General features: G+C 52.2%; 2 protein-coding genes across 2 annotated transcripts in view; one reads left to right on the forward strand and one right to left on the reverse strand.

The window, feature by feature from the left end:
- Window positions 1–5,614: 5,614 nt before the first annotated feature.
- LOC131209392 (GATA-binding factor C) lies at window positions 5,615–74,878 on the reverse strand. The gene is made up of 8 exons (XM_058202448.1): window positions 74,692–74,878; window positions 43,209–43,525; window positions 43,052–43,157; window positions 31,013–31,164; window positions 12,713–12,847; window positions 7,462–7,645; window positions 7,181–7,368; window positions 5,615–5,638 (listed from the first exon to the last, which is right to left on the reverse strand). The coding sequence occupies exons 1-8, from the start codon at window positions 74,876–74,878 to the stop codon at window positions 5,615–5,617; spliced, it is 1,293 nt and encodes a 430-aa protein (XP_058058431.1).
- Window positions 74,879–143,869: 68,991 nt separating this feature from the next.
- The window catches only part of LOC131209223 (uncharacterized), a 7,909-nt gene continuing 7,599 nt past the window's right edge, over window positions 143,870–144,179 (forward strand). Inside the window, exon 1 of the mRNA XM_058202234.1 lies at window positions 143,870–144,128. Within this exon, the coding sequence (XP_058058217.1) occupies window positions 143,870–144,128 (259 nt within the window). The remainder of the gene's footprint in view (window positions 144,129–144,179) is intronic.

The following is a 144,179-nucleotide window of genomic DNA, read 5'->3' on the forward strand; positions in this document are numbered from 1 at the left end:
TGGTGGCCTGCGCTTGACTTGGGTTGCGATAACGATATTGTTTGGCTCCTGTGCCTGTGGCTCCCGACCACGTCTTGCGGGATGGATGGGCTCTGCTGAGCCACGCACCGGTGTCACCGGTGAGCGATCTGCGTCCTGAAGCTAGAGCTTTGAAGTTTCACGGCTGAAGATGATAGTAGCTGCCGTTGCGAGAAGTGGTCGGCCCGGAGTTGATGGATAGCGATCTCTCGAAATTGGCCCGAAAAGGGGTGTCGAGGCTGTCGAGGGCTGGCGATAATGATGATGACAAAGACGATTTCAGTCGGCTTTTCTAGTTCTAGTGGCCGCTAGTTCCAGTAGGATGGTTTATCCAGGATGCGAAGACAAATAAGGCCAGCATCCTTCGAAGACATCGATTCAATCGCAGTTTTCCAAATTGAAACCCGCGTCTGATTCTGTGGCGCATTTTTCTTAGCAGTTGAGCCAAAGAAATATTCTCACAATTTCCAAGCCCCGAATCGTCGGATTTTCTCATCATAATATTCCCTCGAACTGATTGAGAACACTTTCCTTCCACGCTGCTCCCAGATTGCCACTGGCCAAAAGGGAAATTTCCATGGACTGTCCTTCCCTAATCCCTGCTGCCTTAATCTTACAGCCCGAGGGTCCAGTTCGGACGGCCCCGGCTGTCCGGTGCCGATGCCGGAGAAACCCATTTTCCGGAGCAAATCCGATCGTAAAAATCAAATCAGCGATACGGTTGGAAATCAATTTCCTTCGGACAGGGGTCAGCACGACCGATTCGGCGATGCGATGCGGACGGGCGAAAAATAAAAAGGGTCAATCCGATCGCAGGGCAGGCAAGGCGCGCTATTTCACGGCTGATTAGTTATCGCCTAACCTTGTAATTTTGCTCCGTTTCTTGGCGCGAACCTCACGCTAAGGGTGTTAAAGTAACACTTTGATTTATCCTTCTCCAATGTCTTTCGCTACCAGCCCTATAAATTGCACCGACGGAAATCCTTAAATTAATGTCTTATCAAGTGGCATCCTTTTGATTCATGGAATGCATATGTTTCTGCCTTCAAATAGGGGGACAACATCGTACGGCTTATTAAAAAAATAAGACTGGCATCGAATCCTGCAGGGCCAATGGCCCATCGCCCATCGCTTGTCACATCGCGAAGGACTAAAACAGCTCGACAATCGCGCCAAAGAATGCATGTTTTGATCACATCGTGTCGTGTTCTGGCACGTCGGGAGACCCGCTGTCCATGTGTGGCCCCTGTTCGATTGGCCTCACTTCCTGTGTAATAACTCGTGCCCCTGCCGTACGCCGACTGCAGGTGCACCTCTCTGGCTGGAAAATTTACGGCACCCAAAGAAATTTGATGAATTTTTGTTACAAAATAAATGATAAATTAGGGACCGCCAGCCCGGGAAGGAGCGAGAACGCGCAATAAAACAGGACGGCGAAAGCGGGGCTAACGCTTGAGAAGTGGGTCCTCAAGCTGCGCGAGGTCCTTAAACCGCACGAGGATTCCAGGGAAGAGAGAGAAAAAAAAGCGACAGACAAACACGCGTGCGCGCGCGCGCGCTTTTTGCCCCATTTTTGTCCCTAACACCGGGCCTCGCACGGGACACCGGGCTGAATCCGATTGCAGGTTGACGTGCGCCGGACTTGCTAACGACCCCAGGGGCCAATCGCCACCGTGCGCGTCGCCCGTTAATGTGTTCGCCCCGGCAGACGGCGTGGTCAGTGAAGTAACCTGTCAAGGCTGCCGAGAGACACTGTGGCTGCGGCCGGACCTTGTTGCTTTCCCTCGGTTGGCTCGTGCCCTCAACAGCCAGTTACCTAATGATGACGAATCGCAGAACGAGGCCAACGGTTTTTGCGTGATTTTACGAGAGCCCCTCCAGTCGCCGCAGCTCCGCGGATCGAGGCTCCAGGATCAGCTGGCTTTAGGGGCACACAGCCGTCCCGCAGTCGGAAGTCTCCCTTTGCTGGGTCCTCCTCTTCGCTTCGTGTGCGTCTGTGCGGCGTAGGGCCGCAGGGCATCGACTGCGCCAGCCGACAGCGCTGCACCTGCCAAATTATGATATATATTTTTCGTGTTCCAAAGGCCGCCTCTAAGGCCGGCGGGGCATATTTGGATTTTCGTTTCCTTTTCGTTGCCTAACGATCAGTGAGACCGACCGACGGCGGCGGAACCGGTCGGCTGTCGGAATCCCTGGTTCAGGTGGTGGTAAGACTTTTCATTTCATCTGCTCTCTTCACTGCACAAGGGAAGCCAGCCAGCCAAGAGGATGCCCACGCGTGCAGTTGCATCGCCAGCAAATAGTTGCACATACGCTCGCGCTGGCTATTACCGGGTCGTATCGGGCTCGGCCATCGGAATACGGAAATAGGTCTGGTGAACTGCGGTGATAGCTCCGACGAGATGCTACGATTTGTCCCGAGATTATCAGCCTCTAACGACGCCGAAATGATGCCACCGGGCCATAAATTGGAACCGGTTTCGGAACGTTGAAAGCAATTGGTTTGGTTTGGTTTATCGCATGGTTTGTCACATATTTTTTGTACATTTGTATTTTTTTTATTAATATTTTTTCGTGATTTTACATTCTTTCTTTTGATATTTATTACAATACTTTGTTTTGCGCCAACGTCAGCTTTTTCGTCATCAAACAACAACCGAACTCGGTACACGATCGCGATCAACTACGGGTCTTGCGTCTTTTCCTTTCTCTCTCTCTCTCTCTCGATCTCGCTCTCCTCGATCTCGCTCTCGCTCTTTTAATCTTAACGCTCGCTTCGCTTCTCCGTTTCTATTGTTCACCTTTTTATCATAATTTACACATTGATTTTAGTATTTATACTTGTATCCGTACGTCTATTTGTATATTTATAGAGACCGTTTCGGTTTTTTTCTGTTTCGAAAGTATGCAAGGTATCCGCGCCAAGGGGCTCTCGGGGATTGGGTCGGTTTCCGGGGGACCGGGTTGTAACATTGTTCGTTCGGCGGACCTCCTTTCGTGCGGTGCTCGCAATCCTTACCACAAAGTACACAGTAATACTATTGTATAGTATAGGTCAACACATCAAAAGACATCGTGTAATGTAGATTTTACCATGTGCGCTTATGAACATTTACCATCGTAGCTGCTCAGCTGCTTCGCGTCCTCTACACCGTTCCTATACTGATTTCTTACACTTCGGTTATCCTTACCCCGCTCTAGTATTTACATTAATTTGCGCTAAAAGTTTTTTGTTGTGGCCTTAGCTTATGTACTACTCAATATTACTTTTCTTTTCCGCCGGATGCGTTTTTGCCGCACATCTCCTAGTGCCGGTCCGTGAGTGTTAGGATCACTTTCACATCTGATTACCAGCTCTTCGGTTCGCACCGCCCGCACCGCGGGCCGCCAGCCTGATTTACATACACATATTAAACATGTTTTTGTGTTTGTCTCAATTTCTCTTACACTTCCCATGGTGATGCTTCTTTTTGTTTGACGCTCGTTACGCTCCAATGCGCCGCACGCACGCCCGGCTCACGCACGCAGCATGGTTTTATGGGTGCGCAAAAACAAACCTTTCCGCAACTGTTCTTCGATCGATCCACGCCACGTTTCGTAAGGTTGTCGTTTTGTTTGCTCGCCTCGTTTGTTTGTCCATCTTTCGCGCCGATCGCCGTTCGATCATAAATTTTACACTCTACTTATTTATATGGCATCTGCTTCTGTGTTTGTTGTTGCGTTTGTTTCTATTTTCCACATTCTTTCTTTTGTCCTTTTCTTTGCGCTACTTTCATTTATCGTTTGTTTGCATAAAACTCGCCCAAAACACGGAAGTGGGTTTGGTTCAACCTAAAATTGCAATATATGCACCAGGACCAGTGAAGTGAAGTGTTGTGAAGGAAACAAGTGTGAAACTAATAAGTCAGTAAAATAAGGAAATATAAATAAATAATACTAACTTACAGAAGACGGGCTCTCGGGCACGATCCGGCGGGAGTGCCATCGCCTGCGGAGGGCCGGCCAAAAACTTAAAGCCCCCGATCAGTGTCTCTCGAGCCAATCGTGTGTAATAATTCAAACTAAGAAAATTGCACTTTTCTCCACTTTTCACACATGCACACGTACACAGGTACGCGATCCTTCCGCGTGTGTGTTTCGCGCGTCGCCCTTGCCCTCTGGCAGTTGGTCCGGCGGCAAGTTTCTGTTTCCCGATTGAAATCATCCGTTGAACTGTTTGCTGTTCGATCGATCGATTAGCGGCATTTTCCAGCATGTTTTGTTGTTGCTATAAAAACAACATCGATTGTTCACCGTTGCCTTCCTGAACTGCTGCGAGGAAACAGCAGCAACAGCAACGGTCCACTGTCTTTGCTATCAACCCTAGAGCTTTCCATTTGCCACAGACGCGCTAGTTGCGCTATTTGCTCGCTGGTAATCAATTGTTTTCTTACATCACTTCCGCTTCTTTTACTGCTGCGTTCAGTTGTTACTTGCGGCCGCAATGCGCCCCAAGTGCAATCCCGGTGGGAATGCAGCTCCCATTCAAACGCTTCCGCCGCGTAGTGTCCGTCTCCCAGCGTGTGGCCACAACCCACAAAACAAACAAACACATCAGGGAACGGAAAAACAATCGACACAAAACAAATGCTTTTATGCTCTCCACTTTGCCGGCTGTGTGCGCGCCGCGCGATCGCGTAATTTATCGCGCGACTTTAAATCTTACTACAGCAAAAAACAACGCGCTAGGGTTTTCCACCCCAGTTCCTGATTTTTCTACTTCTTGCGGTTCTTTCCCGTGTTTTGTTTGTCCTTCGGGCCATTTTCCACCGACGGCGAGTGGGTTAAATTCGTTTGCTCGGGTTTTACTTTCGTCCTCTCTCTCTGTCTCTATCTGGCGGCTGTCTTGGCGCGCACCGGAAACCGGAAGAGGTTTCCTGACTTCCGATGTACCGGTGCTCGGTTGAAAATCATCAATAATACTGATCGGTCGGTACGATCGTCCTCGTATGCAAGTATCCTTTAGTTTGCTCTGTTTCGCAGGGTTAAATTCCATCAGAAGGCGCTCGGCCTGGTTCCGGGAAGGGGGGTTGGGTCGGCGAGATGCGCCGGAAGGACCAGAAGAAACGGGGTTGTGCGGGAGGGGGTGCCTGTCGGGTGACTAGAAACGCAGCCCCCGGAGAGGTGCTCCTGGGAAGGCCGGACACGCGGGAATTCAGATTTGTACTTGACTTGCGCTCGCCGCCAGATGAAGCTGGTGCTGGTGGTGCAGATGGAGCTGGGTGGCGGTGGCGGCCGACGCCTCCAGGTGGTGCTCGAGGGGCAGCTGGTGGAGGCCCAGGTGGTGCTGCTCCAGCAGGGAGGCCGCGTTCGCTATCGACGACAGCGACGACGTCGGCGAAGATGGCGATTGCTGTTGCTGCTGCTGCTGTAGCTGATGTTGCTGTAGCTGGTGCTGGTGCTGGAGCTGGTGCTGCGGCTGTTGCTGGTGGTGCTGATGCTGTTGTTGTTGCTGGTGCTGGTGGTGGTGGTGCTGTTGTTGCTGTTGATGCTGCTGCTGAAGCTTCGGCGAGGTGCTGAACTCGAACAGATTGGTATTAAAGTTGCCGGTGCTCCATCACGTGTACTCCGAGCGCCAGCTCTGCGAAGGGGAAAATCCCGAAAGAAAGGACGGAACAATGAATAAAACTTTTAGTGAGAAAAGTCCAATAACAACGGCAGCACTCAAGTAGAATGTTCATTTTATTAACTTTTAATTATTTTTTGAATGTTCTTAAACAGTAGAACTAGGCTTGAGGCCTGCTTGAGTGATTGAGGTACCTAGGGGCATTAAATATCACCGCAAAGCTCAGTTGGCAAATAACTATAAACTTCTGTGTTAATATCCTCAATTCGTCCGTTATTACTCGTCTACATTGCATCAATTGATTCCCTATTCGAATAACAGCAGATCGAACCCGAACAGTGCATCAACTCGACCCCAAATATTTGGGACCTACAGTTGATCTACTATGGCTAAAACGGAAGTTCCTTTTCACGATTCATTGAAAAAATGTCCATCTTCTTCCTTTCCTAGGGTTTGCTGGCATTTTTTCATCTGGCAGAAAACCTGATGCCGCATTGTCGCCTTTCACATTGAACACGATCAATCCAGATTACGCATTCAGGTGATCTTCAGACGAACCACAGAAACCCGCACTTTGCAACTCTTCTTTTCGTTTTCCTCACATCTTTTTAATCTGGCCTGGAGATTTTACTTATCTCATATATTTTCAAATTTAAATTATAATGTTTTTCAACAAGGCAAAACAGTTTATGTATGAAAAGTTGATTTTAGCCAATCAAAACACGGTTTAAAACATATTTACATTCTTTTCTTATGGATCATTGATGCAGATGAAAATTTTTAGCCATACAAAATTGGAAAAACCTAAACTCCTCTGTCCTCAGACCACATTGCCAAGCGAAAATTTAATTTCATAACTGTAGTTGAGTCTTGCCAATAATTCACCAGCCCAGAGCAAGTTTGCACAGAATAAGGGCTTCTCAAATTAACTTATTTACTATCGGAAAAGTTTGTAAAACAAGGCCATACAGTCTACATCGGATGACATTAGAGCGATTATGATGATAGGATGACATTAGACCGACCGAAAGCACAGAAGGGTCTTTTAATCTCCTGATGGAAGTTTTTGTTGAATATTTTCGGTGCATAAAAATGTTCTTTTAGTTAAGACTATAAATGTATTATTAGTTTCATTGAATATAAAAAAAATTATTCGTTATTTTACCATGAAAAACCCATAAATGCGACCATTTAAGATTAGTCTTCGATTAGTCTATTATTAGTTATCGCATGTTTCTTGTTTGGCGTGATAAATGATTGTCTTATCTGGCAATCATAATCGCAGATCGCTCTTGGGCTGCAACAGAGACAATGTTAATCTCTGTTGCTTGTTGTAAAACGAAGGAATTAGATACGAAAAACCGAACGCTTTAGGTAACAACAAAATGCCATTTAGGACCTTAAAGCAGAACGTCTTTTAATCGTCTCGATTTCGTTCTGCTAATCTCAAACTAACATTCAACATTAAAAAAGCGAATCCTAAAAGAAAATAGTCACAAATTTTAACTTTGTTCCGCTGGCCACTGTACGAATCAAGCGTTAACGCCAAAGACTTACCATCGAGTTGAGTCCTAGATGGTAGGATTGCGAGTGGGGCACTACGCCGCCGCCGAGCGACCCGGCGCCTCCGAAGCCGTTCTGCAGTCCGCCGGAAGTTCCGAGCGCCCCCATGCCGGTCGTGTACCAGCCACCGTGCATATGCGTGTGCGCCGGATGCAGTCCCCCCGACAGGTGACCGTGTTGTCCTGTTGAGAAGGGAGAAAAACCGAAGCCGGTTACATTAGCTAATGTCGCGGACTGGGCCTCTATGGGCGCGAAGGCTGGGGACGAGAACTTACCCATCGAGCCGGGAAAACCGCCCGGGAACGAGGGTTTGTGGTCGAGCGGCTTCATCAGATCACCGAGATGGCTGCCGAGCGGAAGACACGAGCCGGGGATGCCTTTCTTCTTCTTCGACTTTGACGACAGTTTGCGGTTTCTCGTTTGGATGCCCTCCTTCTTCATCGTTAGCGGCCGATTAACCTGCGGGACAGACAGAGAGAGAGAGAGAAAGAGAGAGAGAAGGAAACTTATGAAATGATGCTCAGTTTGTTGGTTGAAAAGTGAAAAGAAAACGTTAAAAAATGGGCGACATTTAAATCGGCACTTTTCGGGTCGGCTGGCGTTTCCATTCCTGGGCTGCGCGTTGCATTTACTCTGCCTGACGCTTGTTGCGCGGAACACGCGGAAGATCCTCGCGCAAAGATTAGCGCGCGGCGCAACGGAGCTGTGCGCGCGCGGCACGTGCCCCTCATTCTCGCCGCGGTTATGCTCGATTTGGCCCGACGACGTGGCGTATGCTGTGGACCCCCCACCCGTCGTAGGGCTAAATGTGGCGTTAAGTGATGTCTATTTACTATTTGGACCGTGGTGCCGCCGCCGCCCGCGGTGGTTCTGGACGCGGATTCTGGGAACCCGGCCCGGATCTTGGAGTCAATCGGCTTGATTCAGCCAGTCAGCCAGCCAGCCCAGTGGTTCCTAATTAGGCTGCGTGTGCGATCGCGTAGCCCCGACAGAAGCGGATCGAATGCGAATCTGCGCGTCGCTGGGGCGTGCGTGAGGGCATAAATCTTGATGCAAATCAGCATTCCGGCGAAATAACCCACCGGCGACGGGAACGACGACGACGACGACGGAGCCGACGAGCGCCGTCGCCGGGCGAAATCGAGCAAAGTTATTAAACGCGTTAATTGGCGTTCCGTACGCTACATCTAACTTCATTACTTGCCGACCAGTGGAGGGGCACTCGCTTTCTCCCGGTGGCGATGACGAAACGGGATAAATGGTTCCGATGATTTTTCGAAGATAAATTGAATCATTAAAAATTTATTTAATTACAAACCCGGGGGCCCGGCCGGCGCGCTTATTTTCGGCACATTTAAAGCGCCGAGGGCCTGCAGCGCGCGAGGTCCTGCGATGCGTAATGGTACCTCAAAACAAGATCGGCCCCGATAAGGATAACGATCTGTGAGGGATGTGATTTTGAAATTGATGCGCGAATGCGCGGCTCGCTCGGTCGGTCGCCTGAAGGCGGGCCTCCGGAGGTCGGATTTCAGTAGGACGACGTCTGGTGGGTTCTGGATCCTGGTCAACATATTTGTTCCGACGGCCCCCGGGCGGCGGCCTCAGGTGAAGCTGTTTTGCTCGCGAAAGGCGGTCGCCGGGGCTTTGTGATCGTAATCTTTCGCAATTCTTCATTTCCTGCCTACCGTCAATCGTCAATCGGGTCCCATGTCTCCGTGTCTTCTCTCTCTCTCTCTCTCTGTCTCTCTCTCTCTCTTCGGGTGAGACGTGTTGGGACGTTGGTATCTGCCAATTGTCAAATTGGCTTGCCCAGAATTGCATCCTCCCGTGACACTCGCTCTGCTGCTGTGACCCGAAACAAGGGTCACCGTCCCTTCGGCAGGGTTGGGTAGGAATGCAGGTAGGCCGAATTAGCCGAATGGCGAATGAATTGAAACCACTTATCGAAAGCCACGGGAAATCCTGCCGAAGCCGCCGCCGCCGGTGACACAATGCAAGCTGCAATCGTAACTGTGTTTGCCGTGTTGTTGCCATTGTTGCCAGCAAGGACCAACGGGGACCTTTTCCCAACGAGGCCGCACTCCGTAAGGATATCAATTACTTAAAGGACCGCCGACTGCGGGATTGGCTCTTGGGTTGCCGTTTGTTTAGTCACTCCGCTGGTCGGGGGTCCCGGATTCCGGACTCTTTGCTGTCACAATTATTTGTGCAAATAAAAGGTTAGTTTTTTGGCCCATCGCAGGAGCGTAAGCGGGACCACCACCATCGCCGCCGGGGGAGATCACCATCGCCGCCCGCTATGTGTCACTCCTGGGCTCCGCTTTCCATACGGCACCTTACGGCCACGCGACGGCCTGAGAATGGGGGGTGATGTGGAGCGTCATCAACGCCACCGTGACAGCTGTCAGACGTCGGATCCGGATTTACGGCAGATTATCAGCGACGCCCCCAGAGCCCGACCGACGGATGACGGATCCCGCTCCCGTGTACGTGCATTGTGGCCACGCATCGGGACGTGCATCAGACACCGCGCATCTCGCGCTCTCCAAAGTGATCGATCTCGCACGGGAGTCACCCACGAAAAAGTACAAAACCTTCGTGGGGAAGACCCCTAATCGTCGAAGGTGTGGTTATCTGTGAACCCAAAAATCGGACACCGAATGCGCACGTAACGGCGCGCGATTAGATCGCGGCCGTCGCCGGCGAGTGTCCACGGCGTGATCAGCTTATCGCATTGGCCATTAATTTAGGATTTTCCTTCCCTACTCTCGGCTAATTACATCTGCGTCCCCACCATCAGCCACTGGTAAGGGTGGCTCGCGATAAGATCACGCCCGATTCCCGATCAGGCGACGTGCGACGACAAAACGCCCGCACGTCACTTATTATCGGTTGCCAATTGTGCCACGAAATGGGGGTTGCTGAAATTGCAACCCACCCGCGAAATGCACGGATGATAGGGCAGATGATACGGCAGAATCGGCTAGGCCGGGAAACCGATGCCACCGTTTTTTTGCCGGCCCGGGGGGGTTGAGTTTTTTAATTTCCCGGCATTTTCCCGGCGTAGGGGGATTGAGGGGGAAATGATAGCCCATTTCTGAAATCTCTCACAGAACAGCGCGTTAACCACGACGCTTCGTCCGAAAAACCCACACATTTTAATGATAATGACCATTATTATGGTCATAACAATTCATTTATGCTGCGCTAGGTAGCCCCACCGGGCGACTCATATTTCAATATCCTCCGTTTGCTCTCTTTCGTCATTTCCCCGGCATGTTTCCCCTCGTCCGGGCCATTTTCCCGTTATCGTGTCGGGCGGTCCTCCTTTCGGGGTTGACCGACCCAGACACAGCGGTGGATTCGAAGTTGATGTAGTTTTAATTTTTTAATGCTCGTTTCCGCGTTTTCTTCGCCGCAGACAGACAGCGAAGTTGCTGGTTAATGTCTTTCGTATTGGAATCAAATTCTGACCGGTGCTGGCTATCACGCACGCACCTTCCGTTTTTCCCGGGCAGCTTTTCCAGTTGTTTATGCTGACCGCTAGGGTGCCATTGACCGGTTCGCTGACCGGCATTGCACACGGCGGCAGCGGCGGTGGTCATTTTTGCATAAATTAGAATAATGAATTCTCTCCCGCCGACGGTTGGCCGGGTTGGGACACAAACACAGGCACACTGCCGCCGGTGGTTGGTTGGTGCTTTAAATATTAATTATAATTTTCTAATAAACATTTTGCAGCCGGCCGAAGCTTTGGGGCCATTTTGGGGCCGTACCACTGACAACTGACTGGCTTCACCCCAAAAGGCCGGCAGCCGATGAATGAAAAGCAGGTTTCCTTCGGATTTCACCGGGGCCATAATTGCGCGGAAAGCGCCACTCATCCACTCCCTGGGCTGGCGGTCATTTGCGGCTACCGTTGGTCCAATTTTCTCGACGTTGACGCTGCTGGCAGGTGGCAGTGGCGTCTCGGCCACCGCCTTCGCGTACCTCGGAACCCGGCGGTCCGGCGACGCTTGACGCGGCCTTCCCGACGCGCTCTTTTCAACTGTCACTCAACCGGTGGCCGTGGCCGCGGACAGTTTGGAACGCCGTGCCGTGCCGTTCCGTGCCATGGCGGGCCGTGGCGTATCATCATTATGTGTTGGGCTTTTGGGTCGGGGTTTCCCAAGACGTCCCAAGGCTGGTGAGAAGACCAGACGCGGTTGACAATTCGCTCGTTTCGTCTTCACGAGATGGATGGCTTTCTGATGGAGTTGGGGTTTGCCTTGGCGGGTCCGTGTCAGTTCGAAGTGACGCGACGCAGTCCGAGCTGGGACCGAAACCGGAATCGATTCCCTTCCGCGATTGTTCCGCTACCGAAAGGGAACCATAATCAGGGCCCCGGTCAATTACCAGATCAAGTACCAGCCGTGGCCCTCCCGAAACCGAAGGCCCTCACTGATTCCTATTCCACTGCGATTGGTATTCATTCCAGTTCCACCCTCTCTCGCGTCACGAAACGGAAGCAGATCCTTCGGAGAATCTCGGCAAAAGCCCTCCCCGAATTGGCGACGAAAATCACGAGTAAATCAATCTTATCTCACTTCCCAAACCATTTACACTCTATTATCGTATCCCGGAACCCGGCGACCAGGCCGCGCGTGATCGTGGCGAGATTGATTATCCTTGAAGCGAATCCTTGAAGCAACGACGGGGGGACGACCGGAATTGAATCCACACACTCGCACACATCGTGCTCCGTGCCCTGCCACGGCTCATTTCCGGGCGCCCGGGCCCCTCAACTCGTGACGCCGAGTTTTTCGGCCACGTGCCACCGTCGGTCACGAGTCGGTGTTATAATCTGTTTCTTTCGCCCTGAGCCACCCTCTTAAACCCGTGGCCCGTGACCCAGGATGCTATCTTGTGCCGCACATCGGAGGGTGCGCCGGAGCAGCAGCCTCCGGTGGCTGGTGGATGGTTGATTAGAGGATAAAGTTAATTTCCTGTCGAATGATATTTGATTCCACGCGCCACTCGTTTGTAGCCATTTCTTTTTCGTTGTGTTTGCATGTTTTAAATTCTGTTTACTTTTGATAAACCGAATCCGAAGAAGCGTCTCTCAAGGGAGATAGGGCCATCGAGAACTCTGCGTGGAGCTGATTCTCGAAGCATCCCGGAAACGAGCGTGCCATCATTAACACTCTCGTCGAGCTGCACGCTGGCAAATCGTCCTTTCGGCGTGCCCCGGATATCCCGTTCGCACGTCGGAGCTGGTCGAATATTAATCGCTTCCGAGCGGACGCCGGCATAAGCTCCTTCGGAAGGATCTCTCCGCTCGGGTCATTATAGCCCCTTGAGCCCCCTTTTATTGCCGACGCGAACAACGGGCTGGACACCGGATGGACACCGGACCGAACGACCGGATAATCCACACCGCCACCACGGATCACGGGGCCGACGATGGTGAGATCAATTGCCGGCGTTGCCGGATTGGTAATTTATGATCGATCGGATCGAGAAGATCGAGAGGCCGGGCGTACTTACGTTGTGCAGCTTGTAGTAGAGCCCGCAAGCGTTGCAAACGGGTTCGCCGCCCTGGTTCCTTCGCCACAGCGTGGTGGTGGTCGTTTTGCAGTTGGCGCACGATGTTCCCGCGCGTCGGGCGGCACTTTGAAGCGACTGGAAGGAAGAGAAGGAACCGTAAACCAGAAATTAGTAATCATACATCAGCAACATGTTCATTATCGTCCGCGTCGAAGGTTCGTCTATTACGCGCGCCCGTTCGGCGACATTTATTAAATCCGGGACACCCCGGCACCGTTCCACCGGTCGCCCCGGGGGCGGACGGCCGGCCGGAAAAACCAGAAATGCATCACCTCGGGAAAACAATTACGCGTCGCGAAGGTGATTTATTGCACACACACCACGAACCGAACCGAACCGAAAACCGGTACCAGCCCCCGCGGGAGGGCTCTCGCCACTTACGCGGATGGCCATCAACTTTCCGGTTGCGCAACCTGCCCGACGGATTTGGAGCCACCGGTGGGCCCAGTGTCCAATTTTGCCGCGGCCCCGGAGCACTCGGGAGGTGCAATCTACTTGAACGATTGCATCGGCCGCGGCTACGGCGGTGTAATGTTGCAGCCAGCAGCCGGTCGGTTACGGAGCGGAGAAAGATTGAAATGTCAATAGCGGAATTGGCTCGGTTTTTATGCCGCGCAAAGCGCCGGTCCTTGCCGCTACCGTTTGTGGTGGATTTTAATGAGTTCATAGCGGGCCGTGGCGGGCTGAGGCGTTTGAGGCCATCTTCCAAATGAAATGTGACGCACACACGCAGCACAGCACACACCCATGGATCGTAAATCGGTTCGTTGGTCATCATTTTTTTTTTCGGTAGGTGACTCGGGGGTCTCAGTCCTCAGTCAGTGAAATATGATTTGCTGACAGTCGGCAGAAAAACAGCCCCAAACTCTCCGTGCGCCATTTAGTGACGCTCGGGTGTTCCGAAACCGTTTCGCTTTGGCGTTACTTTATGGGTGAGGAAAAATTTCGGTTGAAAAATTAATAATGGATAGCTTTCGGGTGGCCGAAATCAATTTAAAAGCGACACCCGAGCGAAAGATTCCATTTGTGTGAGTTGCCGAACTGACCGACCGACCCGCCCGCCGGGGGCCAGATTAATAAATTCCCCACAACGAACCATTAGCGCGGGCTTCGCGTCTATTTCGCCCCTGCCACACCGGAGTTGGTGGTTGAATTTCATTAACAATTTCGTGCGTCGTTTCGCCCGGCCAGAAACCGCGGCCACGGATGATGGATGGGAACCCCCCGCGAGATGGCGGACCTTAATTTTCCGTCGTTTTCCCTTGCGCGTGCGTGGCAAGCGCAAGACAAACGAGCTGTCGGGGTGTAAAGTTTGTAGTCCCGTTGGCCGCTTTAGCTTAAAGAGTTTCGCTTCGCTCCTCATCTATTAAAGCGCGCTTGGCGGGCTCTCCGTTTCGATCCGCGCCAGGTGACAGCCCCCCCCCCCCCACACCCTCCACGCCAGGTACGGGCGTGAAAATTAAACACGATCCGCCGCCGGGAAAGCGAAAGTGAACCGAAAGGACGCGGCCCCCGGCCCGACCCGTAATGCTGGGTTGATTACGCTCAATGTAAATCCCATTTCCGTGACGTTCGTTATTTATGCAATCCCCCCTCCCCACCCCCCCTGCGAAGTGACCGCACGGAATCGATATGCGTGCCGGGACGGGCCACCCACACGGGGTCCCGAATTCCCCGGTGTAACACGCATTCCACGACGGTAATGGCATTCCCATTACGGTCATTTGTTTTCCCGGTGGGGGCACCCCCCCGATGCATTTCCCGCCCCGCACGCCACACCCTGTTGGTGGCCGCCACATTAATTATAACCAAATTAAACGTCCGAATCCGATTGCACGGCCCGGGCGGCCAGTCACACGGTGGATGGAAAATCGATAAAATCCATTTTGTATTTTCACTCGGCGCGCGGGGGCCGACAGACCGACAGGAGGGAAGGTGGCCAGAGGGGAAGTGCCCCCATTGGCCCCCCCGCCCGGGGTTTGGCACGAAAGATTTTCCCGCACAAAAGGGAAACCGACAGCCGACAAAAAAAGGGAATGATTTTTTATCGAACCGAATGGTGGGGTGGGGGGGGGGGGGGGGGGCCCGATGGTGGTGGGTGGTGGTGGCGTCAGACAACGGCTGACGAACGGTCAGAGCGAGAGAGATGGTGAGCGTGATGTGAAAGAGCGAGTCAGTAGGAGTTAACCCGTTCGGAGCGCGCCGATTTCCACGCCTACTTTTCACTCGCGCGGTGAGAAAATCTCATCACCGGTGAGAGAGCGAGCAAAAGAGAGAGAGAGTTGTACTCTCCGGTTTTGCTCACCGGATCAGGAAGTGCATTGCATCGCCTGCTGCGCCTGGTTTTGACAGCTTCTGGTGCGTGCGAGGCATATGCTCCGTTGCCATGGTGACGCCAGAAGCCAAACATCGGAACGGTCCTTCGACGCTTGGATGACTTTGAATAATGGATGATGGAGCCGTACGATGGGACGGGACGGGCAGTTCATCAATTCTGTAGCCCCGTAGAACCGTGTAACAAACAAACTACCACCTTCTGCCCGAAAGATGGATGACGGTGTTGCCTGCGTCTCCGACATCGACTCCGAAAAGTCGGGGCACCGAAAAGCCCCCCCCAGACGCCCCAAAGGGGAAATCAAAAGCACACATACAGGCGAGGCGTGTGCGCGCGCGCGCGCCTGCGGACCTGTCAAACTGACATTAACCCAATTAAAACCATAACCTCTCGAACGTGCATTGTGCTTTCGGGGGGCGCGCGCTGTCCGTGGTTCCATTTCACGCATGTCACTCCCGTGACTGCGGCTGTGCCTGTGTGCTGGCCACCATACTCGGCCGGTATTAGAAAATCCGATCCAATCCGATTCCAATCCGTCAATCCGGTAATTGTTGTTTTGGGTTTCGCTGCCCGCGTCCGAGGACCTGCAGGGGTCACCTGCGGTCGCCCCGGACCTAAGAATGAGCTGGAGTTTATAAAAATAAATGAATCGAAATGAAGCAACTGACATGGCGCGAGCACGCGCGCTTCGTGGAGCTCATTTCTTGTTGCTTTTTTTCTGTTTTGGTCCTACTTCGGGCGACACTTTGAAGCGGAACCGGTTCCGGTGTACCCATTCCGGGCATACGAGCGCGGGTGTGTCCGGTGTTGTTAAGTTGTTGCTGCTCTTTTTTTCGGTTTTCGGAGTGAGCCCCCCCTGACGACGACTGTCAACGAAGGTGTTATTAATTGGTTTTTATCTGCGGCTGGCGTGGCTATCGATTTCCGCGGAATCGGCTTTAATTAAAAGTGTCAACTGCCTCGGTACAAGACCTGGCGAATTGTGAGTGTCAACTCCAAAAGAAGGTACAGCAGGTTGCCGGGTGGAATAGTCAAGCACATAGCCAGCGCCCAGGTGTCCCTTCGAACGGTTCCTTCAGCGAAAGTGTTGCGGAGAAATTAATCGAGCGCATTAATCGAATCGAGCCCCCCCGAGCATTAACGTACGGGTACGGGCAGATTAGGATTACGGGCGTCCCCGTCGTCGGAAGAAGTTGTCGCCCGCGGCCACAACCCTTGCGCGAGGTGAACGGGCATATCTGAAAACAATTATATTGCGTACCACCAAAGTTTACTGTCTTGGGCCCGCAAGGCCACCAACTTGTTGGTTCCGGTTGTGCTTGCTGTGGCCGGACGGAAAATTAAGGGGCGCCACCCAGGGAACCACTTTTGGGCGCACGAAATGAGACATAAACCGAAATAACGATCGCAGCCCTCCGGCGACCGACTGTGTGCGTTTATAAATTAGAATCGAAACAACTTCCTTATCGGGCGCCCGGAATCAGCTACCAATTAAAGTTGACAGCTGGGTCACTGGTACGTGAAGATGCGCACCGCACCCGGGTCGGGTTTCGTTTCAGTGGGGGCTACGTGTGGGCCGTCCGATACGATCTCTGGCCCCAAGGATATGCGACCCTGCCACCGTCACAGTGTGTGTGTGGTGAATCCAATGAGGTAGAAGGATTTTCCCTTTGGCTTTTCTTTGTTCACCGTCATCGACGACGACGTCCTTTAATCCTAAGCGCCCCATTCTAAGACAATCCTAGCCAAAGGCTCTTCTGGCTCGGGCTGCGCTCCAGACACTTGAGGAATGAGAGATAAAGGAGGGCGGATACAGACCCCAAATGAAAGAAGAAAAAAATCCAGCACACACGATCCCAGACGTGGTCCCTCTGCAATCCTAAGGCGTCGGAGAACCGTCCCGAGGGGGGATGAAATCGTATCGTAGATTATTTTAAGCACGGATCCCTCCATCTCGTTATCCTGTACGTGCGTGTGTATGTGTCTGTCGAGATAACGATGACAATCTCGACCGACAACCGCCAACAACGATACCTTTCGGGAAAATGGGCAGACAACCGAGACCTGCCCCGCACGCCGTCCCACAGACCGAAGAATCCGCAAGACTCCACCAGCACACCATCCTACCATCCGCAAAAGGATTCTCGGGAGGTGTCCTTCTCGCTCACCGGGTGCCCCAGGGTGGGCTAAAGTTTTCCCTCTAGCGGCGCGGGAAAAGGGATTTCTTAACGATATAAATTATTCATGCTGCAGACATGTTTGGAGAACAAACAATTTCCACACCCAGCAGCATCAAGATAAGAGGCCAGGATCCAGCCAGGACCCCACCCGGGAGGCTGCTTCTGCTGTCGGACACGAAACTTTCTGGAGTTGCTGTGTATGTGTTTGTGGAATCTGAGGTCGGTCGCTGTATGTGTGCCTTCGCCTTGACAGCTCGGAAAACTTTTCTTTCCTTTCCGAACTCGAGAGTGCTCCGAAAGGAAAAAAACGAACCTCTGAACAGGACGACGGCGAAACCTTCCTTGTCAGAAAGTTTATCTTATTTCGCTCCCTTCCGATTTGTTTGGTTGAATTATTTCACCCGCCCCCCACCAAGTGCGTTGGTGTGAAGCGACTATATTACGCCAACCGGCCAACCACAACTTGCCGCCGACGACGAGGACGCTCCGTGTTGCGTAACGTCCTCCGGGAGCCAGGCATCGTTCCGGCCATATAGTGTATCTTGATACAGCGCATGCCCTACAACCACCACCAAGCCGACACGCACACAGTGGCCTGATGGATGTCCTGGCGCGCGACTGTCTCCGAATGGATCGCGCTGCCCAAAAGGAAAATGGAGATTCGATTCCCAGCTCAACACAAGTCGCCAACAAATTGCTCCAAAATGTTCATATAAATCGTTTGACAATCGACTCGCTGCTCGATTTAATTATTTTCCTATAAACGCCCCGGTCCGTGGTTGACGCAGCAGGCCTACTGTCGGTGCCAAACCAAAACACGATTTCGGCTTCCTCTTGGTCTTGCTTCTATTGCCGACCCGGGGGGCCCGTGCGCCACGCAGGGGCCGTCCTTTTATGTTGGCCTCCCAGTTGATGGACATAAATCAGCTTCCATTAGTGAAATATTTCCCCGGCTTTCTTTGATTGATACGCGCCAGCGAGCCGCTAAGTAATGGTAGTAGGCCGTGGCTGACAGAGACGGAGGGAGAGAGAGAGGCCCGGCCCGCCCGGGACGGCCCACGATAAAGCCTGGCCTGCTACGAATATGTTGCTTTTTTGGTGGGGTTTCGTTTGACGCAAAAAAAAACCACGAACCGGGAACCGATAGCTGCTGAGCCTGTCCGGGGTCAGTCGACCGACGGGGGGCAGTCAAACGGTTCTGGCTACCGAAACTGTTGACGCCACGCAACCGCAACCCACGGCCAGCACCGCTGTTATGCGGTGGAAACTCCTCCGCGGCCCAGAGTGTGGTCAGAAACAATAAAAGAAAATCAAAACCCCACTCTCGGGCCACGAAGACGTCTTCGAAACGTCAAAATTCTTGACATACCATTTCTCGTGTTCCGCCGTGTTCCGCCACGACCGGTTGGCGGTTGTATTTTATTAATGAAATTCTCTGGCCACTCCGCAGCGGGCACACCTTCTGGGCGCATTGTCTGGGCTGCCTAGCGAGATGCCTAGGGGGGCGGCGGTGACCGAAAAAGACTCCTGCAGGCGCTACTTGAAATTGGAACTGCCCTGGTGTCTTGTGTGCCCCGACTTGACCCCGTCTGGACGCGAACTGCTCCGGAGTCGCACCTTCACAATTTATGGCACGCCGTAAATTTCGGTTCGACCGAGTTCCGAGGCCATTAGAGTTGCTTCGAGTGTCCGGAACCTCCCCCCCCCGGAAGTTGATTGAAACGTTTTTTGGGGAAGAGTTATCACGGGGAGTCGCTCGTTTTGTCGTGGTTGATTCCACCTCTGGGCTTGGGAGCAATTAAATGTAAATCAGCGAGTGGCCAGGGAGTTCCATGACGGAACAGAAACAAAAAAAGTCAATGGAGATTAGAAACAAACAGATTAACTGCGGAACAGACAGCTGTTAATTGGAGTGCCCAAAAGCAATAGACCCAGCCGAAGAGCATGGTGACGATTAAAACGGAGTTCGCAATGTTGGAGTCTCCAACTGGAGTTGCTTATTAACAGCGCACAATCCCAGCGTTCCCGTGATTTCATCCCGTGATCAGTCGACGCCGGCCGGATCTTCGGCAGCAAAGATTTGGCAGCGATCGAGCGACATTCCCAACATCTTCGCCGGTTCTCTCTCTTCTCGTTCGATGACTCTGGGATCCGGTTGTGGCTTATGGCTTCCCGGCAGCCGTGTCTGGTCCATTTGTTTGCTTTTATGTTTATGCTCGTTCGCTCCTTTCGTTCGCTTCCAGAAGGGACTTTAGTTTGGCAATTTTCTCGGTCCCCATGGTGTGCCGTAATGGGCACCCAAGACTGCGGATTCCATCCGGCAGCGACTTCTTGGCGCGTTAATTGAATTGCGCAAATCGGATTATCGTTAACCGAAACCGTAGCCACCGCAAGATCCCGGGGAGTGCCCCGGTAACCGGGCGCAGCGGTGGAAGATTTGTGTCAAGTCTAATATCCGAACTCCTGGCGTGTGAGGATGTGTGAGAATGTCATCTGCCTGCGGCCGCTCCCTACGTTACGCTTGTCCGGGCGCAAATGAAGCGTTCACTTCCGCATTTCAATCCCCGGTAGGTAGCGGCCAACTGCCTACTTCAGAAGTTAATGGCTCTGTGGCCCACGGTGCGGCCTTAATCCCGCCGTGACCAACTCTAGACCACTCAAGGCCACCGAAGGGGTCTGGCACGGAAGGTAGCCTATTGTGGCAGCGGGAGAGACCCCGCAAGTCGTGCTCCTTATTTGTCTTCGTTCGGTAATTTCTTGGGCCAATTTATGGAGCGCGGTCTTTCGCCTCGGCGAAAAACTTTCCTACGAGAAAATCCATCGAACGGTACAGCGGCCACCCACGGCCCAGGGGCAGGGGCAGTGGCGAAGGTGGTGGAGGGCTGCATGGCAGCAAAATTAATAAGGTGCGTGGCTGGAGGTTATGGCCCCGTTTTCGTTGTCGTCTGCCGTCGTTGCCTGGTTAAAACAATAACAATCGTTGTTCATATAAAAATCACCTATAATCTAATAAATTGATAAAGAACCGGGGGAGTCCCGGTGGGGCCCGCGGGGCCAAACACTGAAGACGTCTACATCGGTCGGTTCCGTCGGGGGTTTCGGAAAACATGAAGCACAGAGAAAGAGCGCAAAATTCGCGCAAAAAGCCACGCGAATCGCAAAGCATAAAAAGCCATGCTACGGCTGCGGCCACGTCGTTGTGGCCACGACGGCGGCAGAGACTCCACTTCGGGACCCGGCAGCGCGCGCGGTCCCGGCGGAGTATCGACATCGTTGCTACAAATTCCATTACCTCCCCGCTCGTGCTGCCGCTAGTGTTGCTGTTTATGTTATTATTGTAGTAATTTAACCACTAGCAGCACCACCATCATCATCATCATCGTCTTCGGCGTCATCGTCAGCAGCGACGGACGCGTGGCGAGCAGAGATTTCGTACGGAACGAAGGAGGAAAATATTTTACTTAAGAAAGCCCTTTCGCCTATTTCCTGCTCAAAACAGAAACTCCGAAAGAAGAGTTCCCGTGGCGTGGCGTAAGCGACTTTTCATCGAACCACGAACGTCGTTATGGTTGGCTGAGCGCTCGCCATATCGTTACCGCGAAGCCTATCGCGAATTTATGGCACACAAAGTGTAATTTTATTACAACCATTTGTTTCTAGTCACGACCCAATAGTGCCGTGGCGTGGGCCGTGGAGGGAGAATTCCAGCAGACCACACAGGCGATGTGGTGGCGCCCGGGACTCGCGAACGAGACAATGAATCCCTGGGTTTGGGGACCCTGCGATCGAAGCTTCTCCAACGGGCGGCGCGAAGCTGTTCGATCCTTTCGCCGGGATATTGTTTCCGGCGTACGGGGAAAATCGGTGCTCAGTGATAGAATGAGCTTCGGGAAAGGACTTCTCGGCGAAAGAGGCAGTGTTCAACAATTTTACATAATTTATAAATTATTATTACCATAAGCACCGACATTACTACTAACATACTGTTCTGAAACATTGACCCTCTAATGACGGTGTTTAAAAAAAATTATTTGACATTACTTGGCTATTGATTACTTGACTTTTGAAACGTCAAACTTCACTATGAAAGTTGTACACGTTTTGTAGAAACTTCGACAGTTACTAAATAGGACGCAAAATGCTTGCAGAAATTTGGGAGATATTTAATACTTATTTCGAAAGTGGCGAGTCTTCAACTCAAACTGTACGAAATATGGGAAGCTCATTTTAGTTAAGCTCGTTACCATCTCACTGGTTGTTTTAATAAGCAGAACTGTTGTATTTGGGGATCGTGGACGTCTCGCGTCGTTCAAGAGAAGCCAATGCACCCACAACGAGTGACTGTTTGGTGTGGATGTTGGTCTGGCGGAATCAATGGTCCATTTTTCTTCGAAAATCAAAAGGAGAGAAGGAGAAGGACCGTCGATGGTGTACGCTACCGAGAAACGTTGACATGGATTGGTTCTTCGACGAAATCGAAGCGGAAAACTTGAACGATATTTGGTTTCAACAGTACGGCGCTAACTACCATACAGCGATAGCGACGGCATCCCGTTCCAAAATCAATATTTTGCACCTTAGCTTCGGAATCCAAACACTAGATGGACAGCCCGAGATATGACCAGACTAGATATGTAGAGTGAAACTAAATGAGGCGGGTGCGTTCTTGGACGACTGTAATCGAAAGTTCCCAAAAGACTGCTCTCTGGCGCATTTATGGTCAAATGTGGGTCAGATTCGGTCACATCGACAAAGTGTCCTTTTGGACGGTATGATCACCTTTGTCCTTGTAATCACGGCCAGCCAGCTCAACATCTTTGTCACATTGTAGACCACTAAAGAGACATCTGTCAGAAATCTGTCTGCAGATTGACGGTAAGTCGTGTATTTGTGGTCTCTACTGTAAAGTTTGAGACCCCATTCTCGTGACGAAAGCTAATTTTCACCAATTTTTTTTCACCCTCACAAGGCCGTTCTTATGCTTGTAGGTCCCCGCGGTGTCCACCTGAATGCTACAACCAGCTTCGCTTGCGTATGTGGCGCTGTATTCCAGGAATTGTTTCAATGTTTCTGCCAACTTTGACTTCGACTTCGACGACGGCTGGCTGGCTGGCTGGCTGAAAAGCTCCCAGCCCCAGCCCGTCGACCCAACACACATACGTACACCCACCGGGCGGGGGTGGTGCTGGTACGAGTCCACCTCCTGCCGGCCAGGTGCAGCTGCGTTACAACGCCACAGCGCAACATACGCCATCTCCCAACGGGGTCCCCGGGTCCCGGAAAGTTGACATTGATTTATGCTTCTGGTGCGTTGGGCCGATGTTGCGTACTTTGCTCTCTCACTCTTTCTGTCTCTCCCTCTCTCTCTCTTGCGCTTTTGTTTCAACCTTTTCCCTGCTTTGAATTCGCACCTCCCTCGGCCACATTTATCTCCGGGTTCGCCCCACACTTTCGCAGCACATTGATTTTCTTGCCACCCATCGCCACCACCACCACCGGCTCCACTTCCTAGCGCGGGGCAGGGCGGTGGTGTAGGTGGACGACACCCTCCCCCCTTCGCAGAATGTATTCCCTCCGCGAACGCGCCAACTAATGCCGCTTCTGCGCATCGGCCGTTCTCGCGCGAAGGAGTCTGCGACTTTCGACAGCGGGAAACGAAGAACGAACCCCGGGAGTCGGCCAGCCGGCGGTAGTCGGTAGTTAAATTATGGTGTTAAAATATATGTTACAGTTGGAACTTTGGCTGGAAGTTTCGCACAAAGTGCGCATCGGCTTCGCCCGGAGCATATTTTGTGGTCCGTTTTTCCTGGCTCTCGGGGTTGGGCCTCCCCGGGTACGTGGCACTTGGCGTTGCGGCGAATGAGGAATCCGCGCGCGAAGAATGCACACCTCGGACGGCCGTAGGCGCAGAGAGCAGGGCGCGCAAAATTGGTACGCAAATTATTGAGCTCGTGAAGAATTTCACGTCGGGGCAACCGGCGGTCGGGCCATATATCACGGCAGGTCCTTGCCCGCCTCGCGGGCCCTGCCCGCCTCGCGGGCCCTGCCCGTCTCGTACAGCATCCATCTGCGGTTGGCGACAAAATAGCGCGCTCCGCGATTCCTTCCTTCCTGACAACTATATTAGCGACGGGACCGTCTTCGCTCGCCATTCGGCGGCCATTCGCGGAACGCGACCTCTACGGGTTCTAATTTATTGGCAAGCCTCTCAGTGGCGTCGCACGGCTCACAGGGCAGCGCTAAAAATCGAATGGTGCTGACGCGACCATAGCCGGGTTCGCACTGGGAACAGGCCCAACAGGCCGAAGAAGCGCAACCGCTGACCGACCATCCCGCCCCAAACGCTCATCAATCCCCGCGGCCGGCCGGAGTCAGGTCAAACCCATCCATGGTCCGTCGGTCCGTAGCGTCCGGGGGCCACAGCCAGACGAGATGCTAATTGGAATGTATCGCGTTTCAGTTTCGCTGGAAATTTGGCGATGCCGGACACTCCCGCGTGCCGCGGGATTTTATGCGCCGAACTCACTCGTTCAGCCCGGGAAAGGATGGCCGGAAATTTTATGTTTGAAAATTAATTAAATTACCCGGGCCCCGGGTTCAGGGGCAGAGAACGCTCACGGAGAGAAGATCGGATCGATCGGGCCGATCGATCGCTTCGAGCTGTTCGAGGGTCCGCTTTAAAAACCGTGTTCGACACAATTAAACGCACATAAAAACCAGTGTCGCCCGGCCCCTAGCGGACGGGGCTAATGAATTCTTCGAATTAGTTAAAGTACCACGAAAACGGCTTGTCACGAATACCCGTGGCCCGGCCACTATAAAGATATCAATTCGTCCGCGATTCACCGCGTAATGCGCTGCTGCGCGCCTCAAAAAGTCTGGGGCCTTCCGAGGGTCTAGCGAGGCCCAAGGGCCTCTCCGAGTGGGGCGCTCACTGTTGGGCTAATATTTTTGCCTCAATTGATAATAAACATGTCAGGCCCGGGCCCCGACCACCGGCTCGGAGCCGGAGCCCACCGCCTGTCAGCGGGCTAAGGTCCACTTCCGGCAGCAGTACGTTCCGCGGACGACTCACTCAACAGGCCGCGGCGCGCACTCGACACCGGAATTTACGAGCTCGCCGAGCTCTTTCTAAGCGCTGCCAGCCGTGGCGCTGCAGTCGGTCTGGGCCGGCAGGCGAACCGTGCCCACACAGCGAGCCTCAAATGATGAGCCAAACTGATTTATCGATAAATTTTATACCCCCAATAATTAACCTCATTAACATAACGGACCGCAACGCAGCAAGGCAAGGTTACGCCAGCGCAGCGCCAGCCTCGTGACCTTGCGACCGAGAGATTCGGCCCGGTTTTGGACGTTTCACTTTCTGCGCTCCTTCCAGACCCTGTAAGCAGCGGTATTTATTCAAACCCCCAAAGTCCGCGCTTTGGCCACGCCACGTGGTAATATGCAAATGAATCACGGGAAGCGCCTTCCGGCCACCGGGGAGTTCCTGGAGTTGGCTGTGGAAATTATGAAACTTTTCCAAAACAGTACGCCAACCGCTGAAGGCTTACGGGGTCTAATTTGTGAGTTGCAACCTCGAATGAATTATCGGACCCACTCCAACAGTTTCTCAGCAATACTTGACGTAACCGTTTACTGGGACATACTTGGACTGGCCTCATTCTTTTCGGTGTGACAGACCCCAGAATGCGCGGTAGCACCGACCGCACGGGCAACATTCTTGTGGCAAACAGGAATACCGGGAGCGACTGAAGGCGGTTCTAGAATAGCCAGACGAACTAGCCGACCCCCCCGGATGGGTCGGCGATGACGAAGACAGATCACGACGGGCGTCCCAGCGACCGTGGGGTCCGGGTCTCCCAGAGCGCCCAGAACTTCAACCTGCCGCACACAGCTGGCGGTGACCCCATCGTGATCGGGCGCGCGGGAATTATGGTCTCCCCTGCTACTAATTTATGCACTTTTGTACAATTATTAACCATCACGAGGTTGTACCGACTGGCGAACGGAGACCAGAGACCGTACGGGGCACGTGCGGAGCAGTCGAAAACACGACTAATTTACGATCGTGCCGCTTTAATCGAGCCTGTAATGGATTGAATTAATAGCGATATCCACCACCCAGGACGACGTGCAGGTTGTGTCGATCACGTCGTATCGGGCGGCCTAGCGCCAGCCAGTCAGCCTCCCGAGCGTGATGACGTCGATCTGCGTGATGAACTTCGACTCGACTCGGGAGGCCGAAAACCGGTTTATCGTCTCGTCTGACAGCCTACACTGTGACCCCGGCCGAGGCAAGGACACATCATATCGTAGAGCCTGGTTACTGGCCAGCGATGCTGCTGAGTGCATCCGCCAGAGAGTCAGAAGGTCCACCGTCTGAGCGAGGTTCCAAAATATGCTGGCCACGGCCTGACCACAGCATTTAGCTTCCGGCGCCCTGTCCGGCGACCGCACCAGGAATGCGGTTTTTATGGATTTAATGTACGCCCCGGATTGGTGGAGCCCGGGAGATGCCCCGGGAGATAATAACGCTTCGGTGGTTTGGGGGCCACGGCCCGGACAGGCGAGTCAAGTACACTCGCTGCACCCCGTTTAGCATACATTAGACGTGGTGTTCGGGGTGTACAAGCATTTTAAAGGTCGCTCCACGAAGCCGGAATATCTGCCCCGGAGCTCTCCCAATTTAAGGGGGCCCCCCCAATTTTCGGGCCCGCAATCAGTTCCGCTCGGGCCCGCTCCAAAATTGCCCCAGAGCCGCGAAAAGCCCCGATCGACAGGCGAAACGGTGTCACATTTCGGTGCGACACCGATGCCGATGGTGGCCTCGCCGACTGTTTTCGGAGTGTCAATTAACCAAACGGCGAACGTTTTACCGTGGTGGCGGCAATTAGTGGATAATTGAGCAGCTTCCAGCCGCGAACGGATGGCTGCCGATGGCCGAGGACCCGCACCTCGCGGGGGTTCCGAGTCCAGATTGCACCCGATGCCGGCGGAGGGGATGAGAAACAAATCATCCCGCGGATTACCCGAGTGCACACAGTTTGGCACACAGTTGCAGCTAATTAAATGTACCCACAGCCCGACTTTGGCCGAACGGAAGCGAGCCCCGGGGGCCCCGACGGCCCCAGTGATAACCATCATCCGTGCGCATCTTTTGCTCCCAAAAACTTTATCCGCCCGGAACTGGGGAGCTTCTTCTCTCTCTCTCTCTCACACACTCTCCGCGCTCCGATGAGAAATTAATTTAAATTAGTCAATAAAGTCAAGAAAAGTTACATCGTCCTCCGCGTCCGTTCTGTGTGCTGGGGCGACGTTTCGTGGAAGCGAAGGAAGCTGGACAACCGTGTGTTCCTGAGAACCTGAGCCCGGGCCGGTTGGCGCCCCGCAGAGCGTGGGTACCGAACCTCAGCGGCCCCGGAGCGAGACGTTTCGTTCGACTCCTTCGTCTTTTTCTGAGACCGGACCGCGCGGGGCCTCGGGGCGTCCTGACGATGACGAAGACGTTCGCGTCGCGTCGAGCGATACTAATATTGCATGAATCATGGCTTATTATGGCACACAGGCGGACACAAGCGGAGGGTTTCTCGGGTCCCGAGGCAGAGTGTTGTCACTCACCTTCGTCACTGGACGCGCGCCCGATCCCACGGGCGCGGTATGCGAACGAATAAATATAATTCTTTGCGTTTTATTAGAACCACAGCGTGAGCCATGGGAATCGGTTATCGGCCCGAAAATGCTCGTTAGCTGCTAACCGACGGTGCTGCTACTAAAAACCTGCGGTTCCGACAATCGACATGCTGGCATTTCGGACCCGTGATCCTGATCCGTGGGACTCCACGTTGACCACGGAGTGCACCAACCTGTCGGTTTCGGCTTAAATTTGTTTTAAAACGGTGCCATTATCATTTGAGTCGAACAAATCGCCAGCCAAACAGATTGATGTCGCTACTCATTACACCGGACCGGAGTACTCACCTCATTAAAATGGGGCCACCGCGAGTCGAAACGATTTCGTACGTAATGCGGTTCCCGTCATTTCACTGTCCACCGGAGCATGGGAGCATTTGTTTTCGGCTGAACCGGGCCAAAGGGGGATCGGGGCTGACCGACCCACATCGGTCACCGTTCCGGAAGACGTTTCAATTCCAGGGAGTCCAGCCAGGGAGAACATCAAGGGCAAAGTCGGTGTGTCGGTGATAATAACTACACATTCTCCCATTTATGTCGCAGAACCCCAGGCCCTGGGACTGACATGGCGGCCGCGGCGGCTTCGTAAAGCGGCACCAAAAAACATGTGTGAGAAGGTGACGCAGTGTCCGGTGTCCTCGTCCGGTGAAGGGGCCGCCACTGTTTTTTTTTTTTTGGGTTGTTATTTTCGGCCGGCCACTGACAGGGCGGCCCGGCCACGGCTAGGCACAATTATTAAGTGGAGATCTATGTTCGCCGATAACGTACGCCGGTCGTCGTTGGTCGTGTCATAATTTTGCGTTCTTGCCGCGGCGCCCCCCCGACAAACGGCCAACGGTCAACGTGTTCAGCGCGGGGCAGCGTTCTAGTTTAGACGTGGAGGAAGGGCCTCCGACTGCGACTACCCCCATGGGGAGCGGTGGATTTTCTTCCACAACTTTGGGTCCTTTAAGGACCCATTTTTATAGCGCCGAACTCGCCACTGTTAAAGGACTGAAGACGGACTTGCTCGAGGTGGCGACTGTAACAAGTTGCTGCTGCCTGAAGAGACCTGACCGCGAGGCAGGTGTAAATGTCCGGCCCGTCGGACGTGTCGTGTTTTGTTCGTCCCCGTCGGCCGGCCGCAGCTGCTCGGCTTGTGCCTAGTCCTGTCGAGGGCGCCGCGAAAAAGCCAAAGGTCTCCCCCCGTGTCTTTCATCCAGTATTCACGCAAACGATCGCCATTGAAGGCGGTTTGCCAGCGGTCGCCAACCATCAAAGACGATTTGATTGTTTTATGTCTGTGTTTTTGGTTGGACTCTCTCTCTCTCTCTCTCTCTCTCGTTGGATCTTTTTGTTGGCTCCCGCGAGTCCTCGAAGTGGAGCCAATTTTTTTATTGCAATTTGATTCGAATACGCAAATTCGCCCAAAAGCGCTCTCCACGCGGAGTCGCGCACGTGAAGTTTTGCATGAATTTTGAAGGCTACCCCTGCGGTCGGTTGGTTGGTCCCGGCGGTCCCCGGCGGGCTCCCGCGACGCACCCGCGGATTGTCAATTGTGTACCGAACTGGCCGGCGGACGACGACGAAAAATTACCGCAGCTGATCAGCGGGCCGCGATAAGCACCGAAGCACCGATCTGCGGCGAAAGATCTTCTGAAGGGCCGGATCGTAGCGCCAGGCCCCCGGGGCGGGATACGCACGGCAAACGGCAAAAAGAAGCTCAGCCGGAGCTGAGCCGAAGGGTTGAGCATTGAAATAAATTAAATCACTTCCTTATTTATATCGGATGTAAACTAATTAAATCGACGAACGTACAGCAAACAACTTGTCCTGCGTGGCAGCGCTTGGGTGGTTGGGGTGGTTCTAAAAATTCCCAGACTTGCCGGGTGAGTCCGGAGGACTGGCGACGGGCAGCATAAACCGTTGGATGGCGGCGGCTCCAACCGAAGGAAAACATTGTTTATTTTTTTCATATATATTATTCGGTCTCCACGCGGGTCTCTCGGTCGTCCGGGCGGGGATCGTCTTCGAGCCGGAGCCGGAGTTGCAGCCAGAGGTGCATGGGAAAAACTCACGGCACGGCTCAACCCGTGCGCGGCCTTTTCCAGTGAATCGACGCCGGCCGGTGTCCGGACCCTACAATTTGCTTCGATTTTCGCTCAACCGTCGTCGTCGTCGTCGTCGTCGTCGTCGCGGTCTGCGGCTTCGATTCGAGATGGCGGATCGCGAAATTGGATCGCAATCGTCTCCGTCCTGCGATGTGGCTTTGATTGATCCTTTGAGTCCCGTTGGCAATTAAAATTGGGGCGCCCTTCGCCGGCGCAGCAGAGGCTGCGGGCTGGGCCGAGGATTAATTTCAGGAAGCCAAGTTCGTTTGGCCAAGGATGGGCGTGTTGGATGGGCTCGGGACGCTACGGCGTTCTCCCACGGTTCATCCGATCGAGCCGATCGATCCTTACGATTCTTACGCAAAACGAAACTCGAGTGGCTTTCTACTACTTTTGCGCCTTTTGTACGAAAACCAATAACCAATATTTTCAACAATAACCAGAAAGGTAAAACTTAAATCCCCAAATACTAATTTTATCTTATCGAATTATTAATTTTTCCGGCCCAATTCCACAATGTTGTTAGAACAAAAAGGGGACCAAGTGTTCCCGAACAGTAGAAGGTTGCCTTAAGGGCTCGCATCGAGCACACACGGGCATCGGTTTGATTTATTCGATTTTGATAATGTTTCTCACACGTGCTGCCCTTGTCCGTTCACGCCCACCGGGTCGGGTCCGGCCCGATGCGTTTGTAGTATTCCGGCCATCGAATCGAAGCACAAATCGAGGGCCCAAAACAGCGTCGGTCCTGTGGTCCACCACCCAAAATTTAATCTCGTCCCGCACCGCGTTCTGCGATAAATGCGATCGCAGCTCGAATCGGCAAAGGCGTAATCGTACTGCACACGCCCCGGTGCTTGTCTTGGCCGAAAAATCGAAAACGGTACCAACAGGAAGATGGCGTCACGAAAAAAGGGGCAAAACCTCGTTAAAACTCAAACCCAATATCGATTGCGGCGCAGAACGCTTATGATCGCTGCTGCTGCTGCTGGCAAGTCTCATGAATCAATCATCAACACTAGCCTCCTGTGGGAAGGATTGTCGATGATCGCCGCAAGGATCGCATTCCTGCAATCCCGACTGATCCCCGATCTAATGTGCTGATTGCCGAGCGGTGCCCGATATCGATCAGCCCCAATTAGCAGCAGTACAAACAAAACACTTGTCACCGTGGTGCCCTTCTCGCTCGCTCTCTTTCTCTCCCTCTCTCTATCTGTACCTCTTTCTGTTGAAAGCCCAGGAGAGGAGCGAAACGAATCCATCCGAGCCGGGCCTCCAAGAAGGCGCGGAACGAAGACAAGAGCCAAGACAACATCAAGATCGCCGAGGCAGCTCGTCGCCGTCCACCGGCTTCTGGGCGCCCACGGACAGAGGACGATAAAATGAGTCAAAATAAAGCCGCCACCGAAAAGCGGGGCCCTCCTCCGGGGCCCCCTGATCCTGCTGATGGCCCCCGCTGGAGGATCAGAAAACGAGATGCAAAAATTATCTTGTCGTTCCCGATGATACCCATCGATATTGCTACTTACAATTAAAAATTATCATAAATATAGCGTGTTTATGAACGTGCTGGGCCCAGCGAGGGACCTAAGGGTCAGTGCGTGCGTGCGTGCATGTGTGTCCTCGTCGTACACGTCGGGTGCACATTTCCCGTTCCCGGTTGATTAGTCTTTTTTCACAATTGTGAGGGGCAGCAGCCGATCGCACTTTTGATTGACACATGATACCGCCCGGACTGGAGTCCGAACCGGACAAGTGTGCGAACGTGTGAAACATTTATTCAAAACTTCAGCTCGCGACTTCTGCCGGAATATGGTCGGCGCGCATATTAAGCGGCGGGTTTATATGGCCTTCACAACATCTGATGGCACGGCTTGAGCACGTCGTCAGCAGAGTTAATACACGAGTCGGGGGTAGCGAATAATCCCGCGATACTTACGCTAACCAGTCTTCGTTTCGGTTTGATCAGTGGACGATTCTGGCCGTTCATTTTGTAGTAGAGTCCGCAGGCGTTGCACAGATAGTGGCCGGTACCGTCCCGTCGCCACAGGGGCGTCGACGTTGCACCGCAGTTGACACATTCTCGACCCTCTGTTTTTGGAGCGAAAAAAAGGGATGGAAAGAATAGAAATCATTAGACATTTTACGGATTTTACGGTCACAACAACGGGGTACGTTACTGTTATTTGTTATGCCCATTGCCCGTGCCCCAACGTTAGAGAACCTTTAAACAGACCCAACCCAACACCGCAGGAACGTGTCACCAAAATAACCGTTTGTTGAGAAACGGGAAAAAACCCGTAGTTGACAGGCGCCCAGATCACGCAGCCCGCCCGAGCCATGACTATTGAAATTAATTAAATTAGTTCGGCAGCAACATTAATTTCAATTTGACGTTGATAAATTAGGGACCCCGAAATCACGCAGCCGAAGGTTGAAGGTTGACCTACAACCGCCGAGCGAACCTTAGAAACGTGTCTCCGAAAATTCCGTCCTTCCGGCGCTCGTTAGGGGCGCGACAATCTGTGGGCTCCTTACGAGCGGAACCTCACGGCCCGGGGCCTAGAACCCGGGGACATCATTTTTTATGCGCCCTCCACACCGGTGGACTCCACCGCCTCCAGTCCCGAAGGACGAACAGACCGAGAGAAAGGTTTTCCCACCCATTTCCAGACCTCGGCCACACAGCTGCCCACACTATCAAATATTAGTTAACCGTTTAACAAGTTATGGAATAAATTAGTCTCGATTTCGCTTTCGACATTTCGACACACTCGTAACACCGATTCGACGACGACTGCCACGGTTCCTCTCGGTGGCCGCGGCTTCCGCGCGCTGTCCGGCCGCGCAAGATAATTTTATGCAGAGAGAACAACATTTTTATTTCGATATTTATGTGATTTTCTTCACGGGACCGGATCGAGTCGACCGGTGGAGAGTGCTGATCACCAAATTCTGAGGCCCGCTACGGTTTAAGTATCTTGTTCTTGTTAATTTTTATAAGACATTGTTTGTCGTCCCATTCGCCCCATTCCGGGTGCCAGCGCCATTCATGGTAGCCCCGGGTCTGGGGGTCTATTAAGAAAAATGTTACTTCCTCGATCATTGGCTACCCTCGGCGCGCGCGGGAAGGGATTCGATTTCTTTCGCTTCGCTTCTTCGACGGCGACGGTTTTGCGCGCCGTTTCGCAGGCTAATCCGGCCCGGCTAGGTGTTCACACGGAGGGACCCATCGCCAGGGGTGTTCCACAGTAGTAGTGTGGTGGTGACGCTGGTGATGACGCTGCCGTGGTACTGATCGCCGGGCGGCGAGGGCCCACAGCTGGGGCTGGGAACGGAAACGGAATCGATTCCTTTTAATAATCATCATCCATAACATCATAATCACGGGTATTCGCCATATTTCATCGCCCGCCGATCGGTCCCGGGTCCGTCGGCTGGGGGACCCGAGCCCCCAGCGAGGTTGTTGGGACAGGTCCGAGCCCATTACCGACCCGGGAACCTGGTGGGAACTAATTAGAGCGGCTTCTGCCACGCCAGAACCATGCCGGTTTCGACCAAATCGGTAGCGTACGGGACTTTCGCGGAATAACGTTTGTTGGGTCTAATGTTGGGTTATCGAAACCTAGGGGCTGCCAATTTGATTAAAACCATATTATGCTTTTCTTCGATGCTTTGAGAAAGCGAGTCTGAAGCCGAGGTCAAGCGTGCTCGATTCGAAGGCCGCGAAGAAGCTTAAGGAAAGAGAGCTTCAGTTAAGCTTATCATGGTGTGGTGCATCATGAATTCATTCCGAAAGGTCAAACTGTCAACACAGAATACGATTCGAGGACACATTTTAAAGGTAACAGTCTAGATGGGAGCCGAAACGCAGAATGCATCGAAGGCTATCCCAAAGAAGAACGGATGGATTATTTTTAAGGTAATGGCATATACTTAGAAGCGAATTTCCGATTTTTTTCGATCGATCGAGATTTGTTATGTGACGAGCATTGACCTGCAACTTGAGCGGATTGCATCGCCTGGCCGCATGGCTGTTACGGGTAATGCATTCAACATTAACCGCATCAACCATCCCGTTAACAACCTAAATGATGAGTGACCCAACCCAGCCAATGTTGGAAGGGCTTCCGGCTTTTTGTAGCCCAATTTGCTGTCTCATTAGCGTGCAGCCCACCGTTGTCAGCGGGGCCGGAAGAGTGTTATAAAGTGGCCAGAAGTTTGTCCTAGGTTGAAGTTAAAATATCCACGTTCGCCATTAAGGTCCTCGCCGGTGAGCAACCAACAGGTGCGCGTCGCCTCGAACGAATCGGTAGCAAAAACTCGACACTAATCTCACCTCTTTCGCAACGCACATCGCGAGGAGCATCGATTCTCGTGTCCAGTTTCGGGGCCATCCGGACGGGTCCGATCGTCTATCCATAAATCGCATTCTCTATCGCGCCCGCCCGGGTCCACCCCAGCGATACCCAATTATGAGCAGAAAGGAAATGGCCTCCCGGCGCGACCCCGGGGCTCCGGTGCTTCATCTTCCCGGGGCTCCAGGGTCCAGGTCCCGGGCCAGGAAAGTGCCGCGATGGTCGTCATTTTTCACCCGGGGGCCCCACGGCAGCCCCGAAAACGGAGGCGTACATATTTTCGGTAGCGATGATATAAATTAAAAATTTTATTCATTTATATTTGGCTGCCGCAAACAAGATGCTTTCTCCGCGTGCGTCCGGGCCGGCGCGGGAGACGCGGCGAGGGCCGCGCTTCCCTCCGTTCGCTGCCCCCACTTCGCCTGGCTTCGCTTCTGTTTCCGAGAAAAAATAAACCACCAGCGCCAGTGGGCTGCGGGCCGCTGAAGCAGGCTCTCGTCTCAAGCACACGCTGTCAACCCACTCCCGCCAGAGGGACAGAGAGAGAGAGAGAGAGAAAGAGCGAGAGAAGGATTTTAGGGATCACCCTCCGAAAAGGCAGCGGAGACAAAACGGTCCACGGTCACGGTCCTTTCCCGGTGGTGACCGATAATAAATCAGTTACTTAATGATCTTTCCTAAATAAATCGCCGGTGGTTTCGGCCCGGCGAGCGATCCTCAGCCTGCCTGGTGGCGCAGCCTGGCAAGCAACGAAAACGAAACCTCCACCGAGGGGATCGTTGTCATCGTCGTCGACGACGACGACGGTCAGTGGAGTAGGATTACTGGGCCCCGTTGCTGGGGATGCTCACGCCAAGGAGCCACGGCGAAGCCAAGGAGCTCATCTTCTCGAGCCTCGAGCGTTTTCGAGCGTTTTCGCTGCCTCCCCGCCGAACGAGCCGCGAGTCCCCCGAGGGAGGGGCCCCGATTGACTAATGTTTTGTTTAACTCGTATAAACAATGTGTCGAGGACAAGTTACAGGTATTTAAACATTCTTTTTCACCCGAGTCCCGAGTAGTCCCGAGGAGTCCGGGCTCCGAAACCACGGCATCACGGCATCGCAGGTGACATCGCACACCGTCCGATCGCCTTCTCGCTGTGCTTCTTCTCCGTCTCCGTCCCGGGTCCGTGACAGGGTACGAGGGTACAGCATAACGACGTAAGCAGGAGCAAAAAAAAAAACGAACAAAATGTGCACAGTCAGCAGCATATTCACAGGGCCACCTTCTGTCGTGGCTGCTGCCACTGCCACAGGTCCGGAGCTGTGGGAAAAATCCCGCTCTGGGCACAGAAACGACTCTCAAGGGTTGCACTCGGCGATCTCGGTTGCATCTCGTCCGTACGTCCGTAGTGCTTGTGGTGCCTTTCGTCGTATTTTCATTAGCGTTGTGCACGCCCCGGTCATAAACTGTTCTGGGAGCGCCAGAATCCGGGACGACCCGGGCGATTAGCCTGGGAGACACCGGACCGAATGGTTCCGGAATTCCTACCACTTGTCGTACCATTACAATCGACCCAGGATCGCTCCAATTCTGGCCGGCGATTCTTCGATGACACTCGTTGCACAGCGAAGCAGCATAACCTTTTCCGATTCGCTTCTAACGCCGGGCCGCAACACGAACGTGCGAGCATGGCGTGCCAGTCTAGCCGCTCAGCGCGCGTCCTTGACAATGAACCGACTGCAATTTTATGCAAAATTCTTAATTGCTTCCATCGCACGCCGGTGTGGCCGGCCGCACGGCAAGGGCACCGGCAGGTGGGAGCGCACCTAGCGCGACTTTGACGAGTTAATTTTAATGCTCCGGCTAATCGTGGATCAATCCAGCTCCGCAGCCCGGACGATGATGTTATCATCGGCGTATCGGCGCTCCGCGTGTTCTGGGTTCGGACTATTTATGCGCCTAAACAGCTCAACATAATGAGGGCAACGATGTTATCGAGCGGCTTTGCGTAGCTGAAAACAATTTAGTTTCGGGGGTTTTGGGGGCCCCCGGGCTATGCTATCGGAAGCGACTACGTGCGCGAGTGTGTGGATTTCATGCCGGCTGGGCCAGGATGAAATCCTCACACGTAAGACACACAGACACGGTGGTGTGTGGTGATTGTGAAAATAATAAAAACGGAACATCGAACAGAAGAATTAAGAACTGAGAAAGGAAAACGAAACTCAGGCCTCAGAAGGAGTAACGAAACACAAACGAAACGGCGTAAAACGAGTGACAAGTGAAATCGGACCCAACATGTCGCACATTCCCACACAGGTTCGCTCGGGAAACTAGACAGGCTTCGAGAGAGTGGCAACACATTTTTCCTGGACCAGATTTTGCTATAATTTATTGTGCAATAAATTTTTTCGGTGCTGCCAGGTAGGTGCCGGAAGGATTCGGATCTTGTCGTGGCCCAGCGCGATGATCCTTTTCAGTCAACCCTATCTCGTTCTTTCGCTCTCTCGCTCGCTCTCTCACCCTTAGCAATCCTTCTGCCCAAAAACCGGGAGGAATCCTGTAGGTCGTGATTCTATCCCTGCGTTGCATCGATCGTGTCTCGATCGATCGAAGACCCGGTGGCAGCCACCATAAACAACGCCAGAAGGTTGGCCTCTCGGGCCTAAAACAAAACCCGGAGGCGAGCCTACACACAGAGCACCAGCCACTCGGCCATCCCAAAAATTCTGATCTCCACCCGTGCCGCACACCTTTCGTCGACGACGGCACCGGCAACCGCGGGGACTCGCCCGGGGACGAAATTCCAAAAACTGTCACACCGTGGAAAATATATGGATCTAAAGCCCGAGCCCATATGTCCCTCTTGGGTTCGTTTTCGAAGTTTTCCTCTTCTTGGCCGAGAGGGCCGAGAAGGTTCCACTGGCCGGTGGTGACCACCTGAAGTGAGTCGAGACCCAAGCATCGGTCCCGGCCCGCTCTTCGATTCGTTTTGGTCTTTCGCCGGACTTTCGCACCGTCACCACGGTCGGGGCTAATTGGGTTGGTGCTCGGCTCGAGGATCTCGTAAGCGCGCCAGGAGAGGGCGCCAGCATAAATAATTTCGTCTATTGCCTCCGCACGTCACAACAGGAGCGTGTCCTTCCTTTCGCCCAAAAAAAACGGGGTTTCCACGGGCATCAGTTTTCAGGTCAGCAGCCACTCGTGTTCGAGGGACAGTGAGAGAGAACGAGAGAGAGTTTCCAAAACGTCACGTACCCGAGTGCCATCGGTTCCGGTCTCGTCCCGACGACAGGGATGGGGTGTTAAAATATGCACCAAATCCTCGCCCAGTTCGCCGTGAAGTGGCTTTTTAATTAACTTTCCAATCGAGCGTCTCTTCTCGATCTCGAAACAAAGAGACAGAGAGAGAGAGAGAGGCATCTTGAAGATTCCTCGCATATCGAAACAGTTCACCCGTTCGCGGACGCCCTGCTTCCCGGTTGCTTGACCTATGACCGATCCGTGGCCGGGGCATCTACCGGGAAGGTAGGTTTCAGCGGCATCTCCGCGATGCACTTTGCGGCAGCGCCTCATCATCGCCGTAGCAAAACAAAAGCCCCCCAAACATGTGTTAAACGCGAACGTGGGCCACTTCCGGCACCCGCGGCAAGGGGGTGCCCCCGCACGCCCTTCCCATCCACCTGTCCAAAAGGTTCCCACCGTGTAGCGGCCGTCCGTTGCGTTGCGTTGTGTTTTCAACAATTAACTTCGTGTTCAAGTTTGAATTTCCTATTATGACTCCCCGTGTGCTCGTGTGTGGTGTTGATGGTCTTAACCGTGAAAATGCACCAGCCCCACCACCACCACCACCACCACCACCACCAGCGCCAGTGCCTCCCTTCGCCCTCCTTCGAGGTCGAGAAGGTTTCGCCAATGAAGCATTGAGATTTAATTTATGTTTCAGTGCGCCAGAAAGAGAGCGCAAACGAGCCGTGGCCGTGCCGGGGGGGGCCGGGGGGCCGTTCAAGTGCACGGGGCGGCGGGGGGCCCCGCCGTGCGGTGCTTGAACGCGCACGTCTTGCGCTCGTCTTAATTTATGCGGCACTTCAATTCTGCTCCGAACGGCTCCGAGTGGTGCGCGCTGCGTCTGATGTTTTCGATCTATCCGAAGTTTTTTTTTTTTTTTTATTGTTGCCGTTGTTGCGGCTGTTGTGTTTATTATTGTTATTTATTCGAAACGGAAGCCCCAGGCCAGTGGCCGCAATTGGGGTACGCTCACTTGCGGCCGCACTTGTTCGCTACAAGCGAACTACAAATGGGTCGCGGGGCTCTGTTTGGTTATCTCGGGCAGCCGAGTTGGTGGTCCCATTTTCCAGCCTACCGATCATTGAGGTCTCTAGATGGGCTCATATTACCCACCCCGCCGATCGATCCTGAACCGTCCGGAGATTCGATTTGACCACCGGAATAAAGTCGCCGGTGAACTGGCCAAGGCAGAAGTCAATTCCTCGCTAGGTTCCACATATTAATCAAAGGCCACGGGGCCGCCGCGAGTGAGTCCGGTCGTAACGTGGTTTGATGGATGCTCTCGTTAGCTTCTTGTGGGTTTCAGCAAGGTGTCCGGTGCCCGGTCACCCGAAAACCCGGAAGCTCTCCGTCTTTCTTTCCCAAACTGGGGCCAGCGTGTCCGTGTTATCGGTGCAAGTGCATCGGAACCGTTCCTTATTTTTTCCCTGTGTGCAAAACCTGACCGACGAGGTGGACCGGAACCGACTTTGTTTGCGGCCGAACGACTGGCAGAAAAGTCCCCCGAATTCCGGACCGTGTCGCGCTCGCGTATTATAAGGCCACATAAATCTAGTTTATGTGGCCACCAACTGCACTCATTTACATTTCGGGCGTTCGGGTGATCGTCGATCGCCGGACTTTATCACCACGGAGAGCAAAGACCCCCAGCCCGTGGAAGAGACCCCCGGATCAAATATTCGTGAAGTAAGTATGTCCAAGTCTGGACCGCGCGGTGAGCGATGACATAATCCGGCGGAACTATTTTTAATGTCCACCGGGCGGCGTGAGTGTTTCCCGGAACTCGCATCGGCCCATGATGGCTACCGAAATTCGTTGACCTCATTAAAGAAGGGTCCGTTGGGTTGGTTGTGCGTGGTCCGGGTGGTTAGTATACTTGGAGGCTCTCATCGGTGCTACTGTTGCCGTTTTGCTGTAGCTCGCAAGTCACGTCAAAGCCGCCGCCGGCCACTAGAGCCGGGGCCTCCTCTTCGGTTCCGGCAGTCTGGCAGTCCGGCCCGAGTGCCACTCGACCCGCCCCGGCAAGTGTCCTTGAGTGAGCGGCCAAGTGGCCACCACTTGGCTCCCGGTCTTCTGGAGGCCGGGCAGCCGTTCCCAGACCGGTCCGCGGTCCGCGGGACCTTTGGTCGTTCTGTTTTGCTCACTTTACGAGTTCGGCGCAACTCGCGGACGCGAGAGATCGAATCGAACCCCGGCGATCGTGAGGCTCATACCGAAGCACGCCAGCCACTCTCGGCCCACCGAGGGCCACATGTGGGCAGGTGTCTGACCTGACCTACCGGGGTACCGGCTGACTGGCGCGCGAATGTACCGCTCCGGGTCGGCGCAACACGCCACACTTAAGTGGTTCCAATAAAAGATTCCGCCTGCCGAAATGTGCGAATCGCCGGAGGCACGCCAGGAACGTGCTTCGCTGAGGCTGAGGCCTCCAGAAAGGGGTTTTCTCCGAGAACCTCACTCTCCATGCCATCTCCGTGCGGTCGGTTTTATTGTTTTATACGAGCGTGTGTTCCATTAACGGCTGCTCTAAATCAAATCGCGCACGCGCCTCTCCTCTCACGGGCCGTGCCACCCGCTACCCCGCTGCCCTGTCAAACACTGATTGATGATCACCGACCACCACCGCCGCCGCCCGATGCGCCATTATGGGCCGCCAACGCCGGCCGCTACTGCGCTCGGAGTGGACGCGGAGTCCAATTTCGCGCGGCCATTACTTACGCGCGGCCACTAGTTTATTAGATGCAATATAACCTCGGTGTAAGAACAATAGAATGCGAATAAAACACTCCCGCACACAGTCGCAGGCCGCGTGGACGAGTGAAGGGCACATTATGCACTCTGACGCGGAAGGGAATGCAATAAATAATGTGCTTTGCGCGTTCTTACATAAGCGAGTGGAAGAGAACTGGAAGCCGATAGAAGCGCCCTGTACGCCAGCAACCGTACCTCCCCGTGCCTCCTCGTAGTACTTCCAGGCCGCAACTGTCGCCACGCCAGATTCGATGACTTAAGTGTGCGAATGTTCTGCCGGCCCTCGTCGGGTATTGTATGCGGTGAGTTTCGTGCAGCTTGCGGGAAAGACACGAAAATTGCCGAAACTCCAAAACGGGAGGGTCCGCAATGTGCCGTGTCTTCGCAGCCGGTGATCATCGTCAATTTGAATAATTAACACCCGATTTGTTCAGCACAACAATCGATGTGCGTAGATAGCGCGTTGATGGTGGGAACGTTTCGCGCCATCATCGACTAAGCCATTCACAGTCAAGACCAGATGGCCACACAGGTTCTCTCGAATGCTGGGTTAGTTAATTGAAGCTTACAGTCCACAGCTTTGTGAGTTTACCTTTACGCGATCGGCGATCTGCGATCGAGTACAGCACTTGGAATGATTTTGCTGATCACCCGGTGTCGATTCTAATCATTTTGGTGCGAGAATGTAAAGAATTTGTTTAAATGTTTTGAATAATTGTAGGATTACTAAATGTTCTGGGTGTTTATGGGATTCGGACACTTCAAGAGGCTTCAATTCAGTGAGACAATTTTCATCCAACGATTCATTTAGATTTAAATACAGTTAACGATTGACCTTAACCGTATAAAGCTCCTCTGAAAGATTCGCAGTTGGTCCTTCGTTTGCCATTCTCAAGACAGGACCAGCCCACTGGAGCCTGGCGGAGCGTATCAGCGGCTTCTTCACTGTCTCTCTGCAATTACGGAGCCAAATATCAATTTGGGCATCGTGCTCTCGGACGTGGCTGACAGAGTTTTGTCAGTTTTAGACAGAGTCGTTGTTGAAACTGGTGATAGGTTACGCTCGAGACTTTGAACTTTTGGTCCTTCGGCCCTTTCGGTCTAGCCTGTTAGATTGGTAGTATTTGGATTGTTGGCATGTTTAAGCTCCATTTCTTTATTTCGTTGCCTTGTTGACCTTATGAGGATCACGGATCGTATGGCAGATTCTCTTTTCAGTTTCCTTTTCCAGTTTTTACTTTGTGTCCAGGTGGATTGTCATGGAGCCAAAATACCGCACCGTGTCTTCTGGCCCATTCTGGACGTTTTTCGATCAATGCATGGTTAGAATTGATCATTTGTTGCCCAGGGCTTAGGAGCTTGTGACCACACCTTTCTATTCACATCAGAAAGTCTTTTTTTGAAGTCGTCCGACGCTCTTTCTTTATTAAGCCAAAATCGCCATTTTAAAATTTCTTAAACCGCTTAAAATACTGCGATCTTCCAAAACGAAGCTTCGACAAGAATTTGATGCAATTCTTTAGCAGTTTTTTTCCGCGGCTCAGAGAATACCTGGAGCCCCATTCTACACTAGCTTCACTACTTATCGACCCCCAGTGTGCGGTGCACCATTTCACGACAGCAGAAACCAGCGGACAGATCATTGGATGCTACTTGAAATGTGCAACCCACTTGTGGCCGCAGCTTGTGCCCTTTTTCAACCCAGTTTTGGGTTTTTTCGACCCAATCCAACTCTAATTATGCAAAGTTACTGCGCCGCGAGAGCGAATCCCCTTAGGGGGGGGCATTGTGGAGGGCTCCCAGGCCGCCCAGAGAGAAGCCATTGTCCGGCGACACGCGAAGAAGAAGAAGATACCGGTTCCCTCCGTTCCGCCGTAGAGCGCTCAGTAAATACGCCCGGCCCATAGCGTCCTGGCGACCGTTATGTGGGGCTTTCGTTTTAGTTAATTGTGGCAATTTTTTATTACACAAAATGTCCAACCCACCGGGCCGGGCCTCGTCGGGGGCTTCCACATTTCGCTCCATTGTTGTCCGCGCGGACGGAGCAGCGTCGTTCCAGTTTTCTTCCTCCCGGCGCACGGCCGTTTGCGCAGCCTTTTCTCAACTCCATTTTTCACTCCCGGCTCGCTGCCCGGCTCGCTGTTGCGCCATTGTTGGTGGTGCCCTTGTGCATAAAATCAGCCCACCAGCCCACCGTGCGTGCGTGCCCGCCCCCGGCGTCCCCGGCACGGGCGTCATCCGGATCGGTTTGTAAGGCATTAGGCTCCGGCAGGGCGAACGCATCGGTAATGAGAAGATGCAAATCGATGAGCGCGAGAGCGTGCACACGACACGGCCAGGGCCCGGCCCGGCCCGGCCTGGCCAGTCGCTTTATTTGAGCGGCCACTTTTTTATGCTGCATCTTTTATTGCAACGCACCGCTTGCATCACAGAGATGCAACGGCCGGCCGATAGGAAGTGCAAGTGCAGCGCACGGCGGCGTTTGGGTTTATGTAACGCAAACAATGCGACCGGACAGGGCGTCTCTTTTTCTCTCTCTATCTCTCTCTCTGTCGGTCGTATTCGCGCAAGCTGATGACGTCCGCCACGAGGGCGTCCTCTGGACAAAAAAGTGGGAAGAAGCTTTACAAAAGACGGAGTGGAACGCGGCCACTGCAGCCAATAACTTCCAACGGTGCACTTTTATTGTACCCTTAATTTTCGTGCTCTCTCTCTCTCTCTCTCCTGGCCAATAGAGGAGAAAAAAAGACAAATGCATGTGCTCAGCTCTTCTGTTTTCGTCTATCAATCCACTGGCGTATTGTTGAACGTTATTTTTCGACTCATTATTGAACAAATAGGGTTTCTGTGGCAACACACTACGATCATTCAGCGACCGTTACACATACGACACATTGATGTGTTTTGCATGAAAACAATAGTCAGTTTGGTGCTCGTGAGTTTTTGGTGCTGCAAGCGTGGCTCACGCTGTGCGTTAACACAAATCGACACACAACGACGAAACGCGGACCATGGTTACATTGCGTTACGTTACGGTGCGCTTGTAACGGGTGTGATGGTCTCCTGTGACTGCGCCTCAACTGCTCGACAACATAAAAGCTTAACCGAAGTGGCCAAAGTATGTACAAATCAAGTGACAGAAAGTAGCGAAAACGAAAGGAAATTAATATAAATGCACGAGTAAATAATAATTGTTAAAAAGAAGGACAAACAAACAAAGGAAATGAAAGAAAAGAAAAGAACTCCACAAACACGGTGCGTGTCCGTCGTCTTACCGGCACTGGTTCGCGCTTTCGTCCTTTGCGGCTTCATGTGCGGGCTGTTCATGGCGGGTCGGGGGTTGGGCTGGCCGAAGGACGCCCCGTTGTGGTGGTACGCACCGTACCCGCTCGTGTCGTAGCCCCCCGTGACGTACGCCGCCGATTGCCCCGCACCGTCGAACAGCCCGCCACCGGAAGTGTTCGGCCCGACGCCGTGCACGCTCCCGTGCGGCCCTCCGGGGCCACCACTGCCACCGCCGCCGCCGCCGCCGCCGCCGGGTCCTCCGGGGCCACCGTGACCGGGCGCGCCGGTCGGCGCCCCACTACCGCCGCTCGTACCTTCTCGCTGCTTTGGTTGGTTTTGGCCTCCGGTTCCGGCGCCCCCGCCACTCGATCCGTTGCCCCCGGTGAGGCACGGTTTCACGTCCAGCCCGCAGCCGTCCGTCTGCCCGCCGCCGCCCCCACTGCCACCGCCGCCACCGCCACCCCCGCCGACGCCCTGGTTCGAGCTGACCACCTGGGCCTGGTGCATGAACGCGTTGATCGTCGCTTGGTACTCGGCCGGCGCCGTCTGCACCGAGTCGGGCGTCGAGTCCTTGGGCGGGGTCGGCGGGAACGAGAACAGGTGCTGCCCGGTCTGGGCGCCCTGCACCTGCGCCAGCTTGTCCTGCGGATCCTGCGGGCAGGCGAACGGGCTGCCCCAGGCGCTGCCCGAGGCGATCGGCTTCGGTGGGTCACTGAGCCACGACAGGGGCCCGTGGAAGTGGGGCCGACACACTTGCGGTGAAACGTGCGACGTGCTCATGCGGGATGCTGTCGGAGGGAGAGAAAGACAGAGAGAGAGAGAGTTGAGCAAATGTGATAAGAAGCTGGAACCCAGTCAATGTGGTAATTGAATTATTGTTGGCTCACAAGGACATTTTTTGCATTGTTTAACGTAAAGTATATTCACGATTATATAGTTATTTTCACAATTTGTTAGGTCATTCGAAAATCGCTTTCTGACAATGGAAAGCAATCGTTGCCACGTCTCTAACAATACGATTTGAGTTTTATCGAATTTTGATAGCTCGCTGTGAACCATTTTCGATCCTGCAGGACTTTCCTTTTTATTTTGGAGTCTTGTCGACGTTGTCAGAATCTCCACACTATTTTCTTACTTTTGTAACATCGTCCAATGTCCTGTTCGTACTATCGTTCGCAAAAGAACTTGGCAGTGCTCGGAATTTTCAAACAGAACCGATCATGTCGGCTGGCCGGTAGATCATCCGTCTCTCTGCAGCGATTGATCTGTTTCTAAACGAAAGACGTCACTTCGAACCCTGACAATTGCATCAACTTGAGTGCAAAACATTAATCAAAGCTCAGTTTATTTTAAAAGAAACAATAATTATAATAATAACCGTCTAATCCTGTGAAGGTTTTCCTCTACTCAGTAACGGAAGGTAAGAGGAACATTTGAATGGCATGTTTTTAACTTAAATATCTTTTGAGAATGTTTTTGAATAAATTTCTTCAATATTTCAAGAGCTTCGGTTTTTCTGTTTAAAGCATTCCGAATTCGGTCAATCACCCATCTGAGGCAAATGCCTTGGATCCGTTTCGGGAAGGATTCGGCTTTTTCTTTCTTAAATTATTGCTTCCGTCGCCGGCGCAAATAACACCAAACGCAAAGCACAAACCCCTGCGGCTGGCGGCCCGCCGTCTTTGACGCACAGAGAGAGAGAGAGGACCACTGCCCACTGACTGCCCCCCCTTTGAACTGGTGTCCTGCGATCGAGCGATCGAGCGATCGAGGAAAGTATAATTTCTCGTCATAACGGCGTCGCCCGTCCCGTCTGTGGTTAATGGGAGGAATTATGAAAAATGCGGCTATGCTGCGCCGGCCATTTCGCTCCGAGCAAACATTGTCGAGCGACGAGAGGGAGCGAAACAATGTGGCAACAGCGGTTGCGCCAGCGGTAGGAAAAGCCGCCTTATTTCCAAGCCGCCCTGCAAAGGCGATCGTTACGGGCCCGCCGTCGATCGAGCGGAAGGAAGCCGGTGAGCAAAGGGCTGGTGCAGGGACGCTGTAGGCAAACCATACATCACCGATCGACGGACGGAGTTCGCAGTTGGCGCCCCCGGGGAAAAGCGTTTTGGTTTTGCGATTTTCCAACCGCCTTTCGAACGGCTCACCGAACGCCTCCATCAGCGTGCCGCGAGGAGGAACCGCTGCTGTCACCCGGCGATGCGGTGGGATCACCAGCCACGGACCGGCGATCGATGCCGGTGGCACCCGAGGCAGGTCGGGGTGGAGCGGAGGGGTGTCCATAAACCTGCCACACTCTGACAGATATTTGCCGCTGCCGCTGCCACCGATGCCAGTCGCGAGGCGAGTTTGTGTAAGGGGAAACGGAAGGGTTCCTGGGAAGCCGGGTGAAGGAAAACAAAACGGGGGCCCCTCACGCGGGGCATGAAATAAAAATTTATGTTCAATAATAATAAATGATTATAATTTTTAAAGCGAAAAAAGTGTACACCTTGCGCCGCTGCAAGTGCTGCACTTAATGGCGGCTTGGCCGCAGGACTTGGCAGGACATGGCCCGGGCCCGGGATAGCAGGCCAGGCCGCAGCAGCCGGATGCAAATCGGCACCAGATTTCGATCGGGCGTGGAGGAAAAACCCATAAATTCCAACACCTCCATCGGGGCCGGTGTCGGTGCGTTCCTTTCGCTTCGCGTTCGGCCCAAGTCCCCACCGACGCCGGACGTCAGTCAAGTCGGGAGGATGTCAAAATAGAGTGATTGAAATTTATCTGATTTACCTGGCCCGGGCTGCGGTCCGAGGGGAGGCAATCACGGGCCGGCAATTGCTGCCGGTCCCGGAACGCGGCCACAATTACGAGCGCGTCTTCGCGGCCAATCGTTTACGCTTGGTCGCTTCATCCGGGCACCAGATTTCGTTTGAATATCATAATCCACCCGGTAATCGGTCGCCGGATCGGTGATCGATTGCTGGAGGACGGTTCGCGCGCGGTTCGTGTTAATCGGATTAATGGGCCCTGTACTTGGCTCGGGAAGCCGCTCTCGTTGGCCGCCAGCAGAAGAGGCTCAGACGCGAAGAATGCTCGACGCATGCAGGACAGGCTTTTCACGCCAACGGCAAAGTGACACGGAAACAGATCGATCACCGCGCTAGGGAGCGACGGGACCCGTGTCAAACGCCGGGTTGGGGCATTAGAACCATCTTGACGGATCCCGAAATAAAAAAAACGGGGGCGATTCGTACCCTCGAGTGGGCTCGAGTGATAAATCAAAGATCGACACCCGGGGGATTGATCGATCCGATCGCCAACCGATGGCTGACCGGATGATGGCACTTGGCACAGGAACCTTCCGAAAAGCCATTTCACCTTCCCACGTCGGAATGCTGCCGACCCGAGGATCGCTTTCAATTAAATGTAATTTGAGCCTTATTAAAACATTGTACAAACTATGCTGCACGCCATCGCCGATTTGAGTCGATCGATACCCGGCCCCGGCACCGGCCCCAGCCCCGGGGACCGTAAATCACTCAAATCGCTGCGCCGATCCGAGATTCCTGGCCAGCAGCCCGGGTCAACATAAAAGTTTATGCGAGACCCCGAACCGAGCCGGGCCGTTTCTGTGTGCACGGCCCACAAATCACCACCCGGATTCCCCGGACAGGTCGATTACTTCTTCAGCAGGCTCCCCCGGTCCCGGTCCCCCCCTAGGTGGACGTGCCCGCCGCCGATTGCCCTGCAGTTGCAAAACTCGGCTGCGTGCTCGGCGGCCGCGCCCGATCGACGGCAACGAACGCCACACGGTAATAATAAATAATAAATAATTATCATAATAATAATAATAATATTATGCTCCGTGCGCCCGTGGATCGATCCCGGTTGACCGGAAGGGATTTGGTCAGTATCACGGGGACCGTACGGTGTTCCATTTCTGTTCCCTTGTTTTTTGCGTTTGGTTTTGGGTTGGGTTTTGCTTCCACCAAGAAGTGACGGGTCGCGTCAGGATCCACGTCAGGTGACTCCTCGTCAATGCGAGCAGTTTACCGTCCCGCGGACCACGCGGGAGGACCTTCACCTTTACTGGGGCGGGACCTAGAAAGACAGCCAGCGTCGGTGTTTGGTAGCGGCCAAGATCAGGTTCACCGGCCGAAACCGGGGGCTGCAGATGATGGAAAGTGTGCGAGATTCGTTCCGTTGCCACGGACATCTCACGGGGGCTGCCGTGCCCCGTGTGATTCATTGATTTATGTGCGTTAAGATGATCGATCGACTTCGAGCGTTTTGGGAAGCAGCAGCAGTGGAGAGGCCCGGAACGGAGGATGAACGGTGGATTAAGGCCGCCAGCAACGGCAGTGAAGGCCACCGGGAGACGGAGCCTGGCGCGATCGTGGAGAGGGTACCTGCGCGTGAGCGCAAGTAGCGTTGGAAGGAAAGTTTGGCTCGATAAATAACACCGAGGCCCACGGAAGACCTAGCACCGTCCGCCTTTGGGAGCAATTGCAACACGAAGTTGGTTTCCGATAGGCCATCAATCAAACGGTGGGTTCGAAGCAGGGGATTTTTTTTTTCTGGGTCCCTGAATCTGTCCCGGGATGGGTGCCTTTGCGTGCCACTGGAGCATTAGCATAAACGTTATCTCCCTAAACCTAGCATTCTGCCTCGTCCCGTGGGCCTCGTTTTGCTCCTTATCCAGCTTCAGTGCAAGCAAATTTAAAGCCGAAGATCCGTAAGGGCACCACTGACTAGCGTCAGCATCTTCCCCGGGCATCAGCTAGCTAGCGGCCGCTAGCCGCACACAATGCTACACATATTTTACAACATCACATCATGTCTAACAAGCGCAAACAATGAAATCATAAAATTTATAATGCCCGGCCCGCGGTCCGCGAAGTGGGGACGATAAAAACACACGAGAACACGGGGTACGTAATAGAGGAAAACAAATGATAAATACCTGTAATAACATTAATACAGCACGCGAAGCGAGCGAGCGAGCGGGGGAAGCGGGGGAACAACGGACCCGGGACGTATCAGGATGTGATAAAGGCAGCAAAAACCGTAGAGGAATAGAGCAAAAACGCGGCCTCGCCACCCGAAGAAAATAACACTCGCCACAGCACACCGGGCTCCTAGTCCGGATGTCAGAAGAAACGGAGAAACGGAGGCCATCAACAGACCCACCATGGACCCGGGGTGCGGTCGAGGGGCACCCCTTCACGGGCCCCCCGACGACGACGACGACGGCAGATACTGATTTGATTCAGAGCACGAACGGACCATTCTCCCGGTCCGTTCCTTGCTCGCTCGCGTACCGTTGCCTGGCTTCCTCCGAGCGGAATGCGTTCCTTGGAGCTTCTCGGGCCACGAAAGCAGGCCTCGTTAGAGGCACTCGGTTTCGTTTTGCTCTCCACCGTTCTCGTCCAGCCCGCTTGTTAGGGGCTCTCGGCCTGCCGTGGTACTCCCCAAAACCGAGGCGCGACCGCTCGGTCATACGTGAGGTTATGATTTATCCCGCCACCACCAAACCAACGGCTCGGGGGCCGAAGTACCGAGCGCCCGCTCCAGAAGCTGCGCCCCCTTTGGGAACGCAAGGACACGTACATACAATTTATTGCTATCAGCAATCGTCCTCTCCGTCGCCATCGTCGCCGGTTCACGGGTGCGCGATCGGCCGTACCCCAATCCCGGTGGGGCTTAGATTTTGTTGTTTTAGGGGCCCACCCCACCCATCGGTATCATTGTTTTTCCAGCGCGCCCCGAAACGCGCCGGAACGGAAAATGCCGATGAAACGTGAACTGCGTGCTGCTGATGAGCGGGTTCGTCGCCTATCTGCCTCGTTAGATCTTTCGTTCGCCATCGCCCGGCTCGCGGACGATCGTGGCACCCGGTGAAGTGACCGGCGGCTCGGGAAATCGGGTCAAGAAACGAGGTCGGGGGTTGAGAAAAATCGCCCACCAGAACAAAAAAAAGAACCTCGATCTCGATCCTGCGAATCGGTGCGGTCCACCTGCGATAATTTCGGCCGGGCACATCTCGCCATCCTTTTTGGCTGGCCGGCCGATCATGCTTATCATTATTTATGATTATGATCTCATCGATGTCAGTTGATTATGGTCATTGGGGAGTGCGCGGTCCGCTCGTCAAGGGGCCGAGAGTGCTCCCACTCCGGGCCGGGGTTATGTTTACAAAATTATTGTTCATTTTATTTTGTACCTCGAGCCCATGGATCAACAGGAGGATCAGCTCGTCAATTGGCCCCGGAACCGCGATACGATGATTTTACGAGACTTTTATGACCGTAAATCGAGGCGTCCACAGGTGAACAGGTCCGAGGACCGCTCCGAAAGGTCGAACAGCTGTCGAACAAAACGGCGATCACCGCCCGTATCTCGCGCGCAGAATGGGCACGGGAATCCGTCTCGCGTTCCCGGGAACCGATCCGCGGCCCGATGCTTATGTTGCGTCCATCTGTTTGGCCCGAAAAACGCGAACCGGCCGGCAGTGGCCGGTGTGGTAGTTGGTCGCTAACTTCTTCATCGTGGCATCGCTCGCAAGCATATCTAGCTATAAAGTGTCAACGATTAATTTGGAAGCGAGATCGCGATGTTCGATCTCGATCGCCGGCCCCGGCACCGATCCACCCGCCGACCCTTCGTCCCCTGGTCCGGCCCGTATCAGCACGATTACGATCGAAATCTATAAATCTACCTCATGGCGCGGTGGACGGCGCGGGGTTGTCATCTTCGATCTCGTTTGCTTTCCCGCGTGTATCGTGTGGCAACGGTGGCGGTGTTCCCGTACACCCCAAAGGACCCTCCCTAACTCCCCACTCCTGGGTCCGATTATCGGCCAGCCCCACCAAAGCTGCACGAGGAATTGTTTAATTAATTCAGTGTTCTCCTCGGATTAGGTCGGCCTCTGCGCCTCCTAACGAGAGCTCTCATCGGTCCTGGGACCGGGGATCAGATTACGGTCCGGGTTCAGCTTCCCGCCATCGTGATGGTGAACAACTTGTTCTAATCGTCATCGGGGACACGATGGAAATTAAACTACAAACTCCGTGCTCTCCACGGTCGCCACGGAACGAGCGCGAAAGAGCCCGATTAAGGCCGGCCGGTGCCAGTAGCAGCAGCCCCGTGAAGTAGCCCCCCTTCGATCATGCGCTCGGCCGTTTCTGCTTTTCTTCCTTCTCGTTTCGCATGCGATCTTGGAGTTCTTGGAAAAAGATGTCCCACAACCCAACCGAGCCCTGGCTGCTGCTTTGGCAGTCGCGGAACCAGATGTGAATCGTGATGACTCAACCGGTGCGGTGATTAGAGCCTGTTGTGATTAATTACGCACATTTCGACACCAGCTGCGCTTTGGCTGCAGCCGAGAGCCAAGCATTCCTATCCGCGCGATCCGGTCAACCGATCGGTCATAAATCAATGTTTCGTTGTGGCTGTGTGTTTCACTTGGCACCGGTGGCCATTGAACCTTTCGCCGGCAGGGAAGCGCCAACAGCGCCACCCAGAAGCCCTTCGCAGGGCCAATTGACCGAAACGTTCCCGCCATTCAATTACACTGCCGGCGATGACCATTAAAACCCGCCATTACTTACTTGCCTGTTGTATACAATGTGATTTTTGTCAAATGCCTGCCACAGATTGTCGATACCGCGCCGGAAACAATCGGCGAAGCACGGGCAGCGGGCGCTTGTACCGGAGCTGGCAAAAACATTGTTCCAAACCGCTTCACCGCGGGCCCCGACTCGGAGCTGTCAGGAGGTGAACAGGCGCATTGAATGAACTGCGCCTCGAATCGCCGGGATCGGGTGGGAATCGAATCAGTGTTTCGTGTCCTCGCGCAACGGTGGACGACAATTACGGCTGCGCCCAACGGCGGCGGTCCCTCCCATTCAATTCCATTGATCCTTCCTTCGTCCGAGGCTTCGGGCGGGGAACGCGTTTTTTGTCAATCGGTGGCATTGGCCACCGAAAACTCCTCCGGGGCCGGTGCGTGATGCGCGTTTGACGAGGCGGCTGGCACAGGACGAATCTTGCACAGCCCGCAGACCGAGCAGTAAGACGACGGATTAGTCGGTGGCTGCTGGAGGTTGCTGGCCATTGTTCGCCACGGCCTCCCGTTCCGGCGGGGACATGTTTAACGATCCGGTTTTTTTACTTTTGGTTTCGGTTTTTCTGGCATTTTCACGATCCCTTTTGCGTCGGCACCACTTTTTTCCTCTCGATTCCCACTTTTCCCACTCTGATTGTGACGATTTTTCACCTGCAACCCCGGGCCGGATGCGAGGTTCGCCGAAGCGCCGATCGCGCATTGAACCGGGCGAAAACAATATTTAAAAAAAACAAGCGTCTTTTGGGTCTCTCTGCGCGTTTTTTTTTCGGTGTTGTTTCAACTAGAAAACATAAGACAACGGCTGCAGGTGGACCAAACAACCACACACGCCAAAGAAAAAAAGCGGTCCGTTCCGATTCCGCTTTGCGCCCTTTTCTACGAGGTTTTCTCCGGGGTCCGCCGAATCGAAAGGAGAACGGAGTATAATTGAAGCATTAAAAACATGTAATTGACCGCGATTAGAGTGGTCCCGGAGGGACGTTGAGGTGGTGTCAAGCCGGCCGGTGACGACGCGGCCACCGCTGATTGACGGAAGCGGATCGAAACGAGGATTCTTTGGCGGTGAGATCGATACGATCGGCGCGATGCTTTCCCACTGCATTGCGTAATTAAAATATTGTTTGATCAACTGTTTTTTTTTTCGGCACCGAGCGCACTTTGAAAAGGAAGAGAAGCAATGCCAAAGTCCTTGCAAAGAATAGACGAAAATATGATTGAATTAAAGCGTGCTGCTGTTGATCATTAATGTTTAATTGGAATTTCAATATAAAAAAGAGTTTTCCATGAAAAGAAAGATAAAAAAGGCCTGCCGTGGTCACCAATGGAAGCAGCGCAAAAAGGTGTATTTCCCATAGGTCTGCGTCCTATATGGAGCCCCGTCCCCTATTCGCGAGGCCGCCTTCCTCGAATGCCCTTGTATAAAAACCAAGGTGTGAAAATGGATTAATTAAGTGGCGATCTGGCCAAAAAGCCCTAGTCGACGGGCATCGCAGTAAACTCCACACGCCCGTCCGGCGATATTAATTAATATACCCACCTTTGGAGGTGGCTTTCGTTAGCCTACCGGAGCCCCGGGTCCAAGGATCTGGCGAAGGCGGGCGCGAACCGGCTCCTCGGGTGGTAAGTGCACGCACTGCCAATTAAAGGATGCTTCCCATTCCGATCCGGGCTGCGTGCAGGGGGAAAACCCATCAGGGAAAACATCGAAAAAAGACGCAGCAGCCGGGAGCGGCGGGGACATGCCTCGCATAGTCTTTGCCTTCCCGGTGCCGTGACCTTTTTTTACTCTCCGCCCGATGATGTGATCGATGATGATCGCACGATACTAATACACTTCGCACGTACACGGGGCCGTTGCAGTGTTGTGGGCAAGGGTTTCGGAATGGTTGCATGTTGTGGCCAGTGCGCAGCAGAAAAGCCCTTTTCAGTCACACCGCGTACCGATGGGTATGATGAATGTTAATTAATAGCACGGCCATGCTGCAACGGTTCCGCATGCTTTCGCTACTTTTCTCTGCGGCCACACGATCATCGTCACGTCGGCCCGGGACCGACCGGCAACCGGTTGGTCCAGTGCGGCCACCACGAGAGCGAGCGAAATAAAAACCGCGATGACCGTTCCCGGAGCGAACCGGGGGGCCGGTTGCCTGGCTGCAACAATAAAATAAAGCCCGCCATGAAATGCGGTTAATTTCTTCATTTATGGTCACTCGGTGGGAAAAGTGGATTGGTTCGGTCCCTTCTTGCGCAGGATCGGATTGCAGGATCGCTTTTTTCATCTTATGTGTTCCGCTTTGGAGTGCCAATTTACACCTCCTAATGATGAGCCCCGATGACACGTGACGAGGACCTGGTTGCGGCGAGGAAATTCAATCAAAAACTTTCGCATGAGAACGCATTAGAGGATCGGCCAAAAACGGTAACGAAAATTATACGCCGATTGTGGAGGTCGATAAGCGAAAGAAAGCATCCGGCGAACCGAGCAAAGTGTCAACCGAAAGGCACCAGGAGGCACCAGCATGTCTGTCAAATCTTCCTTTTTTTTTCACCACCGCCGTCCCGTTGCCAAGTTTATGTGAGTTCTCAGGTCCCATTGTTGCCACCGACTTTTTAGCCCCGGTAGCTCCGGTTGGGCGGACACGTTGCCCGTTCCACTTCCGGGCACTGGTGTTACGGTGGCCGCGGATTGTGGTAATTTTCGGTGACAGTTTCTTTAACGGTCCACGCTTTCTCGTGGCAGGAAGCGGATTGGTGAAAATGTCACCGAGTACGCTCTGTTGGATCTCTGAGACCTATCTTTTTTAATCGTCTTCTCTGACGATTTTTTGGGTTCGGTTCGGAAGAGATAACTGCACTTATTGTTGGACCCCATTCCAGCTGCACTTGTTTCAATTGTTATCTAATGAGCTGGAAGTGATATCCAAACAAACAAATGGCACAAAATAATCGAAACATTGACGCGCGTTTGGACGTGACCTATCAATACACACGTCCCAGCTTCGTCCCAAGCGATCCAAAACCCATCTTAAGACGTGTTCGTTGTTCAAAAAACACTTGCCACGAGCCCGGGCCCGGCACCAAACACCTTTCGGGTCCTTTGCGAGGGGTCCGGAAGAAATCACCTGCCAGCACCTGGCCGGGGTGGGGGGGGGGGACTAAATCGACGGGAACGGGCCCCAGCCCGTACCATCGTCCTTTGTGGCGGAATGTAAGAAAATAAACGAATATTACGGGCGCACAGAGCCGACCAAAGGGCCGCGAGGATTTCTTATGCTTCTGCCTTTTTTGGTGCCTGCATTTTTTTTTTTTGGTTCCTACACCGGAGGGGTCGTTAATTTACGACCCACGGCCGCCAGGAAGGAAGCCGGACGCAACCCAGGAACGAACGGAATCCTTCCATCACCACAACCCAAGAGAAGTCAGTGATCCTTCGTCCGGTGGTTCGTCCTTTTCTTTGGGGTCCTTCTCGTGCGCTCTTAATCGAACTCTCAAATTATTACATTACAGACGGACAGCCGTCCAGCCAGCGAGCGTCCCCAGAAGAGGAAGTAACAAACGCGGCGCATTGTGCGAAGAAGGCTGCGAATGGTAAGAAGCGACCAGCCGACGGGGGTCGCTCCACAGACTTTTAAACACGAAAATATGTATTTATTATCAGCTGAGGCGCATTAGCAGCGTCGGGAGCAGGTGATTGCTCGCTCGCTCGCTGCCCTATTCGAGAGGGTCCGTTTTTGTGCCGGACACGCGGCCATCCAGCTGATCGATTTGTTTGCCTTGTGTACTCGTACTCAAATGAGATTCGTATTTGGAACAGCGCCTCAGTGCGCAAATCCAACGCAAACGAGCCAAGGAACGCGATTTGTAACAACATTGTTTCCGGTTTTGCTACGGACTCCGCTTTCGTGCCGGGCCCAGGTTGAGGATGAGTCGCAACGCCTCAGAACAAACAAACAACCGTTTTGGGTGAATTTACATATAACAGTTTAATTAAACGGTGACCCAAACCGCGACGCCGACTGGGCTTACTTTCGGTTTGCTGCAATGTTGCCTCAGGTTGCCCTCGAAGTCCGTCGCCGCCGCCTCGCTGGCGGGTCCTTTTTTGCTTGCCACCGGATGTACCGAAGAACGACGAAGGGCGAAAATACTCGGTCGATACTCCTGCTCGGAAGCATAAAAAGCAACCCCCCCCCCCCGCAGAACGAGCAATGCAATGTGGGATGATTGTTAAGCGCGGCTTCTGCGGTACGAATCTATCGTCCATTTGCTTTTGCCCTCGGGGGTTCCGTTTCGGAAGCCATTACGGTGACACCCGACGGCCACGAACGCGTTGTCCGGCCACCGTAGAGAGCGTATGTTTCTATGTGCGCTTGACCGGTACCAGGGAACCAGGCGGACAATCACACGCAATTATGTTGCTATGCAAAGGGTCTGGGAATGAATTATTTGGAGCATCGAACCGGGACCGGACCGGAGAGTGGGCACGAGAAGGGACGCAAAGTTTCACTTTCCTCCTCCCTCCCCGTTAATCACTAGCTTCCCGCCGTGCCTCCCGTTCGAGGTTCCACTTTTCGATCACTTCCCGCCCCATTTCGGAAGATCCCGAGGGGCCCCTGCTTTACGGAAGTCACTCCCACCGGCTCCGGCAGGGAGAGAGCGAGTCGAGTGTACGTAAAACAAACATCATTCTGCTGCGCGGCAGGCCATTTTAGTTTCTAATGGGAAAAAAAGGGGGAACGCTACATAAAGAGTGGCTTTATGTGCGGCGCCCGAACAACGACTTTAACCGAAAAAGAAAAACCGTGCCGTGCCACAAAAAACGCCTCTCTCACGCAGCTGCCCTATGCGCCATCTTACGGATCTGGCGGCGATAAGCATCTCCCGGTTGCGCCCAAGCCCTCGGTTCGGCTCCCGTCGCCACCCGTCGGGTAATGACGGGGCGCGCGAACAATGAATCCCTTTTTTCCAGATGCATATGGGTTCTGGCTGTGCGCCCAACCCAATCCTGCCGGGCGCATCCTGGCCGAACTGTATCAACTCGTCAGGGCGTCCGGAGAGTGTCAGCGATCCTTCTCACGAGCCCTCCAGGACCAGGAAATTGCATCAATATGCTGCGATGTGTCACCGTCCCTCACGGTCACGGGCGAGCGGCATAGTCAGTCAGGCGGCCGCCCGTTAAGCCGATTGGTGGCCAGATCGTGCCGGACGAGATAAGGAGCCGACCAAAAACCGTCGTTTACCGGTTGGGCCACCGGTAAAAACCGCGAGCGAGTGAGCGAGCGAGAGGGACAGAGCTGCCGCATACATAAAGCATAGCTCAGGCCATCAGGCCATTCCCTGTGCATGTTTTTTGTGGTTGTAACCGAATCTGAAGGGGGCCACAGTTCGATTGCTTCCTGAAACCTCAAGCAAACATTAGCCCTGCTGACGCCACCGTTCGCGGCCGTGCTGCGGAAAGGGGCCGCAGTGAGCTTCGGGCGGACATTTCTAATGTAATGTACTCCAATCATTACTTTGGAACACACACATACAGCGGCCCAGGACGCACGGCATGGAGTCCTGCCGAGGAGCGAGATAAAATGAAAAATCGAAACGCATCGCTTGGCCGCTTGTTGATCTGCGTGCGATAAGAGATGCCCTGGCCGTTGGTTGATAGGGGCTAGGCAATGGCTTCGGCTGTGCTGGGCTGAAGCTGAGATTGGCTCTCGGGCGGGTTGCATGGGAAGAGGGAACCCCCGACGCAAAGGGTTGCCAGATGGGCTGGGCGATATTCTATTAGTTTAAAGGATAACGAGTTAAATGAACGGCTCAGAGACACGAGCGCGGCCATCGTAGAGAATTGAATTGGAATCATATTACAGGCGCCCAACGGAACGGAACTTGAGACCGTGTTTGAGTGTTTTAAAAAAGAAGCGTCCCAAAGGAATTCATTGGACCAACGGACCAACTAGTAAATGAGTTGACATTGTTTCGTAATTTTTTTATTAATATTAGAACGGCCAAGGCTTTATGACGATTTACATCGAACGATGCTCCGTCTAAATCCGTCCAATTTCAGTTCCAATTCGTTCAATGAAATATTTAACGGCTTTTTCAGAAGACTAGCTTTTTTGAGCCTCTCCTTGTGATCCCGTCGATGGCAGCGTAAATCGATTGCAACTTTACGTGCCCCAGATCCGCGCCGGAATGCACCAAATGAGCCGGTTGGCTAGCTGGGTTTGTTTGTTTTAGTTAGCGTTCCCTAGCGGCCCCCTCAGACCCCAACCACACGCACTCCGTAGCGGTAGTCCCATCCGGACGAATCGATCGGCAGGGCTCGCTTTAAACTCGTCCGCTCCTGGAGTTGCGGAACAGTAGCTTAAAATATTCCATCATTCCACTCCCTCGCTGTTGGAGAACCAACTCATTGCCATTCCACCCCCACCGGCGGGGGCGGGGGAGTGAAAATCAGGCTGCAGGGTGTCAGGAACGTGGTTGTGAAAATGTTGCCCAACACAGACCGGGGGAGTAAGATTAATAATAACCCCGTTGGCCCCCGGTACCAGACGAAGCGAAAGAAGCAAGTGAGCGCCAACGCAACGGAACTACGCACCGGGCCCCAGGAAGTAGGCCAAACCCTACCAGGGAGGGTCCCTGCCAGGGATCGGCACCCTCGCTTACATTATTTAATTTAATTTATGTTAATGGCGGGGACGCCAAACTTCCAGCGAAAGAAATCAAAACACAACCGCTCCGGGGCTTGAACCACGGACTAGTGGGTCATAAAGAGGTGAGTGGGGTCCAGTGTTTCTGGGTTCGAAGTGCGTCGGAAGTTGGACGACCAGGAAATCGGCAACTATCAACAGCTTGCTGCCAGCCAACCCGCTTGGAGCCCTCGAGGAGCCCACCGAATTTGGCCAATGAGTGTTACAATTAGTGCTCCGGGCACAAGCCGAAGTACGCCTGTGTATGTGCTTGCGTGTACCGGTGGTAGTAATTATCACCATTTGGACAAACGGGGGCCTCCGAGCGCCAAGGATCAACCGCCACGCTACGCCACACGAAGCCGGCGTTACTCGAGCGGAGCCAACCTCCACGATTATTCGAGGTCCAGCTGGGTCCAGTCCACCACTCGCCCCACCAGGGGAAGAAAAAGCAAAAGTCACGCACGAAGCCATTGCAATCATAGTGGAACCCAAATTCTTGCCCCCCCATTGTTTCACTTTTGGGAGATTAATTTCGTTACATTGTGGTCTCCGGCAAACCATCAATTTGTTAGAGGTTATGTTTTACTCAACTTTTGGGGCGATTGTTTCTGCTGCCCCGGAAGGACCCAAAATGGCGACCACCGACAGACCGTCTGGACCCCGAACGAACACCACGTGCGATAGCGCCGGCGATAGCGGCCATCGATTCGCAACGGTCCCGCGCGGCAAGGACACGCCGGAAAGGACCGAACGACCGCTGGTGGTGGTCGATAAATGTTTTCGATGGCGAGGATTATTACCGAAATATGCTGATGAACTCGCGTGAGCTGCGCCGGTGAACACTGCGGCCGGACACGCCACCACGACCGTTGTGCCACGCGGACAGTGAGGGCCGGATCGAAACCGGACCGGAGCCCGTAATGGAAGGATATTTAACGCATTTTTCAGATAACTGCCGTACGCAGGGACGAACGCTCTGTACGAACAAATTGATGGGTCCGGGATGGCCGTTGGCACCGCCGTTGGTCACGCGCGTTGTTGTCGAGCGCGTTTGCAGCTCATTAGGAATGGCCATTGGTTGCGGATGGCGGGAACCGAAATGAAGATGTCTTATTTGCATACCAAACGCGACGGCTTCCGGAGGTCCCTTTCCGGAGGGCTTAGAATAACCCGGGGTTTACCGTTTGGGGTCCCTCCGTTCACCGTTCAGTGGCGGCAATCGGTGGCCTGTTTGGCTGAATGTTCAAAACACGGAAAACACTCGAACGAATCACGGGTGTCATTCCGACGCCATTTCGTGACGCGTTCCGAGCGTCCGTGGTGGTCTGAACCATCAACATAAGCGCAGCGTCTTTTGCGTTTTTTCCCCTTCCGAAGACCGATCCCCGGGGACGTGTTTGATCGATGCCCCCGCTCGCGGATGTGGAATTCATAAATTTGGCCACATCACACTTTTGACCATTTCGATACCTCGCTGCGGTTTGGGTAGCCGTTCGTGTCAAAATTCATGCTCACTTTTGGGCCAAACGAAGCAAGCAAACGGACGAAAAAAACGGACAACGAAAGACAAACCGATCGCCGATCGCCGTTCGGATGTGTGTTCAAAAATTCGTCGCATCCATTCCGACAGCCGGCGCAAATAGTTGCCAGAGTTTGCGCCATTTTGCGCCACCAATTTCGGGTTGCGCCTGAATACCTTTGGCCACAGAGAGATGGGGAGAAAAAAATGCGCGAGGAAATGCCACTCGCAACCTTCGTGATCCTCGGTCCGATGATAAATTGACTACGATTGACGATTGCAGCATCGCAACTCCGGGTTCTCGTTTTTGCGCTCCGAGTCGCACCGAGGTTGATCATCACCTGAGCCGATCGCAGCTTCCGATCGTAGAGCTTCGATCATCCTTCTGCCGTCGTGGCCATGCACGCGCGGGATATCTCCACCGCAAGCTGTCTCGTTAACAATGAACCCTATCTTTCTTACACATGTACCGTGAGAGATCGGACGCGATGTTCCGCGCCGGAAAGCGATCGGGGACTCGATTTTTTGTCCACCGAACGGTCGCGGCACGCGGTGCAGCAGTGCGGCATCATAAATTTTGATGCATAATTCCTCTGAAATTGGCCGGCCCGCGCGGCGCGGCCTCCCGTTCGCCCGCCCGTGAAGAGGGGGTCCTGAGAAATCACATCAAAAATTCATCTTCAACGATGCTCCGTGGCGAGAGGAGACGAAACCGCCCCTCCTCACGTCGTTGTCCGCCTGCGAAACCCTTCAGGAGCGACGTAGTCAAAACTCCACTCGGAACTCCACTCGTCGTCGTCGTGTTCGAATTCTTCGTCCGTTGTCCGCCGTGTTTTTTTTTTGCTTCCCGCCCGGAGTGTCGTTATCATTGTTGAGGCGATTTTGTTCTCTTCCCGCTTGTTTTGCTGGTTTCACGTTCGTCCCCTCTGCGGCCCACCACCTCGACCACTGCGCGCCCCGTGTCGGCGGTCAGTTATTTAATTTATTATTTATTTATTACAGTTTATATGATTCGCGCGACTGCATTGTTTGTTTATTCGTGCGCATTCGAGATGTGTCGGGTTTTTCGGTTTTTCTTTTTCACTTCCTTTTCCTGTCCCGCCTTCCGCCGTATTATTTGTGGGTTGCTTGTTTTATGCTGGCGTTCCGTCGGGCGTGTGCGTTTGCGCTGTCGACGTATGAATTGTTTCGGTTTGTCATTTCGAGCGTTTCGCGCGTAATGTTTGTCCAGTTCCCTTTGACTCGATCGGTCTGGCCAGCCACGATGTCTGGCCGGATTTACCGGGGTCTCACGCGCCAAGCCCCAAACCCGGCAGCGGCAGCCGAAGCGTCGCCGAAGCGCCAAAGTTTCTTAGAAGTTTTGGCCGCAGGACCCTTGGCGTAGCGTTGACAAAGCCGCGCCACGTTCTTGCGCAAATCGGTTGGCCGCCGTTGGCTTTTCGCGCGTACGGCGGCGGACCTCCTGGAATTCTTGAATTTATTACCTTATGATTCCTGTCTCTCCCTCTCTCTCTCCGCAGCAGCGGCGGCGGTGATGCTGCGCGATTCACCGATTTGCCGATTTATTGATTTTATTTATGAATTATTAAAATCCAATAAATAATGGAGTGAAATGGACGCGGTTCCGTTTGGGGCTCCGTTTGGCGGATTGGTCCCTGGGCCAGTTTTCGCCGGTTCTCTCTCCCTCGCTGCTGATGCTGCTCTTCCTTGGCGGTTATGTTGGGACGGTGAAAAAAGCGCGTACGAGGATCACGCTGTCGTTGCCGCAATTTTGATTGATGCGATCGCACCGATCGCCGGAACCTGATACCCTCGGGTGGTTCGGGTCGGTTCTTCTTCGAGTTGACTGATTTGAATTGAATTAGATTTATGCGCACACACATCACGGGACGGAATGTTGTCGGGTGGCGCTGGCGTCGCTGTTGGGCAAGCTGTTTGTCACACCAACGACAAGGTGTGATGTATGCGTGTAGTCCTGCTGTGTGGTCCTTGTGTGGTCTCGGGTTTTGGCAGCTCCTGGACCAACAGATCGCACGGACGGATTGTGCCAGCGCAGCCAGCTAATTAGCTGGTAGCTTGTCCGTTTGGCTACCAATTTAATTCTAGGATCGGAATTCAGCTAACCCCAGCGCCCATTGTCAACATCCGAACCCACTTCCGGTGGTAGACTCAGCGCCAAAAAAATTAAAACGTCGCCTTCAGCCGATCGACAGGTTACAATCTCGGATCGGATTCCCCGAAGAAAGCGCTGCGCCAGCTGTTTGATCCACAAAAGCGACAGCCAACCATTACAGGGCTAATTTGGAAGGGAAAAACCAACAAACCCAAGGTTGGCCCGATAAATTGCTCCAAACTTTCTTGCCCGCGTCGCCCAGTGGGCAGTCGCATTCCGACCGGTGCCGAGAAGCGCGAATAATTGAAGCGGTCTGCCTGGTCGTGATGATTGGACCACAAATTAAGTGTTATTTTGAGAGAGATTGCCGGCTTCCCCGGGATACACGTGGCTAAGCGCGCGCAGCCAAGGTGTCAGACCACCGAAACCGCAAACTCTGCCCGAAACGCGCTCGCGCCCGTTCGACATAAATTATATGTTTTGGTTTGGGAATTGAATTGCAACCTCACCGGAGAGAGAGAAGGTGAGACAGGCCGATTTACGATTCAATTACTTAATGATACATAACCACGCTGCGGGTTGACGGGGTGTCTTAACATGTTCCGAGTCGGAGTGCGTTTGCGCTGCTCGTTAAACGCTTCCGGAACCGTTTTACGAAGCGACCGGGATGGCGCGTAAGCATCCGAGAACCGGATCGACGGAGGCGCCCGAAACATTCTAACAGCCCGCGGGCCCAACCGGGCAATCAAATTAGTGGCAATCTAATGCAATCACTTTCCCGCATCTCGCGTTTCGATGAATGAATTCGAGGCTGCCGATCGTGTTTCATTGACAACTGGAGGCCCGAAGAAGACGAGGAGGTCCGCCCAGGTCTGGCCCGCGTTCACCGAGAGCCACCGATTTAATCGTCTTACAATTTAAATCAATTACCACCTCCAAACCGAACCGGTGCCCAATTATCGCATCTGTGGACCGGGTTTTTCGCGGTCCGAGAATACGGACCCCGCCCGAAAAAAATCAATCGAAGCCCGTCGAGATTCGTCGAGAGCCCAGCCAGCTCATTCGTCCGTCCGCCCGATTCATTCACATAAGTAGCTTATAATAATAGCAATAATCTTCCGAGAGCGAGAGAGAGAGAGCAGAGCAGAGCGAACGATACGATAATGATGAATAATTATCGTTTGCTCGCGCGCCAGCCTCGAAAGGAGCGCGCTCGGTTGGTCCCAACTCCGAGTAGATGTTTTTTTTTTCTTGTTCTCATATTTTTCTGTTTTGCACAATTCCGAACTTTCCTCTAACACTGGCCCCGGATCCTCGCAATTGTACCAGGGGACACACGCTGAAGCTGCCAAAAAGCTGTCGGCGACGAAAAAATCCCGCCGCTGGCGTTCCATCCGCGTCAGATGATTTTAAAATATTCCGATGCTTGCGCCTCTTATGCTGGCACCCCGCGAGCCAGACTCTTTTATGCTTTTATGCTGGTACGCGACACACTCACCCGGGCCACGGGTTGGCGTGTGGCTCACGTGATAATCACTTTAATCAGCTTGATTTCATCGAGATCGAATCAATTTGATTTATTTGGTTCTCCACCGTGCGCACGCTCTCCCGCTCTCTCTCTCTCTCTCTGTCTGTCTGTCTCCATCCTTTCCGACCGATCATGGTGCCATCTTAAGGCAAACGTGTCCAAGCAGCAGGGACCCATTCGATACGCGGCCCCGTGGGGGAAGGAAAAAAAAGCGGGCTAAATACCGGGACCCCATCGGCGCCCGCTGATCGGGCTCCTTCGAGAGAGAGGGAGAAGCAACCGAAGGAACTGACAGCGACGCCGAATGAAGGCCCGCTGACGGAAGCGGGTCACAATTCAGACATCAAATCAACATAACAGAAGGATGTCGTTGGTTCATAAGCATAAATAATCCATTCGTCTCCTGCTTCCCACCGAACCGAATCGCCCAGAACGAATCGGAGGCCGTGGCCGTTTAGCCCGGCCCGGCCCGGCTCGTTAATTCTCCCGTCCGTCCGCCCGCTGCCCGTGGAAAACAATCTCCACCGTCACCGTCCGTCGGGCGTTGCCGCCGATCGATCGCGTCCTGCCGTCCGTCGGGGGGCATGCGCATTAAACTGTCCACCCGAGCAGGGCGAGCGAGCATGAAGCGGCCGGTGTTTCCGGGTGTTCCGGCTGGACCCCGGGCTGGTTCTTCACAAATCACCGCTCACCGGGACCGGGTGTCTCTCGCGTAATGCTCACGGTGCTCGCCTCGGCCAACATTGCACAACATCACCGTCGTCCCCGTCCCCGAAATGTCGACCCTCATTATTGACCCCCGGAGCCATGTTTGCCATTTTCGGATGCACCACCGAGAACCGTCCGGTCCGGTCCCGGGGGGGGCGAAACGTTGCAACATCAACGCGGTGCAGTGCAGTGCGGTTGCAATTTGCGGTTCGCAAACGCGCCCTCGGGCGATGGCCGCAATCGGATTAAGCAATAGAAGCCCGCTACGCAAAGCGTTACGATGAGGTCGGCCTTAGAACAGGTCGGTGCGATGGCGGCATCCGGTTTCGTTGGGTTTTGATCGGATGAGGGTGCAGGTGCGTGTTGGGCAATCGGGTTCCGAAAACCTCCCCAAAAATGGCCGCCGGAGGCCGCGAACTGTAACTTTGCGACGAACTGTAACTCGGTGAGTGCAGCGTTACGCACCAAACGGCGATTCTAATTAAACGACGGTGACGACGACCAACCTGACAGTAGTGGACCTGACTGGTGGCCATTTTGGCCAACCTGACTGATGGCCATTTTGGTACTACTTTCAACCACCCACCTGGAGAAGTACGTTAGAAACCGGTCCTCGGTGCCCGGGAGTTGATTCATTGCACGTGCATCGGAACACGCAGGTGCTTCGGTGGCAAGGTGTGAAATGGCGTGTCGATCGCTTTCGGCAGGGGGGGGGGGGGGGATCGGTAACTGGAGCCTGCGTGATACCGTGCCGTGGATCAATACGACTGACGCACCGGGAACCGAAAGGTGTCAACGGGGCACGCAGCAAACCCCGGTAGGTAATGAGAGGATAAGATTACCATCCTCGGGCTTCTTGCATTTGTCGCGTAAAACATAACGCTTGGCCAAAAAGATTGCCAGCATTTCCAGCGAATCGGCCGCCCGCTTTCGGGGTGGTCCCCGAACACGGAAGTTTCCTCCCTTCGCCAGCCGCCGCCGCCAGTTGATAAATTGTGTCAATTTCGCAACAATGCGCGCCGCGTGCATTCCACGGTGCAGTGGGCGTTACGCCGTTGCCGCCGCTGCTGGTAAACAATTGACAATTGCATCGCATGTCCGACCCCGGCAGGGTGGCGGATCGGGGGTTGGCTGGAGCTCTCTCCCATCCTGCGCCATATTTGTCGACAGAAGACCTGTAGACACGTTGCTCGGCGTCGGTGGATTCTCTAACTCCAACTCCAACACGGAGTGGAGCGTGCGGCGCTACGCATCGCGCTTTGCGATGCAAAAATATGTGGCCCTCGCGGACCCATCGTCACGCCATCGAACCCCGCGTTTGCGTTTGTGTGCGTCCTGTGGGTGGAAGGGCCAGCCCAGCCGGTCATTAAGCAATCAACATTCGCATGTTATTATAAAATAAATACCCGAAATGAAGCTAATAAAATAATGGGCACGCTGACGCAGGGTGAGGGTCCCAGGCTTGGGGTGGTGGGGCTGGGGAAGTGCATCTTGGCGCGGCCAACGGCAACAGCGCTGGCGGAGGTCACACGCACGCGCCGCCGCCACCGCGCAAAACGCATGCACATTTGCGTTGCCGTCGCGCGGGAAGCTCGCGGGTTGGTCGGGTCGCGGGATGGACGAGGGCTGGACGAGGGTCGGAGCGGCGGCCGATGCATCGAAACGATGCAGCCGCTCGCTGGCGCCTGGCCGTGGCTGGTGCCGTGGCCGGACCCGGAGTATTATGTAAATATTTAATGAATTAATTGAGCGCCAGACATCGGGAGATTATGTTCCCGGGGGCACCACCCGGCGACTTTGTCGGCCACACCAGCCCACCAGCCCACCCAGTGGCCCACCCGGGTTTTTTGATGTGCCCACATTTCCTTACGGCCCTCTCCGCGCCGTTTTCGGCCGGTCGGTCCATGCGCTAATTAATGAAGATGAAAAATGAGACCGCAAAGCGCGTCAAAGCGGCCCGCCAGCCGAGAACATTCCCGAGAAACTGTCCCCGAACCGCGGCGTGGAATGCAGTTCCCGGTTATGCACCCCCGGCTGGGAGGGTTAATAAGTCCAAATGGCGTCCCACCAGCGGCAGGACACTCGCTTCGAAGGCGCTGACGCTGATGAAGCATTTGAACGGTTGCGAAAGTAGCGCTGGCTGCTTCGGGACTTGCGAACCCATGTGCTCTGTGGGCAGCCTTTTGTAACCGAACGCCTCCGTGGGCCGCAAACGACCCCCAGGATTTCCCAGAATCCCTTCCACCCGCCCCGGGTTGGCTTTGATGTCGAGTTTTCCGCTTCCTTCGTTCAGCGTCACGCCGCCGAAAGCGGCCAGCGGTTTTCAATTAATGTCTTTTTAATTCGTTTTCCCCGAACTCGCGAACTGCCCCTTCTTCTTCGCCTTCCTCGCCCATTATGACGGGCTGTCAAAGTGTGGGGACCCCGCGGGATGGAGACTCCAGCCCGGTGTTAGAATGAAACATTGATCCGTCTTGTGATCCGGGCATTTTTCTTCGTTCCGTTCCGCGACATCTTCTCGGTGCGCGCGCGCCGTCATTAAAATTCATGACCAAGGAGACGTCAATTGACACCTTCGCGGTTGTGGCCACGAAGAAGAACAACAAACGCCGGCAAAAACCCCCATCGCCCATTGGCTGCCACCGGAGACAGAGGCTCGATGCTGTCTGTGGTGGGCTCCAAGCCATTTTTGGTAGTTTCCGAGAGACCTCACCGAGGCCGACGAAAGGAGGAGCCTAAGGACCCAGGGGCCAGGGTGCGATGTTTTCGGGGCGGACAAGTGCAAGAATTATGAGCTGACGCTGGGCTGGTCGCGGGCCGACGGCAAATTTATTCCGTTCGACATTTTGCGCCTCGCGCGATTGCGGCTACGTGGCGTGGCGGTCACTACGCGAGCCCAATAATAAATTGCTGATAAATTATGAGCACCACCCGGTGCCGGTGCCGGTGCGTGCGGTGGTTGATGTGCTGTTTCGTTCGCCTGGACCATAATCCTTTCCCGTCCAGTTGTGTTCCTTTGTTGGGTCCCACCGCGCAAGGTCCCACCAAAAAGGTCTCACTTCTGCGCGCAATTCGGCGACTCCACTGCCTGCGGTGACTTATGGGCCCTCCTGCTCCGCCGGCGGGTGTCCAGGGCCAGGGTGTAGGTGCCAAATACTACGACGCTGGGGCTTGAGTTGAGCATTCATTACGTGTGCTTGATTTATGAATTATGTTTCCCGCCGTCCCGTGGTCGCCGTGGTTTTTTCGTGTGTTTCTTCCCATTTTCACATTGAAATCCATCCGGTCCGGGGACGGTCCTTTCGTCGGCAGATTTTGTCCACTGATTGGGACCCACGCCGGGTCATCGCCGAATCAGCCATCACCAGCTGATGGCTGACCGTTCTTGTGTGGGGCGAAGCGTGAGAAAGGCTCCCGCTCAGCCCATCTCAGCCGCGGAAGTCTGCTGCATGTCAATGAATTCGAACGGGCGAACAAAATGGCGTCCGCTGGGGGGCCCAGGGCTCTCCCACCAGAACTCGATAGCCTTCGTCTCGGGATGCGTGTATGTCGCCGTCGCAGGGCCATAAACCGGGCTCGCAGCGATATTAATAACTGCACATCGAAAGCGGAGGCTTCCCGATTCCGGGAGATGACAGAAGCGAACGAAAAAGCGAGGGGCCCGCAACCGGTGGCAGCCAGGGAGCCGAAATGACGATAAATTTCTCAACATAATACGATCGCAGCATGGGTCCGCTCCGTAGCCCGGTCCGCGTTCTCGCGCTCACCCAGAACGCCTTCTGGTGGTCCCCCTCCAGCGGTTGACAGTAGTGTATTGGTCACCAAGTATCCGGTGGCCTCTTCCGCCCGTGTTTGTTTTTTTGCGCTGCTTCGCTTCTTTCCCAACCCCTTCGCTCAGGGTGGTGATTGCAATGCAGCACCTGGTGTTCCAGGGTTCCAGGGTTCACCACGGGGTGTCTCCTGGACGGCGGCGATGGCGGAAATCGAAAACCCCACGGAGCGGATTTCACTGCGTCCGTGAGTCGCCAGGGCACTCCGCCGACCGTTAAGCCTTCCGCTTAGAGGTTGCTCTAATTTATTGGTTCGTCGAAAGGACAAAATGGCTGCTCCAGGGTGCAGGACGCCAAAAATGGCGGCACTGCCGATGATGATGGGTCAATAGGTTGCTGACAAGCTGTCTTCAAATCGCATCCCAAAGACGCAGCCTCGCATTGTTTGGCCGTGCATTGTTTGGTTGAACCCTTTTTGGGCAACACCACCAAGTGATCTTGTTTCGGTCCCATTGACACTTCGGTCCATTGTTGCGCGTGCGTTGCGCGTTGATCCTGCGCCTGGCAACGACTCCTTCCGATACGCACCGCACGCAGGCCATTTGAAAGGATTGCTTGGACGCGTCACCTCTTTGTTGCGCTTGGTTTGGGACAACAAAATCTTCCACTTTCGGTTATTTATTCCTTTCTCGGGTGCGGGGGGGTCCCGGCCAAAGGCCAAACGCGCATCGTTTTTCATATTCCATCGCGGGGTTCCGTTTTGTGTGCGGGAACCACCGAGCATAAGGCACCGGGCGCGGCGGCGGTTGTGGAGGAGAGCGCGAGCGAAGAGGACACTTTGTTACGCGCGCGCTTTGCGTTACACTTTTTTGTCATTGAAATTGGATACCCGCCGGGCCGGGCCGGGCCGGGGTCTTGGGAGCATTTTGTTTGTTGCCGGTGGCGCAATGGAAATGGTGCTTTTGTTGCCGTTGACAGGACAGAAGGTAAGTGAGGCCCGCCTCGGGGTGGCGGAGTTTTTTTTTCTTAAGCTGGCCACGTGTTCTGAAGGTGCGCCGCTGTTACCCTGATTATCTGATCCCACCGTACCGTAGGGCCGCCGGCTTGATAAGGCCCCAACGAGAGGCATAAAATAAGGACTCCACTTTCGAGGAGGCACTTTCTTCCGGCGCACCTGAGGGGAGAGATTAAATTAATTTTCTACACTCCGAAAAAAAACACACACTCATTACGCTGGCCGTGTAATCACTTCCGCAAGTTCATTTGCGCTGCGGGATGAAAAACTACCCGAAGGAGTGTGGATGAAAGAAATCCTATTCCGGCGAATCGCGATAAGCAGCTCGGGATTTTTTCCGCCGGGTTTCCGTGTTTCGTGTCATCCTCGAGAAAAACTCGTTTTCTAATTTTTCCCGCAGGCCACTGGCACGTCAACGGCAGCGCTCCAATTTGCTCTGCCCCAATTTTCCGCACCGTGCCATTTGTTTCGAACTTTCGACGAACTAGCCTCGAAGAAGCTAAACAATCCCTCGAAGCGCTCCAGCGCTCGGCTTATCTCGGCCAGAGCATCGCGGAATTGGATGTAATTATTATTTATAATAATCATTTTACATAATTACACCACCAATTTCAAGCTCAAGGAAGGACGCGCGCGCGGTAGCCGAAGCAAATCTTCGTGGGCCGGGACCCTCTGCGTTCTGTTTCGGAAGTGTTCCGTTTTGGTTCGCTTTGGGCCACTCATCCTCGAGCTGGACCTTTTTCGAGGGCTCAACTGTCGAGCAGCAGCTGCTGCTGTTGCTGCTGCTGCTGACGGTGAATGATGAGTTCATTTGTGTCGTCCTGCGGCGGGCCATCCAACGAGGACGACCCCGGCGATGGCGGATGTCACATTTCGTGTTTCGTGGTCCGCCAGCCTCTAACAAGCATCGTGGCCAAGTGGGAAGGTGAGTAATCAAATGTACACGAGCCGAGAACCGTGTGGCTTGGTGGACAACACAACCTCAAGAACACGGGGATTAAGATGGCAGAGAGAGAGGGCCCTACAACAAGAACAACAACAACAAAAAACGGGGAAAAACATAATCAAAGCGAAAATGATAATGCAAAGCACGAACGGAATAAATGAGACCGCGCTTGGGTCCACGCGCAGGATCGGTTTAATCAGCGTCGGGAGCGAGCGAGACGGAGTGGCAGAGGGGACGCGGTGGAAGGGTAGGCCGAGCGAGCACACGAAGATCATGTTTACAGCCGTTCAGGTCCCGGACCCCTCCCGGGTGAGTCCCGAGTGAGAAACCATCTCGTGTTTATCTTGTTTTATAACTTTATATTTAAATTATGTACGTACTCCCTCTCTACGTATCGCGCTACATGGCGCTCGTGGCCGGACGGGGCGAGTGACGGGGCCTGCTCTATGCTCCGGGTGTGCCGGTCTACGCCGGTGTGTTCGTGAGCCTCCTCCCGTGAGCTCGGCCGAGGTTAAAATATGTAAATATGTTCCTGGCGCTCGCCATTTTTATGCTCCGCGAGGCGAGATTCTCGCCTCGGCGTCGGAGTCTCCACCCTTCGAAGGGGGTAGCAAATTAAGCCGACGACAGAACGTCCCGAACAGAACGGCCAAGAGGATGTGGTGCAAAAACAGCCAGTATCCTGCCTCCGCTTCCCAATGACCAATTCCTTTCGTACTAAAACCAACATAAGCTATGTTTTCTTCTTTTAGCGCCCTTTTGGGAAAAGGGTTGTGGTCGTTTGCCTGGTGCGCCATCCATCATCGTGCTGGCTTCGGTTTGGTTTGTCCCTTCCCACTTTATCCACGGTGCACGGATTCATGTTTGGTGGAGAATTTCTTGATTTACCGGTTCCGCAAGCCGTGCGCCATTGCGCTCGTCGGTACCCGATGCTCTCACCATGTTGCTTCTCCCAATCGGTGTCCCAATCTCGCAGAGAGTCACCGAAAACGGACCACGGCTGGCCACAGGTACTTAGAATGTATCCGAGCCAGGTAAGTGGTGTCCCGCGTCGTCAGCTGATCCTCGAACGGAGCGCAGGCAAAACCTAACCCGTCACACCGCCAGTAGCCCAGATGATCTGTCTGCGATCCTGCGGACCACAATCCGATCAGCGCACGGACCACTCGAGAGAAGCAAGGGTTACTGAGCATGGGACGGCCTAAATCGGCCCTTACTGAACCTTACTGGCGCCAGCTCGCCACACCACGGGGTAACGGCAATCCCTTCTCCCTTGTGAGAGACAGAGAGAGATTACTGTACCCGGGTGTGCGTACTACTCGAGTCGGCCAACATGTCGCCAACATAAAATCGATGGCGATGCGGGATCAAGCGATCGTACAAGCGATCGGTAAAAGATACCACATCCGATCCGGGCCGGGCCGGGACGGGTACGGATTAACTTACCGTGCCGTGTCCCCGTCGCACTTGCTTCGGCACCCTTCTGCTCGCTTCCGGTGTTATGCCCTTGCGGGCCGAGCCTGTCAGACCTGGCGTTCATGCTCGCTCGCTTGCGGACAGCTTCACTGCGCTTCAATGCTGCACGCGCGCGTGCGCAGGGCCCAACCCATCTGCATCGGCGCTGAAGAGCGTGTGAATGCATTCGATTCATTAAAAGCTCATTAAGCGCACTGAAATGATCTACAAGCCGAGCACGTGCACCACGCTCGGACACACGCATAGCTATTTATGGCCGTTTTTACAGGGCTCGGTGTGATGATCGTACTATCGCCACGATCGCACACACGCATCAGCAGCGGATCCTGCGACACCGTGCGTCACGCAAGAGCCCCACATCCATCGGGCAAGTCCTCGCTGAGCGGTTCTGATGGTCTATGGACAGTACACACCCAAATTAGTGGCCTTTCTGCCTAAATTTCCTAGCCGAAGAGCCTCGCCTCGGCAACAAAGATTCGGCAATCAATTTTATTATGTTTCGTATCATCAACAGACAGTCGTCTGGGTTTTTTGCTAGGATTTAAAGGCGCCTCTACAGCTCAGATCTCTAGCATTAGGAGGGACCCCGCAAACAGCTATCGGTGCCAGTTTGACGATCGGTAGTTAATCGGCTCCTCCCGCGTCCCTTTAATTAACGACCTTTGGCTCCACTAACGCGCCAGACAAACGGAAGGGCCGTGCGGCCGCTAGGAGCTCGTGTGTCGAATGGCGCATTTGATGGCCATCGGGCAGTTTGGTGATTGAATTTTATTGCCCCCCTAAGCCCAAGTGGCCGCAATCAATGGCCCCTCGATTCCTGGAACACCCGGCGGGCGGGATTTTTACACGGAACAGAGCTGCGTGTCAATCGGTACAGGATTACGACAGGATCACCGTCGAACGCGCCTGTGACCCGGCACATGTGCGGCACACACGTGTGGCACACGTGGAAAGGAATTCGAAGAAACGCATTTCAAAATATTTTCCCATTTCTCCACCGAAGCGGAGCCATGTCTCTGTCGGCCGCTACGGTCCCTGCTGCGGTCCTTCGAACCGCTGGAGAATGTTGTAACATAGTTTGATTTTATTTAGCATGATCTTGCAATTTTTTCGAGCCCCAGACCGACGCCGTCGAGGGCTGGCCGATGTTTTCGTGGAAAAGAAATGGAGGAAAAAAACCGAAACATGGCCCGAACCAGAACGTCTGGCACACGCGCTCTTGGGTGATCGAAGCACACAAAAAAACCTTTTAGCGGATTAACCTGCACCGTGTGGCCGCTGTTGCCCTGCGACTGTCCCTGCTTAATGGTGCCTGGTTACATTTGGAGCACTTTCCAGGATCGGCCTCCTTAACTAGAGCGGGCGCGCGCGCGTCGTTCGAATTCGCCGATCGATGATGATCTCAAACGCAATCCGGCTGGGTTAGAGTGTGACAGAAAGAGACCGAAAGAGAGGGAAGAAAACCCAAAACGTGGCTCTAAAACACACGACGCCGCCAAAAATGAGCACTTATTTGTTTTAATGTGTTTATTAAGGAAAGCCTTTAATTTGGGCTCTGTCGATCGGCGAGACCGACCGATCTCTCTCTCTCCGTCTCTCTCTGTCTCTCTGTGTCTGGTGCTCAATCTCCGGCCAGGGTCGGGCGAAGGTGCGATCATCGAAATATGATCGTCCTACGCCAACCGGCGGCGGCGGCAACATATGCGCGCCATGCGTTTGAGCGACGCCGACAAAAGTGGAGCGCTCGGTGGCGCTCGACCCGGCGCGATGGGACTCCCCACGCACGCACTGGCGCATATGTTTTTGATCGGCGACCGGCCAAACAGAAGCCCCGGCGGCCGATCTGGTAGCCGGGTCGCTAAATTGAATTATGACAGTTTGATTGTTGGTGTTTGGTCCGCCGGTGGCGTCGCCGGAGCGGCTGAAAGAGAAAGCCCGCGGACGTCATCGTCGTCAATCTTGGGGCCACGATCACCAGCGGGGCTCGGGGTGTCCCTTCGGCCGGTCCGTCCGTCGGTGTCTGCCGGCGCTGGAATTTTAAGTGGCGCTGCACCATCGCTCGAAACGCGGCTCGCGGCCACTCTCTTTCTCTCTCTCTGACGCTCGCTCGGGAGTCCTAGTCACTGAAAAGGATTTCGCCTTAATGCAGTCCTGTGCGTCGTGCGGCCGGTCACGTCCCGACCTCGGCGTCTTCGCGCGCGTTTCGGACACAAATGTGGTAATTAGCTTCAATTAAGACATCAGCCCGCGAGATGACAGATTAACTTTTGCCGATTAATGCGCCCGTGGCCCTTGGTCCTGGTCGGTCGGTCGGTCGCGGCGCACGGAAAGTAGCAATTAATTGCACACTCTGGCGGGAAGGATTTGGCTGGCCCTTGTCTAGCCTGCGCCAGAGTGCTGGAGATCCCCGATTGTTTCGGAGTGCGCAAATGTTTTGCGCGACACGCCGCGCGGACGGCTTGTCTAGCGGCCTCATTATGCGGGCAGATGAAATATAGAAGAGGAGAGCGATAACAAAAAAAATGGATCCCGCCCTCGGCCAGACGGAGTGTCTGATTGAATTAGACTGTCTTGGATCAGTTCCGACGGCAGCGACAGAAAGTCAACGAGCCGTTTCTCGTCCGCTTCCCAAGAGTCACTCCAAAGTCAGACGAGGACCCAGCACAGCACCACCAGCGGACCTGAAGAAACTCATAAAATAGCCCAAAAATAGTTGCCCCGATAATAAAGCGATCGCCCGACCGGGCCCGTCCCCGAATAGACCGACCTTGGCGAAACGCAAAACCGTGGACCGGCGGGCAGAGGGCAGGGAAGGGGAGGCCCCAGCACGGAAGCACCGAAAACTATCCGAAATGCTAATGCACGCACGGGACAACCGCGTATCATGTTATCGATTATTTTATGATCGTCGCCACTCGCCCGGGCAGGCCAAAGCGACCAAAAGAAACAGTCATCAGGAGCCGGGCCGATGTGCCAGCCTGTTGCAGTGGCCGTCGATTCCACTCCGCACGCCCGCCGAGGCTCGTAAACGTTCGGAGTCGAGTGATGAGATATCAATCAATCACTCTCGGCTCTCCGAGCTGTCCCCGTGGCTCTCTCTCAGGGGGCGCGTTGTCCCCGTCCGTTGTCTTGTTTACTTTGCGCGGAGGCCGGCCGGTCCTGTGGCAGGCAGGGGCACAATAAAAAATTAACCACCTCCTAGGAATCGTAAAACGCTTTTTTTTGGTCGGCCACCATCTCCCCGCGGAAAGACGATCCCAGCGAGGAGCGAGGAGCGCAAGCACCAGAAGCCTAGACACCTAGCAGGTTGATCGATAGGACGCGAGAAAACCCGGGGCTTCATTCCGGTGCTGTCCGGCTGCTGGTAGCCGGGAAGTAAATCAAATATTTAAATTAAAAATCTACGTTCGGGCCAGGTGCGCCGGGAAGGTCCCCAGCGCCCAATGGCGCGCGGGGCTGATTGTGAAACGCGAATACGATATTTATTGCGCATCAAAGCCAATCAAATCAAATAGGTGGATGAAATGGAGTACAAAGTGGAACGTTAAATAATGTTTTATGCTGATGAGCGATCGCAAGAAGGGGGCCCCCCGTTTTGGTTGCCCCCCAAAAATCACGACTCCAAGGAAGGGGGCAAACAAGAAAACAAAACACGGGCATGAAAAATGACCGGCCCGTTCCGTTACGAACTTCGTTAAAACTCGCTCGTTCGCTACTCGGGGCCCTCCAAAATCCGCCATTGCCCGAGCGCCTCGATTAAGCATCTTTTAATTACGCTGCTCACGAGACCCGGCAGCTACCCGGCAGCAGTCGCTCGAAGCTCGAGTGGTGGTCCTCCTCGTTGGAATCTAATTTCCCTATCGCGCCGGAACAGCATTTCACTCACGAAGCGCGCGCGCGCGAATGTTGCACGCGAATCGGACAAGAAGCCAGACAGCGACGGGATGGACCATCGGGGCGGGAGGACGGTCCCCGGCCCACGGTTCCCAGCCAGAATTGCATTCTGGCACGAACAGACCACGGCGCGTCAAACCATGCAATTGACGCCGGTGCGCAGCGCGAAGCCAACACAAACCTTCAACGGCACGGCAAGCGACGAACCCGAGAGTCGCGCGTGCGCCCGAAAAACGGTTCAATGATAAAGTAATTACACCTCGCCGCTGATGGGTTCGTCAGTCACTATGTCCAGCGGGGGGGGAGGGTTGCTGGCCCTGGGCCCTGGGTTTGGCGGTTTTTGGCGTGCAGAATAATTACATTTCCGCGCGACGAGCGCCGTTTCGCATCGCCTTGATGGAAATCTCCATTGCAACTTTTCGTCGCTCGCTGTCGCTTCCCCGTGGCCCTGGCGCGCGGCCCTACCACGCGGTTGTTGTGTAATTATTGTTAATTACTTTTCTTATGTAATTGAAAATGAACCGGCACTCTACGGTGTGGCCGCGGCGCTTCAGGCACGTCTTCAGGCTGTAGGGTCAAGGGCTGTACTCGTCGAACGTTCGATTGAGGCCCTTGGGGGTTGAGATGATGTTTAGATTCTGCGTTCCTGAAAGTCCTGAAATTGGTTTCCGGTGCCGGACTTACCGTGCGGGCCATAGCTGGTCGGGTAGTAGCGTCGGTGGGAGCCATTTTCGAGCGGATAGAACGGATTCATTTCCGACGGGTCGACCGCCGCCGTCTGGTGGCCGAGGGCGGCCGACGTGCCCGGCGAGCCGCCGAGCCGCTGGTTGTCGTACCAGCTGCGCGCTTCCGCTGCCGATGTCATATCCATGGTGGCTAAATTTTCGATTCGTTTGTTTTCCCTTTTTCCTCCGTTTTTAATCGGTATCGCCGGCTACCGTATTTTCACTCACTTGCCACTCACTCACCGGGCCGTCACGCACACTTACACGACGCGTGCGACACACCAAAACGGACGCACACACTCCGGGCTCTCGGGAGGTCCTTTTGGCCGGGCTTTCTGGCCCCCGGGTTTACTGCTACGCTGGCCGCTTCGCTGACACTAACTGGGCGCTACTGTTCAGTTTTTCCCCGTGAGCCGCTCACCGTCCATCGTCACCGCACAGCCTCCTGCGATGCTGCCGCCGTGCATGGTTGTTCGCACAGCAAATAAATCGCGCACTTATCTTCACCGTGTCCGATTACCACCGCGATTGCGCATCAGTTCGAGTTCTCTCTCGCTCTCTCAATCTCAATCTTGTTCCCCTTTTCTCTCGCACGCCGCGAATATGCACAACACAAACAGCCTCGCGGACGCTCAAAAAAAAAAAACGGTAGACACGCACCGCACCGTGTGGTGGTTACAAAATGGAGGATCGAATGGAACCGAACGAATCACTCCTCGCGGAAAAATCCGATTCGTCGATGAGAAAAGCGCGGCGCGATCGAGCGGGGTTTCGGGAGGGACAACGGAATGCGTTAGCTGCGGTTGCACTGCCTCCTTTGTTCGTACGTCATTTAAACGAAATAATAATAACCGATAACTATCATTCCGCGGTTTCGTTGGTCGCGTGGTGTCGTTTCGGTACGATTCCGTTCTTCGTCTTCACGCGTCACGACTGTTCTTCCGGATCCGGCGCTCCTCAATCTTCGGCACGTTTTTCCATCGTCTTTTCGGTGTAATTTATACCCAAATTTGGCTGTTCACTCGGGGTGAAACAAATTGTGTTCTCCAATCTGCCCGGGGAAAATTCGGAGCTTCACGACTCTGCCGAACAGGTCGGGTTCACCTATGCCCGGGATGGCTCGTTGAACTGCCGTTTAACCTGTGCGCGAACGGGGAAAGAGAGAAACAAATAGGTAGCAATGTTAGTAATCAGTGGCTTAAATAAGGCGGAAAATTGGCCTTTGGCCCGTAAGCGGAAGACCGGCATCTCTCGTGCCTCGTGTGAATCGATGTGACCCGTGGACTGCTCTCACTGGACCATTGCTTATCGGAAGCCCCGTTGGTGCCGTCGGATTGTTATCAGCGTCTTCTCGGCCCGTGCCCAGCCCAGGAGGGCCTAGAAGACGATAAGGATCCGCTTTCGTCGTACGCTTAGGTCATCGTCTGGGGGTCCCGTCGGACACTCGATCCGCGTTCGCTGATACGCGAAAGGTGCACAATCGACAGTGGGCGCAACAAAAGCCATCATCGGATGCTATCGACGATGTGTGTAGAACTAGGCGATAGTGCGTGATTGCTGTGAGCAGTGTCACGGCCCGGTCGTGGCTCGGTTACGTGGTGATTTATGGCCCACCGAAACGCTGCCCACCTGATGTTGCTGACTGGCCGACTGGATTATTGACCACCGTTAGAAAACGGGGCAGATAAAAATGCATTAAGTAACGGCTCTCGTTGTGCAAAAAAAAAGTAGCAGCGAATTTACTGTGATTGGCGTCGATTGGCCATCACACGGCAAAGTTCAGTTACAATTGACATCTTTTCAAAACCCGTAAAGTCTTCTTCAAGCTATGCTTCGAATGTCGTCAGCAGAACGGAGGCTGCATTCACACAATGACGGTGCCACTCGACGCATACAGCACGGGTAGCGATGGTAGCGCCGCGATAAGCGCCGCTTCAAGGATCCTTCGAACTTCTTCAACCTCCCGCCCGAGGGCAAAGGAAGGCCCTCACAAAATGGCGCACAAACAACGGGCCGGGGCCGCGTGCGTCACAGAACCTATCCCACCGATCGAACGGCGGTGGCGGCGGCGGCCGTAGGGCCGCATTTGTTTGCAAATGCGCTCTGCATAAAATATCAATTGCACAAAGCTGAGGCGGGCCACGGCTTGGCGCACAGAGAGTACCGTTGTGCGCGGCACGCCTCGAGAAGAATCGCAGCGGGAACGGAAGGGAAGGCCGCCGCACCGAAAAGGGCCCGGGGTTCGTCCCTCAAACTCGCCTCGCGTTGGTTACAATTTTTCAACGGCTGGCAACGCGCAACAATGCTGCTGCTGTTGCTGCTGCAACAATGAAGCTGTTTGGCCGGAGCGGAGCGGAGTAATCGATACGGGTCCTGGGACCTCTGCCACCGGGTGTCACCGAGCGGGGGGCTGAAGGCCAGCCAAAAGGCCGATGGGATGGAGCGACATCTCGGGCACTTCCTCCGTTTCCGACGATGCTCGACGACCGCGGCGTATCATGTTTCCTGTTCGCGTTTCGCGTCCATTTGGAAGCTCGGCCTCCCTTCCGGCCTGCTTCCGGCTAATTTGTGATTTTGGTATGTTGTTTTTCCTGTTTCTATTGCAAATGTTTGCCACACTTTGGACAATCTACTCAACGGTAGATGGAATATCCTTAAACGTAAATTTTTCGTTTTTTTGCTCACATTGCAATTAAATAGTATCGAATTTTGGGAATGTCTCACAGTAATAGACGCAACGGAGTTCCACTTCGCATGGCTCAAATGAGGGGGTCCAAACCCACCCAATCCGATGGCGGAGGGAAACCGATCGAAGCCGAGACACTGCCATCGACACCTAATCGATTGGAAGTTGCCAATGGTATTCAATTGAATAATTTAATTTTATGGCAGGTCCCTCTCGTGCCGTGCCGTGCCCGGCGTCGGTGTCAGGAGCACCCCTTTCGCCACCACCATCCCAGCACCACCACCAGCGCCACCATTAGCTAGAGTGTTCATCGATTTTAATGGCGACATTTCCTGCCACAAGTTTTCACCCAACCGGGGCTCTCCGCCATTTCCATCGCCAGGTCTTTGGGGAATCGAAACGTGGCGTGTGGGGGGACCAACGGCAGTGGGGTTCGTGCCGTACGCGACGGGAACACCTTCCTCGCGGGCGCACCCAGGCGGGGCCGATAGTTTTGGAAGTGTCACCAACAAGCTTGTTAGTGTTTGCTTCGCGTTTGCTTCGTTCTCTTTCGGCAGCACCGTTGGCTTCCGTGTGCTCCCCGGGACCCGTTGGGCCGTAATTAAATCACCAGACCTTTTGCCAGGCCAGGCGCGTTGTACGGGCAAGAAACGGCACACCCGGCCGAGTAAGGGCCGGGCCGGAGTTTGGGAGGGTTGATAGTAGCAAAAACACGGTGATGGCGCCCTGTTATGATCCGATGGGGGGGGGATCTCGATTGCAACCATGTCACCTTAGCTTCCGACCGAGGCAAACATCGAATCCCGATGCGCTTTCCGTACGTGGGACACTGACCCGACCAACCGTAGCTCCGAAATCAAAGTCGCAAGTAGTTGGCTGCCGAATTTCCTGCCCATAAAGCCTGATCAAGGGACCCCAAGGGCACCGGGCATAAAACCGAGCAAGTGGCAACATCATAATAAAAATATGTTTAATGTCCTGCCGCTCGCTCGTGGAACCCCCGGGCAAGCCGGGGTTGTTGAATGGCAGACGCCATTTTGTGCCCGTGCGCTCCGCGAGCCCGACGACGGATCTCACTCAGTTCTGTCAGTTTTACGACGACAATTGGTACTGTAATTTTATAGTACCCTTCAGCCTTTTACGACAGAGGCAAAGGCCGTGCCGAGGCGGCCCCCGAGTGGAGTTCGAGTGGAGTTTGGAGTCTTTTGCGACTCATTAACTGGTCGCCGGCTCCCCGCCGGTTGCCGGCCGGTTGCCGGCTCGGCGGGAAAGTCTGGCCCCAAACAGTAGTAAGTGAAATAATAATATAAAAGTAGTAACTTCACCACCCGTCGGGAGCCGGACTGGTGTGGTTCGCTGGCCGATCTCCGCAATTCGTCGAATGGGAAGCGAAAAAAAACGACGACGACGGTGGAGAAAAAATATATTATTGTTATGAACAAAAAAGTAACGCTCGACCATAAAACAGAGCCCCCCGTGGGGGGGGGGTTCACTCTCTAGTGGTTCGTAGTCGGGGCCAATTCCGGTGGCCATCTCTGGTCACTGATCTGCCTACCGGACGGCTTAATGGGGGTCTCATTTATGCACGTTATACGTCCCATCAAAATCATGACGCTATCGTAAAACAAATGTAACGCACACCAGCAGTGTCACCCGAGGGGGGCCACCGGCACTCAGTTTCAATCAGAAATCGGCGAGCCAAATTAAAAATGAAAAATCAGAGCACAACCTCTCGGCGGTCCTTCTCTTTCGCCGTTGCTGATTGTTGAGTTGTGTTTCGTTGATCCTTCCCAACGGGGGCCCATCGCTTCGACAGGCAGTAAAAGCCGAAACTATCAACGCCTAACGAGCGTCACTTGCGACACTGCATCGTTGGCCATTCGAGTCAGCAAGAAAGCGGTAAGTAGCGGTGAAGACACTACCGACAGTAGCCATAATGAATTCCGGTCCGGGTGCTTCCCTTTTAGGTTGTTTATGAAAAATCATGCAGGTTTTGTTGTTCTGTCTTGATGTGCTTTTTGTTTGCCGAAGGCTTTCCCTTATAAAATAATATACAATAATATTAAAAAAGTGTTCCGTTGGGGCTCCTAGCGCTCCTCTTTGGTTCGAAGTGTCCACCATTTGTTTTTGAGGGCAGCAAAAGAACACTTCACGAAGCACAGGAGAAGAATCGCTCCCACCGCGCTGTTCGCGTCCTTGTTGGGTCCAACCGGTTGGCCGGTTTCGCACAGACTCTCTCACACAGTAGAGGGTCCGAACGGGCCCCCCGATCGCAATTAGACGCCCGGTTCCAGTTGGTCAGCGCAATGGTCGGGTTTTACGATTTTCCAACCGACCAACCCCACCCGGCAGAAACCCGGTTTTCGTTTAATTTCGTTCCGAATCGAATCGGGTGGGTTTGCCTCGCTGCTTTTGTTTGTATTTGTTTGTCGTGTTGTGTGCTGCTGCTGCTGCTGGTTCAGTTTAATCACTGGCCGTTCGCGTTCATTTTGTTCGTTACTGTCGTTAACTTATATTATACGATTGTACTACGGTTTTTACGAGAATGAGGAAAACTCCAAGAAAGAGAGAGAGCGAGCGAGAGAAGGTTGATCGTTAAGAGTAGTTACAAATGACTAACAACAACTAACGGCCCCCAGAAAGCCCTTTCGTTCCTCGATTGAGGCTCCTTCGGGGGCTCTCTCTCTCGCTCGCTCGCTCGCGTTTCGAATCGTTTCCAAATTCTCGACAGGGATCCGGACGATGAAAAAGGTGGTAAATTTCCCACCCGTGGTGGGCCCGATCCGGCTGCACCCGTGAAGCACAGGTTGCAGGGCGAGTTTTATGTTGAGCACCACCGGCCAGGCCAGTGAGGACTTCCTTCGTTGGGTTTATTTTTTTCTTTTAGTTTGTGTGTTCTCCCCGGGCTTTGTACCAATTTATTGTGAGCATCACGCGCGACCGGATGGACCAACCAACGTTTCCCTGTGGGATCTGTGGCTCCGGATGATGGGTTTCTGGAAATCCCAGCCGCTCCATTCCGGGACCGGGAGCACCATAAAATCATGTAATGTTACGGCAGGACAAACAGACGCTGTTCTTTCCACTAATTAAAGCTGGTCGCTGCCCGTTAATGGCTGCCGAGTCTGCGGTGGGCTTCGAACTCGAACGGCCACTGATATGCCGTTCGGAGCGTTATGATTTCTCGAAAACACGATACTCGGTCTCGGGTCTCAAAAGACGACTTTATCTGGTCAGTACCGATACTTTAAAAAGTGAAGTTGATGGGTTAAAAATTCAAATAACCCAAATGACGGTGCTGGCCACCATAAAATTAGTAACGAAAATAGGCAAAATGGGTGCATATTAATAAAACGGTACGCCGCTAATGGAAACACAAGACAACATAATAAGGGGCCCATTCCGATGCACAATCCATCGCGCACACCGCGCCCGTTCCGTTATCTTTATCACCCTCCCCTCAAATCATCACCATCGCCCCGTGATCTACGACACAGACTGGCGCTCCCAAAACAAAAACAATTTCTGAACAAACTCCGAAAAGTGAGTGTTAAATGCTGGAGATTTGCATAATTTTTCCCTTACGCAAAACCACGGTGACGATGGCCACGGTGGTGAATTAATTCGATGAAGCCGCCCGAAGGAAGACACGGCGACCAAGGCGGTCTCTCAAACTTTCGTTTTATGTTTGTTTATTGTCCACTACGCTGGCAACCTATCGGCTTTCGCTAATCTTAAAGTGGAAAGCCTCATTCGCTGGCCGGGGAAACTGTTTCGGGCACGCACGCAGCGCTTGTATCGATCTCAACCGGAGCGGAAAACTCGAAGCGACAGACGTGCGGCCGACCTGGAGTGACTTAGAGCCCCCCCTGGGGTCGTGTGTGCGCCCATTTGCGTACCCAGCCCAGCGCGAATCAGTTGACCGGATCGTGCGCACAAATCACGAGCCGCCTGCACACGGCCTGCACCACCACACTGACTCACTCACGGTGCCGGGCGGCCCCCGAGCAGCTCTCGAGTCGCGACTCTGACCAAAGTCTGGCCATTTCAACACCCACCGTGTGGCCATAAACAGCCGCACCCGTCTTAATCGCGGGCTCCAACGGAACAACATGTCGTTGGCCGTGGGACATTGGTCCCAGGGTCCCGGGAGTTTCGTGGGGCTTCTTTTTGGTTTCTTTATTTTTTCCCCCAACCGTTCGAACCTCCCAATTGCTGCGGGATTCGGCCGCCTCGAAACTGCACCACTCCCGTCTCGGTGGACGATTTTTTAGGTGACGGTTTCGGACGGATTCGGAAGAAAAACGCGATCCGCGCGCGCGCGCGCGCCACAGCCAACAAAGGAAAAGCCAAAGACCGAGACCGAGAGGAAGCGAGCAAAAAGCATGTAATACGGAAACCCCAAAATTAGAGCCACGAAAGCCAGCGTCGCGCAAGTGCAGCGCAACGGTAGATTAATTTGAATAATTGCTTCGCGCGCCGCGGGACTCTTTGTAATTTATCCACCGTTAAGTCGGTCGGCCGACGACTCCGCTCGGTGGGGAGATCTTTGTTTTTGTGTTTTCCACCCGAAAAGCCTTTTTCCGAGCGGGAGAAAAATTTACTCAGCCAAAACTCTGGACGGCCCTGCGGTCTTTAGCTTTCGCTCGAGCTTCGCTATGCGGCGGTGCAAGAATTTAAAGAGGCCACATCCGAGGGCATCCGATATCTTCCGAGGCACCGCAGCGCAGCGCTAAGGAAAAGAGCGATCGACAGTCAATAAATCTCAATCACTTATCACATCACTCAAGCGCGCAGCGCGAGATCGCCGGCCGTCTATCTTTGACACGATCGGCAACACAGCACGCAAATGCTGCACTCTCGCACGCACGCACGCACGCGACCACCGAGGGGCCACCTGGGGGAGGCCTGCAAAAAACGCGAAACTGCCCCCCTCGAACCATAACAACACACCAAAAGAAACCCGCGCCACGCCGAGCCGAAGCATAATCCGGATTGTTCGATTGTTCCGATCGTTTCCGATCGCGTCCCGAACCTGTTCTCCACCCGTCCAACCGCCGGGTGGCAATACCATAATTGCGCTCCAATGGCCGACCAATTTATGGTGATAAATTGTCTAGCGACCGGCGGAGCTGATTAGACAACCGGCTGAAAGGTCCGGGCCCCAATCCACCGGTGGCATCTTGGGTCACTTCCAGCCAACAATCAATAGCTTTCTTCTCCGTTGGCACTTTGGCACAACCGAAGCCGCACACATTCGGGGGATGTATTTGAGTAATTAATTAATACTCCCGGATCGCGCCGGACCGGGTCGGGTCACCCCGTGGGGCCCCCGAAGGAACGCGGGCTGAAGACCTCCGGGAGCGGGCGTAAGGATGCTGTGCTGCCGCGCTGGTTAGGCCGATGATAAATGGTTCGCGTCCAGCGCGCCGGCCAAAAGCGTCAAAATATTAAATTGAAATTATCGATCCGAGGCCAGTGTGCGTTGGAATATTTCTTCTCATTCTCTCGCTCGCGTCCCAGAGGTCCCAGCGGTTTGTTTTAAGCCGCCCAGGGTACTTCTGCGTCGCACGCGGTTCAGGTCTATTTCGAACGCCACGGGAGTCGGGAGTCCATCGATCCTCTTCGCAACAATTGTTTTCCAGCCGGCCGGCCGCTTGTGTGCCGTGAAAGTTTTCAAGTGTTGCTTGGCCCCCGGGCGGCAATAATTGTGGTCGGAGGAAATTGGAGAGCGAGAAGATCCGAAAGAAACCAACAAAAAAAACCGAACCTTCCTCACCGAAAGGTAGGATGCTCATCCTCTGGATGGATTCAATTTCGACAATACGCAAGGTGTCACGGAGTCATTTTTCTTGCGCACACCGTGAACCGAGCGCTAGGACCAGGGGAAGAGAAACGCACGCAACACGCGGACGCGGTAGCCCGCCCGGCGGTCGAAGGAGTTGCTGGTGAACTATCCTGCAGCGTCCCGGGCCCTCGATCGATCGAAACCGAGCTCCGAGGGAATCGGCTCGGGACGACGACGGCGCTCAATTGACGCGCAGCCGTTTTGATTTATTGATTTTTCGAGTTTCTTACTCCATCGTCGTCCTCCTCATTGCAAGACGCTCCTCGCTAAACGGAGCGCAACACCCCAAACATTCGACTCCAGCGACACGGGGGCCATCCAATGAATGAAACCCTTCGCACATCCCATCGGGAAGGTGCATCGTCCACGCACAACACGATCGCTTGGAGGTCGCGTCCGATCGAAAACAAATCACGGTCAATTAAGAAAATTAATTAAAATTTAATTTTTCGACCAACCCACCGGCGGGTGCGACCGTTCCGGGGAAGAGCCTTCTCGGAGAAACTAATAATCTTCTGCTACCGACCGATTCGCCGGGGCACAGTCAAGAACATCCGTGTTTCGGTTGTTCGGTGGGTTAATGTAAAAGTTCTCGAAACGCGGAACAACTCACAACGGGCCTTTTGGCATTCACTCGGCTCGGCTTCGGCACTCTAGCCCACGATGATAGTTTGTTTCCAATAACCAATGCACACTCTTTTGTGGACTTTCCATCGAAAAGGTATTGACCGTTTCGCCCCCCCTAATTGAGACGCATTTGTTTCGTTCGGCGCATCCTTTCCGGCGAACGGCCGTGGCCCCGCTAATGAGATGGGAACATTGTTGTCGATAACAAATTTGTTTCCACGCAGCGGTCACATCCGTCCCATCCTTTAGCCATCCTTTCGTCGTCTGCGGTGCAGGTGATGCACCTAATTTGCATCGCCATTATTCGAATGCGCCAGCGAGCGAGAATCAATCGATCGCTCTCTGGCCGTTGCCTTGTGGTGTCGGGTCACGAGCTACACCCCAGGGAGTTCCGGGGAGACGGAGACGGAGCGAACTGTGCCTCTTATCAGCCCCAGTGTCAAGTTCTTCGGCCGCGACAACCCGAAACCATTGTTGGCGGCAGAACCTGAAAAAGGGGAACGCTCTGTTTAACAAGCACCAACAACGATTTCGGTTCGGTTTTTCTCGACAGCAGCAGCACTCGGGGAACTCTCCGTGGCGTCGTCGTCGTCACAACACGTTGATGGACGTTGCCTTTCGGAGCCCGGCGAAACCCCGTTTTGCCGTCGGCTCGCTCGCCGGCGCACCTGATCTTCTTACGCGGCCTGGTGTGTTGTCCGAGTGTGATAACGGAAGTGATACACAGGCACCCCGACAGCAAATCAACTGTATCGTGACACCGTCGACGTCCTCTCCTGGGAGGCACCGTTTTTTCCGTTTCGGTTGTGCGCTATCGATCGATAAGAAACCGAGGGACGATGGTGGAGATCTCGATTCGATTGACCATTGCGCCACTAAGGTTGTGTTTTTTTTGGCGCTACTTTTTGGTGGGAATGATATTGTTACGCGCGCGTTCCTCACCCTCCCCCGGGCGGCCATTCGCTGGACTTGATGATTTGATTAGATAGCGCCCCTTATTCGAATAATATTATTCTGTGGGGCGCCGAAAAACGGAACGGAACTGGACTGGACCACGGCCCCACGGAATTTAGTTGAGTTGAGTTGAGTGGCTTTTTGAAATTATTTACCGTACAACTTCGATCTCGCTTTGGCATGTAAATTGTGCCCCGTTTCGGTGGCCCTATCAATCATCACAAACACCCATCGGGACACTATCGAACACTGGTTCTGATACGGCCCCGTAAGGCGACCCACGTTCGTAACAGCCTTAACCTAATCGATCTCATCGGGGTGAGCGGGGCCAAATCGAATTAATGCATTCATTTCACTTGTCGCAACACCGTGTCGATTCGGTGGCCCGGCCCGCTCCAATGCACATGTGGCCCTGTGGCCCCGTCAATTATTAAATTGTTATCAACAGCACTTAAGTGTCAAAATTTTTAAATTTATTACCAATTTACGACACCCGATAACGGACACCCCATCCGATCGGGCCGATAACGTGATCCAGTGTTTTGGGTGCCAGCCACAAAGCAAAAATCGGCGGCCGCACGGTGGGTTTCGTTGGGACAACGGTTTCTAGTCTGGCGCTTAGACGTGCTTTTCCGAAGGGGACCACAAAAGCCCCATAAAACGCTGGCGCTCTGCTGGTGCTTTCGAGCAGTCCGTTGGCCCCGGACTGGGAAGGGGGTCGGCCCAGCATGGGGTGGCGCATCCCGAAAAGTTTTACGAGCACGACCCAGCATCATGGGCGCGTAACCATTTGTACTAATATTTCGATTGAACTGCTTCACGCTGCTCGATTCTTCGCCTAGCCACTGGACGACCGTAAATCACTCGCTGGCTCGCTCACCTGTTTCGCCCGATAAACTTGGCCCGATAAAGGCCCGCCTGTGTTGCAATTCCGCTGCCAGAACACACTCGTTGAGAACAGTGAAGCGCTCGCTTAACAGGACACGATATCGAAACGGTTCTTGGTGCCGTTTTGTTTGTTTGCACCGCCGAAGTGTATTATCCTTCCTTCAGCACCCAGCCACAAACACACTGACACTCACACTTACAGGTTGTGCGCAAATCCTAAAGGGCAGCTTGAGCTTCACAATTCCGGCACAATGCAGCAAACCCCGACAAACACTGGGGATAGTTTGAAACTTCCCCGATGGTCTGCTCACTATCCGCGGACAGTCACGCCGTTTTTCTGTTTCATTTTCGTGTGGCACCGTATTTCACTATCATTTCGCGGACGGGCTGTTTAAGTCACTACTTGCGGTAGCAAGGCTAGTGTCTGGCACTAAGCTCCAGTGGCCGTGACACGTGATACACGCGTCTACGCACGGCACAATGCGGGACACGGAGAAAAGCACAACCAAGAAAAGCCAGCAACACGGAACGGGAAACGTGAACAACGCGCAACCGACCGACCGACTTCGACTTCTTCGACCGACTGAAGCGCGCGGACGGGTCCGACCCTCCGAAACCGCAAAATACCTTGTATACCAGTATACCAGTATACCAGCTTGTATACCAGTATAACACATTTTCCCTTCCGCCATTTTCGATACGCCTACTTTTTTTACATTTTTCGCGATGGGCGGAGCTACGGGCCGTTCGAAGCAAAATCCGGTTTTCCCCGTTTTTCCCTGTTTCTTACCCCTCAGGTCCACAATCGAGTCAAAATTCGTTTCATCAACTTGTATCAACCGCCATCCCTTTTCCACGTGAGCGAGAGGATTTTCGTTCTCGCTCTTCTGGGTGTTTGTCGATATTTCACTGCAACATTAGGACTTTGACGATTTTAGCGAAAGACGCGGGATTTCGCGACGCTACACTTTTATGCTTAAATTAGGCTTAAATTGAAGGAATTTAAGCCCAATTTAAGCCTAAAAGTGTCGCACGGCCATGCGATTTTGCCCGCTGGGATGCAATTCGTTTGTCAGCAATTTACGCTCCCGATGCAAGAGCAATGGTTTTCGCTCTTGGTTTTCGTTTTGTGTAATGTTTCACCACCCACCAACCGCCCCACCGTCCCGCCGAAACATATGCAACACACCGTCCTCCTCGCCCACGAGCTGGAGAGGAAAGATTTTTCGGAACGTGCAGAGCTCGCAAAGATTCGTAATCTCCTTGCGTGTGTATAAGTACCATCCAAACGTGTCATCTTTCCGCTCGGTTTTTGGCATTATTCCGGGCTGCTGGAAGGATTTGGGTGCACAGCCACACGCCATGGCGACGGTCAATGTAACCAGCAAACAGGGCACCGGTAGATTGAGGAATTGCGGGCAGCCACCCTGCCAATCCACCAAGCCCACCTTCCACTGTCCCATTCGGATGGGGACGCGCTTCAGGCTAATGGCGGAATGTCTCGCCTTTAACGCTGTCAATCAAACCAACCGCTTTTCGACATTTTCCACACGGAACGGAACGAGTTAGGGCCGAACAACCGCCGCCACCGCCACATTATTGAATTGTCCATCTGCCCCGCTCGGTTCGGCGGAAAACGCCACCCAGGGGCGGTAAACAATGTTCAGCACCAAATTCAGCACCACTCGCATCGGATGCATCGGAAAGCGTATGCTTTTTCTAGTTACCCACAAAGAAAAAAAAATCGAGCATAGCCAGGAGTGGGAAAAAACGAAGGCCGTGCTACCCCGCGGAGGCCACGGCTGAAGGGATTTTTGATGCGAGATTTCGTCGCCCGATTGTCACTCGAAACTCGGGCTCGAGTCGCGCCGGCCCGGTCCGGGCCGGGCTCGGGAGAGATGTGAACTGATTAGAGCTCGCACTCGACAATTCGGAGACCATAGTTTTTCCCCGCACGCCCCTGGGCCAGTTAGTTCCCGGCCGACCGAATGTGTGAGCCCCCGATGGGCTCGATACTATCGTTTGACGATTAACAGATGTTCCACTGACACATTACCGGCCACATCATTGTTTTGGGTGGTGGTTTCGTTTCGATTGTAGTTTTGCTTTCCCTCTTTTTCTTCGCCGTTTTTTTTTTGTTTGCCACTGTGCCACGGCTTAGTTTGCGTGGTTTTTTGCCCCGTTCGGACTAGTCCGGAACGACAACGTTCCGGGCGTGCTGCTGGTTTATGTTTATGCTTCGCGTTGTTTCGATTCGCCGGGAAAGATGGAAACTTGTTCAGCAGTTTGGCCAGCAGATGGTACAACGATGACAGAATATTGACGGCAAATTGTGAAGAGGTTTATCAATCCAGATAAAATCAACCAACCCGTATCCTCGATTGTTTTGGGGGAAGCAGGCAAAAATGGCAGCCTAGAATTTGGTCGAAAGTTTAGGAGAATTGGCAGCAAAGGGTAGATGAAGGAAAGTGTTTTGATTTAAAAATGAAAAGTAACCTATTAAACTGTTTTAACGTATTACCAAACATTACTGACATTTTGATATTGAATTCGAGCGATCCACACGTCCTTTTTATCGAGAGGCGCGATTTTCAGCTGACTTGAATCGATTTATGCTGTCACAAGATTTTTCCAATACTTTAGCTCTTATTCTTCCGCATCGTTTACAAGATGAGATTTTCTTCGTTCACTGCCAGAGGTTAGATCGAACTGCTTACTCACTCCGTCCGCCCCGTCGAAGATCGCCTTTTCACGCGGCTAAGTTGCAGTTGCAGTTTTGTGCTTCCGTCAGCCCGAACGGAAGACACGGAGCGAATAAAAAATGGCTCAGGAAAAATCGTCCAATTTCCATCGTCCGAGCGGCCAATCCTGCAGCGATGCAGTCCCTATCTCTATCTTGCCTGCCAGGTTCCGTACGAAACGTCCCAATCGTCCGAACGGCCATCCTGGTGTCGATAAAATGCGGTTAGATGCGCTGTGCATCGGTTGCATATTTGTATGCTTCCTACACACTCTCTCTCTCGCAAGAATGTGAATGGTGTTCCAGGAGTCTCGGCTTGGAAGACGCATAAAGGCCAGATTTTACCCCGCAGCCAGCATCCGCAGCAGCAGCAGCAGCAGCGATCTATTCCGATACGTTCCATTTTTGTGGGAAAATAAAGTGGAATCGTGTCCAGAGGGACTTGTGGCGAACATGAGAACGTGGTCTCAGTCGTGCGAGGCAAATGAAATAGGTTCAAGTTTCTTTCGTCAGTGCTGTTAGAAGACGTGCAACGATGTACGACAGTCTCACAGCTTATGTAGCGATTTATAGCTTATGCACGATAATTAATTAATCATAATTCGAGAACTAAAAATTCCCCAAATCAACTGACGCTTAAAAGGTGATCATGAAACTAAAAGTATTATCTACTAAAGTACGCTTTTGGGAAACACTAGTTGAATGTTTGTTTTTTAATCAAATCAAATGGATTCGTCCCGTTCCGAGAACCAAAAATTAACCCCCTCCTATACACGACTATGCCAAAAGAAAGTTTTGGGGTACCTTCCGCCGCCATCCACTCAGCCAGTGTACCCGCCAGGGCACAACGAGGTCACGGGAAAGAGCGATTTTTCCGACATGGCTCGCTTCTGCCAGTCATTTATCCATCTATTTAAAAGGCCAGCCACAAGGCTTTCCCCTTTTGTCGCTCGGATTTTTTCTTCCTTTATTTGCTACAACGGTGTTTTTTGTCGAACCGGCTGCTGACGCTCCAGAACCGATGGGGCTTTCGCTGTTTTCCCGGAACTGACCAGCGCACTCCACCGGAACCGGCGCAGGGTAGCGTAGACAGGCGCGGCTGGGCCCCGCGACTGAATGTTGCTGAAAGGTGCATGCCAAAGGGTAATTCATTATTTTCATGACCTAATTTGCATAATTAAAGCATTGCCGAAGCCCGCCTAAATCAGGTCCGGTTGAGCTTTCGGCGTCTCGCGTGGCTTTCTTTTCCGCGGCGAATCTGCTGACGCGGCCGTCGTCGTCGCCGGAGCCGAAGGTTGCCAGAAGGAAGTGAGTGAGGAAAAAAGAACAGAATCGACCAACAACAATTGCATTAGAACGCCGTGTGCAGTTGAGTGGCCCCATTTGGCGAAACGAGTGAGCGAGACAAAGAGTTAGGAAGGTATTGTATCTTTTAGGGACATGTTCCAGCACACCGGTTACCGGGAAAGAGAAGCCCAACGAAGAATATGGATTCTTCCCAGGGCCCTGCGGTCGGATGGTGCCGCTCCGCCAAATGTTTATGATTGCCTCGTTGTGCTTTTGACGGGCCACTAAATTATTGCAAAACTGCAAACCTCCCCACGGGCGCTGGCCGCCCGGCGGGCTCGAGGATATCATATGGAAACCATCGGTTCACTTCCGGCCGCCCGGGACTAAGCGCGGAGTTAAGGAAGAGTTAAGCATTCGCACGACCGAACGAGCATTTTCCGTTTCGGGGCCATCACCATGGACTCTGCCGTTTGCAGACCGGAATCAGTTCGGAACGTCGCCCGGCCGGGTTGCTGTCAAAAGCACTTGCCAGCGGAGAATAAGGCTGGCAAGGTTTTTCCCTCGCTTGCAGTGCACTTGTGAATTACTATTTTACGAATTACTACGGAAAATGCAGTGGCCAACGAATGGGCTGGCAACGAAGCGTACGTTTGTGGTGGTACCAAGTCTTACACAAGTCTGCGTAAAGTCCGATCGGAAAATTTTCAAGCAATTTCAGCAACATATTTACCTCCCATCAGTTGTCCGGGTTTTCAGCATAAACCATAAGTAACAATTAGATAAATTGGGTGCGGACACCATAACGATTTCTTAAACAAGGATAAAACAGAGAGTAATTACGCTATAACTCTGAGAGATGCAGTTGCCGGCGTTAATTTAATTTAATTTTTTAAATATTGCGTTTGACGTATGTTAATCAACCCTGATGAAAGTCGTTATGTTCGCATTGGCCATCTGAAAGACGACAAGGAAATGATTGCCATAGCTTCACTTCGGAAGCATTGTTACCGAACTGAATGTAAGACAATTATTCTGCGACAGACGATTCTTCGCAGAGAATGTTAATTAAATTATCCTCGTTCCTAAAATCCCAACCGTTATTGTATTCATCGAACCCTACAAACAACAATCGTCATACATTGACAACAAAAGGCCAACGGTTCGGTGGAACGGTATCGATACCATTCATCCATCGGCCGAGTTAATTGGTGGCCAAACCGAGCCAACCTGGCGGTAAAATCGGTAAGCAGAAAACCCCCCAAAAAGGAATAACTGGAGCCAATTCCTTCCAGTTGAGGTGGCACCGCGTAATGCCAATTGGAAATTTGGCAACCGTACGTACCGTTTGGCTCATTACGGTTGTCGTCGTTTGCGTTCGTGGCAGCAACACAAAAAAAGGAGGAGATGTGGACAGTACCGTGGGCCAATATCGAATCCAAATCCACAATGAAGCGATTTTCCACGAAATGAGACAAAAATCAACACAACCTCCGAAGGACAAGAGGGACAAACAAGGCAAGAAGAGATGGGCTAAAAAAGGAACCAAACTGTCGGTCGCGAAAACTGCGATGGGAAGCGAACCGAACGCTGGGGGGGTAATGAAATGAAAATGAAACGAAAACAGAGCACCCCCGGCACGGGCAGACGTCCTGGCAGCGGGTGGCTTTTTCAGCGGATGGAAGAAGGAAATTAAAGTTACTCCCGCTGGGGAAAAAAGGAATTGGAGTCTCACCACTCGCAGCAACACCAACAATAAGCCACCGGAACACAAACAAACCAGAAAGGCAGAAAGACATGTCACAGCGACGCGTGGAAGACGGGGCCCTGGCCCCACCAAACCGCAAACGGGCCGGAGAGAGTCGAAAAGTAAAATTTGCATTTTGGCCAGCCTCGAGGAGGACGATGGCGGCCGACTGATTTTGGTGGTGAATTTTTTCATCATCATTATCGCGTCGTCGCGGTTTGCTGCTACAAGCGGTTCTGTCGGCAATCTACTTCGATTTGCAGGCCCTTTAGGCCCTTTGGGGATCGCCGCGGGGCAGGCGTTTCTTTTGGGTTTAGGGTTCGTTTCGTCCTCTGGGCCCCAGATTCCGCTCACTCGGCCTTTCGCCCGTTATCGATTGGCGGTGTCGGTGGCTCAGGTTGGGGAACGGTAGTCGCTAATGACGATCGTACGGCAATTGGAATCCTGTGCAATCCTGCCCATGGGCCATGGGGATTGCGGCAACGTAACGGAGTCACAGTTACTGCGAAAGTGTACAGAGGCTTTTGAGAGTCACTCCGGACATGAGGTTACCTTATTTTAAAATTTAAAATTAAAGAGTAATTTGAAGATCGTAGGCATAGCTCGGAACGCTTTTAGGTGGTGGCATTAACTTCAAAGGATCGTTTGAGGTGGACAGTTCCAGATGGTGGTCCGCCTAACGGATGGGCTTTGTGGGCATTTCCGCATTCCATTCAGAGGTAGCAAATATTTCACATACCGTCCACATTCCAATGCAAACGGCATGCTCGTAGATAGAGCAAACAAACCGCTCGTCTTTAACCGTCGGTTGGTGAAGGGTTCGTGACCGGGGCTGGCTGTAAAGTGCAACGGTACAGAATGCACTTGCAGTGACATTTTTGTGCCAAAGGACCCCTCCAGCGCTGTGTGGAGAGCATCCACACATCAAACGGAATAGCTAACATCTACAGTGGCCGTGCCTTTGGGCATGACTTTCGCTTTGAATCCGTTTCCCGGCTGCCTTTCAAGTCCGGCCCCGGACGTGAACTATGAAAATGTCGTTAAATGTTCCCAGACCGAGACCGAGTGGGGCACTGGTACGAGTAAAGAAAGGTTAATGGAAATGGAGTTACGTGTCTTTCCCGGTCTGGCTGCCAGTATTTGCGCTGTGTCTAGGACGCAGTGGAATCGAAATTGTACTTCCAAAAAGGTGCAAAAAGTTTACGGAAATTTAAAGATTAATAAAAAACCGTCCACCTATCATCAGATGATGCGCCACGCTCCTGTTTGATGCTTTATGGTTCCCGAACAGAGTTCAAATAAAAGTCGTTGGCTTTAAAGTTTATTATGGTTTGCGAAACGACAGCCCTTTAAAGGCAAACAGCACGTTGGGTCCCCTTCGTTCCCACCTTAGGCCCAAGTTCAATGAACCATTCGGCTTCGCTATCACCCTTTGCCACGCGCGTCAAGAGTCGCAGACAGTTTTATCACCTTAAAGTAGCCATAGTTCGCAGTGATGCATCTTTTCTGTGGCCGCTTTTCGACGCACGGCGGGAACGCAGGTTCTTCGAAGGACCGTTCGCCCCCAAGGACAATATGGAACCGGGCGGCCAACAAACACCACCCGCCCAGCCAGCCATCGGTGGAAAAGCGTGAATCGGGACCGTAAGCTTTTAAAGTGATTATGTGTCGGCAGCAGCGCCACGTCCGGTTATAAAGACATCCTTATGGGGCCACCAATAAAAGCGGCTCGAGCCCCTTGCGTCTGGCACGCTGGTGTGCGTTCGAACCGCCACCAAAAGCCATTGCCCAAGGATTCGATTCCCTCCGGGTGTGTGCGTGTAGTGGTGTTTTTCGGGTCCCCTATTGCCCCGATGGCGGTGAAAATCGATAATTTGCAGGCCCGAGCGGGCCGAGCGGGAGGGAAAGCGGCGCCAGGAGTCGCGCTTGCCGGAAGGACAAAGTGTGGACTCTCTGTGGAAAGTTTAGCCGCAGAGTGTGACAAACCTATGGTGCGCGTGTGTTGGTGTTTGAATTTTGTTCCTTTCGAATTGAAGGGTTTTTTTGGTCGAGGAAAAATTTTCCTCACATCACGCTGTCACGCGACACAGCAACGTTGCGTGAGGGTCACGCGACGTGCGCAGTCCGTTTCTGAAGGGTGTTCGGCCCTAACTCGACTCCGTTCCGTGTGGAAAATGTCGAAAAGCGGTTGGTTTGATTGACAGCATTAAAGGCGAGACATTCCGCCATTAGCCTGAAGCGCGTTCCCATCCGAATGGGACAGTGGAAGGTGGGCTTGGTGGATTGGCAGGGTGGCTGCCCGCAATTCCTCAATCTACCGGTGCCCTGTTTGCTGGTTACATTGACCGTCACCATGGCGTGTGGCTGTGCACCCAAATCCTTCCAGCAGCCCGGAATAATGCCAAAAACCGAGCAGAAAGATGACACGTTTGGATGATACTTATACACACGCAAGGAGATTGCGAATCTTTGCGAGCTCTGCACGTTCCGAAAAATCTTTCCTCTCCAGCCTGTGGGCGAGGGGGGCGGTGTGTTGCATATGTTCCGGCGGGTCGGTGGGGCGGTTGGTGGGTGGTGAAACATTACACAAAACGAAAACCAAGAGCGAAAACCGTTGCTCTTGCATCGGGAGCGAAAATTGCTGACAAACGAATTGCATCTCAGCGGGCAAAATCGCATGGCCGTGCGACACTTTTAGGCTTAAATTGGGCTTAAATTCCTTCAATTTGAGCCTAATTTAAGCTTAAAAGTGTAGCGTCGCGAAATCTCGCGTCTTTCGCTAAAATCGTCAAAGTCCTAATGTTGCAGTGAAATATCGACAAACACCCAGAAGAGGGAGAACGAAAATCGTCTCGCTCGCGTGGAAAAGGGATGGCGGTTGATACAAGTTGATGAAACGAATTTTGACTCGATTGTGGACCTGAGGGGTAAGAAACAGGGAAAAACGGGGAAAACCGGATTTTGCTTCGAACGGCCCGTAGCTCCGCCCATCGCGAAAAATGGCGCGTCGCACAGAGCGAGAGAGAGAGAGAGCTGCTGTGAGCTTTTCCTGCAACTCCGAGTTTTCCTTTTCCACTCGGATGCAGCTGATTTTGGGGAACGGTTTTTCATCCCGGAGTGCCGAGAAAATTTACCGAAACGCTGAGCGGCGAAGCAGACTCAGTGTGGGAGAGAGTTTCCGACCGAGCGCATGCGCCGCTGCTGGAAGCTGGAAAATCATCTCGAAGATGAAAAACTTGCCCTTCTTTGTAGCTCGGTAGATGCCAAAATGGGTGCCATTAGAGAGGAAACGCTCCTCGCGCGAATGTTACACTTTGGTTAACTTTCGGTTTATTTTGTTTCGTGGCAAGTTTTTTTCCTGCTTCCGGAGCAACTAGCAATTGCGTAAATATCCCTTTTTTTTGGGCTTCACGCCAGTAAGCGTCTCAAGTGGCGGGCCCAAGCGTGGAATGTGTCCTTTCCGGCTCCGGCTTGATGATCCAATCTTTCGGCTCGCTTTATCTCTTTGTTTTCCCTTTGTCGAGTTTCCCGTGCTGGAAAGGGGGTTTGGAAAATCGTGGCGCAGAATTCACCGTTACGGCGGTGCATGTTTTCGGTGTCAAATTGATGAATGAAGAGACGTGGCTCCACTTCGTTGACTTTAGCGACTTCGGACCCGAGGGGGTGGGGGGACGAAACGGGCAAAGTTTTTCCACTCCAAAGCACCCACCACAGAAAGAGAGAGAGAGAGAGAGAGAGAGAGAGAGTGTTAGGGGATCCCGGGGCCTAAGGATGAAAAGTAGGAAATTGCTAATGGCGTTTTTCATCAAGAAGCGGCAGAAGCGACAACTTACTGGTGCCGAGGATAAGATCGCTGCCGCTCGTCGGCTCCTGGGGACAAGGAATGGAGCGGATTTTTCTTCGGCAACGGCCAGGATTGGCAGCGGCACTGGATGGAGCAATTGGCAGACACAATTGGCATTGGACGTACGGAAACGGAAAACTGATGGTGGGAATATCTGTTGCCGATGGTGGTGACCTTTACAAGGGATTCTTGTTCAATATTAGCATATTTTCTCAGCTTTAGCACGAATCGCTACGCTACGAGAGACTGAAAATCGCATCTCACACGAGCAAATTAAGATACCAATCGAGTCCGCTTCCTGCTGTCGGATGGCCAATCCGTCGTAAAGCATGAAATTTGATCATCCCCAGCGTCCGTCAGGGGGCTGTTCTTACTCATTAGTTAAAAAAGACAGGCACATGAAACAAGAGCGAAGAGAATTTCCCGCCGGTCAGCGTTCCAAGAACGACCCAAGTGTTTTCCGCTCCCTCTCTTTCACTCTCTCTATTTCTCTCCGGGTAATCATTAAGTTTTAATGATTTGTCTAAACATCCACCGATCGCCCTTGGGCCCGAGATCGAGTGGTTTGGTAAATATGAAACCATTTATCCGTCAATTCCATCACATGCTGGCGCAATTGATGCTATCGGCCCAGAGGGACCATTTAAATGGCCCCGTCCGTTGAAAATAGTTACCCTGACGTGGAGGACTCCGAGCCTCCAGATGGGCGCACGGTGGGCACAAATCAACACAAAACTAAACACCTCGCCACCCAGCAGCAAACCGATCAATCCGTCGATGCCGGGATAAAGTATCGACGAAACAAATTAACTGCCCCATCAAATGGTCGTTCTGTTTCCACGCGTTCCGGCCCGGCCCGGTCCGAAGGCAGCTTCCAGGTCCGCTCGCTGGCAATTTTCGTTTAACGACTTTAGTTTGGCTTTATGTGTACAGGCCAGCGTCCCGGCATCGCGTGGCTCGTGTTGCACTGGCCGCCAAGGTTCGCCTTGTTTTGTTTATGGTTTGTAAGTTTGCCCGAAGTTGTCAAATTTGTTTAGAGAGTGTCTTTTTTCTGGTTTGTTTGGGCAAAACACTAAAGCCCCATTAACCGGGGCGCTTGGGTCAACTTTTGGGTCGTAACTTTTACGAACTTCTTCTCGCGAAGTAAGATGAGCTGAAGTGCCGATTCCATCGGTTTCGTTGTCACGTTTGGTTCTTCTGGTAACAGCCACCCACTTGGCCGCAGCCAAGGGCGTTGAAGCAAAACTAGCTTTTATGGGTTTGTAGCGTTCGACACGTTTTCGTTCGTTCAATTTATACGGACTTAATCCCGAGGTAAATTAGGCACAGTTATTTACTTATTTTCTAGATGACATTGGTGTCTGTCGAGAGCTCCGAAGTGTTGTAATCTTGATTGAAGCTCAGTTTTATTTTCCAACTATTTCTCTCGATTCCCGCTTTATTGTTTCCATCTGTCCGTCAGGCGATGTCGATGCTTTCTCCCAAACCTTTCCGGTTCCAAACCGTGTCACTATCGTACCGGGGCGTCTGCTGACGCTTCACAAACAGCATAATTTCTTTCGATCGTTCCCAAATCCAAAAATTGCGAATCGAAACTAATTCGGAGCGACACGACGCAGCGGCTTCCCGTTCTTCGATTCGGCCCACAAATTCGTCTCGCCCGCGTTACGTTACGGTGCGCGCTGTCTCTTGAATTTGACCATTTCGGTGAATTCCAATCGAGATCCCGCAATCCGCCTCGGATACGGTTTTCTGCCGCCACCCCGATGGCGGTGGGTGGCGGCCGTGGGCCGGCGACCCCGGAGAAAAGGATCCACCCGAGGACGGTGGCGGGGCGTTGGAAAAACGGAGAATAAAATTTATATCCTGCCTTATCTGCAATCATTAAACATCGTGTCATGTTGGGGTACCAACGTGTGTGTCTGTGTGTCGGGTTGAAGTTATCACGGACGAAGGACGTTCGGCAGGCAGGCAAGCGGGCGGTCGGGCCGGCAGCAGAAGAATGATGGCGGAAGTCAGAGCTCTGCACAAAAGAACAGAAGCGAACCATCAGCCGCAGCATCCCGGCAGAGCCTGGCGAGTGCCGAAGAATTGAGACAAACAAACGAAACAAAACCGGGACGAAAGGGAAAAAAGATTCTGCACCACACACACCGGCACACAAACTTATATCGGGGACGCTACGCCCTACCGATGCTGGGGGCAGCATAAAATAGCATAAAATAGTGGCAGCCAGAAACGAAGAAACCGAAATCAAACGGATAGGAAACGAATCCGTTCCGGGAAACGGGAGGGCTGGCGGGCGGAACCATCCGGAGGTGGCCCACAAAGACACCCGCTGAAGATTACCCCTGTCCCGGCACCACCCTTCCGGTGTGGGTGGCCGACTCCTGCCGTTGGCTCCTCCGACGGCCACCGCAACGAGACGGGGATAAAGTTCGTCCGCCATTTTTACCGCTTTTTTTTTCTTTTTGGTGTCGGCACCGGGAGAGAAAAGCCCTCCCGAAAAACAGAAAAACCAGAAGATGCTGCCGCTGATTATTGATGCTGCCCCGCGTGACAGTGAGAGCGGTGGCGGAAAATTTATGCCTTTGCGAGAGCCGAAAATCGCATGATTTACCTTCTGCCGAGTGGCCCGGGCCCGGTTGGGCGGGGAGGGCGGCTTTCTTTTCCCGGCCAGATGAAGACGATGGATTTGGTGTGCTTTCTTTGGCGAAGGGCGGACGGCTCGAACTGCTCGCCTCCGAATGCAAAATTTTAAATTTCTCATCATGGCTGATGGCGCGAAGAGTCGAGAGTCGTCCTTTCTTTCGTCGTGCCGATGAAGCGGGATGAAATATGTGCTTTTCAAAAAGTTCGTCCCTGGCCAGGCCAAGTAAGTGGCGATGGGGCGGCCATGCTCCAACGGGCCACCAACGCTGATAAGGGGACGAGCTACGTCCTTGAGACACAACATGTTCATCGGCCACGATCCCGTCAGCCCGACATTACGCGTACGTGACAAATTGGGCAGAAGTTCCCCCGTGGGGTGTGTGTTGATGATGGCCACCCAGCCGCTGGTTCGAGGTTAAGTGACCATAAAACAAATACGTTTTATAGTCCTCCACGCATCGTTTTTTTTTATTTTCCCTTTTTTGCTGCGATTGCAGCTGATTGGATTTACAACCCATTTAGTAGGGGTCGGCCATTTAAACTACCGATTGGAGAGGGAATTCAACCTCCCTATCCCTTTCACTATTTTGCTTCTTTAAAAGCGTCGCTTCAGTTTAATGTTTAGAACGTTCTTTTATCGAAAATGACTCACAAACAGCTGTTTCGCTTCTCATTGAGTAATTGGTGTCCCTATTACCCAATGAAACGCTACGATCGCCGGTGAGGGCCGATGCAATTTCAAGTGCCACCGGAAAGGTGCGTCGGTTCGCTTTGAACCTATCCTCGCGGTGATCCTGTCTGCGGAGGTCCCATCTGAAGGACGTTCGGTGGCACTTCCCTCCGAAGGGCACACCCGAAAACAACCACGCATCAGCGCCCATCAAAACAAGGCGTACCGTGAGTGTCAACCGTCCTTCCGTGCGCCGAGCTTTCCCGGGGCCACTTTCTCACGCACGCCAGCGAGTCCCACTTTCCCAGGAGTGTCCCCTGGTGGCTCGATCGGCTCGGCCTTTGATTTATATGACGCACCAACTCACGGGGCACGCACTCGTTTCGCGGCCAGACTGCTCCGACCGGAGGTTATTTACATCGCAACGCACTAACGACCCAGCCCGACCCAGTCGTGTGGCCCCGGCCCGACGGAGATTCGCGCATGCTGCTGCTGCTGCTGCACTTCGCCTTGGCCTTTTTTTTGCATTCGCGAACCTAATTTTATGTTCCAATATTATGGCAAATAAACCGACCATGTCGCAATTAACAGCAAACCCTTCGGCGGTGGCGCCGTGACGAAGGAACCTGTCAAAACAACTCCATATCGGAACCGCGGGCCCCGGCGTATCCGGCGTTGAGGCGTTGTCGCAATCGTCGTTGCCCTGCGCCGTTCGCGCACATGAAACAATTTAATTACAAACCTGCGGCCAGGCCGGGCGGACGTGTACTTACGCGGGCGCACGGACCGCGCACCGTGGCTGCCGCTTTCACGGCAATAAACCGGAAATCGATTAGTGGCGGCGGATTGGCCGTTTCGGGCCACGGGTTCGGCCTTTTGCAACCGGTTCACGGTGCCACGCCACGGCAGTGGGGAACTTTGTTGTGACAGGCGAATCTTCACGGTTCGGGGATGTGCGCTTCGTCGGGTCGGGTTGGCCGTCCGGAGCCACGGAGTGTTTGGAAGTTAATTAGTCACAGAAAATTATAGAATTCGTTACAGAAGTCGGTCTCTCGGGAGGGGCTGCCAGATTGGGTGAGTTGGTGGGAAACAGGCGCTTTATGGGGTTTGTTTGTGATATTTATGATGCGGAAGATGCGTCGCTCTGAATGGGAAACGATCTGCCATTGTGTCTCGTTTTATCTTCTATCTTTCGGGCAAGTGGCTCATTATGTGAAAGTGAATTGCATTTATTTTTATTTTATCCAATCGTTTAAATTCTCAACAAATTGGCTAATTGAGTAAACCATTCGTAGTAATTGAACAAGATTTACATCCTAGAAAGGTGACATTCTTGGAACATTTGTAAATCAAAATAGAAGACGTTTGCTTGCTTTGTAGTAAGAACAGAATGCAAAAACCCAACACTTTTGCCAGTGGGATTTGGCCATTTCTCATCCATCGTTGCGAAATCCCGTTTGCGTACTGGCGAAACGATAAATCGTGACCGTAAACGGTGGAATCGGCCTGTCCCGGGTGCAGATATGGGCGAACAGAACATCTTATCAGCGGAAACTATCTTTCGCACCGCAACTTTCCGGCATTCGGTCCCGGAATCGGAAATGGCAAACCTAGGATCGCATTTTAAAGATTTTGTTCCTTTCGGTAAAGAAAATAAGATCCGTAAAAAATTAGAACATTGCTAACATTGGATTACCGAAACTGACCATGATTTTGTTGTTTCTACATCATGTTATCGCTTCAAAAAATTTATAAATCCCGTGCGAGATATTTTCGCAAAACTCTGATTGCTGGCTAAGCTTCTTGTACCATTCTTGTAATGTCGGCAGGCAAGTTGGACAAGGATGGTGCCAAAGTTTTCCACCAAACGCCACCGCGGTCCGACCCATGAAGGGATTTGGTAACGGTGAGTTTCGGCACGCCGCATCTAACCGACGATCGGCTCGGTTGCAACACCCGAAGGATCATGACCCCGGCCTCCCGGTGCCGCGATGTGAGCGATGCTTGCGATTTTCCTCGCATCACTTTCTTCGATCCTTGCGCCACAGTAAAGCCGCCAGCGCCAGCGTGGAAGTGGACCCGCAGTTCCTTTACCAAACCGTAAGCCAAGGTACTTGGGCTACTCGCTCCTGTCAGGGTTTTTGGGCCAGGGGGAAAATCGGGAAAAAGCAAGGGAAAACAAACGGCAAAGAAGCCAAAGAGAGGTGGAAATAAAAATAAAATAAAATTCTTCGGACAGTTTCGCATAAAAGAGCGCGTTATCTGGAAGATTTACGATTCCGACTTCCACACTCGCTTGTAAATACACGTGGCCACATTCACACAAACACACGGAGAGCGTTACGCACACACTTACGGACACGGTGGCATACGTACACGACCGCCGCACACAGATTTAGCTAGCAGATTTCGACTGCACATCCTGCACCCACCGGATGGGCACCGTCTGAGGGACATGCTGAGGGACCACGGGCAGGTGTCACGCGAACGGGGTGTGAAAGATTTTTTCCGCTTTTATTTCCGGACGGAAGAATTTTGGCCGAAAAAGAAGATTCCAATTCCGACGCCACCGTGCAGTGGAGTGTTGATCGTTCATCTAAAAGGGTATTTTGGTATAAAAGTTACAAATATTGTAAGGTTTCTAATAATAAGGTCTTCAGTTAGTAATCTTTCTACTGTGGTGCACAAAACTAATACTATTTCGTGTCATATGAACGAATCAACTTTGGCTATTTCAAGAAGATTCCAAATGTCCTCGAAACGTAAGCGTTCGACCCGTTCGCAGGCAACAAACGCAAACCCGACCGAATTCGTCCATTTCCGTTCGTTCCGTAGGGCGGAATGCATTTTTTTGCCATCAACTCATCCCGAAGCCCCGTTAGCTGGGAGAGGAATAAAAAACAAAAAGGCACCCTAAATTCAACCTCCCACAGGGACCCACCCAAACGATTACTAGTCCCAATGGTTGCGCGCGCCACGCGTGGTACCGTCGTTGGAGGTTCGCGTCGGCGTCCTGCATCCGGTTCCTCTGCAGCGGCCAAGGATTCCAGCGGATAGGTTAATTTATGGCACGGCTTAGACTACGTTCCGGGTTGTACCGTTCCCGGGGGCCGCTTACGGGTTTTTACGTTCGATGGATTTTTAGGCAGCATGCGACATGATTTAAGGGCCAGTGTCATCTCGATCTAAATACAAGTGATTTTTTGCTGTCCGGCTGCCAGGGTCCAGTGTCACCTTGTCCGCAACGGTGGTGCCACTACATTAGGCTCGCGTTTTACTCACTCGCAGCTACTGGTGGGCCGGTTTTTTTCACCTCTGGTTTGGTACTTCTCCACACATCCGGCAAGATGGCCGTCCCGGACGACACCGACGGTGGCGTAAACCATTGTAACTATTACGACGGTTTCGGACAACCCGGTCGGCGGAGAGCAGCGATCCGAGATTTACGGCGACGGCTGAAAGTTATGTCCTGGCCTCCTCGATCCCGACCGGTGTGCGAATGGCAATCTGTGCCGTAAATTTCGGCGCGGGTCAATGTGCACCTGCACTGTAGCTTCTGTTGAAGAAATTCGTGCGAAAAAATCTCGTTAAAAGTCCCAAGTTCAATGAAGAAACCAAATTTTCGGAACAGTTAAGTAAGTTTCTATTCAAAAATTCAACTACTGTTCGGATTCTACTAATTCGGTTAATTCGGTTCGTTTTGTGCTATTCCATCTCGCTCTGGCGAGGACTTCATCAAACATCAAACACACAGCCAACTGTTGGCAGCAAACATCAAAAAAGGTGTCGACGACAGTTTTCCAAAACACTGCCATTCCCGGGGCGCCGTAATGGCTTCTTTCGCATTTTGACGGCGGACATTTTGGAGGGGGGCCCCCCCCCCCCACTTGGCATGTCCTTAAATTTCGAGCAAATCCTTTTTTCCATTTGCGCCGCAATGTTTCCGCACCGTTGGAAGCGCTGGAAACCCCATCATCCGAATCGCCAGCAGCATCGTCATCGTCAGCAGGAGCAGCAGCAGCAGCAGCATCATCAACATCGCCGGGGCCCGGGCAGCACGGGCACGGTGCGGACATCAATTCATTTTCTTATCCTTTTTAAATTGAACAAAGCGCACATTTCCCTTTCTGCGCTTATCAGCGAGACCGTATCGGGGGGTATTTCCTATTGTCTTCATTTGCACCACGCCATCTACGCGCCACCATGATGGTGGCTCTGCCTCCTCCGGTCGCTGCTTAGACAACATTGACGCACGGGAGCGGGACATTTGGCACCGAACGGCAGTCCGTTGCGAAGGGTTTTTCGGTGATTTTCGTGCCGCGCCGCGCTTTACCTTCACAACCGTTCGGGGCTCTGTTGCGCTGGGTGTTGCTGGCTGGCCGTGGGTTTGCATGGCTCGCTGGGTCCGTTTGCTGGCCCGAGCCAGGCGTCCTTTTGATGTCCTTTTGTTCGCCTTGCTGTGCGCGCCCGCAGCATGAAAAGGATCTCGAGCCCTGGCCGATTGACGGTCGCTGTTGACAGACGGCTCGAACTGCCACGACGTCGAAATTATGATTCGAAAACAGAACGACAGAGAGAGAGAGAGATGAAACAAAACGCAACGCAAACAAGTGTGCCATTTCGTAGACCCCACACGGTAGCCAACTGTGTAATTCGCATTTATCTCCACAACCTACGCCGCTTCAACCGAGACCATTTTATATTTGCGGGTCATGCGCGGGTTTGTGTTTTTATTTTTGCCCACAACCGTCCACAGAATCCGATTGAACCGTTAATGAAGCAGATAAGATAGTACGTCTCGGAAACTCCCGAAACGGACCCATATCCTGTGCCGTCCTCGGCCATTCCGGAGGAGCGGGGTCGGCATAATCGGCATAAAGTCGTAGGAAGGCTCCAAAAACGCGGCTCAACTAGGTTCGCGAACGAGGCCCACCGAGCTGGCTGGCTGGCTTTTTTGATGGATTATCCGCAGCACGAGAGTATCGCCGTATCCGATGTATCATAATGTTCGGATCGTGTGCTGGCCCAGCGATGGCCGGCCGAGGAGTCTGTGGGTGGAGCTGAGATAAACCATAAAAATGAGCCATCAAGATTTATGGCCTTCGCGTTGGCTGGGGCGAGCAAGGCACCACGAAAGGTCACGCGAAAGAACGAGACTGCCACCGTGGACCCGCCGGTTCCAAACGATTCCCGGGTGTGCACTAACTTATGAACTGAAGAAGATTGGGAACGAGTGGTACGAAGTTGAGTGGCGCTGCTGATGGAGAAACTTAAAACTCAAGTGCGAACTTGGCTGTGGTTCAACGATGCGCAGTTCTAGAGAGAAGCTGCTACAACTTTTAGAAGTAGAGACGATAAGAACCGAACCTTGCGGGAGTTTAGATTGATCGCTGAAGCCACTAAATCAATTTCACTTTGACTCTGATCAGATCAATCTACTTATGAAATAAAGCTAAAAACCGTGTGGTGAAAATCGTTCTAAAATAAATACCGAAAATATGAAGCATCGGTTCGGTTCGGAGTTTCCCCGGTTTCCGTTCCGTTTTTCCGTGATCGTTATCTACGTCTATCGGGACCGTCCGAATCCGTCACCCGTTGACGGATTTCCCAAAAACCGGCCATTCATCAATTGCTAGCAAACAGTTTGGCCAACGGCCAGGCCAATCTCTTCGCGCTTCGCCTTTCGGGTGGCAGTGCGTTCCGGGAGGCGGTGCGCTCGCCTCCCCGGGAAGTCAATTTATAATCGGATTAAACGCAGCAAGACACGCGCTCGTCCGGCGTCCGGCGTCCGGCGTCCGGCGTTTGCGTTACCCTTTTGTTTACTCTGGCACCATAAATAACGCCATCATCATCATCATCACCGTCGTCGTCCTCGCTATCGGCGTAGGGAGATCGAATCGAATCGGAAGAAATCGAACGCCACGAAGCGAAGGACTCGCTGCCACTGGCCGGCCGGCCGACCACGGCAATGCTGACGAAGATTTCCCGGCGCAAGTATTGGGATGTCCTGTTTTGGCCGCTCTTACACTAGTAAGGAAGAACAACCGGGTCCTTTGGAGACCATCATCAATCTGGGAGCGGCTATCGTCCCGCTGTACGCATTATTGCAGGCCGTTGCGATCATGCGGTGAGCGTTGCGTTAGAGGTTTGAAGTATGACCTTCATTGTAGCTAAACAAATAACTCCTTAAAATCGTCACCAGTTTTCCTTTTCTTCCTTTTTTGCGGAGTGACTTTCAAACTAACCTTAAACCCATTGCTGAGTCTAAACCTTGAAGAAACCAGTTAACTGATATTCCGGCTGCGTTGTGCCAAGAGCCATGTCCTGCGTTGAGATTGATGTTGGAAATTCGTTCTGATTAGTGTGTCTATGCATAAGCCACAGTTTATTCAGACTAGACATGCGTATGTTATTATAGGCCCTAGGGGTGCCCGCCACCAAATAAGCAGTTCGTTCTTAAGGTCCAACTTTAATTCCCTGCTGTTGAAAGGACATTCGAGAGCTCTGAGGACGCCTCCAAAGACCTGTGGTGGATGCAGCCCCTTCAGTTTAGAGCGACAATGTATATGTGGAGAAGGCAGACCCGTGAAACAATGTAACAGAGCGAACGCTGCTCTCAGCGAAGAATCGCGTTGGGGTAAACAATAATCAAATACCCAGAGGGACCACCGGTTCGCTTCAAGTGGTCGATATAAACATTGGACTCAGCATAAACCCGATCACGCTACGCGGGCGACGATCGATTATGCTGAGCATTGCAAAAAGGGTCACGTAAGCCACCACAGTTAGGTCGCAGTAGGTTGCGATGAGTTAAGACGAATTTTAATCTTAATCCAAACGCGGATGCGAGAGGTTGTTCTCTGCGCATACCGCACAGTTCAAGAAAAGTGAAATAAAGTTCGAGTGAATTCAAACCGAGATGTAAGCGTGTACCGACTATCCTTACATTTCAGACCGTTTGTTTGGTTCCATTCATGTTGGCGTTTGTTTTGCCGGCCGACCATTCAATGTGTCCCGCGAATAGGGGACGCGATGCACGCGTAAAGGATAATAACCTCACGAGGGACCGTGCTCCTGATGGATGGAGAAATCCGTACTTTAGGGACGTTAGGTGGCGCGCCGTGATTGGTGCTTTGTTTAGAGTGTGCGCTGCCGCACAGCTTACGGCGCGTCTTCTCCGAAGGGTGGCGGCTCACGGATGGCACGGTGTCATAATGATCCTATTTCTTTATCTCGCAACCACCGGCACCGACACCGGCTCGTCGGGGTTCCGCTCCGTTGCATATTAATCGCCCGTGCGCCGGTTCGCCGGGAGTGTGCAAACTTATCTTGCCGCTCATAAATATTAAAATGTAAGAGGTACCACCCTACAGCGCGCGCGGTACTCACCATTTGTGTGAGATTTAAATCGATCCATGCAAGGGCACCGATAAGACACGGGGAGGGCCAACCAGAAACGCATCCTTCAATGTGGCTCGCTTCGTGGCATCACGTTTTAAACTAATTTTCGGCATCGATCCGTGGAGTGTGGAATGTCATTTCAATATTCGTTTTTTCAACGTCCATCAAACTAAATTAGCACCATCGCGCAGAGAGACGGGAGGGCAACGTTCTGCCGGGAAGCCCACACACGGCCGACGCCAGAAACAGGATGTTGACGGCCGTGGCAGCCCCCGTAATCGTATGCAAAGCCTGTCCGGTGGCTGCCATCGAAATTATGAATGAATTTCATGACGATCGGCGGCGGTACGTGGCGGTTCCGGTTTCCCCGGGTTCCCCGGCGGGTTTGGCCACGACTCTGGAGTTTAATTGATTAAAATGTAAGATTTAACGCAGCAGCCCACAGCCCATCGCGGATCGGCCAGCGGATCGCCAGAGTGTCCGCCAGAGACCCCATCTCCCAGTGGCAGGTCATCATGGCAGGGCATAGTTGAGCGGGCAGCGAGTGAGGTGGCCACCCCCCGCAGTTGTTCTCGTTTCATCCTTTCTCTCCCTTTCTCTCGCCCTGTCCCGATGGAACCCGATTGTGGTCCCGATCGGACTCGTTACTCGGTTCATTAATTTTGTAACCCGATACGCTCCCGTAGCGAAGGCAACGACGGAACCGCGGGGACCTTAGGGTTTAAGATTGATTTCTTAACCACCGCCGTTGGCCACCCTGCCGCCCCGCCGCCGGGCCTCGGAATGTGTCTTGCGCTCTCTTTTGCATACATCTTTTGGATGCAAAAAAAAAAACAAGAACAGAATCGGGATCATCGAAGCACGGCTCGGCTCGGGAGCAGCCCGGGAGCTGGCAAGTTGTCACCAGAGCCACCAACCGTCCGGACGGACGGTGGAGGTCCCGCGATTGGCTGCCCTCGATAGCGAAGCCCGGCGAGCCCGGAGAGTGAGTGGGCCGCGATGGCCACCCCGGGTGGGGTGATATGATTGATGCCAGATAGAGCGCAAACTGACGGAACAATAATGATATTTATTAAAACACTGATCACAACCGGAATCGAAAACCCGCGCGATCGTCCGCGATTCGTCGCCGTCCGTGCCGGGTTCGAAGGTGTTTTAATTTCGGTCCCCTCGCGGAGTCGAGCAGGGATCGATTTCTCAGAGCTCCCCCGGGGGGGCGGCCAGGGGTCGGCAAGAAACTCCATCGCCGGTCGGTCGGTGTTGACCGTTAGGGGTTGAGAAATAAAATTAATGATTTTCAATAGAAGTGGTAAAATTCAGTAGCCATCTGGGCGCGGGCAGGGAATTCGATCCGAATCCGACCACGGGGGCACGGGGCAGGCGGTTCCCGGTGGGAGCGGCCGAAGAAAAATTAACAGCCCGAGAGGCCCAAGTGCAGGGCCCGGTGCACGCTTTCGAGAGCGATCAAAATATGGCGGAGAGTATCATTATTAACTGCACTGTCACTGGATTTTGCATACAATTTATCAGGGTAATTTATGAGCCACCGGATCTGCAGCAGTGGCCGGCCGGCTGGCGTTCCGGGTGCGGATTCTGCGCGGGCGTTCGAGGGGTGGAAAACATTAGTAGCGATGGTTGTTTACATTCACCCGACCGGCGGCTGATAGAGCAATATAATTGTTCTCCGGGTGAAGCATTGCCTTCGTCCTGTGTGCAGCTGCGACACTTATGGAATGTGGTGCGTTAGTTTCAGTTCTCAAATTGCGAGCAATAAAGCAGGGCTTATGGCGGGCGGTGGCTCAAATTTAATCAATGTTGCACCAGACGGCAAAGGTGTGTGTTAGGAATTAATTTGAATTGGGCCACTTGGTGTGACAAATTCACATATACGCTAAGTGGGTCTCTAAATAGTTAAAGCACTTTATTACTCTTTGTGTGTATGAGTCTGTTAATTTGTTTGCTTCTCTTTTATTTAAACTGTTAAACGATAAGGAAAAAAAATAAATTGATTAAACTAGATCGAATAGCGCCTTCGAACGATATTAAGGAATAACTTTTATAGAGCTTCCTCCAAACTTTGTCAACTATGGACTCACATCATGTTGGGGATAATTTTGTGATTCAATCTTAGTAAAGCCATATCGGTCAGTCACAGTTATCAGAAAAGATGAGGGAAGGATGTTATAAAAGTTGCTGTGAAAACTGCGAAACTAATGGCAGTCAGAATGTTACGAAGCAAGGGTCAAACTTTGCAACAATGGATGCATTTTACAGCTAACGACACTGAATGTTTGGAGCTTCATTATCCATATCTTCCTTTTTTGTGTACCAACTGTTGATGTAATTTGTATTAAATTATTACAATGTCATACAATATTAAAGTATTGGCGATTTGCTGACAACAATGGCCGATCATAGGGAGGTTGGTCTTTGGCATTAATATTTCACCATAAATTCAAGTTCCAAGTACATAAAAAATGTTTTATAGCCTATTTGTTAACACGTTCAGCTTAACAACTTTTGACTTAATTGTTGAATTGCTACTCTTTGCTCATACAAAATCTCGTCCTAGAAGTTTCCCAGTCATTGAGAATCTCACTCGCTCATGGCCAGTTTGATGTTCTGGTTCATTCACTCCGATATTCCGATCGCTTCGGAGTAAATAGATAACAGTCTTCAACCTTATGTAAGATCAATAATTCTAAAGCCATAGGGTGTTTCTACAAAGAGCCCATAAAAACCAGAATCAGTTGGCGTCAATTAATTTCAAGCTAGTAATATCTGTAGAATATTTAATTGATAAAAAATAGTTGCGCAGACACATCGGCCACCAGACAGAGAGGAGTTAAAGCCGGAGCCGATGTGGAGAAAGCCAAAAATCTAAATAAACCCGAAACCTCGATCAGCATCGAAGCATGATGATCCGCCGTAAAAGTACCGTAGGTTCGTGGAACCGAACAGAAGTGAGTTCGTTATTTATCTTGTTCATTAAACGCTCTTTACGATGGTAGCCCGATGGTGGTGGCGGGTACGGCCCGGGAGAGGACCGTAGACCGGTGTGTCCTCGCGCCCCTCGCTAGACCGCCCAGAAAACGTCCCGAACCGCCCGAGCAAGCGGGAGACAACATCGGCACATAACTCATGGCCCAATGGATTCGGTCGCCCGTGTTTTGGCATTTTTTGTTGCCGTTGTTTTGTTTTGTTTTGTTTTCCCTGCGGTGCCGGTGCGACCCCGCCGGCACCTTCCGAGAGGTCGTAAAAATCTCAGCATGAATTTGATTTGTTCACCAAAAGCTAGAGGGCCCGCAGTCTCCGGGCCCGGGCCCCGGCAACCTGACGCGCCACTGATGAAGACGGAGCCCTAGAACCGGACCACATTTCAGCCCGAAAAAGGTGAACCAGCTTCGGATCGGAGCCAGCTCGTGGGGTTTTATGACAAACATATCTTCGCTGCTTGCACATTCCTGGTTTTGCCTCCTACACGAGGGTGACCAATCTCGAAGCCCCGGGCCAACCGGGAGGAGGTCAGCCATTCGCCAGCCGGCCCTCGAAGCCGGCAGGCCAATAATGTGAAGTTAATTTTCCTTTTATTTCGCATGATCGCATCCCTGCGGGCCCTGTCACCGCGCACCGCGAATGTCCTCTCGGGGAGGATGAATCCCACCGTTCAGCACTGTCCCAGGGGTTGATTTGTTGTGACACAGCACCAGGCACCACAATACACGGCCCACGATGATCTATGGAAGGACATTCGGTTACATTTCTTTTTTTCTCTCAAAGTGGTTAGAAAAAAATGTACATTTCTCTGAGGGCCGACGAAGCATAAGAGCAGCATAATGTGACCGACGTGTAGCGGGATAATTTTTGATCGTTTCGTTTACCGTTACCGGCCGCTGGAAGAATGGAACAATCAATTTAGTCATAAATTCTCACCTCCCTGTCCCATTGATCCTTCTGTGCCGAGTCCTTTTGTAGGGCCTCACGCATAGATGGTGCCTTGTTGAGCAAGGCTGAGCGATTCTCGGCCGAGGATGATTTGTAATTAGAAATTTATTCATGGGAACTCAAAACGCCTTCCGTTGGCCTCAGGTAATGGGGACTTTCGAGCCGTTCGTCGCTCGACGCTTTCAGATTAATCTTTTGCCAACCGTTCCAGCCGAAGAAAGTTGAAACAAAAGCCTCACCTAAAAAGCTGTGACCGAGCGTGATCGATACCCGAGGCCCCGAGGTATGGCCATCGGATATGCTTCAACCGCACAGGGAAAGGAATGCTCCTCCCTGTGCCGGGTGAAGCCGGGAGAAGTGAAACACCACCAAACGGCAAACAAACTTGGAGCGACAGGGCGAATCAATCAAAACACCAGAAGCGCCAACAGAATCCTTAATAGATGCATAAAGCCAAAGCCCCACGGAGCCACGGAAACCTCGAGGGTGGCCGCCATCGCCGAACCGGCTTCCGCGAGAACTTTTAATTTTCCTACATTTCTCTTTAACACGAACGCCTGACGACGATGACGATGATTTGTGGCGCGCGGTCCGGCCGCGAGATGTCTCGGGGGCTTCTGTCCTGCGACACAGATGAAAGATAGATGCCCCGTCCCGCCGGTGGCTTCACCAAACCTTCGCCTACCAAAACTCCGACCGGAATGGCCGACCTTTTAACGATTTCTAACACCACGGACGAGCGTTTGGAGAAATCTGTCCCATTTAATCACTCACCCCGGCCCAGGGCCGGGGCCAGAGGAAAAACCTTTCAATCATAGGCCAAGAAATTATCGTATCACTTTGAGGAAATTATCAAAACCATCTGGACGCGAGCGAGACGGCGGAACGAGCGGAATGCGATCAATACGGTTTCCCGGAATTAAAACCGTCGGAAAACGTGGCTACGGAGCGGAGAGAGAGAGATGGCGAAAAAAAAAACGGGAGATTCCTCCGGGCGTAGGTGACAAATATGAATGAATTCCAATCAATTAGACACCCGCGATAAATCATCTCCCGAGTGCCGGTACCCACCGATGGAACGGATATTCAAATATATGTGCCTCATTTGGGCCGTCAGATTTGGAAGTGAGATGTCAACCGGGATCACCGGGCAGGATGTTTGCTACGGTTTCGTGTCGGAATGGGAGAGACACGGACCGGAGACAAAGATCTGCTCTACGATCAGCCCCCTTACAGGCTTATTTAGTGAACATGAAGTTTTATTAGAGCGAATTCAAATCGAACGGAATTCAAACATGGAACTTGGTGGAGTTATGGCTAAGCTTCAAACTGTCGACCAATTCAGCTTTACAATTATGCGATCGCTTGATTGATTAGAACTATCGATAAATCAACGTATAAGGATGAAATGAATTCATCATAACAGAGTTAACTACAATAATTTGATCTTTGTGTAGTTGATGGGCTTTACTTCAGACGGATTAGTAAGTTATGTAGACGATGTTTGGAAAATGTTGCTTTTTGAAAAGGTGAAGTCTTTTTCATTCGCTTCTGGCACTCGGTTATGGGGAATTCATTCGATACATTGGAACCACCGATATGCTTGTCGGCGGCTCGTTTCTATTTGTGCAGAAAACTCGGCAATGTGTGCTTCCCAGTTAGAGCCCTCTGGCGAGAGCAGTGGACAAAATGTCCTTGCTGGACCGTTCGAAACCGTACGGGGTTGCGGCGAACAATGTTTCAAGTGCACTACGGACCGTCGGACACAATGTCGTCGAGTGTGGTGCAATGTTCCGATGCGAGCGCCCGGCCCACATGTCAAGCCGGCGTGGCGTGGCGTGGTGAGCACGCGTTCACGTTCCACTCAACGCCGATACCGATCAGCAGCCCTCTGCTCCTTGCTGCTAACAATAATTAGCAGCTCTTTATTTGCTCGGCGCCTTGCGCTGCACAAGAATGCAGCATAAGCCCCGCATGTGCCGGCCTCGCCGTGCATCAGCATATGGCGCCCAGGATTCACTCTCGGTGCTTCAGATTGATCGATGCAAAGTGCATCGAATGAGTGGCAGAAAGGATAATGTGGACAAAAGCCGAAGAAGAAGAAACACAATCACCAACGCTGAACAGCGCGCTCCGCTCCGTAGACCCCAGATGACACCTAACCTCACATGTTGATGTCGCAAAGCGCGGTGTGTGTTCTGCCGCCTTCGTGAACAATTGCACTCCGGTGGCCCCATTTCGTACACCTCCCGGTTGGTTTTTGTCCTTCTCCGCAAATATCCGCAACCGCCTTCGCCGTGGCACGGGCGGGCGGGCCGATGTTTCATATTTCACGGTTCCGGATTTCTGCCTGCCTCTTGTGGGGCCTGAAACGAAAGTTCAAGTGTCGTTGCACTCGAGTGCAGGCGGCGCAAGTGGACGGGGTTTTCTTTCTTGTTTCATACTCTAATTTTCCCGTTTGCGGGAAAACAGATTGTAGGCACGCGCCAGAATCCACTCTACCTACCGCGGAGCTGAAGTGGCGAAGTTTGCAGCCCTCGCCGGAAGCCTCGGTGGTGGGTACAGGTGCTGCGAGCGGGTCCTGTAGCCGAAACCGGAAGCAGACACGGTGGTCTGAGGCTGGGTGGCGGCAACGTTCCTTGTGCCGGTCACAGCTGATGGTTAGTTCGTGTGTCATTAACGATTAAAAGAGGCGCTAATCGTTTATTGTGTTCGTCGAAATGAAATTACTGAGACCTAACGCCCTTTACGGAAATTTTCACCTCAAAATCCACAACATCCCGGGAACATTGGCTAGATCAGGTTGCAGTGGATCTTGGAACGACACTTAATTTGAATTCCAATTCCAGCTTAACGTATCGGTTGCTGGAAATCCTACACGAACTAATCCTCTTCGAAAGCCACTCAGTGCTCGCCACGTAAAAACTCGCAGACTCAGCAGCAGACAACTCTCTCTCTCTGGGCCAGTGGTTTCCAGTGTTACAAAATATGTGTGTTCATAAAACTCCGAACGATCCGCGCGCATCGGCTTATCGGCTTCGGCCGGGGCGGCATCGATCAATCCACGGGGCCACGCGGAATGGCGCAGATTTTTGGGGAAACGTATTAATTCTACCATTGGCTGGCGGCCCGGCCCGGTGCTCGCTGGGCGCAGATAAAGCAGATTGCCAGGCCGAGAGGCTTCGTGCCGCTCAAAGAAAACAACAATTTTGCTTCTAAAATAAATAAAATTTCCGAAAAGCAAACCGTCCCCCCGTCAAACCGTCAACCGATCGATCGTCGAAACGGTGCGCGCCCGGCGCTGATGTGTGCCGGGAAAAGTGCGATAGCGCCCGTAAGGAAAGCAATAAAATCAATAATTTGATTCTGAAATAAATTAATGATAATAATGTTTTATGGGTGTTCATAAAACCGGGGAGAAGATTTACCTTGCTTTGGCATCCCGGCAGCCATTCTCCGGTAGCGGCCACCAGTCGGTGCGCCTCGCGCCAAGCCCTGTGACCGCGCCGGGCGTTTTTATGTATCTCTCTCTCCGATTGATTGTTGAGATGTTGTGTTTTTGTTCATTTCACCGTTTTTTGTTTGGAGATTTTCTTACATACATTATTCTATGCTGGCCACGTCACCAGATGACGAAACGTCGTGTTTTATTAAGTGCCATCGGGCGTGCGCTGCCGGATGAGTCGCCGGATCCGACCGTTAATCTTTTAATTTTAATTTTTATGATCGAATTTAGATTTCATTAGCAGATTGACCGCGAACGACTAGCATCTTTTCCATCCGGATCGGGACGGACGGTCACGGTACGGGCGTTTACTTTCAGCCCGATTTGCAGTTAAATATTTTGCCCAAAACATTATCTTTCGCCATCAGCGTCTTCGCGTTTTATTGGTCAAACAAAGCAACAAAAAAGGCGATGCGGGTGTCCCATAGTGTGGTGTTAATTTTGCATAAGAGAAGTTAATGTGGCCGCTGTTGATGCGCTTGTCAACCGTTTGATGGTCCGGCGAGAGATTTTTAATAATTAATTTATTGCTCCCCATCGGCGGTTGGCGGATCGTTTGCTTTCCTTTTGGACGTTGTTGTTTCTAGCGCACTATTTTTTGCCTTAGCCTCAACATGTGGCTGGTGGCCATCGATACAAAAAATCGCACCCGATACCGTCAACGATCGATTAGGGGTCGGCCCGTGGTCGTTGCGCTTAAATCGGTCAAGTGCTACCGTTTTGCCGGGCCGGTAGCGGCCTACAGCTCTAAAGTGAGCCGCGAATGCTGATGATGTGGATATTTCTTCGGCCGATCTTTTATTCGGCTCACCCGGCCCGGCCCAGGCCGATGGCCGATCGCTATGCTTGAAGGCCATTAATTAGTACATCAAACCACCCTTTTCATTAAGATACATTATCTCGCGGCTACCGCGCAGGACGAAACCGCCATCGCCGTACCCGGGCATGCCGTCGACGGGGCAATCGCTAAAAATCGCGGGGACGGCCACCTGTCATCCGCCTACAGTCTAGCGCCATCCTCGTGGCCCCGAACATCGCGCCGAGTCGAGGCGCGCCAAATGGACGCCTCCGTCTGGGCGCGCTTCTTAAAAGGCTCCCCGCAAGAAAAACGGTATCAGCGACGGTGGCAACATTGGCGATGCATCATCGAGCCTCTCAAAGATATTGGCCGGCTCATGAGCGGCGACTTTCGGCATGTCATCGGCCCGGGTCCGGCCGGTCGGCAAGCTGTACAAGAGACCGCGAGGCGATGACTTTGAGAATCCGCGGCCAGGTCCGCGGCGATTCTTACACTTCAGCGGCCAGTCCAATTAGATGGTGGCTGGGCTGAGAAAGCTCCCGGCCACACCGGGGGCGGCGAATGCAGACGCCCTCCCGTTGAGTACCTTGAGTGGGTTTTTGTTTAGTCGATGGCGAGTTTAGCCTTCACGCGCCGCTCGCTGGTAATGAAAGAGTCGCAATGTTTCCTATTAATCAATGTTTAGCTTTTGAGTGTTGATAAATCGAACAATGTTCGCGAGTGGCTTGAAAGTTTATGCAACTTATGCAATGCTGTAAGGAATGAACCAAAGGATACAGTTTTCTAAATCAAACTTAAACTACAAGAGGATCAAGAAGTGACTCAGTGGAGAGCTCCACAGCCTCTGTTGTACCGATCAATCTGTTCCGATATGCAAAGTCAGGCATGACAGGTTGGATGAAAAACCCGAAGCGTTCAGGTTTTTTTTTCAACTAAAGTGCTTCAATTGGGCACACAATGCGCCACAAGGGTAAATGAAACCAAAACACGCCGATTATCAGACGTATTTGCGCAAAGGCCACGCCACACAGCCGTAAATCATTTGATGATATCGTAAGGCGTTATAATTGGGTTAATTTAAACGATAGCGATCCTTGTAATCTACCAACCCGAATCTGTTACTGCACATAAAAAGGGTGCTACACCGGCTCGGTGTGTTTGCTGACGGGCCGATTACTGGCACCCGATACAGATTACGGTTGCACCGGGCCGAACGATGCATTGCGCTCCCTCACATCGGGACACGGAACGAGTTAAAAAGTGTCGAGCCCCCTGTGTCCCGCACGTACCAGACGCGGGCAGAATCTAGCCGATCCTATCGCGCCCATAATCAATTAGTGGGCTCAATTAAGTTATTTCCAAATCTTGCGATCCACGATACTCTAGGGCGGAAATCTTTTACGGCTCCCTGTAGTCCACGTTCACCTTGGCCGATGGATTCTTTTTCGGGCTACCGCTTATCAGTCACATATTTCATTGCTCCGCTGGGCCACGCGTTCCTCTCGGAGCTGTGGCCAGTAACGCTGCTTCGTCGCCGTGTTGCGATAAGATTGCATCTGGCACGTGGTGCTCTGACACATCTGCTCGGCAAATCTTGTTGCAAACCAACACAACGCTCTGTTCCGGAATCGGAATCGGAATAAACAATTAGATTTCTTTGATTACACGATACAAACGCGCAGAGCTAAGGGATATCAGTCAATCGAAGGACTAAACCCCGTATAGTGTTTGTTGATTGAAGCCATCGGCATTTGGTCTACTCGTCAACGAAATAATAACTTCCGAAGGTCGCAGTGTTTGCTTTTCGCCGAATTTGTCTTCGTTCTGACCCAAGAACAGATGCCATCAGGCGGAACATGCGTTCTTGATTGCTTTAATTGAAAATCTCAATACGGCCGGCCGCGGGCAAGACGCACCGGGGCAAACGCTCTCGCCCGAAACTGCACATCGGGCGTGCTGATAAGATTGTGCCCGCAAGTTCGCCCGCAACATTAGGTATCGCAAAATGCTTCTTCCCGAACAACAGCAACCTTGACCGCCGCCGGAGGCCAAGGGTCCGATGGCGCTGACGGGCACAGCATGGACCGCCGGCCGGCCGGCCGGCGCCATCGAGCGTACGTTGCGGCAGGTCCTGTCACCCGGTCCTGCCCTTGACCGACCGTTCGGTTGGTGATCGGCGATGGTGGGCAGATGAAAAATGTTTCGATTCCGGTACCAACGCCCGATCAGTACGATCAGGACAATCGCCCAATCTGTCCCCGGGGGTCCCGAGCTAGATGCAGATGTTCACTCGAGCCCTCTGATCTGACGCTCCCTTCGTTAGTGTTGTTCATTGACTGTGATTAATCTCGTGGCTGGCGATCAAAACATATGCCAAAAAATACAAACATACGGGACTATTCTATTGTTTGACTGACGCGCTGAGCACTCAACTGAAACAACTTTATTGAGAAATTTTTTAAATCTTCGCAACATAATCAAGCTGAATTGGAGACGAATTATGAGCGTGTCTAGTAGTAGGTACTGTTGTATGTTAAGATGCATTACGGTGATTCTGGTTATGTTTCGTGCATTGTTCGGAAGTTCCTTACCCGACGGAAGACAATACGATCACAAACGCTCGAGACGTGACTCAGTTTGATGCTGGAATCGTGATAAAACCCGCAGCAGAAGAGAGAAAAATCGGAACCAACATTTCTCCGACCCAGTTAGGTGCGACAGCTGTTGCGTTGTGTCCCCGTTGATCCCCGCTCCTGTATGCAAATGGTCGCACGCACAGAGACGCACCGTTTGTATGCTGCCCGGAAAGTGAGTTGGTCCTTCGCTGTCACCCTGGCTAAACGAGCGGGCAGGCGGATCGTGACAATTGAGGGTCGAAGCCCCGCAACAAAAGGACCACAAGGGGAGTCCTTCACGAATTAGGTACAGCATCCACACGCACGCGAGAGCATCAAAGAGCGAACGGTTGACGAAAACGCCCGGCGATCGACCCAAGCTGATAAGGACGCCGGGGCTACGTGTGCGAGTGATTGGTCCTGAAATTTGTTCTCCTTCTTGGGCCCGATCGTCCTGGCGAGCGGGTGCGGGTTTTGCGGTTTGTTTGGCCGGTCCCCACCACGCTCCCGTCGGAGCCGGTTAGCGTGTATGGAAAGTGGGTTCCATCCACCCCGTGAGGTGGCCAGGTAGTCACGGCCACCACACATGTACCACGCACGTTATGAATGTTGTGATGAAATTATTAGAGATTCCCATCGCCCGTCAGATTGGAACCGTCTGATTTGGGAGTTCCTTTGTGTGGAACTATCGTCGTCGTTCACCCAGTGAGTGACGGTATCCTTCACAATGCACGCAGGACCATGGGCTAATTGTAGGGACGTTTGGAACTGTTTTGGTCGCTCGCAGATGCCGTCCAATCAGCTCGTTGGCCATGGACCACCATCGTTAGTGCCCGAGATACGAGATTGATTGATTTGCAATTTTTCATCCCATCCTGTGTTCCATAATGAACGGTCAAGCGGTGGTCGAGTGTGTGTTCTGGGCACAAGACACAGTTGTCCTGCCATTTGTCACTATCGCCCCCATTGGGAGGTGCGAGAGAAGCGTCTAACGAGCGGTCGGACGGTTAAGACGACATCCCGGCAGGATCCTGTCTGGCGCCAGCATTAGAGGGAATTTGGTCCTCTTGAACCAAGGCCCGGTGTAAGAGGACGACGCCACTGATAATCCCTTGACCCCGCTCCAGGAAGGTCAAGCCGCTGCTGAGCCGTCGGTGATACCTGCGGCTGACCTTCTTCTCAGCAGTGGCTCACAATGCTGTCATTGGGTTTCGCTCGCTGCCAAATGACAACCAGGCAGCGGTCTGTGGTGGTGTCTTGTAAACCTTTTATCCTTTCGCGTCGGTTCTGAGGTTGATCGGGTTTGCGAAGTGTAAAACAGGCCAGCCCAAAACTGGGTTAAACTTTTGTGTAAAATAGAAATTGAATCGGAGCGTTGGGTTGTGAGATTCATCAAATGTGTTTTAAGTTATGAATAACTTTACGTTAATCGATTAATTCGTATTGAAAACTGTGCGTATCGTTCACCAAAAACGCCTTAAATCCAAATGGAATGGTCGACAAAAAAAATTCATTCCGAACCGACTTTCTGATGATATACTAGCTGTCAAGTGTTATCCGGCGCCGCATATCGTCCCTGCCGATCGCCAATAAACTTCAATCGGCATCGGCACCGGTTCAACAAAGCACTCCTCACGCTATCCTGCCACCAACTAACCACCGCCGGACGATCGCGATAAACACTCGCTTATCGTTAGTTTGGACTGGTAATATATGGAGCGAGCGTCGCAATTAGTGTTCAGTGACAACGGTCGGGTGAAATCAAAAGTAAATCAGCAAACCGAACCAGAGACCATTAAAGTGCGATCCATTTGCAGGCTCCAGGATGTTTGTGTGGGTTTTTTCTCGTGTTTTTGCAGCATAATCGCTGCAACAAATTTACATTTTAATCATCCGCCTCGCCCGTTCCGACGCCCATTACTTTGCGTTTGTCAAATCAGATGAAGCTTCGAGACCGACTGGACCCGCTGCGGTGGGAGCTTCGCACTAAAATCGAATTCAAATGAACCGCCGAACAGGATCACGATAAGGGAAGGCAACACACCGTCCGGCCGCGCACTGATCGTGTCTTATCCCACCGTTAGATGGTATTGATTGATAATAATTATTTAATTAGTTTATTATTACACCACCGTTCGCGATGTGTCCACCGCAGGTCCGTGCGCTCGGTTCGATAATTATGCTGCCCATTTTTGGGAGCAAGACGCAAAACCGGTGGCTGCAGAGTGCGGCGACGGCAGCGCTCCATATATTTTAGATAATGATCGTTAATTTGACAATGACAGCTTTGCCTAATTTATTGAGATTGAAAATGATGCATCTTTGACAACGGTGCAGCAAAGCGCGGGCCGCGGGCCGTGGACAACATTATGCAGCCGCGAAAAAGGGCCCGATTCAGACCGCGCGTGGCACCGACTCGATGCCGAATTTTCATTGGACCATCAAGATTTGCGATTGATTTAAAGTATGGCCAACATACGCCCGGTTGGCAAATAATTTGTTCGAAATTCTATACCCTCGCACGGACACGTCCACTACCGTACCGGTGTCCAGCCATCCAGGCGATGCTTGGGCGTTTGGAAAATTTGGAATGCAGGCGGCAGTTGGCGGGAAAAAGGTGCCCTCAGGATCAAGGAGACCGCACCGTTTGGCCATCATTATTTGGGGTACGTAAAACAAAACCGAAACAAACCTTCCGAAAACAAGCAACAAGAGGCCAACCAGCCAGCCAGACAGCCGGCCGGCCAGGCTCTAAGATGGCCGGTCTCTGTGGCTCTGCGGCGGACGAACTGTGGACGACCCGCTATCTTCAGCTGCCGATCGGCGACGTGCCTGCTCGAAGTGTTAATGATTACATCTAAATCGCTTCATTGTGCGGTTTTTGTGGGTCCGCCAAGCCAGGCATAGGCCAAGAGCCTGCCGAAGGTGAGCGCCCCGTTTTGTGACCAATTGGCTGGCGAAATGGGGCGAAGTGTGTTTTGGGTTGTTGGTCGGCCTCGAACCGAAGAATGTCGCGCATTCGACCAATGCCGAGCACTTCGAGGAATGATCGAAATGCGCGCATCCTCTTTCGTCCTGGTGTCGAAGCATTCCCCAGATTCCCGACTTTGATTCCTGTCGGAAAGCAACAAAAAATCTCCGATCGTTCGCTTAAGGATCGACCGATACAAAGAAGGATGGTCCGCGGTAAAGCGGTAATTTTTTGTATGAAAACGATTTGCCGTTCGGCGTATCGAGAGCTGTCATCCCTTTCTCAAGTGTTGAAAATTGAGACTTTCTACTTTCTATGGTCCTAAGAACGAATCGATTAAAACGATTGAGAACCTACGTTCGCAGTTCCACGTGGCAGTGTCCAATTATTTTAACGATAGAACGGCTTTGGCAGGATTGGAAAGATTGATTCCAAATTTACCCTTGCAAACCATTCCACCGACAGTGACACGAACATCGCCCGGAATTTGCTTGCACCCAAAAATGATACCATTTGTTCGTTATTGCTTAATTAACTGCCCGATTGCGACCGAATTGGGTAATTGGAACCAATCCGAACTCTGCGTGGCGTAGCGAGTGAAATCAAATAGTGCTCATCACCCCCAGGACAATTAAATAAACCATCCAATCTACACTACTGTTTCAAATTTGACCACCACTCTCGGCCGCCCTGCAAACAAGTGCCGGAGCCCGTTGTTTCACTCGAAGATCGGGACCGAGCCCCAGATTTGTTGCTCGAAAACACTTGTTCGCACCAACGGGAAACAAGTTAAACGATTCGACCAGCGGGGTGTCCTTTGTGTAGCCCGGAATTGCATAGCGTACCCCCTCGATCGGGCCTACGGTTTAGCTTCGGACGACGAAAGTCGAACACATTGCCGCTGCTGCCACTACCACGCACCCCAATTCGATTGGCCTCATGGTCAAATGGTGGCAATTATTTTATTATTATTTGCGGTTCATATGTTTCACTTTCGAGCTACCCGGGCATCGGGATGCGTTTGCGGAAGTGCCGCGGAAGCGCCAGTGCCCGGGCCACACTTCCCTGTTTAACCTTTCTGCTCTTGGCCCGGGGCGAAAAAGCGGTAAAACATTCTTCGATGGGGACAGAGGGTATGGAACTTTTGGGAGTTTGTGTCGCCCATCCCCAGTGATTTGTGGTGGTTGAATTGTGGCATTGAGTGTTTTTCTTGTGGACGAATTGGAACTGTTTTTATAGAGTTGTACTCGGCCTGAGTTTATAGCTTCATTTCGTACAGCGAAAGATGTATTGATTTTTTGACACTAGAACTGGAAACTTCTTTCGTTGTTTCGTTATAATATTATTTAATTAACACATTTGCTTAAAGTAAGAGTGCCCCAATAAACAAATGTCTAATTTTGCCACGCGACATTCGAGAAAGTTCTGAGCAAATCTTCTGCTATCAGTCAGCGAACGATCTTCATTACATTTGTAGCTTCTTTCAAAGCAGCTGCAGCTCTGTGGGTCGCCATTCACACTCTCTGTGGCGCAATACGAAATGAATGAGTTCACAACAGCCACTTCTAGCGGTTCTGGGGAAACCTTTCGAAGGGAAATGAGATCGAGACCCTGATAGAGGCGACAAAGCGTGTAATGTATTAAATTTCGCATTCACAAAACTTCAAAGGTGCCAGCTTTCCGTCCATTAGCGTGATAGGGTTGTGTCTTCTGATTCTTAGGCGGCAGGAGCTTAGTAACACCGGCACCGGGCGGAACAGCGGCAGACTCATCGAATGAAGCGAATGCTTGCCTTTGCGTTTGCTGATTTCGGGTCTTCCGGAGACGGCACTCGACACTCGACGGTGATGCTGAAGAATTGCTGATGCTTTTTCACACGTACCTCTGGCTGACCAAGCAATCAAATTAACACAAATTACATGCAGTGGACGGAAAGCAACACCGTCACCGGAAATGGGAGAACGCACGTCGTTGCGACTTCTAACGTCGGAATGTATACGAATCTTTTCTGCATTCAGTTTTCACTTGAAACGGTTTTTGATTCATCAATAAGCTATACTTCAGTTTTCGAAACGTGTCACTGTATAGTATTGGGCTTTAACTGTCGACTACAGTTCAGCACTGCAACAGCTTTGGTGGCCATCGGCCCGAATCCCTTACTGATACTTTAATCTGGCGTCTGCACTCTGTCTGAGAGTGGTGTTAAGTGCTCCGGTTAAAGGAAAGGATCCCAGATGATCCCTTTCTCTTTGTTTCTACGGTATCCCTTCCTTGAAAATGTGAACGCCGAACGGAACCTTGGCCGGGCTCGGGTGGGTTCTGGTGATTGAGGATACCTGTACAAATGCGTGCCAGACGTTTGTCCTAAGTAACGAATGTTTCCTTATAGTGTGATTCATGATGGGTGGTGCATTTGGAAAATTATCGTTCTTTTACCGTTCATTAGATAAGCATATAGTTTGGCACCTACTGTTTGTATTTTTTAATGTAAAGAATGATGTTTGCGAATCATTTTTCGGCAAAGTGAAGTGAGTTTTCGAAAATAATACCGGTTTCCAAGGCTCAAGCATCTTTTGAAAGGATTTTTAGCTAATACTTTGATGGTCACATTTTTTCTTTAATTACACGGCCAAGCATAATTAAGAGATCTAGAGACTCAATTACTGTTCCGCGGGAATCATTCCGTTGAAAGGAACGAATGTATAAAAAATATGCGCTCAAAATTATACACGTTGAGCGGACAACTGCAACGATGCCACACACTCGGCACACCAATCCATTATCACTCTATTCAGATGGAAACAATACCAACAAAGGACATGTTGTCGGTGATTATGAGATTTCTGCATTGTAGGTAAAATTGATATTTTCGGGTACCTTATGCTGCAGCAGAGCCAAAAAAAAGGCGACCAAAAGAAGAAACAAGTTCCACCGACCGGTTCCGAGCGAGTCCTGGGACGGAAAAGCTAGGGCCACTCCTCTCAAGTGCTGCTTTGGCCATTGTTTTTCTCGAGTACTATTAGTGCGCTTATCCGCTGCTGAGGTACTTGAGGTGAACAATGAACCCGATGATCCTGGCTACCGATGCCGTGCAACCTGGCACAGGATGCCAAGGACACACAATGGCTTAGAGCTCACGTAAGACGATTAATCTTCCTCCCGGGCTGAGCGATGCCAAGGATTTACCGAGGTACCAGGGGAATGGTTGAACGTGCTCGTGATCGTTCGGTTCGCCGGGATCCTGCAGGATCGCCCGGAGGATGATTTTCTTGCAAATCACCTTCTCCTTGCGTCCGTGTCAATGGGTGCCACTTTCAAGATCTCCGCGAACTCTGGAACGATCGCAGGTTACCGAGAGATCGTCCTATGGCTTGTCACACGCAAGCCACCTTTCTCAGTGGCGAAGAATGGGCCCCTTTTCTGGACAAACCCTGTTTCAATCCTTTTACAACCTTTTCGGGGCACCAGAGACGGTGCTCATGCGACATCTCGCGTGGCCTTTCTCCGTCAATTCATGAACTCGATTCGGCATTCTTGCTCCGGTTTCCCATGAAAATGGATTCTTCTCGAGTGTTGGGTTCCGATCGAAGGGCGTTCCTACGACCGGCGATGGGCGTCGATGACGATCACGTTACTGACTTCAAAAGGCGCTTGTATTTGTGGTGGTAATTTGAGCATTTTTCCGAACGCTTTTCTTTTGACCCGCTCGGCCACACTTTTACGGGAACGCAGCGCAAATCGTCGTGCCTGCGACATAACACCGTTTCGACCCTCGTTTTCATATTCTGCCACCTTTCACATCGGTCTCCTGAAAGGGCCGAAGGCTTGGCGAGTTGTTTGTCATTCGGGGCCGGTGGAGTGGCGGTGTAGCCGATCTCTTAGATCTCGGGCGGATTTAGATAACCGACCGATGATATCGAGGCAAAAGTGCTGCAGTTTTCGTGAGCCCGTGAGCCCGGTATTTGTTTGCCGCCGATTAAGGACGAAGAAAACACTCTCCCGGTGCGTCTTACGGGCTTCTTCTTCGGCCGGCCGTGTCGTGTTTTGTAAGAACTGTGTCTCTTTCTTCGAATGTGACGATTCGATTTCGGCTTTCGGGGCCCGGGACTTCCTTGTGTTGTGGCGGTGTTGTCTTTCTGAAGAGAGGTTGTCCGCACAATGACAACATGAAGCAACAAACAAAAAGTAAAACTGAAAACATCAACCCAGTGATAATGATCGGCTGTCCGAAAGGAAAATCCACGATCGCAGATAAGTTCGGTGCACATGTTTCGGAATCCTGCTAACGTGTCCTTTTGATCCTTGAAGAGGATTAGTGGGCCCCCTTGACTAATGCACACGCTGTGCCATGAGTGCACTACTTGAGTTGTGTGTTTTACCATTGTTTTTCGATTGTTTTGTAGCAAGTTGAACTAATTTTGGCCTTAGAAAACAAGGTTTCCATAGAAACATAAAAGCTGAACCAAATATTGACCTTCGGCAGCTATCACAGATATTTTCATCGAATGTAAGGTTTTTCCTTATTTTATTCTAAACGGTTGAGTTTGGGAGCTAACCACGATTTTGAGCCATCTATTGTCCGTTTTACTCATAATCAGCAGCCTTCGTATGGCTAACATAACCTGCAGCGTACACAGGCCATTTTTTGCTGCCATCACCCAACTGCATGAGCCGTATCGTTGCACCGGATTTGGTCACCGTAGTACGCGCTAGCCCCGTTCGCCCTGACGGATGTTGTCGCATGCTCACGGCCGCCGGACAGCACCTCCGATGCACATAAATTGTTGTCCCTGCACGCTAAAAATGCAGTATTTATTGTGAGGAGATAAAAATAAAATTTATACATTTCAAGTAATATTTATTGTCGGAAGAAGCGTGCGGTACAGGGCAAAAAAGAGGAGCCCGAATGCGACACCTTGTTCACACGCCGGCTCAGTCGGCGCGGGTCGAAAAAGGTGCTCCGATTGTTGGTGCGCTTCACTTCCGGAACACGCCGGCGGAACTAGGACCGGTTCGAGCATCGGCATTGGATTGGGATGATGTACCGCTTTCGGATTTTGATACTAAATTTAAGGCACAAAAACGTGAACCGGATGAAATGACGCAGTAATTCGCGATCGAAGCGGCAAAGTTTTAAGCCATTTCGCTAAGGTTGCCTAGAACGGATCGAGCCGGAAGCGAGAGTGTGCGCCAGCGAGTGCCAATCGTTTAGCCATTTATTATTTCCATATAATAAAACATTCACGATAAAAAGCAGTCGTTTGATTGATGAAGATGAGCGATAAACGATGGCCGCGTTCACCGTTCGGAGCGTTTCTGCACACAAACTAAACAAACCGAGGCACCGACGCCCGCTTGTTTGCTCATTCCACTCGCTTCCGTTTGACCGACTGGAAGGATAATTCCTCCCCTTAGGTTTCAGAACGCGTCAAAAAGGCTCCAGGGCCATCTGAAAGTTGAATAACCCATGGCCCATAAAAAACGCTACAAAATTGCACTGCTTCGTGGCGATTTGGCCTCCCGAAAACGTGTCACGGTGAAGAGAGTGAATCACGGCTGACAAGCTAGAGGGTTTGCCTCATTCAAGCGACACTCTTGGCTTACTCCGAGGTGTCGTTAGGCATCGGAAAGACGTCAACTGCGCCACGCGCCACGTGGTTCCCGGAATGGTTGTTTGGCGCACGTGACCGTGTACGCTTTGAATGTTTTCCTATTACCGCTCTTTTTGGCCGGCGCGCCACCCGACCGATTGGCTGAGCCCGACCGGTGACAGGAAATAAAATTAGATCGCTTTATGTGCTTTTTTATCCCTTCTTTCTCTACCCCGGACCACACCGCCACCGCTCGCGGAAAATCCGATCCAGGACATCCGGGCAAGGGTTTGAGGATTCAACTGCTTTGACGGCCGTCGGATCCCTCGGATCGACCGGAGCGGTTTATCTAGGGGATTTGAAGAGGCACACCGCATGGAACACAAAAACGCACTGACGCACCGTCCGGAACCGGAAGTTCGTCAGGAAAATCTTGTCACGAGTTCCGCGCAGGAGGAACAATTCCAAATCCATTCGGGCAACGCAGCAAACGAGTGCCACTTTGCGGGTGGCTAATTTGTGGCGTCGGCCGCGGTTCCGAACACACTTTTGTCTGAGGCTCGTTTGTGGCTCTCTCTCTCTCTACCCCTCTCGTTTTGGTGGTGAAATTCGATACTTTGAATGGCCACTGAAATTGGTCGGTCAACCGCTGCGCTGTTGCCGAGGGAGACGATATTGTGTGAAAATGTTAACAATTAAACAGCACAACTAACTAACAACGTTGATGTGCGCGGGTCGTACTGTTAATACCGGCTGTAAATTGAGCTGATTTATGTTTATGTTTTACCAAGTTCCTTGCAGAAATTTGTGAACGATTTATCGTCTTGTTTCCCGCGTGGTGTCGAATTTTATTCATCACGCTCTGGTGACATTTTTGAAAGAATCGGTTAAGTATAGGAAATTTAACGATTCATTTGTAGCCCATAACAGATGAGGTTCTACTTCGCTACGTACAGTTATCGTATTTTCTAATTAACGAAAACATTGAGCTGAAAAGCCAAATAACCAGGCGCAGCAGGTCCACTTCCTAACAACGCTAAACTCACGCATCCGGAAATGAGGCAGCGGGAAAACCAAACAAACAAAAAAGTGCTCAAAACAAAACCGAAATCTCGATCCTTGTGCTCCACGGTGCTGAACTAACAAGCACCAGCTGCTACTATGTTGATCCGTGGCCCAAAATTGGGACCCGCACGGGAAGGGCGGGAAGAAACAGCGGACGAACCACGACGTTTATCACCGATCGCCGTGGCATTAAAAATTGTAATAAAAATTTTAGTGCGCAGTTTTACTGTTCCGAATTCGTTCGGTGCCATTTCGGTGTGCTCGTGGCCGCGTTGCATACTTTCACCGCAGCGCAGCGCGCAGCAGCGTCTTCCCGACGCCACCACCCCGAGTGAGCCCTACTTATCTCACGGACCCACCGGTTCCGGATTCCGAGGAACTGCCCATTTCGCGGCCGTCCCATCGCGCGACGCCCATCTTGTTTCGTGCTTATTACGGAGCTTATTTGCCTAACGTGAGCTACGCACTTTTTTACGACTTTCGTTTGCATGATAAAATGCGAAGGAAAAAGTGCGCACGGCACCGAAAGGCTTTTCCGAATTTTGTGGGGAAAACACATCTAGAATCTTGGGAGATTTTTGTCGAGTTTTTCCGGATTTTTATGGATTTGGTTCGCCCAGCACGAGAGCGCGTTGATGTCACGAGGAATGTTGCAGGAGTATTTATGACCAACGAGCAACTCGCAGATTAGTGGCGTGTGATGAAATAGTGAGCTGTCGGACTGCTGACCTTAACGATTGGTGTAAGTACTTTGCATAGGTTTTGAATATTTTTTGTGTGTTTAGTTTAAGGGATATGGTTTCACTTCCCTACCATACGAACCTTGTGTTAGTTATTACACTTTAATATTGGCTCGGCCTCGAGGAAAATCCTTTGCCAAGCAAATTGATTTGAAATATTTCTCTATCCGCACTCTAATTGATATAGTCTTACGACAAACAAATAAATAATGGAGCAGGTCTAGCCGAAACGAGAAGCCGAAAATTGTTCTCTGGAGTGCAGAGTGTCTCCAAATTCGGCAATGAGTGCACCATACACCTGTCCGGTAACCTGCGGCCATTGCAGCATGCATCTTTCGATCCAGCTTGGCAAGGAGCGAACAACACTACGGCTGCCGCCGGCCGGCCTAAGCTCATCTCCTTTGATTTGCATATAGACTAAAGCAGCATTCCGACGACGCTCGGTGCATTGGGTAGCAACTGCTCGGCGGTGGCTGCACCGTAGGCGATGAATATTTATTAAACAATTAATTTTCAACCCAACCCGGCACGCTTCGAATCGCAATCACGCAATCCGGTACAGAGTGCCTAGGACCTCTGCTTGGGCGCCCAAAAATCTCGCCTAGGTAATAGATTTCTCCGGAAGTGAGTTTAGACGGTTCCGGGCGGGTCTGCACAGAAATCAAAATAATAGAACCATGTTAGAGATGTGGTTCACTTTAGGTGGGGTTTTCGTAATTTACCGGAAATCGTAATGAATTGATCGGATCTCTCTCTCTGCCGCTCCGTCTTCCTGGGTCGGCAAAAGGACACCGTTCCGGTGTAGCAGCGTATTCCTAAACACCAACACCAACCGAGGCCAACCGATACCCGCCGGTGAATGTGGGAATCTCACACAATAAATCTCAATATGCATATTTTAGTGAGATTTATTTGCTCCCGGATGCCAGCTCACACTCGCAAATAAAATGGCACATGAATTATTTGCCGTGTCTGTGCGTACGTATTAAAATTATTAATTATTATTTCTTTCGGGCAAGTACGGGATGCACCGGCCGGTGCCCAGTCCCAAGATGGAATCGTACCATTGGGCCCTGCCATCCGGGACGCGGGTCGGGTCTTGTGAATGAGTTCAAATCGGATAGCACCGGCGTTGTAGCCCGGCCCTGGTTCCAGGCGGTGACTCTGCCATAAGCGCATAATAGATCAGATAGTAACGCACGCTTCTTATCGGCTGAAAATTTAAATATTCCAAACCCCCGAGATGGATTGCCTTGCGTTGCTCGAAATTGTTTATGCTAACGCACTTATTAGCAACAGCAGCAGCAGCAGTGTCCGGAGTGTGGTAATTTAAGCAACTCGCAGCACCCGGGTAGCGTTCGGTCGGAACATTCCCATCACTCCGATTAAAGAACAGTACCCACAGTGATGCGGGCGGTCCCAGAATAGAAGACCCGCGGGAAGATGCCGGAGCGCACCGATGCGCACCTCTCTGGTAAACAGTTCACATTTATTAGTTTATCCGTGATTTATTGCCATCAATTAGGGTTTTATGTTTGTGCCGCGTCTCGCATAAATGCATCATTTCCGCAGGAATCTTAGAATCGCTAGATGCAAATCTGAAGCATATGCACCGGCTCCCAGCAGGAGAGAACACAGTGCTAACGTCACACTGGGGTCGGTCTGTCGTCCGTGGCGTCCGCGACTGAAAACGTGGCCGTGGCACGGCAGCCCTTGCAGGTGAATACATAATTCGCGCCTCGCATAAGAACGCCGTGACCCGTTGATTGGATGCGCGGTCGAAATCTGCGGGCCAATCGAAGCTCCGTCGCGTTCCGTTCGTCGCCTGACGGGTTCAATTTAAATTGTGGTTTCGCCTGCGAACGGTGGGGCTTGTTAGGGAGGGTTGGGCGTTCATGTTTGGGTCCAGCCTTTTTGTTTTCGGTTTCAACGAGTTGCAGTGCCGACTATTTAAACTGCAACAATGCACCACTGCAGTTCACACCATGGGCGGCACTATGGGCCAAAGTGCACTGGAAAGCATACGTTTCTGAGTTGGTATTTCCATTCCAATCGAATCCGGTAGCATACAAAGATATGAAAAATGTGTTTAAATCAAACGCGATTGGTAAATTCGAATGCTTTTGCATACGAAATTGAACCAACATTTCTTGGCCGAATCCAGCCGCCACCTGGCTACAGTATGCCGAGAAGTGATTAAAAATGCACTTTTGCACCAGCTCAGCTCGCCAGACGGGGCGAAAGACCCCGGTGCAAGGTGCACCCGAGCGCTGGGCGCGCTTTGCACCTCTCAGCCGGTGTCTTTTCGTATTATTTTATTTTATGGCTTGCATATGCCGTTTTTCCCTTCATCGAGCGTGCACGTGAGTGTGTGCCTGCGCCCAGTTCCTTGCGCCGGTGAAATACGGGAACATGCAAAAAAGTGCTTTCCATTACATATTTCATGTGTGTACCCCCGATGTCGTCGTCCGTGGCGCGTCGACGGTGCAGAAGGTGCAAAACATTCGGTTTTGGATGCAAAACGCGGTGGTCGCCCCGGTGGACGATAATGCATATCCCTTCCTCGTGGCGTGGCGTTCCCGGACAGCGCAGCGTCGTACATTTTCCTGGATTTCCTAATCTAAGCCCTCCGTTCGTTCGCGCGAACCGCTTCAGCATAACGATGCAGAACGATACCGACCGTGCTGCTGGCTGTGTACGTATGTATGTGGCCGGGTACGTGTGCCCGAAAGGGACCGACCGACTCGGTGCACCTCGTGGCGCGCCCATTTCGGGCCGGTTAGTTAGTGGCCGCGATCAGCGAGTCAGTCATCGTGGTGATCATCGTCAGCAGCGGCCCCTCTCAGTCATCCTCCGGCAGTCCTCGGCCGAAGCGAATATGTTGCCACCCCCCACCCCCCTCCCCTCCCCGGCCAATGCGCGAGAAAGCGACAAAAATGCAACCTTTCGATTGCGGCCACCAGCCATTTTTTGTGGCTCGCTGCCGCGCGGCGAAACGGTGAACGATGACAAACCGAAACCGCGGAGCGAAGGAACCGGAATACCGGGGTGGCGGCAGAAGGAAACGAAAAAGAAAACAGAACCAGAAGAAACAAATCGCCAGAACCGAACTGGCTGGCAAGGCCGGGACTGTGGCCGGGCCGGGCCGGAGCGGCTCCCTCGAACGGGCTGCACCCCAACCTGGTTGATGGGATTTTTGATAGCACAGAGCCTGGGCCGGGTTATGTTGGTGCAAAAGTGCTGATGAAAATCGAGCCACACACCGGGGATCTGTATGTGTGCGTGGTGGGCAGGGGCACAGGTTTCGCAAAAGCCAAGCGCAATGGTGCGGAGCCGCAAGCATTGGCATGCACCGGCCCACGGAGGGAGCACAGGCCAGAGTCGGGGACAAGAAAATCTTCGACCACCGACCGCATTAGCCGCCCGAGCAGCAGCCGGGCCAAAGCGAGCGAAAGCGAAAAGAAAAGAACCGCATATTAATCAGATAACATAATGTGCAAACATGTTTTACATGTTATCAGCTCGTTAGATTAAAACACATATTATAGAAATACAAATACAGTAAAGTGTGGACATCTCGCCGCGCCGTGGCCGGCGTGCGAGGCACGCGCGGCGCGGCGAGATGTCCTTTCGGGGAGCCCTTCACTATATGCCTCCGCGCGCGGCTCGAAAGGGACACATACTCTTTGGGGCCGGTGTGTGCGGTGGGTCTTTTTTAATTTTTTCCCGATTTTATTCTGCACTTCCGATGCAGTTCGCACTACGGATGTGTGTGTTGACTTTTCCAGTCGCCAGTGTTGGCATAGTTTTACATTCCGCAGACGGGAGAAAAACGGGCCCGAGTGCTTAGTGAAGGATAAATATTGAGGCTGGGTGCTAGGCGCGGCACTACTATCGTCGACCGAGGATGTGGGTTTGCAAAAGCATTAGCGCCGTTATTGGCTGCGGCATGATACGTTCTCTAATCGGCAGAGCCGGCTGAGTTCGAGTATGTAAAGAGAACTGTAAACATTTGCTCTGACACTTTGCGGCGTTCATTTGATTTTCTGTTTTCTTATGCTTTCCAGCATGATAGAAGTAAATAAACCGGAAACCTTAAAATTTGGTACGATTGTACGATTATTATATGCTGACGAGTTAAAGATCAACGTTTCTCAGTGCTTCACCAGATTGATCTTTGATAATTAGGCAGTTATAAGTTAATTTGAAATTAACAATTTTGGGCAACTTTAAAGCTTTTTCGAAGGATAAAGGGGATTTTGTGCGTCGATTCATCACTACGAGGATTAAACTTGGGTCTATCACCATTATTCTGAGTCAAAACAAGAGGCTAACAAGTAGTGTGAACCTGGTTTTCCGGCTCCGAAACGTGTTCGTGTCCAGAAATCGGCCAATAAGGTGTTAGCATCGCTCTTTTCTGATGCGAAAGGAATTTTATTAGCGGATTACTAGCAAACTAATAGAACAATAAATTTCGATTATTGTTGTAACTTTTGGACCAGCTGATAGAAAAAAAATCGTAAAAAAGACCCGGTTTACAGGAGGAAAAAATCCGTTTTCCTCAGGGCAATGAACCGTGTCATAAGAGCATTTTGACAGTGGCAAAAATCCATGAATTAAAGTTAGAGAAAAGTAAAGTTCCCGTTAATTGATGATCAGGGAGACTAGAATGAATATTAAAGTGTATTTTAAACCATAAAATGTGTTCTTCTTATCGAAGCGCAAAACTTATTGAACAGCCTGGTATGTTACTTGCTTCAATTTAAAACCTTTGGTGATTCAAAGGAGATCCTCATTTTAACATGATTCACATATTCCTTAGCGCATCGATTGAATTCGCTCGCTAGGTTATTGGTTGTCCAAGTTGTAGCAAAAACATACTACAATTTTAATCGAATAACATTTTTTTGAGGAACGAAATACTATCGAAATTTCAAATATCGGGCCATACCGATGCAGTAAGGTCCGGCCCCTGGCGCCGAATCGAAGTGTGAATAATCGACAAAAGAGCTCTTAATTTACGGGATAATCCAGCTGATGGCTGATCGCCGGAGAGCGGACAAAATTCCCTCCCAAAGCTCCATTTGAAATCGCCACAACCCTCAGGGTGCCGTTTTCCCACCACCCACTGGGACTGGTGTCCCTTGACGACAACAAAAAACCCAAATTTAAAGTGTCTGCTTGTGGGCGCAAGCAACCCCTTCGCTTTGTCACGGAATCGGCCACCAGCGGCGTAGCTAACGAAATAACCAACATATTAACCTAATACGAATCCATAATCGTGCCGGGTCGGGTGGTTGGCCAACCCACCCCCCCGGTGCCGGTTAACCTCCCACTGGGTTCCGACCGGGATCCTGCCTCCGCCCGCCGGCCGGTGCATGTGCCTTTCGGGTGACTTTCGAATTTATGCCCTCGCGCCAGCGTTTAGTTACTGTCCCGTCGTCGTCGTTAGGAACTGTTGAAAAATCACGATGCCAACGATTTATGCGACGATAGTCTCGAACGCGTGTGATTTTTTTCCTTTCTTCTTTCCACCCGAACCCGAGCTCGACCCCTGTTCTGGGTGGCGGCTAACAGGATTTTGCGCCAGCAATGATTCCCCCACGGGTCGCGCGTCCTTACAAGTCCTGCCCGGCCGCGCGGGGTGCGTCAGGCTCATCAGTGGCGGGGACGGGAAAAACTTGACTTCCGCACGGAGGGAAGAAAATCGGCCACCGTTTGATAAACGCTCTGCGAACATTTCATAACAAACTGAGCCCAACACGAGCGCGCGCGGCGGGAAGGGTGTTCGATGGCTATCGGCGATGGGAGCGAAAGCGAGATAAAGCGACAGTGGCCGAGAGAGACAGGGAGTAAAGTTTCGGGATCGCATCATAAATCTTTCCACCCCTAAACGAGGGGCGAACGGCGCTCGGTGGCCCACCGAAGTGCGCGTACTCGTCCGGCGGTGCGTCGCCCGGTTGCGGTGTGGATAAATAACCTAAACACTCCCACGAGGATATTCGAAACATATGTAAAATAAATCCGATTTTGATCCGTGATGCCGAGCGGAAGCCGGAGCCGGAGCCGGAGCCGGACGTGTACCGCGCACAGCGCAGGCCTCCGCTGATGACTTTCCGGTTTCGATGACACGGCCGAATCCTGCCGAATGCTGGGCCGGGTGCCGCACAAGTGACTGTTAAGTTGCTTCCCATTGTGCAAATAAACCATCGCCACGTGGCTGGCTGGCTGGCTGGCTGACGGTGCCACGCCGAGTTTCCGTGATCCGCTTTTTCGCTGCGTGCGCTACACCAACCTGACCGGCTCCTTGGGTGCCGGGCGCCGTTTGCTTGGGCGGCATTAATGTGCGGCATTAGCGGAAATTAGCGGCACAAGGATGGCCTCTCCGATCGAACCGAGGCCGAACCGAAGCATCGTGTACCGTAATCGTGTATTCATGAGGGCCGATCCACCTTCACCTACCAGTCTATCGGGGATTGGCAAAAGATTGGACCAATGTTCCCGGTTTTTTTTTTTGCTCTCTGGTCAACCGGGATTTATGGAACTCCTTAACTTTCAACTCCCAGCCGGGGGGGCTAAACACAAAAAGGGCCGAGGGACGAATGGACATCTCAGATGCTTTTCGCCTTTCGGGCGATTCATTGCCCACCGTGCTCTCTAATGGCCAAAGAAAGGGGCGCCCAATAGAGAGCGCGTTCACACCGCCGGTGTATAATTAGCAGTGAAAATTATCAGATAATTATAGCAAATCCTGGCCCCCCGTTTTCTGGGGGTCCTTTATTCAGCAAAAGAAAGGAAGGAAGAAGCCACAATTGAAGAGGGCCAAACGCAAATCACTCGCAAAGTGCAATGGCGCACGGTGCTGGTAAAATATGACTTTCGAACAATGCCATTAAGCAGCCGGCCAAAGTTTCCCGCTGGTGCCGATGGCAACGGATTGAGCCTGGGAGCTCGGTGACCAGGGGAAAGAAAAAATACGACATAAAAATTCAAACCCCACTTCTCGGCCAGAATCTGCCATGTTTTCGCCCCCCCCCCAGCCGGTGCGCCACCGGATCCATCCGGGGCCATATTCCATTGTGAAACGACGCATAGATAAAAAGTATAATTTTCCATACTTTTAATTTTTATTACGCCTCTGATAGCCGTTTAACGAGCAGCAAAAATCATGCGGTTTTAACTCGGGCTGCCTTTTTTTTATGATGCCCGTTTTTCGTGCCATGCTCACCTCATTCGCTCATTTAATTTCTTTCGCATTTTTTAATGACCTTTGCCGCGAAATGATGGATTGAAAAGTTCCTTTCGCGGCCTGCCGGCGGACCGGAATGTGAACAAAAAAATGGCCAACGTTGGTGGATCACCCTTGTGACGAGAACTTAGGCTTATCGAAATAACACAAATATTGACGGTTAAAATCGTTCCACTTCATCAGTGTTTTGCTTCGAAGCACCTTCACTGCCAGCCAACCACTCATTTGGCATCGAGCTGACAATTTTTCGGCGGCGGATCGAACAAAATCTGCCTCGCAATGTCTCGAGCAAAAAGAAAGGGTCACCCATTACGGTGCCATCCGAGTGCTTATCGTTTCGAGAAAGAAAAGTTTCGCAGATTAATTTACTCGTGCGCGGTGCGGTGCTTAAGCGACCCAATCAAACCCCAACATCCACGGGCCACAGAGAGAGAGAGAGAGAGGGTTGCTTTTTTTAATGTTGCAACCCGGAACCGACCGGTTGCCCTGGGTGGAAGGGCGCCGAATAATGGGCCGAACATTTGTACCACCTTCGGCGGTCATTCAATTGGTGACCGGGCGGCTTCACTATCAACGGCCAATAAAATTGATTTATTGCCCAACTAATTGGCCACCCATTGCCGGTGTGTGCCACCCCCCCGGATGGGGCCTTTTTTATGAAACTCAAAATTACAATTGTACACAAGAGAGTGGATTGTTTCTGATGCTCACTGTCCGGTTGATGGCAAACGGGCCGTACGGAGCCAAACGCAGAACTAGTAAGATCGGTGGATGGAGCCAGCCAGGATCACTTTTCCCCATGCGATCGAAACGAGGTCGAAAGCAAACAAATGAGAAGGAAACGGGTGATTTCAAGGAAAAGTGGCCCTACCAACCAACCTAATAATTTTCGCCTAAGATAAGGATCGATTGCGCCACGGGAATCTTCTCCGCGAGCCCGCGAAATTGACTGACGAAAGCAGAAAACAAAACAACAGCGGGCCGATCGATCGATCGGCGAGTGGCGCAAAATTCCAATCAGAACCGGGCTGCGTGCCGGGGAACGCCGTCATCTTCCGATCATCGATTTCGACGGGGTTGGTTGACGCACCCGCCGCGAGGGTTCGTCCTTGCAATTTGTGGTCTCTTTTTGCTTTCGGGACCGGTTGACGCCCCGTGACGATCCTTCGCCGAGGCGGAGTGCCGAATGATCGCGCCACAAGATCGCCCATAAACTCCTCCTTCCTTGTTGGATGCTGATGGCCGGCCGGCAAGTGTGTTTAAGCTGCCCGGACCGAGTGCAACGCTGCTCGCCGATCGATCGGGCAGCATGCTTATAAACAGGCGCGCTGTGCGCGTACTTAACGTCAACGTGAGGATCCGAGGTCGATATTGAGCCTCCGGGTGGTGACCATCGACCGGACCGCGGATCGACCAATGATCGGTGTGTGTGGGCAGCCACAGGCAGCGAAGAGGTCTCAAGCTGTCTAATGTTACTCTCCACAAACAAATGACAATACAGACGATACAACTTTTGGGCCAGCCTATCTATTGCGGGAAGTATTTTATTTATATTTCACTATTAGCAAATTAAAGTTTTGCAGTCAAGATGATGGATTCGATGCAAGATGAATGAATCCTTTCCGTCTGGCCAAACTCTCAACAAAGAATACTATTCGAGTACTAGGCGTGCTTTGCGTTATGCTGTACGTCAATAAAGATCAGAATTCTAGAAAGAGAATTGTTAGTTAAACTTTCTCGTGATGTTTTTGCATCCCTTTTTCGTGATCATTTCGTGATCATACCGTTCTAGAACCACCGCATTCGCATGACTTATCTTCTTGCGACTATTGGCTATTCGCAAAACTCAGGAGGCCACTTCATTGACCCCTTTTAGAGGCAATTGTTGAGTCAAGACGAAGAACGTGTTGAAGGCTTTTAAAAAAATGTTCGTCCCGTTTCCAAAATTGGAACAAATTTAAACATAGCTGTTCTATTAGAGTAGGATATGTTTTAAAGGCAATGACATAAATTTAGATAAATAAAGAAACATTTTTCAAGCTATAAGATAATTCCCGACAATTTTTGGTCATAGTATTATTTCGTTGGTGCACCAGATCGGGCCAATCGTTGACGTTACAAGTTGGCAAGATGTTGAAGATGTCCGCGGACAGCGATAAAATAAACAGAAATCGGAACCGGGATGCTTTGCCCCGCAGGGATCGCCGGTTGGATAGCATCACGACATCGCGCATGTATCAGGATCCATCAAACGTGACGCATATGCTTCAATTTTAATTTCCTCACACTGCCGCGCTCTCGGCTCGCTCTCGTTGTTCGTTTGCGGGTCAATGATCGATTTATTGAGTTCGATATGTTGGCCGTTGTTGGCCGTTTAGTTGTGCGCGGCGCGCAGTAACGACACAGCATCCCAACCGGCGGGAGCATAAGCGAACGGCAACATGCTTCCACTGCACACGTTAGCTAATGCAGCTGCCAACCTCGCGCCACGAGACGAACGGAACCGGGCAGGGTGGGGAGGATCATAATTCTAGAGGGCCATCGGTTCGTGTGCGTCCTTACCACGGACACGGCACCGTTCGCCTAACGATGGGGGCGGAACATCGTTTGGATCCGTTCCTCCGGTACCTCGTCGGAGTGCCCCCGGGCCGCCGGATCCGGATCGGAGGTCCGTTGCGAAATGTGGGCACGAAAGTAGCGCCCAGCCCAACTCCCACCGCCCGCGATCCTCGAATCGCGGTAAGATGGCGATGGCAAAAGTTTTGCTTCACCCAGCAAGAGCTCCGAGCGATGTTTCGGCCGCGGATGGGCGTGACTGGCCGGGAGAGCCTTCGGGAGACGGGGAAAAATTGTTATTATTTTTATTACCTCGCCCCGCCAAGACAAAGTACCGTCTCACGATTTCAGGGCACCGCGACTTATGGTGGAAACATATTTCATGCAAACACTTTAGGAGGTATGAAAATGGGGCTTGCGAGAAGAAAAATGCGTGGCCCGGTCGCCCGGGAACGTTATTGTTTCCTTCCGCGGGAAAGGATTACGGACCGCCCCCTCCGTCCTCCGAGGCTTGGTACCGTTCCGGTTCAATGATCCGGACGATCGCAACCGGGGGACGGGCGCAAGACGTCTTTTTCACACCCAACAACCCGGTTTCCCGGTGCCCCGACTTCGCACAATCTTTCCGATTCCACGCCCGGCCCGAAGGTGTCCTCGGCTGGCCGGGGCGGTATCGGGTGGGGCGGGGGGTTGTGTTCTCCACCAACTTAATCACCATGCCAACCCCCTGGCTTCGGGTTGGTGCTTTCGCTTCGAATATGCTTATCCCCGTGTGTCCCGGGGACCGATTAAACCGACGGAACTGCGATTCGTTCTGTCGATGGCACGCCGAACGGGACACCGTTTTCTGGACGGCTGGCCGGGGATCGGTCGGGCCCGGCAGTGGGTAGTGATAATAAATACTTCACATCGCAGGATCCCGTCGTTGGCGCGCAGGGAGCTGTGTGTTCTGGTCGGGCCGGGTCAGCCGGCAAATTGGAAGTGCATTAAAAAGCGCCGATTACCGCAGCATAATGGACTGCGCTGCTTTATGGAATGTGATTAAGCGTGCCCGAGTGGCCATCATTTCCCAATCATCTTTTCTGATGAAGCGAGAGGGCTCGTTGGCAGCCGGGTTGCTAATTGAGAGCGGGAAAGTCGGGCCAAATAAGCTAAGTTTACGTTCAGTGAATTTCGAAGTGAGTTTCTGCGTGAGTCTTATGTCTAACTTCTCCCCATCAATCTGTTGAACATCCGTTTGAGACGTAATGTGGCCAAGATCGAACATTTTCAAATGACTAGCCCAATAAACTCTGTGGTTTTCATAGTGTCTCTTGCGATGATCCGTTGGAAACGTTGAATAATATCCACCAAGATTCCGTCCTACCAAAACCCCAAGTTAAATGATTCGAAGCATTCGAAAGTGATCCTCAGTTCTTGAATCCTCCAATAAAGGCTGCTTGAAAATTATTATTGTATGGCAAATGACTTTAACCTGTTCGATGATTGATCTTTAGCTTCTGGCCGATGCTCTGATTAGTAACATGCCGATCAACTTTGATTACTTCTGTGATTTTATCGACATTTTCGATGACGTGTCTGCCTATGCTTTAACATAAAAAAAATCTAAAACGGGTCAACGAAACCAAAATTTATCTTTTCTAGCTGTTAGAGTATCGGCACCATAAACACCATGCAAAATTTGAGCGGCGTAGCTTGAATTTTGGCCTTTTTCAAACAAAAACAGTAAAAAGTACCGAATTTTCTCTCAGTTTACCTCCATTATTTACACCCTGTAACTCACAAACGAATTAAACATTAACCATAAAATTAAAACGACAGTTGAACAATCCACACGAATCAGTTAGATCCAGATTCCAGACGGTGTTTTAGAAATAAGATGCTGCAATACTTCTTCTGAAGAAGCACTTAAAAAGCTCCGAATGTGATGAAGGTTTTGGCAAAGCTCCCCATTAGAAAGATCTAACAGGAACGGCACTCACCAAGTACGGTTTCTGGAAACAAATTCCGTGATTTCCACTTTAAAAAATCCGTTTCGAGTTGCACTCTTTTCACCAAATGCATTATTTCTATCGTTCAATCGAACTAAAGCGTTATTTTGCTATCGAATAAAACATTTTGCATTTCAGTTTATTTCATAATAATTATTGTTTCCATCGCCACCGCCACTCGTGACGCGTTAATGGCACAACTTCGTGAAAATTTCCCAGGCCGCCGTACGGGCCGCGTTGGTGCGCTATCGGGCAGTGGGTTAGTGGCTGGTTCACTACCCATTATCGGGTTCGATTATCATGTTAGAATTAACACCAAAGCCCCCGCGTTTGATGAATGAAGTGCAACAAGCGTCGGCAAGCCGGCGTATCGGCGCAGTAATAGAGAGTAATTTACACGCTGCGGTTCAGCGAGATAACCAATCCGATGATGACGTTTTGATAGTGCCCGGGAACCGCCCGAACCCGTGGCATCCATTCCGGGACGATCGCGATACGATTGAGTGTCCCGGATGCCCAACCAACCCAAGTCCTATCGATGAATCCGACGGTTTGGCGCGATCGCTTTGATTAATTGGTTCCCGAACGGGTGAAACCGTGGCCCAAACCCGGTGTGTTTTACGCGAAAAGTTCATCCAAACTATCAACCACATCGAATGCGTCCCGATGAAGGCCCGATACGCTGCGAAGGCCCCACTTTGCGTGATTGCACTCGGTACCTTACGGCCGCCTCGTTATCCTTTTCCGATGGTGTGCGATGGTCGGATGGGGCCATTTTAATTGAATACAGCGAGATACAGGGGAGCGACCGATGGGGCCGGTGTCTCATCGGGACGGCTTTCGCATCATCATATGCTGATGTGCTGATGAGCAGATGATGATGTACCTGGAAATTAAATAATTACTAGCAACGTCGCTCTGGTCTGAGGTAACGATCTTCGGCTGATCGTTGCGTTTCGGGGGGACAAAAAAAAACCGGGACAGAGCACACTGAATCAATATCAATATTTCAGACCACATTATCGATCCTTCATTTTCGCCTTCCGGCGGCCTGGTCGGGCAAGGATATTTTCATTTTCTTTTGTTTCGACGTCGGGCGGCAGCATAAACAGCACGGCACTGGGCCTCCGGCCGCCCGATAATGGGTTGCGCCAAACGATCGTCGATCGTACGTCGTGGTACATCATGTTCGCAGCATAATTCCGTTCGCACGCGCTACATGAGTGTCCGCATGTGTGTGTTTGTGCATTGGGGCGGCCGAGCGCAATTGCAACTCGCTTGCAATGTATGCTGCGGTTTCATTTTGTGCCCATGCCCATTTCCAGGCCGCTGGAAGGTCGTCCGGCATTCTTCCGCCTAGCAGGCCGACTTGCACCGGGGCCCGCGTAATGATGTTGCATTATTATGCTGCCCTCGCGCTGGCCATCTTTGCGCTGCATGGCTGCGTTTTATGCTCCCTTTTGGGCACCCGTCCGTCCCTTCGGTGCAATTTGCGCCCCGTTCGCAAGCATGCTCTGCGCCAATCGCAGCCACACGCGCGCGGGGACGCGTGTGTCCATCGCTGACTGATGTTCTCTCGTTTCGTTCGTCCTTCCGTGGGACGGGTTGGGGAGAGGGCGCTCTATCTTTCCGGTTGATCTCGGCCCGGTCCGGTCGGCCCATAAGTGCACTCCTTAATCCCTCCAAGGTTGCTACTTGCCCCTGCGCCCGCATCCGTCGTCTCCGGCTGAGCCGATGCGTTACGCTTGTTGCCTCGCGCTCACACATCTACCATTCCTGGTTGAGGTGGTCGATAGACTTTACTCCTTTTCGCGTTGCCCGCGTTGCCAACGTTGTCGTTCCGCCCGCCGATGATCGACTTTTGACTCACTGACTTTTCGATCGAATCGATCGACTTCCTCCGGACGATGCCGGAAGACTTTGCTCGTTCGTTCACACGCAGCATAGCGATTTATGCTGCCGCTGCGCATCTGCCTGGTGCTCCGTTGCACTTTCGCCCTAACCTTTTCGCTTAACCGCGAGACACTTTTCGGGGTCGGCCGTGGCACCGAAGGCACCTCAATTCCCATAACACGATCGGTTCCGCCCACTTGCCCCGAGAAAATCGTTAACAAATAATATATTGGACAACAACGGTGGAGCGGCAAAAAAACCATACACACCGCCCGGGCCGCCGGGCCGGATCGTGTTGCTACACTTCTTACACTCCTACCGATCGATATCCGAACCACTGGCGGGTGATTAGCCGTGGGATTGGCGGGTTTTCACGGCTTTCCAACCCGGTTATCGCGATTTCGGGGGCTGGCTTTATAAGCTCAAGAAGTAAAAACACCTAAAAGCGTGAAAATCGTGCCTTGGCGCTCAGGTGTTGTGACGGTTGTAATATAGAAAATAGTAATTCAAAAAATCACCCTTTAAATCATTTGGTCATTTGTCCAATTTCTTTTACTGCGGTGTTATGGCCATAGTATAATAATTTCTGTTGAGGCTCCTTACAACCACCACGAACATCGGGTCGTGGGCAGTGCAATATCCTGCCGGATGCTGCTGATCGATCGGGCCAAGTGCTACAGAAATCGCTCCTCGCCCAGGGTTGTGCGCGCGCGGATTTGAAAGTTCACACGGATTTGACCGATCGTTGCATTAATTGCTTGACCTTTGGAGCCTTAACTTGAGTTAACCACGGCATGGACCGGGCTGTTTCCCGAGATCGGCCCATTCCCCCCTCGGGGGGAGATCGTTCATAATTTATGAACCACTGCAGCCATTCCAGACCGATTATGGCCGGCATTATGGCCGGCCGGTTGGCGTCGATCGTGTACTCGGAAGGGGTGTTTCGGACGTAAACGAGCTTTCCACTTCTTTCAATGATGTTCAATGCGCTTTTGATTTTCGTCAGCCTTCCTGGCCGTCGTCCTCCGGACATTCTACGGCTTCAAGCGACTCCTTTTTAGAATTGGTCATGCTGCGAAATCGATGCTCTGGAGGGCGATGGAAAACAACACTATTTTTTATGCTTTGTATATTAAATTAATTTATTTCCGTAAGTCGAGGTGATTTTAAATCAATCTATTCCATCTATTTATTTATCAGCAGCCAACACCAGAAGCCGGCATGAGTGGTTTAAATGCACATCACGCCAAGAAAACCGCCCGGAACGCCACCGTGATCGACGTCGGCTTATGCTCGATTAGCGCGTTGTGTCCTAATTGTGACAAATGGGCCTTGGAGAGGAAACATCATAAACCGCGCGATCGCTGACTTCCTATAGCCCGCCCTGGCCGCCCCTAATTAGGCCACACACAGCGCGACGGATCGCTCTTGAAACCGTGCGACGAGCGTCGCGACATTTGGTTTTTTCTTAAGCGATTTTGTTGGGTATTTTTTTGTACTTTTGGTGTCCACATGTGTCGCGGTGCGTTCGGGAACATGGGCTATAGGCAGCATAATCAACCGTTGAAATGTTGACAAATGGGTAATGGGGCCGAAAATTTTAATTATGCTTAATCGCCGTCACTTGGCCTGCCGCTTGACGAGATCATTTGCTCGTCGGAAAATGAACGAAAAGAGCAATACGTATGTTTTCGGAGTGGTTTATGGCCGCTTGGGGATACATTCTAGTTACTGATCAATCATTATGTTTATGAGGAATTGCGCAAAACATTTTCTTTCTACTTTCGAATTTTGGGAAAATCCGTAGTTTTTGAATGACGAAAATCGTAAGCTCTACATTTAAAACTAGCCAGGAATTGATGTTCAATCGTTTCATTGATTTTTTATTTGTTGCATCAATAATTTAGTTTTGCGACATTTAGTTTAGCGTTTGGAGACATTTCTATTTCATGTGTAAGTTTCATTTTATTTGAATGATATTTCCCACTATCGGGGAGATGATAAAGAAAAATGTCAACTAATTGTGGCTTGCCAAAGAAATGGGTTATGAGTGGTTAGGTACAATAGTACAATGTGACATCTAAGGAAACGATTAATTGACTAGTTTCCAAAAAAATCATATTTTTGTTCTGTCGCTTAAAAAATAAATTAAATTTTATGAAATTGTAAACAAAAGTGTTGAAAAATAATCGTTGTATGATTTTATTTTTATCTAAAAATCCCTTAACATTTTCGTTTAATTTCATCGTGGCTTCAGGCTTTTACGGCATTTTGTATGATAAGTTTCGATGTCATGTCTTATACATAAATTTCCGTTGATCAACGGAAAACAGTCGGTGGCTTTTTCAAAACCCCACACTGAACAATTTCACTCATCGTCGAAATATTTCATGCATGGTGAAATGTTTCTTCTCCATTGTGTCGGATGAACAGGGTTGAGATGATTCCGTCCGTTTGTTTGTGTTCATCCAGCCGTACTATTTTGACAGATCCGCGTTCATTCCTTCGCGTTCGGTCAAGATTTTTCAGTCTGAGAACTTTTTTTTCTCTTCTCGTTCGATCTGCGATTGTAATTTTGCGAAATTTAAGTGTTTCGCCCGCTGTCGCTTGGTTTTGTGTAGAAAATCCTTTTTGTGTGACGTCGTTTATCGGTTAGCTGTGCCGGCTGCGAACCGTGGCGTATTCTTTGCCCATTTTGGGCAGACGATTTTGGGTACGCACGGACGATATATTTAGAGTATCGGAGCACAAGCAAGTCGAAAGTGTCCGTCGAACAGCGAGTGGCAGCGGACGATCTCTTAATCGGTTACGTTTGGAGCAGGGGCGGGAAGCAAACGGAAGACCCTCTTCAAGATTACCACATCCAACGAACGATGGCCTCGTTAAAGGACTGGGATGTGCTGCGGTTGAGCACGCTCATCACAAACATCAACGCGAAGCTTTCGGCCAGCATCAAGACCGATCAGGAGTACCAGTTGCTGTGTTTGGTGCGCCAGAACGATCAGATTCTGTTCCGCTACATCGACCGGCGGGGGGAGGTGCATCTGATGCTGCTCTGTTGGTTTGCCGAGAACCGGAAGCAAATCCAGGACGTGTGCTTCGACGGTACCGGTTGCTGGTTGCTGGTCTTCTGTACGTACTGTAAAATTCTGCGACTCTGAGATTTACAATTAACACCTCATC

Source organism: Anopheles bellator, chromosome 2 (genome assembly GCF_943735745.2).
Source record: "Anopheles bellator chromosome 2, idAnoBellAS_SP24_06.2, whole genome shotgun sequence".
Lineage (NCBI taxonomy): Eukaryota > Metazoa > Arthropoda > Insecta > Diptera > Culicidae > Anopheles > Anopheles bellator.

Coding starts and splice junctions, on each gene's coding strand:
- LOC131209392 (XM_058202448.1), bottom strand. CDS start 74,878: ATGGATATGACATCGGCAGCGGAAGCGCGCAGCTGGTACGACAACCAG. Junction 12,848..31,012: donor CGAAACGAAGACTGGTTAGC/GTAAGTATCGCG, acceptor TCTTCCTTCCAG/TCGCTTCAAAGTGCCGCCCG. Junction 7,646..12,712: donor TCTACTACAAGCTGCACAAC/GTAAGTACGCCC, acceptor TCTGTCCCGCAG/GTTAATCGGCCGCTAACGAT.